Genomic DNA, 144,179 nt, shown 5'->3' with positions numbered 1-144,179 from the left:
TCTGAGCAGGATGATCCCTCAAACAAACAACAGCAGCTTAACACAATATTTCTTGCTCATGTAACAGTGCAGTGAGGGTAGGTGGTCGGCTCTGCTTTATGCAATGACTCTGGGACCTCACATCCTTCTGTCTAGTGACTCCACCATCTTTCCTTTGTTAGATCCTCTCCATCCGGACAGCTGATAAGTGATAAGAGAAAGAAAGGGACACCCAGTCGGACCATCTCAGCCTGGATGGTGACACTTATAACTTCTCATATTCCACTGGCAAGAACTAGTTTCGTGGTCCCACCCAGATGCAGGCTCTGCCACAGGCAGCAACAAGTAGGTTTCTATTTTCCCCAATTCTGTGACCTTTTTCATTCTCTTGTCACTACTTGAGTGGCTACTTCCCTAAAAACAAGTAGAAAAATTATTAATGAAAAACCTTACACGTCGCTTTAAGATGTAGCCTGATGTGATGGAAATACACTAATGTTTGACGTAGGTATCATTGACATCTCAATAACTTGTTCCCATTATCTGTGAGAAAATGCGTAATTTTGGCTGAGCAATTATAATGCGTCATTTAAACCTTCTCATTTACAACCTCCAGTCTTAGAAATCATATTTAAAGCAAAACTCTCAACATGTTATGCTATTCTTAGCTTAGATAGAAAACGATGCTGGTTATAATAGTGTAATAGTGCTGTTGCCATGGTTATCTACCTATTAATGATTAAACTTGCTTCCTTATGCTCATTAGAATGTACATTTTGAAAATAGAGAAGAAGTTTCAGTTTATTAGCAGATTGTAAGGGCCAAAGTTCTCAGACAAAAGTTTGGATATTAGAAACCAGTTTGGGCTCTGATGTTCAACAGATTCTTCTCTTGTGTCCACGGTATGGGTATTTTTTCCCTCATCAGCTACAGCAACCAGTCTTCAAAGGGATAAGCACTTTATGCATCATAGAGTCATTATAACTTCCTGGGAAGAGAGAAACTTGGTGAGAGATAGTATGAATTATGCAAAAATACAAATTTGCTTAAAAACAATAAAGCACCAGCAAATTAAATCTGTTTATTCATATCAATTATTTATCAGACTCATCCTCCAGAGTCTACATACATAACTATCACCATAAATTACCAAAGTGATCAAAATTTCAGAATCATGGGAAGATTAATAACTAATAGTTTTTTCATAGAAATGACTTCAAGATGTATAATGCAAGATATTTTGTTTATTGTATTTTTAAAAGCACTCCAACGTTTGTAGGTATTTCCAGCTTCCAACAAAGCAGATAATTTATCTCCTCACATTTATAATCCTTGCTACAGGTTTTTAGGAAAAACCTTTCCCAGTCTGTTAAAACTGGACAACTGAGTACAAAGTATCTACGTCTTCAGATCATTTTGTTCTGCATGAGAGGGAAAAAAAGGAATTATGTGGTAAAGTTTATCTTTCTGTACTTCTCTATTTGTTTATTCAACAGACATTTCCCTACTGCTTAATATGTGCTGAGCCCTGCCCTGATGCTAGGGATACGGAAATGAACAAAACAGACATAGTTCCTATCTCCATAGAGCTTTTAACAGCACAGGTAAGAACTGATGAAGGCCTAAACAAAGGCCTGTGAGGGAATCACTCTCTTCTGACAACAAGATGAATCCTTAGCCTGGCCTTCAAATTCTTCAGCCTATATTTTAAGCCTTTCTTGCAGGAATCTACCATGCTTCCCCGAAACTAGTTATCTGTATACATCATTAGGAATCGAATTCCTATGGCCAGGATCCTGTTTTCTATCTCCGATAAGCAAATTCTATCCAGACTTCAAGGCCTAACTCAAATCCCAGTTTCTCCATAAAGCCTTCCCTGACTAGATGTCTCTCTTGGTCCTCTGAACACCTATAGACATTTTTTTTTTATGTCAAAAATCATGTAAAAAACCTTATTGAGTTTCCATTATGAACCACGTATTTTACAAACTATAATTTATTGCATTTTGAATCAATCTTATAATGAAAATATCTCCATTTTTAGATGAGAAGACTTGAATTTCGGTGGAGATAAATAAGTTGCTCCAAGTTAGAGATATAATTCAACTCAGCACATTATGATTCAAAAATCTATGTTCTTTCAAACACATCGCATTGACCTAATAATAATTTTTTAAATTTCTTATCAGATTATAAATTATGTTAAGTCAGGAATCACCTTTACATGTGTATATTTCTCTTAATATCTAAAATTCATGCTTTACCCATAGTAGACTCCAATTAAAATTTTTTTTCATAACTGTGATAATAAAACAAGATAAAATATAATAAATATTTTCCTCCTCAGATGGTATATAAAGTAAGGATTAGAAGAGGTCAAGAAGAAGAAAATCACAGTGGGCTGGCATAGTGAGGGCAGGCAACTGAGAACTAAAGGTAAGTAGAATTTAAGTTGCTGATGCCCATAGATAAAGGCATTCCAAATATGGGAAAAGACAAGAGCAAAGGTGTTGAGATGATAATGTACAAGGTCCATCCATGGGACAGCAATTGGAAGAATCTGGCTACAATGGAGGTTGATATATTGGAAGATAGCCTAGAATGGTTAGTGGGTATGACAGACTAAATAATGCTCCCCCCCAAAGACATCCATGTCTAATCTCTGACACCTGTGAATGTTACCCTATATGGCAAAACGGACTTGGCAGAAGTGATTAAGTTAAGGATTTTGAGAGGAGGAGATTATCCTGGATTACCCAGGTGGGCACAATGTTATCACAAAGGTTCCTATAAGAGGATGTTAGGAGATCAGAGTGAATAGAAAGAGAAGTTATGATGGAAGCAAGAGGTTGGGATGATACAAGGAAGAAGCCATGAGCCAAGGAATGCAGGTAGCTTCTAGAAGCTGAGAAGACAAGGAAGCAGGTTCTCCCTTGAAGGAACAAAGCCCTGCCAACACCTCAGTTTTAGATTTCTGACCCCCAGAACTGTAAGAAATTAAATGTGTGTTGTCTTAAGCCACTCTGTTTGTGGTAATTTGTTACCTTAATAACAGAGTATCAGTGCATCGGGAAACTCGAGGGCCATCCTAAGTAATTAGGAATCTTTCCTGCATGCATTGAACTTTTCTAAGCTTGGAATGGAAATAAATTGAGACTTTGAAGATGAATCATGTTGTTACATTTATTCATAGCTTTCTGAACCATTGTGGTTGCAATGAGAAAGGAACTGTGGGGAAATGCTTGGAGACTGTCTCTGAGGAACTCAGAAAAAGGAAGGAAGATTCAAAGAAGATACCCAAGTTATGAATGTGAGAAGTGTAATTGGGAGAATAGAGAATTTAAGTGGAATAGGAAGAGCGAAGGTAAATGATGAGTTAGGTGTCGCACACGTTGAGTTTAGCATACTGAGGTCATATGCATTAGTCAGTGGAAAGTGCACTACTAGGGAGAGAAAGATGGCTTGGAAATACTGCCAACTAATTGTGAAAACCATGATAGGAATATAGTCCTTTTCTCATTACCCACAGATCCAAACACAGCACACTGCACCTAGTAGATGCTAAGGACACGGCTGTTAATGGAGATATCTGACCTTGCCAATGAAATATATTGCAGATACTTCTAATTTTAAAATAGCCTCATTGGGATAAGTATCTAGTTGTAAATATTTCTCTCTCTCTTAATTCATCTCCCCTCTTTCTCCTTCTAATTTTGCATCTGGGTTCCAGAAACCATGTATATCCACGTGGCTTCAATGGGGAGGATTGCCCAGTCCTTACACCATTCTCTGGATCTTGATATGTCTGCTGAACTGTGCCTTGACCCACCTGGTCCCTGGGTGTCCTGAACTGGTCTCTGCTGAATTGGGGCCATCACATGTAGCCATTTGAGCATCACTCTGGCACTGTTGCAGGTGCCATGGCCTCTAGCTGCAAGATGGTACAACCACCTCATTCCAATCAAAGGCCTCTTGTGTTCCTCCCAGCACTTCTATGTCCCTTGCCTCTTAGAGACCTTGGAATTCTCAGCTGCTTCTCTGCATCATTCTGATGTGTGCTAAATCCAGTGAAGTTGTTGCCAAGCCCAACTGCCTACGCCACCTGCCTTTGTCTTTGTTACTCAACCATTCCCACATTATGGTGGGCAAGGTAATGTTCAATATGGACTTCTCTGAGAGTCATGCAGGCACCCTCAGGCTATACCTTTGAAAGCCATGAATCCTCCAACTTTATCTGTGTATTTAAAAACAGCCCCTTAGCTTTTAAACCTATTGTCTCTCTATGGATCAGATTTGAAATTCAAAGCTGAGCAATGACTTCTTGATTGTAGACAGTATCTCTTCTTTCCTTCCTTAGAGCAGTAAGCCTTGGTCACATGACTTAGCCTTAATGAGACTGGATTGCAGAGAATGAAAAAGGGGAAATCCATTGGAAGCCATTTCAAAAGCACTATTTGCCTACAGGGGCAGAAGATAGAGTTGGAGTCAAGTGTGTGGATGAGGGTGGAAGGAGAGAGAAAAAGAAAGATGAAAGGGATGTGGACTGAGTTGGGGAGAACCTACAAAGCAGGACCAGGAGAGAAAGAGGAAATAGAGCAGAAAAAACAGTGTTCGAGACAGGAGGAGAACCAACCTCTCAGAGTCCCCGAGTCCAAGAGAAAAGAGAACATTTCCCAAGGAGGAGATGAGCCGTAAAGCAAAACATTAAAGAGGTCAAGGAGAATGGATATACAAATGGGGTCCCAGGGTCTGACAAGTGCAAAGTAACTGCTAACACTTGGCAGGTGTGGGTTAGAGGTAGGATTTGGATTAGGGTCCAGAGATCATCCAGATAAGGATGTCACAGTAGAATATTGCTTTCCTAGTCTCTTCCTGTGTGTGCTAAAAATCTGAACAATCTAGAATGGATCTTTTTAAAAATATATATCCAAAAAGACTGGATTTTAGTTTTTGTTATTATCCCTATGTAAATATTATTCATCGTTAATTTCATATTTATCCCTAAATAATCAAACTGGTGTATGGTCACCCTCCTAAAGTATACTCTTTTTTGTGTGTGTAAAAGTCATTCTCAGTCATTGTTTTCTAGCATGTTACATAATTCTCCATTTAAAACATAATTCTCCATTTAAAACATACCAAAGTTATTGGGATTTCACAAGATGGTCATCTTAGTCCCTGCTATAAAATTCCAAGACTAGAAGAATTTCTTATTATTCTCATGAGCATATTAAATAAGAGAAACAACCCTTTTGCTGTCTCAAGAATTGCCAAGATTTAAGTAAGGGACAGAGGTGAATTTGAGGCATCAAATGAAGGCCCATGCTATAAAAACATTGAATCAATCCCAAAAGGAACTAATGAGAAAGTAGATTGACTATCATGTGTATCTAAATCTCTTTTTTTAATATACATCTATTAAAATGGCTCAGACTAGAAAACTGCCTGAAAGGCAGAGTGATCAACCTGGCAAACACTTAACTAAAAAGACTTATGAGTTCTAAATGTAGTGTCTACAGGCAAATTACTGAGGCTTTCTGAACCCCCGTTTCTCAGTCTATAAAATACATGTGAATACCATAAAGATTTAGGATAATGATGGGTATAACATACACACTAGAGTAAGATACAGTGCATAAATCTTAAGTAGTAATATGCTGTTCTTTTATCATTGGTTTTGCAAAAATATAAAGCATGAAATATAGCTAAGTCACGGAATGGAGAATCAGCAAAAGATTTCTAAATTCCTTCGGAATAATTTTCTCTCAACACAATGTAATCATTTCAGCATGTCATTCCATTGACATAGGCTCTGAGTATCCAGAATATCAATGAAGTCCCTGTGTCAGATTGTATAAAAATGAAAATTGAAGCCATGTGATCCATTCGTTTCTCATTTATTTAATTTCTAAATAAAAGCCCGTCTTCCTGATCAACAGGATAGCTAGGCTGTCAACCTCACTTCTTTTACCAAAATTTAATAAAGCCCACGTGGGCCTTCACAGTAACAAACTAAAATTAGGTTTAGAATAGAAAGTGCAGTGGAGGGTGTAAAGAGCCCATCCGAAGCTTGACGCAGTCTTGAGAGACAGGCCAAAGCAGAGAGGAAAACCTTGTCACCAAATCAGGCAGACAAAAAATGTACATAAGATTTACAGCTGATATCATCTAATTCATTGCTTCAAAAGAATGACTAAAATTTATGAGGTTGAAAAAGACTGAAAAGGTAGAATAAAAAGCTTGGGTGACCACGGCAGCTGATGAGGGCGTGCAACGCTCTGAGTGGATGTCTTCTGCGCAAAGTGACGCACACATCCTGCAGAAGCACATTTAATGTGGAAATCAGCTTGTGAAGGCACAGAGTTTTGATCTTGCATTACCATTTCTAAAAAGAAAAGAAAATAAAAATTCATTTTTATGGACCTCTCATAGATTCTCTCTGAACTTCAGTAGATAAACATTAGTGGGTGATAATAAATAAAAGCAGTTTTCTTCTCATCGAGTGTCCAGAGGTCCTAGGAGGAGAAAACAGCAATGAATTTTGTTAGAAAAATGGCAGTCAGCTAACTTCTTCCTTCCCTGAAAAATAATTAATATGTGGGGAAAACACAATGAAGTACATATTAATAATGTAAAATCTAGGTTTTAAAAAGACTCCAACTTCCAACAGCAAGCAAATTATTAATGATTTTCTTCTACATTATCAGAGAAGAATCTGGGAAAGAATTCAGATGTATACTTACTATCCATCAAATAATATTCATGAGTCTATTTTGCATATCAATTAGACCTGTGACACATTTGACTGGAGGCAGCAATTTAATTAACATTTTTACAAGATTGTTTTCCCTTTCTTTTCTGCCTTGTCTTTGATTCAGAGTTATTCTCTCCCCAATAATAACATTCTATTCCCCCAAAGCCCTGCAAACCTCCAGATGGTTCTGGTGATGGTTCTATGTGGAGCTAAGTGTTTTTCCTTGGAATGAAGGGTGGTCCAACAGTTGGTTTTGTTTGTTATTTTGCTTGCTTGTTTGTTTGTTTTCATAACATGATAGAGTAATTCTTCATATTAAAGCCATCTGGATTTCCCCTTTCTTCTGAACTCTGCTTCTCTTTCCTACCATTCTTTCTTGTGTCTCTGTTTGTAAGGCTGAAGTATTATAAATACTGTTTATTTTAGGTCTGAGAACGGGCTATAAACTCCCAAGATACCTTCCAACAACAAGATCCTATGAAAATTTAAACTTTTCTCCCTAAACATAAAGTGCTACAAAGAGCTTTCAACGTTTTCTTGATATTTTTTCTGTGTTATAACATAAGAACTGTGGAAGCTTGTGTAGCCCAAGCCTGTAACTAACATTATACACCCAGAAGAAGAGCTGGATGGCAGCTTGGGCATCGTCCTGTCCTGGGTTCTCAACTCTGGCTGAATATCCCAACCACTGCAGTGAGCTTTAAAATACGGCTGACACAGTTCCATTCTGACTTCGTGTTTCCCAAAGCCCCTCACACCATTTTAATGTGCAACCAGCATCTTATCCATCACTCATCAGCAGCCACAGAAACTAAAACCCAGATAGGTTCAATCCCTAACCCACCTGCATAAAGTGAAAAGCAGCAAAGAAAGGGTTAGAGACCCACGTTTTTAGTGCAGGGTTCGTTCAGCTACAAGGACTATAGGATTGCAAAAGATTTCCTGAGGAACATCGTCTGTGGTCTGAATTTCTTTTGGTTTAGCCCAGGTCAGCACCAGCTATGTAATTTGCAGGGCCCAGTGCCAAATAAAAATGTGAGGGCCCCTTTTTCATAAATGACTAAGAATTTCAAAAAGTTGGCAGCAGAGAACTAAGTCAAGCCCAGAGCCTTTCTAAGTGCAAGGCCCAATTTTATTGCACAGGACACACATCCACGAAGCAGACCCTGGTCCAGGTTTTGAAGATATTCTGTGTTCAGTAATGTTACCGCCCAACGTGGGGCCTTCTGCTCGCCGCAAGACATGCCAATAGTCAAGAGGCAAGGTGGTAGGAGAAAAAGGACTTTTTATTACAGCTTGCTAGCAAGAGGGAAGATGGCCAACTCATGTCCAAAGGAACCATCTTAAGGGGGCACAAAATCTTACAGCAGTTATATAGGCCGGTGGGTTATAGGGTAGGGGATGAGGAATGTTGACCTTCTGGTGTTACAGACGGGAGGGCCACACCAGATCTTTCAGTTTTCACTGATGATGGCTATTAGCATAGATTCTCTGTTCAGGGGTCATCACATTCCTAAGGAACTCAAAAGAACAAAGTTATCATCTTACCGCAGCTGGGAGGTACGTGCACAGGCAAGGGTCGTAAAATCTACAGAGCAGTTAAATCTCCTGGAGGGTGCATACCCAGCTGGGTTAGTTTGTCAGAGGTCATTCAAAGATACCATAGGGTTTCTTTTCTACAATATGGCTTCCCTTATGTCAACCTTGTCTTGAGCCGGTATCAGTAACAATATGTTAGTAAAAAAAAAAAAGATTCCATAGTTATAAATTGGGAACCAGTGCCGAACAAGTCTTTGGTTTTGTTTTTGCTTGTGTTCTTATTTGTTTATTTAATTTTTTAAATGCAGGAGCTCTCAGGAGACTTAAATAAGCTAACATTCATTGTGACTACTTTAGCCTGCCTCTCCCTCTGTCAAAAGCAGTCTGTGGTCAGACGGAGAAAGTCAAATACTGTATGATCTCACTCATAAGTAGAAGATAAAAGCAACAACGACAACAAACAAACACATGGATACAAAGATTAGACTGGTGGTTACCAGAGGGGAAGAGGGAAGGGAGGAGAGCAAAAGAGGTGACAGGGCACATGTGTACGGTGATAGATGGTAATTAGTCTTCTGGTGGTGAACGTGATGTAGTCTACACAGAAATCGAAATACAATGATGTACACCTGAAATTTATATAATATTATAAACCAATGTTACCTCAATTAAAAAGAAAGAAAGCAGGGGCCTGCCTGGTGGCGCAAGTGGTTAAGTGTGCGCGCTCCCCTGCAGTGGCCCGGCATCGCCGGTTTGGATCCAGGGCGTGCACTGATGCACCGCCTGTCAAGCCATGCTGTGGCAGCGTCCCATATGAAGCGGAGGAAGATGGGCATGGATGTTAACCCAGGGCCAGTCTTCCTCAGCAAAAAAAGAGAAGGACTGGCAGATGTTAGCTCAGGGCCGATCTTCCTCACAAAAAAAAAAAAGAAAAAGAAAGAAAGCAGAGTCTGTGAGACAAGGGCTTTACTGGAACAGTAGAACAGGGAAGGAAGGAATCAATACAAGGGCGCGCTACTGGGCCAGCCACTGCAGTAGGAAACGGAGCTAGATCTCCCTGGAACCCTCTGAAGAGTCACAGAGCATGTGCCTCAGCATCGTAGACACCATGGGAGAGAAGGGAGAGGGGAGCTTTTATCCCCTGAGTCCTGTGGCTGGTTGGCCCAGTATGGCCCCATGGGGGTTAACGCCCCAGCCCTTCCAGATTGCATGTGAGAGTGTCAGGGAAGAGAGTCATGCTCCCTCAGAGTGATGCCTGGGTGAAGCAGCAAGGCCTAGAGGGGCAAAGAGGCCCTGAGATAGTGACCCTCCAAGCTGGGGCTCAGCCAGCAACACCCCCAAAGTGATTTTAGCTAAAACTTTTTACTTCCCAGAATACCTATTAACAGCTTTCTGGATACATGTGCTATCCATGGAGCACAGTTGGGAACAAAGTAGAGGATCTATTATTAGAGTTAGATATTCCTCTTCAAAGACATTACACAGTGGGAAAGCCAGGCTGGGGATGGGAAAAACCAAAGGAAAGATTAGGACATAGAGACTGAGAGCCTGCATCCAGCTGAAGGGCAGTAATTGTCTTGAATGTTCTCCCACAGGTATAAGCCCGAGGATTCGGCCCCACTGACTCTGCTCTGTGCCAGCTCTCCTGAGAGTCTTTAATGTACATCCAGAGAGTTTTAAAAGAGCTAACATTTTTATGCCATATAAGGCCGACATTTTCATGCCATATAAGGCCGACATTTTCAAATGAATGCTAGATGAAAGAAAATAGCACTTTCTGCCTGCAAACTGGTAATAGGAAAAAGTTTTAAGTGAACTTGGCTACAGCTGAAAATTACACAGAAAGAAACCATTTCCTTGTTTATGACAACTCTGAACATATGCACTCTTGGTCACTGAGACTGCTGGCAGTAATTTGCACAGACATATTGTAAATAAGTGTCTTCTTACTATATTTGTTCAGCTGTGACAGCAGAATTCATAGAGCAATCTTAGCATTGAGAGGAAAAACTCGCTAAATAGGTTGGGTGTAGGTGTTCCCATAGACACAATACAATTAACATGGAAAACCGCAAAACAAAAATCTTTACATAATTAAGTTATAATTTCTGTTTTCACTTAGGAATGCTATGTGTTAATTTTCCATCAATAGCTTGCTCTTAAAAAAAATTCCTTTCCCACATCTCTACATCACCTCTCCCATTTTCTCAGTCAGGCAGTATTTATTTAGTGTTGGTGATGGCCAGAGCCCTGAACCTGACTGTGTGTGTCAGCAAGATGTTTATATATTTAGAAAAGCACAAAGAACTCTGTCTCTCAGGGAGGCTATAATTGAACTATCAAAAGACAAAATTTCCTGTATTGTAGAACATTTTTCATAGGTTTTCAAAAACCAGATTTATCTTAAGAGCAATTCAAATCCTTAGAAAGAATGTTTTTATCATAATCTTCAAAATGTAATTATCTTACTCTAAAATGTTTATTTGCCATTGGAAAACATGACTTTAAATATTTAGTTTTCCATCTGTTTTAAAATACGACCACCCACAAAGGCTGCGTGTTGCCAGTTTTCCCTACATTCCTTGTTATTGCCACACTTTGTTTCTGCTTATAAATCTGGGAACTTCACACAAAAACAGCTCAATAGTATGGGCCTATAAGGCAAGATAACTTTAAAACCAGTGTAAAAGTATAGGAAAAAAATTGCACAAGATATTCTTTTTCCACTGCTGCATTATATTTAAATTTACTTTTAGATACAGAATTTCAGTAAAATCACCTTATATCAATAGGAGTATTGTTTCCAGACCTCATATGAGCAGAAGTTTCTCTTAATATAAATGCCAAAGGTCACCAAAAAAACCCTTAAATTTACATACCTGGAATTTGTGTCCTTTATACCTCATTTTATTTCAGAATTTCATATTTCCGCTTTGCTACATGCCTACTTGTCATTCAATAAGATAAAACAAATATGCTAGAATTGTCTCTCTGATTCTGGATTACTCTTAACCTAGCAAATCATAGTTTCTACACCTCAGTTAGCCAATCTGTAAAATTAGGATATTGTACCCAATAACTACTTCTCCTTAAATGTTATAATTCAATGTTGTTAGTAGTTTTAATGTAGGCCTTCTTGTGGGAGAGATTGCCTAAAAATCTTCCCATACATTCCAGGTTAGGACAGTAGGTTGAACATTTACATCTTATTTCACTCCTTTCCCAAACTCCATTAAAACTACAATGACTGAATGTTTAAAGAAAAAGAAGCTGAAGATATGAGACAGAATGAAGACTACCAGTACAAGCAGATTAAATAACTTTGAACCCACTGAATGTTGACTGCAGAGCCCACCTTTCCTCTGATCTCATTCAGCTCCCAAAGACTCTAGCAGCCTGGCACTGTCCAGGCAGAGAACCTGACTTTTCCCCAAGGAAATACCTAGGAAGGTTTCCTAGGAAATGACTCACTCAGGGTTAAATTTGAGATTCAAATATGAAAACTCCAGCTATGCATTTAGGACCACTAATCACCTTTTTATTCCCTCACTTTAAATCATGAGTAGGCAATCAAGGATTATTAAACATCTAAGCAAAATCTCTAACACGGATGGAAAGATTAAAACAAACAACTGACAAAAATAACTAGGAGGAAACACAACCATCATTGATATTCTCAGAGAGAGAAGAGAAGATGCTGCATTCGTGAAACAAGAACAGGAGGACATTTAAAAAGAAAAGAAAAAAAAAAGACCTTCAAATTTAAAAATATTCTGGCAGAAATTTTTTTTAAAAACCACTATTGAAAAATTAGAAGATAATTTGAGTAAGTATCTCAGGGAATAGAGCAAAAAAGACAAAAGAATGAAAAATAAGAAAGAAAAAGATAAGAAAATTGAAGCACCAGTCTTTCCGTGAAGAAAGAACAAGAGAAAATGGAAAGCAGGATATAATTTAATTTCTCATAATTAAGGAATATAACTTACCACATTGGAAGGACCTACGACAGTGTGGAAATAGAGCCACACTAAGGAATATCAATGTAAAATTTCAGAATTCTGAATGAAGACAAAGAGAAGATTCCATAAGCCTCCAGGAAAGCAAGAGGGGAGAAAAGGATCACACACAAAAGATGAGGAATCAAATGGCTGTGAAGTTCTCAGCAGCAACACCAGTAGCAACAGATCAACACCTTCAAATTCTCAAAGGCAAAATTTCCAACCTAGAATGTTTTACCAAACCAAGCTGTCGATCAAGTATGAGGGTAGAATCAAAACATTTTCAGTATACACTTGGTATCAAAATATCTGTCTTCCGTGACCTGTTCTTACGAAGTCCCTTAAGGATGTACCTTACCATGATGAGAAAGAAAAGCCTAGAGAGAAGATGTGGGATGCAGGAAACAGGAGCTATAATACAGAAGAGTGAAGGGAATCAGGAGGAGGATGTCAAGGAAGACCCTAGGATTTCAGCTGTGACTAGTCACCACAGTGTAACTCAAGAGGCAAACAAGAGCTGAAATCACCAAGACCCCCACTGCTACATCTTCTTAATCGGAGACAGAATTTACAGATGAGCCTGACCCAGAGTTTTGTCCAGACTTGGCAGGAGCAGGTGCTGATGAAGTTCTTCCACCCCCTCCACTCTCCACCATCCCCTGCTGCAGGGATTAGCTAAGGCATTCATTTCCCCCAACAGAAGTGCTCTTCTTTGACCTCCTCCTGAGAGCTAGAGATAGGCCACAGTGGGTTTAGAAACATAAAGCACAGAGCAGCCCTCTCCTGTTGACCATATTCCTCCTGGACACTGAATGCCTGCCCGCCAGGTACATCGATTATGTGGGAGAATGTGGAAGCCATGCCAACAGGAATATTCTAGGGTACGTGATCCTTATAATTCACAATACAACTCAATAAATGGGAATTATTGGTTATATATCACTCTTCTGAGCTTGGCTACTACACAATCATCCCTGAAAAACTAACCTATTCTACAAATACTGACAAATCAGTTTTCTAATCCTTCAAGACTGAGGCCCACTTTCTGATTAGTTCACCAAAGAAATACTCATGAGAGAAGCCCCATAACAGCAGCCAGACCACCAGCTTTTCTTGATGTCTTCTGAGGGTCTCAAGTCTTTCATTTGAAACCTTGTCTAATACTTACTCCATTATTCTACTTTATCTCCACCGAAAACATCAAACCAGCCAAACAAAAACTCTCATTGAGATTAGGGAGAGGGAATGGTGTGGCTCTTATTGAGACTGTCATAAGAATCTCCTTGATTTATGTTAACAGTGAAAAGTGCATATTATGGCCACTAATAGATAAGAATAGTAAAATAAATCTCTGTGAGGACTTCTTAAGACCACCAGTGTCCCCCAAACACTGGGACTCAAAGTATTGTGAATTCTTCCTGCTCCTTACATCAGTTAACTTTCCTGGCAGAGAACCGTTCCTTTTAAGAGCTGAACTTGAATGAGAGATGAAGCAGAAATTGTGATGAAAGTTTTGTTTATGTTTGATTCATTTATTTCATTTTTTTGGTTTAACTTAGCGATGAGAAAAGGGGATCGACTCTCTGGGAGAAGGGTTATTTACATTCAAAAAACAAACATGGAGAGATGGGAGAAGGTGAATAAAGCTGGAACAAAGATGTTTTGGGAGAATGGGAAAATCAGCAGGTTCTAGAAACCAAGTTTATTGTGATAATGAAACTTGGGCCAAGAAGAAATGCTCATCCTCTCATTGACAGGTATAAGAGCAAAATTTTGCTGACCTGTCTGGATAAACGCTATTTCCAACAACAAATATTATTATTATTATTATTATTTTACTTAATCACATTCCTCCTTTTATACAGTTACAAAATATTTTACTCATTCTGCTTTATAGTCTGAGTCATTGATGGAACATTTTGCTTTTATTCAGAAGTGCAAGGGCTAGGTGTCTCTGATTTTAAATGATAGTTGTCAGCGTTAATCAGTGGATCATGATTTAAATAAGGCTAGAAGACATTTCAAATTTTCTTTGACTTATTTCTTCACTGTATAAGCAAAGTTATGTTCAGAAACAAAAGTGCTTGTAAAGAAGGAGGGTGACTGAGGCTAAGTAGCTTTCTAAGAACCTGTGTTCTTGGTTGCTTGGTTGCGTTTCATGCTGTCCGTTACAATTGTGCGTGATATCAGCAGGCCACGAAATGAGCTCCTCAGGTGGATTCTGTGACTAAAGTGATAAAGAGCCGTTCCGGTAACACTTTTCTGCAGATAATTACAACATTCCCCTTGTATAACAGAATATGTTCCAATGCTATGTTGATTCATGTTAGAAAGCCCTGATGGAGTTCTATCTTTTGTTCCAATATTAATGAAAGCAATGGAGCAGGGCTGTAAAATAGATTTGCAAAACTATTATCTGCAACAATCAGAATTAGTTTGAAATGACAGAGACTCTATTATTCAAGGCCCCCAGTGGAGGGAGGAAGATATAAATCACAAATACATTCCCCTTTTAACCCTCATCTATCAGGCCAGTCTTTATTTTTATTTTTGCCTTCTATTCCTCCCCACCCCCTCCCCACTTGCCTAAAAAGTGCAGTGATGCTTTCTCTGAGTAAGAAATATGGATGAAATATTCAGAGATAATTGGAATTCTATTGGTCATCACCTTATTACATTTTGGGCTTTATAACAGGAATGCAGTTCATTTTAAGATCAGACTCTAACATTTTTTTAGTGGTTACTTGCTGTTCCAGTGACTATTATTCACATGGAAGCTTAGAGTGTTTGGTCACAATAATAATAAAGGTGTGTCGACAAATAATGCATAACCAATCTATAAATCAAAATTTGTGGTGAGTTTATTATGAGCCAAGTCTGAGGACTATAGCCTGGGGGGTTTCCTTCCCCAAGGAAGGAAGCTCTCTGAAGAAGTGGGGTGTACAGAGCGGTTACATACCATCTTGGAACAAAAAGCATACATCACATATGACAGGAGTATCTCTTTTACTACTGCATGAGATGCTTAGCTAGCACAACAGGTCAGTGGTCATGAGGCGAGCACAGCAATCAATAATTAATCCTTAGTTTCCAGGAAGAGATGCTTACACTTACAGAAATGCTGACATGGGGGGAAACTACATCCCTATCTTTAAGGGCATCTATCTGGTCTTTGGGACATTGTAAATGTTTAAAGCTTATATACAATGTGTGCTCAGCAGGCCACGTCAGGCCATTCTGGGAAAACAAGATCAGACTGAATTAGTTTTAAACCAAATGGCTTCCTCATATACTCCAATACATCCTATTGCTTTTATCATTTATCAGGTGTCTTAGAGCCCACTTATTTAAAATGTCCTAGTTCACACAAGTCCTTAAATGAGAAGAGTCAGTTAGGGCTACACGGCAGGAAGATGTTATAACCTTTAAGTCATTGAAAAGAGAGAGTCCAGTAACTGAAACAATAACCTTTTCTATCAATATCATTCAAAGCCAAACATGTATAGGAACTCGAATAACACATAACAGGAAAAAAGGTACCAGTCTCTAGCATGTCTCATTCTTTCCCCTGAATGAATAAGACATAGTATCTTCTTGTTGATCTCTGAAAGCTACCGAGGCCATGTTAAAACCACTGACTCTCAAACGAGAAAAGGAAAAAGTTGATAGTGGTTCTCTCTCTCTCTATATATATATAGATCAAGCTCTAATTTATCCAGGTATTCCTTCTCTTTCCTTTGACATTTTCCCAGGTTTCAGCAGCAGCTTTTCGATTTCTTAGAGGGGTTGGGAAAAGCAAAGTAGACATATGAACTACGCTTAGTCAAAGTTGGTTTTCTAAAAACAAATGGAAGAGCTTCTAGAGAATAGTTGCTGCTTCTTCTGACCACTGCAGCTTTCCAGGGAAGATTATTCATTAGACATCAATGTTAACCTAGCATCATCATCACACAACTCCTCCCTCCTCCTGCCACAACTCAGGTTCTCAATAATACATCTTCTGTTGGAGGAGGGGAGTTAAATGATGTAATTAATTATGTGAATTAACTCCTATTGTATTTTTTGTGTGTGTGTGAGGAAGGTCAGCCCTGAGTTAACATCCATGCCAATCCTCCTTTTTTTGCTAAGGAAGACCGGCCCTGAGCTAACATCTATTGCCAATCATCCTCCTTTTTTTCCCTTTTTCTCCCCAAAGCCCCAGTAGATAGTTGTGTCATAGTTGCACATCCTTCTAGTTGCTGTATGTGGGACGCCACCTCAGGGTGGCCTGACTAGTGGTGCGTAGGTGTGCGCCCGGGATCCAAACCCGGGCTGCCAGTAGCAGAGTGTGCGCACTTAACCCCTAAGCCATGGGGCCGGCCCTCACTCCTATTGTATTTTTAATGATCACTTACTTATAAAATAATATTTGGATTACATTTCCAAAGAAATCACTATGCTGGGGTACTATAAATCTTCACTGGATGTAAACAAGCCAAGATCCATTTCTTACCCTGCAACTGATATAATTTCTAAGCAGTAAAGAGCCATTTAAATTCCCATTATTCTCACTGTCCTACTTCTCAAAATTCCATTTCAAGTCACTCATCTACGACATCTTTGGAGTAAATAAAACCACTGATTAACAATAAAAAGATGGCATCAATAATATAAAATAAGAATTTTCTATATACCATCTGGTCTTGAGTTGATTGTTAGCAGTGGCCTAATTACTTTACAGGATAAGACAAACAGTTTCTTAGAAAGCAGGTGACCCAGATGTCTAAAAAGTGTAGAATTACCAATGAGGATGTTTAGAAAGTAGAATATAGTTGGCGATTACAAAAATAAAAAACAAAATATTGACTCAGGGTCCACCACATGTGGTAACTAGGCTATATTTGAGAGTGTTGGGGAAATATAATTAAAAACCAAATCTTCTCCCAACACAGAAATCCTCTCCACACTTCATCCAGAAAAGAAACAAATTTCTCAGACGTTTATGACAGGACATAGTTTTGCAACTTGGAGCAAGGTGCCCACTGAAGTTGGGCTCCTACCCTCCCACAGAAACTGGGAAGGAGCTATCTCCCTTGATGTTTACATTTCAAAGAGATGGCTCCGACAGCCTTGAGAAAGACATTCCTGGATCATAAAGCTGACAAAAAGACCTATCTAGTCTTCAAAAGGATATATATACATTTCAAGGAGAAGAAAAAGTACTTTAAATTACAATTTTCTAAAGTAAATGCTTTAAGAAAAAGTAGGAGGGAGAAGTTTCTTCCCTTATTTTCAATAGAATTAAGCTGCTTTTGTTTTGGCTGAGGAAGATTAGCCCTGAGCTAACATCTGTGCCAGTCTTCCTCTATATTGCATGTGGGTCGCCATCACAGCATGGCTGACAAATGTTGTAGGTCCATGCCTGCGAACTCACATGAGCTCGGGCCGCTGAAGTGGAGCACACCAAACTTAACCATTACACCACAGGGCCGGCCCATAAGGTTCTTATTTTTAATTTTTGTTTGTCCTTAAAAGAGTAATTCTCAACACAAATTTGAATTTCTTCCAGTATCTTCTTATTGTCATACAGATCTGAATTTTGTTCTCAAAATCACGTCTTTGTCACTCCCCATTTAAGCCTTTGCAAAGGTCATTTGCTTTGGGGCTTTTATGCTATATGGCAAAACTCAGCAGTTGGCAGTTGCCAATAGGAAGGAGGATAATATTCATTTACTCTGAGACTGGGCAAAGGATCCGTTGCTGGAGTATCTCACATGTAGTTGGAACCAGAGTCCGTAGAGTGTTCCAAGCATTGGGAAAATAAAATTAAAAACAAAATTTCTTCCCAGCCCAGAAAACCTCTCCACAAAGATAGAAGAGAAAGATAATAATTTTATTATTGAAAAGCTTTAACCTGGATGCAATGCTCTTCACAGGCAATTCATGAAAGAGATTGCAAAAACAGAAACGAATCTTACTCTTTCATAAGCTAAGTGAATACAACCCATGACATTCATGCTTTTAAGATAAAATTGCTAATTTTCTCTTATCGTTATAAGTGGAGGTAGGGTTTGCAAATTGGAGTCCGGTGACAACTGAAGTTAGGCTCATAATCTCCCAGGAAATGTGTCTTCCTTGATGATTACATTTCAGAGAGATGGCATTCAGGTCCTTGTGTTACTGGAGCCCTGGGTTCTTGTCATCCCGCAGGATGGAAACCAAGAGAGACAACAAACAAGAGTGAGATGATAGAAAATTTATTAGCTTGTGCACAAGGGAGTCAATCACGAAAAGGGAAGAAGGGAGAGAGAGAAGCGAGTGGCTCCCCCAAAAGCCATACTGCGGGATTTTTATCAGGCTGGGGCAGGGGAGATGTCTTCTGTCATGGCATGTAGAGGTGGGGTTGTGCTTGTGCCTGTGCTGTTGTATAGCATGCTACTCCATGCGACGCATGTGTCATTAGCATGCTGGCTCTCCACCCCCAGGTGTGATTTTTACTATGGTAATGGGGCTAGGGTCACCTTCAGTCAACTCCTGTGTGCTGGGGTACATGCATAAGCCCAGGAAAGTCCCGAGGCTGTGGAATGTGGATCTTGGTGGTCTCTATCTGATTCTCCTAGCTTGCCAATTGGTTAGGGGCCTTATCCTGTTAGGCCAGGGGACTTGCGGACAACTCTATCTAATTAGGCTGGTTCCTGTCTCACTTGAGGGAACATTCTTAAATTGTGAGACTGGGAAGAGGCTTATTTAGCATTTTACCTTTCACAAGAAGGTGAAGGAACTCGGGGGAAGGGGCTGCATAGTACATCTTGGGAGGCTGGATGTGAGACTTTGCTAAGAACCCAGAGCCCAAGCTTGGCAAAGAAGCAGTGGACTCCCATGCCTTGGAAGGATTTTGTGAGCTTGGAAAATGTGCATATCAATGGTGACTAACGAAGACTGGAGACCATTGTGGTCTCTCCTAAATATTTTCTATAATTTAAGATTCTTACTATCATTGCATGACCTTAGATAAAAGGAAGAAAATTTTCATTCGTGACGTAGATTGAATTTCTTGTCAGCCAGTGTAGGAGAGGAAGAAATATTTCTCTACCCTCTAAGTTCTTCTGGCTTGTCTAAGAATTAAATTGACATGAGACAGAATAACAAAAGAAAATCAAAAAAAGTTTAATAACATGTATACATGAGAGGAACCCAGGAAAACTGAGTAACTCACCAAAACGGCTGAAGCCACCACCATCAATACCATCTTCAGCTAAAGACAAAGAAGGCTGTTGGGAGTAGAGGTTTGGGACTTCAAAAGGGAGAAAGGGAATTCACATGGAAATGGAAAAGTAAATGTTTGGTAAACAGATGTTTGCAACACCTTGCAAAGACAATGGGACATGGGAAGGACTTTGATCAAATGGATCTTGCTAGGTTCCTCCCTCCCTACCTACCTACTACCACACCTAGTTTATTATACTATAGTTATCTATGGTATTAGCTCTTTCCTGAAACAGGTCTTCTATCTTAAATTCTTTTCAGTAGTTAGGGGGAAGGTCAAAGTTTCTTCTTGGGTCTTTTGTTCTTAAAAGTAATCAAGCCAAAGAGACACATTTTGGGTTGGCAAATTCTGATCCCCTACACCAGAAATGGAAGAAAGTAACTGAAAGCAGAGTTATTCTTATTTCTAAAAATAGTGAAATGTGACATTCTTACACTAATTGTGGTAGTATTCAGACTTGCCACATTTACTTACTGTCTATTAGATACCAGTCACTGTTCCACGTAAACAAGACCACGAAGATCCCTATCATCATGGAAATTATCATGTACTAGGAAAATCACACAAGCAGATGATTATAATCAAGAAGGATAAGTTATGAAATGAGAAGTGTAGATGGTGTGGATGTTGCCTGAGATCCACATCTGGGTCTCAGGAAGGTTTCCAGACGTAAAGAAGTCCAAAATGAGACTCAAAAGAGGAGTAGGAATTATCACTTGTAAGTACAATATCCTAAAGGAACAATATAATAATGGATTTAAAATGGTGACCTCCAAATAAAAAAATCTTAACTCTCCAAAAATATTTTTACTAAAGTAAGGAAGTGTGGGCTAGATCTTAGAAAGATTTCCACCAAAATAGTTAAGCTTCAAAGAGGAAACTTTCATTATCTGGAAAATGCTTTTATTCATATCTCATTTCCTTAACAATGTCAGACAAATAAAGTCTTCCTTTATTTGTTTTCTGAACTTCAGTTTTTACTACTAAGCCTTCAGAAAAAGTTGAAGGAATTACTTAGCATAAAGAGAAGACTCAAGTTACTGATTATGATTTTTCCATATTCTTTCATCCTTTACCCAATCAACTTTTATTGTTTATTGATAATACATGGGTCCTCTGTACGGTGCTAAGGATAACAAGATAAAAAATGGCCAGTCCTTCCCTTCAAGGAGCTCACAAGCTTACTCTAATTGGGTAACAGATATAGAAAGAAATTATGTTACCTGCAACGATCAATGCTTCCCAAAGTCACACTCTCATGCAATTATACAAAGGCTCTAACATCTTTCCATCAGCAGCAGATTGGGAACACAGGCTTTAACAATTGGCTACATCCTCTTGAAACTGTTGCCTGCTCAGCACACTCATTATCTATAACTGCTGTACCTTTACCGATGGGTCCATTACTACCATTTCTGATCAACCCATTTAAAGGTAGATTGCAACATATTCTTACGTCATATCTTCTGCCGTCCATCTCACCCAAAGAAAAAAGGAATGACCTAATGACCATCTAAAAAAAAAAAAATCCAAGTTTCTGGGTACATTTTTCTACTGAGAAATCTTTTTCTACATCAAGGCAATATTTTACTTCTGTTTTTAATTTAAAGATGAGAGGAAATATGAATAGATCACTGCATTTTGATATCATACAAACTTCTTTAGTAGCTATTTTTGTAATAGCTCAGCCTGGGGAAATAAATGGCTTATTTCAGCACTTCATTAAATAAATAAATATTTTCAGCAGAAGAAATTCAATGGAAGGAGAATACTTTATTTTTTCACTTAGAAGAATGGTACATTCAACTTAAATGTACTTAATTCATTGACTGGAAGTTAGGTAAAGTAAGTATTCTTAGATTCCAGACCACTGTAAATATATGGTAAGCGGCAGATAATGGTAAATAAGAGGTTCTTTAGTTGAGATTTTTAAAGTTAAATATTAGTATGTACTGACACTATATATCACATGGAAATTAATCCCTAAATTGGAAATTTAGCTAATCATTTTAATTGTGTAATTGCCTAGTCTAAATGGGCTGCTTGCTGTAAACTGTGTTGTCAGTAACTGTGCAATTAGATCTGTGTTGAGGAACAAAATAATCCACCAACACCATGTTATTCACCAATAGAACTATTAAGCAATGAAATTAAAAGAACTATAACTTCCCGCAAACATGCTAAAATAACAGTTCATAGACTGTAATTGTTCTCCAAAATCTCTAGGCTGGCTGGCTATTCAGATTATCTCATTCAAAACAAAAATAGCTTTATCCCTTTTCAGGTTATAAAGTAATAAATGTTCAATTTTAAAAATTTCCATGCAATACAGAAATCTATTTCTAAAGAATAAAAATAAATTAAGCCTTAATGTCTCCACCTAGAAATAACCACTAATATTTTCCTTTTTACTATCTATACTTTTTACTATCTATACAGTTTTATTTGTAAAAATTGAATCATTTTTAAACAATCTTGTTTCATTTACTTATTATACTATTTAAATACTTTGGACTCCATACAAACATTCTATCTTCTTTAATGTATATATTTTTTCAATATATGTATTTTCCTTATTTATTTAACCCATCCATTTCTAAAGAACATTGAGTTTCCACATTTATTTTTTGCTATTGTAAGAAACACCTTAATAAACTTTTATGCACTTTATCTACACTTAATATACTTTTATGCACTTTATTTACTTCATAAATTTCTACATTGGAATTTCTGGGTCAAAGGAGATTTTAAAGGCTTTTGTTAAATATTTTCAGAATTTTCTGGGCCAGCCTGGTGGCGCAAGTGGTTAAGTGCGCGCGCGCCGCTGCAGCAGCCCAGGGTTCGCCGGTTCAGATCCCCGCACGCACCAACACACCGCTTGTCAGGCCATGCTGTGGTGGCGTCCCATATAAAGTGGAGGAAGATGGGCACAGATGTTAGCCCAGGGCCAGTCTTCCTTAGCAAAAAAAAGAGGAGGATTGGCAGATGTTAGGGCTGATCTTCCTCACACACACACACAAAAATAAAAGTAACTGCAAAATTTTAAAAAAACGAATTTTCTCCAAAGGTTTGTATTGATTTATCATCTCATTAATAGTGTATGAAATGGCCTATTCCCTGACACTCTCACCAATACTGGTTCTATCAATATTTTTAATTTTTGCCACACTGGTTTAGTTTTTAAAAGTTTAGGGAAGAATTGCAAAGAGGAAACTTTTGGGGATAATGGCTATGTTCATTTTTCTTGATTGTAATGCTGTTTTACAGGTATATGCATATGTCAAAACTCATCAGTTACATACTTCAAAGATGTGCAGTTCATTGCATGTCATTTATACCCAAATAAGGCTGAAAAAGAAAAGAATCCAAAATAAAGATAGGTAAAAAATCTGCTTGGTTTTATATTTCTTTGATTATTAGACAAGTTAATGTATTTTAATTGCTTATTGGCCATTAGGTATTTATGTTTTTTATTATTGATTTGTGAGTTCTCTTTATATATTAATAATAATAACTCTTTGTAAATATCTTTTCCAAGTTTGCCTGTTTTTATTCTGCTACATTTGGTCACCAGAGGTTTCGAATATTTAAGTAGCTTAATGTACCAGTCTTTTTCTCGATTGTCAGGGCTGGGTCCTATAGCAATGTTTCCGAAGCCATAACTGTCCCAATATTTAATGTCAAGTCTGTTTTGAAGGAGGTCTACCCACTGTCCCCTGCCTGCCTAAGAAGCTCAAGTGAGACCAAGGAGGGTTTCAGAGGACATGGAAGCCACTCAACCTTCTTTCAACCTTTCTTTTTCTAGACAGCAAAAGCTCTTATGGCTCCCACAAAGAGTCACAGCACATATATTATGTTGAATCATAAAATTAAAGTTGTTTGACCATTTTGATCTACAAAAATGGCAATTTTATGTGATTCAATTTAACAGGCAGACTCAGGTACATATCAGAGATTTGGGAGTCTGGATCACTCAGTAACATCAACCTGCAAAAAGAGTGGGATTTCTTGGAGGCAAAGTCCCGTGAGGAGAGAGTAAGGTTCTTGCATTGAGAGAAGACTCTGATTTGTATATGTAAATGTCATCTGATATTGGCAGGGATAGACATTTCAAAAACACCTGCAGGCCTGGTGGCCATGCCATTCAGTTCTAGGGCTAGGGCAAGCCTAACTCAGCCCACGCAGAGCTTTAGTGGGCAGGCTTTTAGATTACTTACTGATGACCCAGCATTGGCTTCCCCATTATCCTGTTTCTCAGCTATACTCCAGAGAAAAGGGATGGCAAGAAGTGCTATTGGTGCTGCCATCAATGTAAGGAAGCTTCTCCAAGACCAAAGTAATTCAAAATAGGAGGAAAGGCCAGGTTTGGGGGAGACATGGCTCAGAGCAGAGGGCATATTGGTCTTGAATGGGCCACTAAGGGTACCAGCTCAGGTGACAGCATCAACTATGAGCTCTAGTTTAAAAATATGTTCAGAAATAGAAATTGAACACATACATGGAAACAAGAGAAACAAGAGGCAAAGCTGTTCAGGAAAGCAAGGGTTACAGACCTAAAGAACTCCACAGCAGGAAGTGGAGACCGCACAGAATGATGAGAGTGCTGGGTTCCTATTGGGCTTGAAGAAACACCACAAAGAGCTGTGGGGAAGGTAAAGCCATGAACTCTGATGGCAGAGAGGTGCCTGCTCTTTGGAAAGAGTAGAAGCTGTATTCCTGCATAGGTGGCACTCCATTTAGCACTGATTGTAGAATGCAGAGATCAAAGGCAGGTTCTGAAGGAAATGTAATAGGCTTTGAACACTCAGAAATAATATTGTTGAGAAGAAGAGAGACTGAAATTTTCTAAATTTTGATAAAAGATAGGAGTATTCTCAATGATATTCTCCAAAAAATAAAGCAGTTTACATGGGTGATTTTTTCCAGATGAAATGAGAAAGTATCACAATCAACCTCCACAAAAGTGATTTCCATCAGCTGACTTTGAAATTCACAAGAGATAAATTTTAGATAATTGGGATGGATTTGGGGGCAACCTAGGAAAGCTGAACCTAAAGACCCTTTCTCTCTCTTCTATTTTTTTCTGGCAAGATCTTCTGGCCCCCACCCCCCTGCAAATTGAATCTCTGCTACATTACTTTTTTCTCCATTTTTAATCAAAAACGTGTTTACCTGCCATTATCTCATACATATCACATAGCTAATGCGATCATGCCAATCCGCCATCTTCAGGTCAAGGCAAAAAACAGTGATGCTTTTGACTGGACATTGTCCCTTCAAAATATGAAGTGTGACTATAGAGCTTTGTGACTAGTCAAGGAACATTAGGCAGCCTAAGATTGGAAACCCTGCTTCTGAGGGATGTATCCTTCAAATTAAATCTAATACTGATCCTTCTCTACCTTTAGAAACATTTATTTCTAGAATTCACTGAAATTACCATGTATGAAGTCCCTTCAAAGAAACACTGTAGCACTACATAAAACCTCCCAGAGAAATAAAACTAAAATTAACAAAACAAAACAAATGCACACACTCATTTTCTTACACCTTAAGAACACAGGAGCATCTGATGTTCATGTTGCCCTTTTTTCAGCCATCCCTTTCTCTGCAGGCCTCTCTTCCAGCTAAACACCTATTCTGTCCCAGATACTGCACTTTAAATTTAAAGTGCCCAGACAGGGTGAGGACATTGAGATTCAGAAAATTAAAATATTTTGCCATAGCTAATAAGTAGTCTGTCTGAATGCAAATTCCATATCTTGAGAGTCATTTATTAATTTAACAACATTTAATTTAACAATTAATAGCCGTCATTTCCTAATTTGCTATGTTATGAGCATAACAAAACAAATTTCCTGCCCACATAGACACTATATTCTGGTGGGATTCTATCTTAACTACGACACTGTATTGTATCCTAACCAAACATTCCTATCCCTACCACTTGGCAATAGCTGCTGATCAGCATCTTCATAGGAGGCACCAAGAAGTGATGGTTTAGCAGCATGACCATTGGATCTTGATGGACCAATTTAGGTTTTGTTTTGATTCTGGATATTACTCATGTTTGTGATTATCTTACCTTAGTTGGGATCAAAGGGTAAAACTGATATCATCCCGAGTAATAAGGATTTTCCTTCACAGAAGATTATTATTTTTTCTTCCCTTTGAAAAATAGAAATCCAGGCTATACTAATATTCAGGGCACAGAATACATTTGGCTCAAAAAGCAGCACGAATCAGAGATTATTTTTAAACTATTCAAAATGGGCTGGCAAAGAAATGTTTTGGGTTTTACTATTGGTAAACTTATCTCTAAGTTAGATTGACATAGTGGAGCCAAAAATCCTTGAACCTTCATTCCTCCAACTGGATGTGGAGGAAGAAATAAATCAATAAAGAGTAATCACTCACTCCTCACATTTTGTCATATAAATGTTCATGCGGACAGTTGCTCAGTGAAGGACTCTGCAAGAAGGCAGAACTTTGAAACTCAATTTACAACTGCCCCAGGAGTAAACTAAGTAACTGAAAATGGGAGTCCAAGAAAGCAAGTGGTGTTCTGCAAGGGCCATCAGTGCCCTGCACACCTCCAGCACTGTCCATCCAGGGAAAGAAGGTCCAAAGCAGAGGCCCCAGCATAAGGAGCTGGCAGGCGGGGTCTTTTTTTTCCTGTTCATGGATATGGTGCTCAAAGAGCATAATTTGTTGAAACATATACTTGGATAAGTAGAATAGGCCATCTATAAATTAAACTAGTCCAGAAGCCATTCTGCAATGTCTCACAAATGTGAATACCCCTCCCATTTAACTCACGAGTGTCTTGTAAAAATTTAATGAAATAATTTAGTTCGAAATGTCTAACACAAAATATGTTGCATAATATAAATTTTCATTAAATTTTTTAAGGAAATGTCAGTTGCAGGTATTTAATCTATTAAATGGAAATGCGTGAGCATAACATAGAATGGCACAGGTATGATTTCTAGGTCAACATAATGTATACAATGCTTGACCATCACTTGAATGCCACCAGTCAAAGGGATAAAAGGGGAAAAAGCAATACAAAGATCCCTAATCCACACTCTGGATATCCAACCTCTCAATTATAAAGATTAGCTAATCTTAGAAAAAACAAGATGATTGAGTGAGAGGAACTGCCTTCTAAACAGGTAAAAAATATCATCTCTTGATTAAGTAACCACAACCTCAGTTCCCATATATTAATATTAACCACCACAATTCTTTAACTCTGGTTCAACTATTTCTCAAAAAATAAATACATGAACAAAAACAAAATTACAGTGATTACTACATTCATAATACAATCACAGTAGTAATTATGCTCAATTTATTTGGGAATATGGAAAGCAATTTTGAAAGGAAATGTTTTTCAACATCTCAAATTCACTTCTGAAAATGAATCAAATGTTTTAGAAGACATTTAATTGAGCAAGAGGGATCAAAAGAGCTCCAATACAATAGTGTTCTCAACAACTATTTTTAACCACCCAAGGATGCATTCCTTATTGCTTCATTTAATCCTATCCATGATCTAAATAGCTACTTCCACTCTTCATCTGGTTTATTGCCACCTCAATAAGACACATTCCTCGCATTTTTACTTCACATTTTTTTAATTTAACCAAGGAAGTTACCTGTCCATGATTTAACTATCATAAAATCTGGTCTATTTGAGGGCATTTTGGGAAAGAGAGTTCAGTAAAAACAAAAACACCCCAATTTACAATTACCAGTCAATGAGCTAACCTTAAAATAGTTTTTAGATGAAGTTTAAAAATGAATAAAGCAGGGGCTGGCCCCATGGCCTAGTGGTTAAGTCCTGTGCCCTCTGCTTCAGCGGCCTGTGCTCACGGGTTTGGATCCCAGGTGGGGACCCATACCACTCATCAGCCGTGCTATGGCAGCGACCCACATACAAAATAGAGGAAGATTGGCACAGAGGTTAGCTCAGGGAGAATCCTCGTCAAGCACAAAAAAGAGGAAGATTGGCAACAGATGTTAGCTCAGGGCAAATCTTCCTCAGCCAAAAAATATATATATATGATAAAGCAGTATACTGTGTTTAAATAAGTTATGAGGCCACAATTCTTCTCATGAGTCCTAAAAATCCCTCTTTTCGTGTTTAACACATTGTATACTTAAGCAGCTGCTGTATAATTGTAAAGGAACATACACACTTAGTCAATTCCCAGGTTTCTTAAGAAAGCTTATTCACATAGAACATCAACCTCCATTGTAAATCAAGGACTGCTACAGACAGTCATTCAATAAGTTCAATGTTAATAGATTATAAAAATTGCATTGCTCTATTATAAACATCTTATGTACAATGACTTTTACTTGGAAGCTTTAAATATACGGAATTTAAAAAGATCCAAGGTCATAACCATTCACTCTATTCAAATGGCTTCTGGGAAATTTTCAACCCACAGACCCTTCTGAGAAGAGTTTAAGTAAATTAAGGATTTCACACAGTCAGTAGTTTTGGGGGTTGTGACGTTTTCAGCTCCAGTCAAATCCCTAGCTTAGTCATTTCCAAAAATAACCTTGATTACCCAAGCTTTCCAAAACTCTGTCCTAAAAAACCTGGATTTGAGGTATAATCACACAGAGAAGCTGGAGAAAATGTCCCTTTGAAGCATTTTATAAAGAAAAGTTTTAGACTTCAAGAGAGCAGATAGAACAATGCTAGCCATCTACATTTTTTAATTTCATCAAATTCCAGACTTCATGCCACGTGATGAATTTCCTAGGATTTTTTCTCTCTCATCACTTTTCTATGTTCATGCAATAGGAAAACCACGAGACCTCAATCACTCTTCAATTAGGACTCACAGATCATACCGATCTAAATCTCATTAACTTGTACCAGGAGTTCCCAAAATACAATTTCAGTTTACTGGGGAAGATTAAAAGGCACATTTGGCATTTGTACTGCAATGAGAAGTCAGCGGTCGGTGAAAGGCTGTCAGTCCCATCAGAGTTTTATTCTTTATTTTGTAAGCTTATGTGCTAATTTCAAAAGGCTTACAAAGTGAGTTTCCTAGACAAGAAAATAGAGAACTAGTCAATTCCTAGAAATATCCCACTGGAAAAGCATACAAGTCCCTGCTTCCGCCAGATCCCATACCTTAACTAACCCACAAATATGTATCTCACCAATTACAGAGATGCTTCACTTTAGAGAATAAAAGTAGAACATTTTAAAAGATATAGCTGAAAAAGACCCAAACTCTAAGTGTTCTCCTTGTCTTCTTTCTCTCTCACAAACCCCACATCCAATCTAATCCCACAAACAAATCCTGTCAGCTCTTTACATTCAAAAATTTTCCAGGAGGTTCATGGAGGCTGGGCCCTGTGCACAAATCCTGAAATAAGCCAAGAATCTCAAGGCCATCATCACCACCCTGTAATGTGGGGCTCTCAGCATGCCACATTCCTCTTTGGCCAAACCCACCTCCCATCTAAATTTCCCTGCAAATTTCTTCCCAGGATGTTACAATATTTGGCAGTGATAGATTCTCAGTGGTTGAGAGCAAACACCATGTCTATTAGGTAAGCAACAAATAGCTGTGTTTTGTTGGCAGCAACACTGTCCCTCCTTCTGGACCCAGCACCAGGCCCCCCTGAACTTCAATAAACAGACCTCGGAGAGTGCAAAGGAAGATGGCAAGGAAACCCTGGGGCTGCTGGAGGTTCACATGAGGACCAGGACATTCCTGGTGTGTGAAAGTGACTCACTAGCTATCATCACCATTGGCTGCATCTCATTGTGCTTCAACAAGTAGTTCCCAGAGCCTGCTTTCCACCTGGCCTTCCTAATACCAACCACTGGTTCCTTACTTGCATCCACCAACCCTAATTCCAGACTGTCTTGAGAAAGCTGTAACTCTCTCATATTAGATTTTGGATTAGATGGCCTAATTGATGCTAAAAAGTTTTCAGAGAGCTAGCCTAAGAAGGAGACTCCATGGAAAGAGAAAGGTCATCAGATGGAAAAGCAGAAGGCTCAAGCTAAGGAGAAAGAAGAGACGAAGGTGGCTTCATCAGACATTGGTCTTGAGGAGAAGTCTCATAAATGTGGGAGTTGCTGCTGAGCCCAAGGCTAAGGACACCTTTGTTCGCATGCCCAAGAGTACCTTTGTGTTGGATGAGTTTAAGTGCAAACTGTCCAGTGAGGACATTTTCTCTGTAGTGCTACGTATTTCTGACAGCATATTAGTCAGATGACTAGTCATTGTGGTGTGCTGAATATAGCATACCCAGCAATCACCCAGACCTTCATGAGTTGCAACCTAATCACTGGGATGCTGGACAGCGGCTGAACAAACAGGAAGAGGCTCTTGCTAGTGTCTTCTTTGGAATCAACTTTACTTTTGGACTCTGAGTCAGAAGCTTGCCTTTCCTCTGAGTTCAGATTGGCAGGTGGATTGTGAGTAATTGATATGGTGGAAACTGGATCCTGTAAATTAAGAGACCTCATCACTGATTTAAAAGAGCCTTCTAGAAGGTGGGCAAAGCCTTTACTCAGGTCAGGATCCTAGAGTTCTTGGTCATTAAATGAAACCAAACATTGAAAATTTTCAGAATTTGACCAATCCTCACCATTGACATGGCGACCATCCATCTTTTCTACTTCCACAAATATAGTATCTTCCTAACTAATCTTCCTACTTCCACATTTATCCACTGTATTGTACTTCACAGGGAAGCCAAGGTGATTCTTTAAAAATATAAAACAGATCATGTTATTCTACTGCTGAAAACACTCCACAGTCATTCCATCACACCCAGATAAAATCCAACTTTTGAAAATAACCAAACTTTTTATTTAAGCAAAACTCTGACAGAGTGGGTGTGGCCCTCCATACTCTTCACCGTCCCTCAGGTGATAAATCTTTCACCTTCTTATAAAATACAAAATAAAACAAAACAAACAACCCTGCTCATGTGAGGGCCATTTCCTCTCCTCACTTCTTCTCTGTTGCTGGCCCCTACAGACCCCTCATTACTCCCCTTCATATGGCAAAGACTTTGGCATTTGGCTCATAGTCTTCCTCTCCACCCCAGGGCTTAACGTCACCCTGAGGGACTTCAGTGCTCATTTTAAACCCTGGTCTCTGGGATTTCAGCCCAGTTATCTTCTAGGAACTTTCTAACTCTCTAATTCCACTACGTCCAAAATCAATTATTCAAATATCCCACAAACTTCTCTCCTTCCAGCTGGCTGGCTGAAGTATTCCTACTTCAACTCCACTGAGATCTCTATTTCATTAACCAATCTTCTTGCTTCCAATCTATTTTTTCTTTACTTTCTTCCTCACTCGTCTTTGATTCCATGCTCCATAATTTCAATTAAAGTCTTAAAATACCCAAATTTTCTTATCCTCTTGTACTTTGATTGCTGCAGTCAGGAAAAATCTCAAACCTAATTGACTGTAATTATTATACTCTTTACATTGGCTGAAGAAAATCATAGAATAAGGTAGAATGATTTCACTTTAAACTCATGTTCACCAACCCAAACAGGCTCCCCACACTACCGGGCATTCCAATTATGATGCACTATGCAACTCATTCTCTCCTTCTCCACAGTGGCTTCCATTTTACTCTATTCTCCTTGCAACTCTAATGCCCTCCTTCCCACCTCAATATCAGCAGATGACTCCTACTTATTGAGAAAACTAAAGAACATTCTCATTAAAGGTGAAAATGTAAATGGTAATGGAATGTTAAAAATGTAAAGTTCCCAATTTAAAAAACAGAAATCAAATGTATTAATCACAAACCAGTAGAGAGAAAATAAATATCTAGGTACCCAGTTCAATCTGATAGAAGGGAAAAAATGCAAAGAAAATGCACAGTAAATAGAAAGCACTATTTATTATGGCATAAATAAACAAAGTGGCATAAATATATCAGTAACTTTATAAATAAAAATGGAATAAAATTCCATTTAAATGGCAGATCCTTCAGATTGGATTTTAAAAATTTAAAATCTGGCTATGTGCAGTTTATAAGAGATATACCTGAACAATAATGATACAGAAAGGTTGAAAGAAATGTGCTGAAAAACATATACCAGGCAAATAATAATCAAAAAAGGTGGTAGATTTATTTCAAGATCTTTCGAAATGACTTTAAAACAAAAATCATCATTAGGAATAAAGAGTCTGTACATAATAAAAGAACAATTCACCAGGATGACACATCTGTTCTGAACTTGTAAAACCTAACATATTTCAATGATAAAAGGTAAAAATGGACAGAACTACAAGGATATATTTGAAAATCTGCAATTATAGTAGGGAAATTTTAATACATCTGTTAATAATAGACAGTTATATAGCATTCAATAGTATCAATATCTCAGACACTATTCTAAGCTCTGTAAATGTTATATTAATTCATTCGCTCCAATTCAGCGTCTTTACTTAGATGTCTAATAGAGTCTCAATCTTAACACACTCAAAATCAAACTCCTAATTTTAACCCACAATTTGCATCACTCGCAGTCTTCCCCATCTTAGTAAATTGATGCTCCATTGTTCCAGTCTCCTGGCCAAAAACCTTGGAGTGATTCTTATTCCTCACTTTCTCTCATACTCCATATCCAATAGATCAGGATGTCCTGTTGAGTCTATCTTCAAAGTATATCTAACCACCTCTCATTTCCTCTTCTACTACCCTCTAGTCCAAGCCACTACCATCTTCTACCTATATTTCTTCAGTAGCCTTGTAACTAATCTCCCTGATTCCACACGTTCGCCCATACAATTCTGTTCTCAACATAGCAGTCAGGGCGATTCTTTAAAAATGTGTGTCAGATCATATCATCCCTCTGCTCAAAAGCCTATGACTTCTCATTTTACTTAGAGTGAATGTCAAACCTGCTTACAATGGTTTACAAGGCTCTGCAGATGTGGCCCCTGTTACCTCCCAGGTCACTCATCCTACCATGCTCTTCCTTGTTCACATTTCTCCACAAAACTGTTAAATCCCACATCATGCCAAGCATACTTTGGTCCTTGAGCTTTTGCACTTTCCTCTGCCTGGAACACTCTTGCCCCAGCTATCGGCATGGTGAGTTTCCTCACTTCTTCAGGTCTCTATTCAGATGCTATCAACTTGATGAGGCTTAGCCTGACCTCCCTATTTAAAATAGGAACCTACCTCCCACCTCAGTTCAGCCCTCCCTTCCTCTGCTCTATTGTTTGCATGGCACTATCTTCTAAGACACTAGATAATTTACTTATTGTATTTATTTTCTGTCTCTCCCTCAAGAGAATATAAGTTGTAGAGGGGGAGAGATTTTTGTATATTTTATTCACTTGCATATTATGTATGCCAAGAACATAATTGGCACATAATGGGCAGTCAATAAATATTTGTTGAAAGAAAAAATGGATGAGTGCTCAAAAAATCAACAGAGGTAGATGACATTGTTTATCATCCCAATATACAGATGAGGAAACTGAGACAGAAATAGGTTAAGTAATTTGCCCAAGTTCTCAAAGTTAGAGAATGACAGAATAGGGATTTGCTTCTGTTTTCCCCACATGTTTTTTAAACTTCTATGCTATACTGACACTCAATTATTGCTTCTCAGCAATTGAGAAATCAAGCCACAATAACAAAAACAATAAAACATGAGTGAGTCAGGAATATTTGAATCACAAAGTAAAAAAAATTGACAGAGAATGCATTTATTTTTCAAGAATATTCAACATATTTACAAAAATAATCATGTTAAACAGCAAAAAATAGTATAACATCAAAGATCCAACATAATACAGACATTATTTTACTTCAAATGAAATAAAACTAGAAATCAATAAATTAAAGATAAACTTTTAAAAGATAAAATACACATGGAACCTAAAATCCCTACTTCTAAATAATTAATGGGCTAAAAATCATAATAAAAATTTGGATCAGGATGAAACATAAAAGGTACTAGACAGATAAATTTCTGAGTAGCTACATTTGCTTCCTTTAATGCCTTATGTTTAAAGGTATGTTAGAAAACAAGAAAGACTGCAGGTATGTGAGTTAACAATTGGTTCTCAAGAAGCTAGAAACAGAATTTACAACAAACGCACATGCACAAAATGTATAAAACAGGAAATAAAGATTAGAGCAGAAAGTAATGAAGAAAAAACAAAGAAAAGTTGATGTGAGTCACAAAAGCTAGAGCTAATTCTTTGAAAAGATTATAAAATAGACAAGTCACTGGTAAGACTGATCTAGAAAATGAAAGGGATGGTAAAAATAAACAGTATCAGGAATAAAGCATGAGGCATAATAACAGATAGGATAGAGATTTTTTAACATAAAAATACAATGTCAATAAATTTTAAAACTTGGGCAGAACTGATAAAATGTATAGGAAAATATGAATTACCAAAACTAACACAAGAGGAAATATAGAACTTGAATAGATTTGTAACTATAAAAAAAATTGAGGGTAGTGACTTAAAATCTACAAAATCAAAGGGAAAAAAACTTGCTGTGACTAGAAAACCTTTCATATATATTTCTCAAAACTATCAACAATCATATTATCTCTAATACCAACAGTTTCAAATAACAGAAAGTGAGGAAAATTTCCCTAACTCATTTTATGAAGTTGGTATGATCCTGATGACAAAACTGGGCAAGAATAGCACAAAAAAGGAAAACTGGAGGGCAATCTCACTTATGAACAAAAATATAAACTTTCTAAATAAAATACTAGCAAACCAAATCAAGGATTATGTGTATACAATATATGAATAATCTAAGCAGGGATTTTCCAGAAGTCATAGAGGTTTACCTTCAGAAGATGGATTGGGAGAGAATTCTGAGAAGACGGTGAAGTAAGAAGCACCAAGAACCTGTTTCCCTGCCTAGACAACAAGGCAGAATCTTTCTGATGCAACTATTTTGGAACTCTGTAGTCCATTGAAGTCTGGCAACTTCCAGAGGAAGGCTTTGATGGTAAATTGCAGTTAATTTCGGTCAATTTCAGCTCTTAGTACAGTAGCAGCCAGGGATCTCCCACCCCTCAGCCACATGGCAGGCAGCTGTGTACAACTTCGTGGAGCAACTTGCAGCAGCTTATGGAAACTGGGGTGGGCAAAAAGGATGCTGCCCTCCAACTATTGAAAATCTTTGCTCTGACTGCTGATTGCTGCTTCTGATCACAGAGCTACAGACAGAGAAGTAGGCAGCCATTGTTGTTGCAAAACTTCCCTCCCATTGTTGCAAGCCTCTCTTCCTCTAGCTGAAGTGACTTCCAAGAGATTTAAAGGGCCTATGCCCTTTCCCCTCCCTTAATTTTTCTCTTTTTCCGCTTTCGAGAGCCAGACATTAAAGATTAGGACATCCAAAAACAATTGCATATATGAGGAAAATTAGAAAGTGACAATGCATGTCCAGAGAAAGGCTGAGAAAAGACCTGAGAAGACCTTAGGTTTATACCTCAGGCTGATCCTCAGCAATCAAAAAGACAAAAATAATAAACAAAAAATAACAAAAAACACAAAATGCTGGGAAAGGGGGAGAATCTGATTTCCATAGTTATCATGTTATTATATTCAAATGTCCGGTTTTCAACCAAAAATCACAGGGCATAGGAAAGTATGTCTCATTCAAAGGAAAAAGAGAAACAGAAACTGTCCCTGAAAAAAATCTGACAGCAGATCTACTAGAAAAAGTGTTACCAAACCAAGTGGGCTCACCTCCCGGTGAGTTAAATAAGACTCTACACCAGTGGAAGTTGTCTGACAAAGTAAAGTGTATTTGCAGCAAATAGGAGGCCATGAGGAATCATTTCCAGAGTCATGGTGTCTCCAAACAAAGGGAAGCAGGAGCTTTTCTCTCAGTTGGGGAATGAATATTCAAAAGGGAGAGGTGGGTATTCGCTTGCATAGGCTCAGTTGGAGAATATGCTTCCACATAATGAGGCCTAAGCTCCTCCTGGAGAAATATTTGCATTAAAATTAAGGCAAAGGTCATGGGCATAGCTCTTGTGGTGAGGCTTGGTCAGTTTCAGGATGGTTGGTGGTTACATCACCTTAACATACAAAAGGAAAAGAAAGAATTTGGAAAAACAGTTAATTGCTTCCAAACTCACATTTGAGTTTCTTGAGGCACCTAGTCAGTGACAAAAGACTTTATTATTTTTTTTTTATTATTTTATTTATTTATTTATTTTCCCCCCCAAAGCCCCAGTAGATAGTTGTATGTCATAGCCGCACATCCTTCTAGTTGCTGTATGTGGGACGCAGCCTCAGCGTGGCCGGAGAAGCGGTGTGTCGGTGCGCGCCCGGGATCCAAACCCGGGCCGCCAGTAGCAGAGCACGCATACTTAACCGCTAAGCCATGGGGCCGGCCCGACAAAAGACTTTAAAACAATGGTCTTAAAGATGCTCATAGAACTAAAGAAAATGTGGAGAAAGTTAAGAAAACAATGTATGAATGCATCAGAAATATCAATAAAGAGAGAGAAATCCTAAACACAAACCAAAAGGAAACTCTGGAGCTGAAAAGTATAAAAATTGAAATGAAAAATTCACTAGAGGGATTCAAAGGCAGATTTGAGCAGGCAGAAGAAAGAATCTGTGAACTTGAAGATAGGATATGAAAATTATTGAGTCTGAGGAACAGAAAAAAAAGATTTATAAAAAAGTGAACAGAGCCTGTGGGACACCATCAAGCAGACCAACAGATACATTGTGGAAGTTCTAGACGGGGAAGAGACAGAGAAAGGAGCAGAGAGAATATCTGAAGAAATAATGACTGAAAACTTCCCAAATTTGATAAAAGACATGAATATAAACATCCAAGAAGCTTAACGAACTCCAAGTAAGAGGCACTCAAAAAGATCCACACTGAGACATACTATAATGAAATTTTCCAAAGACAAAGAATCTTGAAAGAAGCAAGAAAGATGGGACTCTTCACATAAAAGCGATCTGCAATATAATTATCAGCAGATTTCTCATCAGAAACTTTGGAGGCTAAAAGGCAGTGGATTGATACATTCAAAATGCTAAAAAAAAAAATGTCAACCAAGAATCCTGTTATCTGGCAAAACTGTACTTCAAAAGTGAGGGAGAAACAAAAGTTGAGAGAGTTCATTACTACTAGATCTTCCCTGGAAAAAATGCACAAAGGAGGAGTGACGTCAGCATCATGGCGGAGTGAGCTTTCCCGTGAATTCTTCCCCCACAAGATACAACAAAAGTAACAGCCACAGACCAACAACGGAATCCCAGACAGTGAAAAGCTAGAGCGGAGGGATCCACACTGCCGCACATCTGAGAGCGGAACGTGCTGGGCCCCCGGAGGAAGTGGGGAGAGGTAAGGAGAACTCTGCTCCCTCCCCATCAGATCAGCGATCCGGTCCGCGCGGCTCCCAGAGAGGGGGGAGGGGCGGCCCTCGGCGGGAAACTGTAGCTCTTCGGGCTCTCTCAGCCAGTGGGAAACTCCCGCACAGAGGGCTCAGAGGAGCCACAGGGCTACCATCAACATCTGAGCAACCCAGAGAGCGGATAAAGAGGGGCAAACGAGAAGCCTCCCACGTCAGGGACCCAGAGGGCAAAAGAGAGAGCTCCCCCCTCCCCCCAACCCGGAGTCTGCAGCTCGACCAGAACTAGCGGTCCGAGGCAGACCTGAATAAACTGGACTGGACCCGTGGATCGCAGTGGGGAAAAAAAACAAAACAAAACAAAACAAAACTGCAGATCGCAGCAGAAAAACTGGGGCAGAGCGCAGGGGGCTTAGACTACACAGCCCTTTACCACCAGACAGTGGCGGCAGGTGGAAATTGCAACCAGAGACTTCCAGGATGAGGAAAATCAAAACCAACACAGGAACCACAATGCAAAAATATATGAAATCACCAGACCAGAAACAAAATGACAAGCACCCAGAAATCAACCCCGAAGACACAGAAATCCATAAACTAAAAGACAGAGATTTCAAAATAGCTATCATAAAAACACTCAACGAAATACGAGACAACACAGACAAACAATTAAATGAGATTAGGAGTTTCTTCACAAAAGAGATTGAAATCATAAAGAAAAACCTATCAGTGCTGATGGAGATGAAGAACACAATGGAGGAGATAAAGGAGAATCTGGAATCTTTAAAGAACAGAGCTGACAATATGGAGGAAAGAATTAGTACTTTAGAGGATAGGAGTACAGATATACTCCAGATGGAAGAAGAGAGAGAACTAAGACTAAAAAGAAATGAAGAAAGACTCCGAGAACTATCGGACTCTATTAGAAAATGTAACATAAGAATTATAGGTATTCCTGAGGGAGAGGAGAGGGAAAGAGGAACAGAGAGCCTATTCAAGGAAATAATAGCTGAAAATTTCCCAAATCTGGGGAAGGAGCAGGAAATACCAGTAAGCGAAGCCAACAGGACACCTATATATATTAACAGACAAAGGCCTTCACCACGACACCTAGTGGTAAGGCTAGCCAGGGTCAACGACAAAGAAACAATATTAAGGGCAGCTAGACAAAAACAAAAAATAACGTACAAAGGAACTCCCATCAGGCTCTCAGCGGATTTCTCAACAGAAACTTTTCAGGCTAGAAGAGACTGGAATGATATATTCAAAATACTAAAAGACAAAAACTTTCAGCCAAGAATACTCTATCCAGCAAAAATATCCTTCAAATATGATGGAGAAATAGTAACTCTCCCAGATAAACAAAAGCTAAGGGAGTTCATGGCCACGAGACCGCCACTACAAGAAATACTCAAGAAGGCCCTCAGGCCTGAAAACAAGAAGAGAAAGGGAACACAAAGCTTGGAGTAAGGAGAAAAGTAGGTAGACAAAATCAGAGAAATAGTAGATCTTTACCGGAATAGGTTAGCAACCACTTAAATACTAAACTCAAAGATCAAAGGAAGAAATTCACCAAAAATAAATTTAACCTCATCACTGTAAACACACAGCCACAACACAAGATAGAATAAGGTATAACAAGAGCAACTTAGAAGGGGAAGAGGAAAGTGACTGAATTGACTTAGTATAAGGAAATAGGAGGCTATCAGATAATGGACTATCTCATACAGAAGATTTTTCGCCCAAACCTCAAGGTAACCACTAAACAAATAATCAAATTAAAACCACATATGATAAACAAAGAGAAAACTAGAAGAATCATAAGACAGAACAACCAAACTGAATTGGCAGTCCAAAACAAATGGGACAAGAAACAAAGGAAATGCAAAAGAACCAGAAAATAAGTGACAAAACAGCAACATTCAACCCTCATATTTCAATAATTACCCTAAATGTAAATGGATTGAACTCTCCAATCAAAAGATACAGAGTGGCAGGATGGATTAAAAAGCAAGACCCAACAATATGCTGCCTTCAGGAAACACATCTTAGCACTAAAGACAAGCACAGGCTCAGAGTGAAAGGATGGAAGACAATACTCCAAGCTAATGGCAAACAAAAGAAAGCAGGTGTTGCCATACTCATATCAGACAAAGTAGACTTCAAGATAAAACAGGTTAAGAAAGACAAAGAAGGGAAATATATAATGATAAAAGGGACACTCCATCAAGAAGACATATCACTTATAAATATATATGCACCCAACATAGGAGCACCAATGTACATAAAACAACTATTAACAAACCTAAAAGGAGAAATCAACAACAACACAATAATAGTAGGGGATCTTAACACCCCACTTACAGCAATGGATAGATCATCCAGACAAAAAGTTAATAAAGAAATAGTAGACTTAAATGAAAAACTGGACGAGATGGACCTAGTAGACATATACAGAGCACTCCACCCAAAAACAGCTGACTACACATTCTTCTCAAGCACGCATGGAACATTCTCTAGGATAGACCATATGTTGGGAAACAAAGCAAGCCTCAATAAATTTAAGAAGATTGAAATCATAACAAGCATCTTTTCAGACCATAAGGCTATGAAACTGGAAATGAACCAGGAAAAAAAAACTGGGAAAGTGACAAAAATGTGGAGATTAAACAACATGCTACTGAACAACCAATGGATCATTGATGAAATTAAAGGAGAAATCAAAAACTATCTGGAAACAAACGAAAATGATAACATGCCATATCAAACCATATGGGACGCAGCAAAAGCGGTCCTGAGAGGGAAACTCATAGCGATACAAGCCCACCTTAACAAACAAGAAAAAGCCCTAATAGGCAGCCTTAAATTACACCTAACAGAACTAGAAAAAGAAGAACAAACAAAGCCCAAAGCCAGCAGAAGGAGAGAAATAATAAAAATCAGAGCAGAAATAAATGATATTGAGACCAAAAAAACAGTAGAAAGGATTAATGAAACAAAGAGTTGGTTCTTCGAGAAGATAAACAAAATAGACAAACCCTTAGCCAGGCTAACTAAGAAAAAAAGAGAAAAGGCTCAAGTAAATAAAATTAGAAATGAAAGAGGAGAAATTACAACGGATACCATGGAAATACAGAGGATTATAAGAGAATACTATGAGAAATTATATGCCAACAAATTGGACAATCTAGAAGAAATGGATAAATTCTTAGACTTATACAACCTCCCAAAATTGAACCAAGAAGAAATGGAGAAGCTGAATAGACCAATCACAAGTAAAGAGATTGAAATAGTAATCAAAAACCTCCCAAAAAATAAAAGTCCAGGACCAGATGGCTTCTCCAGTGAATTTTACCAAACATTCAAAGAAGATTTAATACCCATCCTCCTCAAACTATTCCAAAAAATAGAGGAAGATGGAACACTTCCTGAATCATTCTATGAGGCCAACATCACCCTGATACCAAAACCAGACAAAGACAATACAAAGAAAGAAAATTACAGGCCAATATCGCTGATGAACATTGATGCAAAAATCCTCAACAAAATATTGGCAAACCGAATACAACAATATATTAAAAAGATCATACACCATGATCAAGTGGGATTTATACCAGAGACGCAGGGATGGTTCAACATCCGCAAATCAATCAACGTGATACATCACATCAACAAAACAAAGAATAAAAACCACATGATCGTCTCAATAGACGCAGAGAAGGCATTTGACAAGATACAACATCCATTTATGATAAAAACTCTCAATAAAATGGGAATAGAAGGAAAGTACCTCAACATAATAAAGGCCATATATGACAAACCCACAGCTAACATCATACTCAACGGGGAAAGACTGAAAGCCATTCCTCTGAGAACAGGAACGAGGCAGGGCTGCCCACTCTCACCACTCCTGTTCAACATAGTACTGGAGGTTTTGGCCAGAGCAATTAGGCAAGAAAAAGGAATAAAAGGAATCCAAATAGGTAACGAAGAAGTGAAACTCTCACTATTTGCAGATGACATGATTGTATATATAGAAAACCCTAAAGAATCTGTTGGAAAACTGTTAGAAACAATCAACAACTACAGCAAAGTTGCAGGGTACAAAATCAATCTACAAAAATCAGTTGCATTTCTATATGCTAATAATGAACTAACAGAAAGAGAGCTCAAAAAGATAATACCATTTACAATTGCATCAAAAAGAATAAAATACCTAGGAATAAATCTTACCAAGGAGGTGAAGGACCTATACAATGAGAACTACAAGACATTATTGAGGGAAATCTACGATGACATAAAGAAATGGAAAGATATCCCATGCACGTGGATTGGAAGAATAAACATAGTTAAAATGTCTATATTACCTAAAGCAATCTACAGATTCAATGCAATCCCAATCAGAATCCCAATGACATTCTTCACAGAAATAGAAAAAAGAATACTAAAATTTATATGGGGCAACAAAAGACCCCGAATAGCTAAAGAAATCCTAAAGAAAAAGAACAAAGCAGGAGGCATCACAATTCCTGACTTCAAAACATACTACAAAGCAATAGTAATCAAAACAGCATGGTACTGGTACAAAAACAGACACACAGATCAATGGAACAGAATTGAAAGCCCAGAAATAAAACCACACATATACAGACAGCTATTTTTCGACAAAGGTGCTAAGGACATGCAATGGAGAAAGGAAAGTCTCTTCAATAAATGGTGTTGGGAAAACTGGACAGCCACATGCAAAAGAATGAAAGTGGACCATGTGCTATCGCCATTCACAAAAATTAACTCAAAATGGATCAAAGACCTGAAGGTGAGACCTGAAACTATAAAACTCATAGAAGAAAATATAGGCAACACACTATTTGACATTGGGTTTAAAGGAATCTTTTCGGATGACATGCCTACCCAGACTAGGGAAACTAAAGAAAAAATAAACAAGTGGGACTTTATCAGACTAAAGAGCTTTTATAAGACAAATGAAACCAGAATCAAGAGGAACAAACAACCAACCAGCTGGGAGAGAATATTTGCAAAACATACATCTGACAAGGGGTTGATCTCCATAATATATAAAGAACTCACACAATTGAACAACAAAAAAACAAACAACCCGATCAAAAAATGGGCAGAGGAAATGAACAGACACTTCTCCAAGGAAGATATACAGATGGCCAATAGGCACATGAAAAGATGCTCAACATCACTAATCATCAGGGAAATGCAAATCAAAACAACACTAAGATACCACCTCACGCCCGTTAGAATGGCTATAATCACCAAGACAAAAAACAACAAATGTTGGAGAGGATGTGGAGAAACAGGAACCCTCATACACAGCTGGTGGGAATGCAAATTGGTGCAGCCTCTATGGAAAACGGTATGGAGATTCCTCAAAGAATTAAAAACAGAGATGCCCTATGATCCAGCCATCTCACTACTGGGAATCTATCCAACGCACCTGAAATCAACAATCCAAAGAGGCTTATGCACCCCTATGTTCATTGCAGCATTATTCACCATAGCCAAGAAGTGGAAGCAACCTAAGTGTCCCTCGACTGACGATTGGATTAAGAAAATGTGGTATATATATACAATGGAATACTACTCAGCCATAAAAAAAGACAAAATCGTCCCATTTGCAACAACATGGATGGGCCTGGAGCGTATTATGTTAAGTGAAATAAGCCAGAAAGAGAAAGACAAACACTGTATGATCTCACTCATATGTGGAATATAAACCAACACATGGACAGAGAAAACTGGACTGTGGTTACCCGGGAAGTGGGGGTGGGGGGTGGGCACAAGGGGTGAAGGGAGTCATATATGGGGTGATGGACAAACAAAAATGTACAACCCAAAATTTCACAATGTTAGAAACCATTAAAATATCAATAAAAAAAAAATGCACAAAGGAGTCCTGGAGAGTGAAATGCAAGGACACTAGACAGTAATTTGAAGCCATATGGAGAAATAAAGATCTCAACAAAAAGGAAATACCTGGGCTATTAAAATGCTAGTATTATTGTAAGTATGATTTGTAACTCAAGTTTTTGTTTTCTACATTATTTAAGAAACAAATGCATTTAAAATATTTATTAGGGGCTGGCCCGCTGGCTTGGCAGTTAAGTGCATGTGCTCCGCTACTGGCGGCCCGGGTTTAGATCCCAGGGGCACACCCACGCACAGCTTGTGTCTAGTCATGCTGAGGCGGTGTCCCACATACAGCAACTAGAAGGATGTGCAACTATAACATACAACTATCTAATGGGGCTTTGGGAAGAAAAAGGAGGAGGATTGGCAATAGATGTTAGCTCAAGGTCGGTCTTCCTCAGCAAAAAGAGGAGGATTGGCATGGATGTTAGCTCAGGGCTGATCTTCCTCACAAAAAAAAAAAAAAAAGATTTATTAGTCTATGTTTTTGGGCATACAACATATAAAAGGGGAATTTTGTGACATCAACAACTGAAAGGGGTAGAGACAGAATTGTAAAGGAGAAGCTTTTGCATGTTACTGAAGCTAAGCTGTTATAAAATCAAATTTGAGCGTTATAACTTTAGGATGTTAAATCTAATCCCCAAGGTAACCACCAAGAAAATAGATATAGAATGTACATGAAAGGAAATGGAAAAGTAATTTAAACATTTCACTATAAAAAAATCAACTAAACACAAAAGAAAAGAGTAATACAGGAAATGAGGGACAAAAAAGTTACAAAGCATACAGAAAACAGCAAAATGACAGAAATAAGTCCCTCATTATCTGTAATGACTTTAAATTATTTTCTCCAATCAAATTTGAATTAAACTCTCCAAACAAAAGATAGAGATAGGCAAAATGGATAAAAACACATGATCCAGCTATACACTGTCTTCAAGAGATTACTTTATAGCCAAAGACACAAACACATTGAAAGTGAAAGGATGGAAAAAGGCATTCCATGCAAATATTAATGAAAACAGAGCAGGGCTGGCTATACTAACACCAGATGATATAGACTTTAAATCAAAAAAGGTTACAAGATTCAAAGAAGGACATTATATATTAATAAGAGATTCAATACAGCAAAGAGATATAACAAACATTTACACATCTAATGACACACCATCAAACTATATGAAGCAAAAACTTCCAGAACTGAAGGGAGAAATAGACTTAGAGACTTCAATACCTCACTCTCAATGATGGATAGAAAAACCAGGCAGAAGATAAGTAAGTAAATAGAGGACTTAATACAACAAACCAACCATATCTAACAGACATATAAAGAATACTCTATCCAACAACAGCCAACACATTCTTCTCAAGTGCACATGGAATGTTTCCTAGGATAGACCATGTGTTAGGCTATAAATTAAGTCTCAATGGAGTTTAAAAGATAGATGTAATACAAAGTATATTCTCTGACTACAATAGGATAAAATTAGAAATCAATAACAGAAGTAAAACTAGAAAATTCACAAATTTAATTAGAAATTAAACAACACCTACTTAAACAACCAATGGATCAAAGAAGAAATCACAAGAGAAATTAGAAAATACTTAGAAATTAATGAAAACAAAAACAAAACATACTAAAACTTATAAGATGCAGCAAACCAATGCTAAAGGGAAAATTTATAGCTATAACTATGTATATTTTATAGCCATGGTAGTACTAAGGGGGAAATTCATAGCTTACATTAAAAAACAGGAATGATCTCAAATTGACAACCTAACTTTACAATGTAAGGAACTCAAAAAGAAGAACAAACTAAATCCAAAGCTAGAAGAAGAAAGGAAATAATAAATATTAGAGCAGAGATCAGTGAAATAGAGAATAGAAAAACAATAGAGAAAATCAATGAAACAAAAAGCTGGTTCTTTGAAAAGATCAACAAAATTGACAAACCCTCAGTGAAATGGGCTAAGAAAAAAAGAGAGAAGACTCAGATTACTAAAATCAGAAATGAAAATGGGGACAGTAATACCAATTCTACAGAAATAAAAAGGATTGTAAGAGAATACTATGAACAACTGTATGCCAACAAATTGGATAACCTAGGTGAAGTGGACAAATTCCTAGAAACAGAAAAACCTACCAAGACTAAATCATGAAGAAAGAAAATCTAAGTAGACCTATAACTAGTAAGGAGATTTAATCAGTAATCAAAAACCTGATGCTTCACTGGTGAGTTCTAGCAAATATATAATACTTCTCAAATTTTTCCAAAAATTGGAGAGAAGGAAACACTTCCTAACTCATTGTGTGAAGTCAGCATTACCCTGATACTAAAGCCCCAAAGCACTACAAGAAAAGGACAGACCAATATCCCTTGTGAACATTGATAGAAAAACCCTCAACAAAATATTAGAAAACTGAATTCAGCAGCATACTAAAAGGATTATACACCATGATCAAGTGGGATTTATTTCTGGAATGCAACGATGGTTTAACATATAAAAATCAATCAATGTAATACACCACATGAAAAGAATGAAAAAAAAACACATTATCATCTCAATTGATGCAGAAAAAACATTTGACAAAATTCAACACCGTTTCATGATAAAAATACTGGACAAACTAGGAACAGAAGTATTCCTAGTTCTATTGCTCTTAGCTCAAGAACAAACATGATCATTTGCTCTACCACGACCCCTCTTCTCACAAGCCATGGGCACTTCTAGTGCCGAGTGAATGTGCCTGCACGTGAAATTCTGCGAAGCCTGCAGAATGCAGGGTGGGCAGCACATTTCCTCTGGCAACTTCCTGTCCAGCTTGCTCGACTCATATTTTGGCCTATTTCCAATCTACCCCAGACCCAAAGGCTTACAGATTCCCTCACCCACACACCATTACACAATTTCATGTGAGGTATAAAGCCCACATGGTAAAAGGGCGAGTTTCCTTTAACTTCCTCATGAAGAACACCAGACCTGCAGAATATATATACACATAGTACATTTCTTTAAACATGCATTTTCATTGAATTTTTTTTATTTTTGTGGCCGAGTTTCTACCTCTAGGTAAATCAATAACCAAATCATCCACATAAATGTTAACACCCTCTTTTTGGCCTCCTCAAGAATATGGCTAGCTTTTTTCCTCCCAAACAAATAAATCCTTCAATAAAAATGCAGTATACTTTTGGGGCCGGCCCGGTGGCGCAAGCGGTTAAGTGCGCGCGCTCCGCTGCGGCGGCCCGGGGTTCGCTGGTTCAGATCCCGGGCGCGCACAGACGCACTGCTTGGTAGGCCATGCTGTGGCGGCGTCCCATATAAAGTGGAGGAAGATAGGCACAGATGTTAGCCCAGGGCCGTCTTCCTCAGCAAAAAAAAGAGGAGGATTGGCGGATGTTAGCTCAGGGCTGATCTCCTCACAAAAAAAAAAAAAAAAAAAAAAATGCAGTATACTTTCTATTTCTGAGGTGAGATAGCACCAAAGGTAGTGCTTTGCTCCACCTGCACTGACTTTGAAAAGCTGCCAGTGAAGTTGGCCAAGGCCACAGCTGTTGTTTAAAAGCCATTGGGAATACATAAATGTACATTTTTATAATTGTGGTTTTTTAAAACACACAAAAGCACAACAATGTTTAGTTCACTTATTTTTTCATTTTTAAACTTCAGACTGAAAATTAAATTATGCTTACTGGAAAAAACTTATTCTACATATACAATAAGATGTTCATCTCCATTATGAGATATTTTAAGTAAATCAGCAGGTTTCACTTAAAAACAAAAATCATCATGGCATTTCTTCTTTCAAAAATACTTTCTATTAGAAAACCTAATCAGTTCTCTTACGCTTCAGTAATTAGGAAAAGCACTCTGGATGGGCACTATTTTGACAGCAACCCAATGCCATTTAGCTACAATAGAGCACAAATGTGTAAACCAAGGTACTGATCTTCTGTGATAAACAAATAATACTAAACAAATTTGTGAACAAGTGTTCTGGATAATTAGTATTGATTTCTACTTATTCAGGGGTCTTTGAAGTGGTGATAGCCACATTATTCCTAGATTATAAAATCCCCTTTAAAGACTGATAGCTTTAAAATGCTTATTGTCAGGGGATGTTGCGTTGCATTTTCAGAGTGCTTCAAGAACAGTGAATGTCACTTCCACCCTAATTACAAAACAGCACCTTTCAGAAGCCATAGCCTCTCTTAAAAGAAAAAGAGTTTTCATGGGTAGGTTTTAAAGGCTTAAAAAATTAATTTCCTTCAGTACGTCTCTGTTGCTAATTGAAGCTAACCTTCTCCCTGTCCTCTCCCATTATTGCCACTAATCTTTATCGAGTGCTACTATTCCTGAAAAAGATATTCCAAGAATATGCTAAACCTGTAACTACAAAGAAAACTCCCTAGGTACAGTTCAGAAACGTCACACTTATCCCAACCCTTTACAGAAAATCACCAATTCTCAGTATCAAATTGCTTGTTTGTTATTGTTTACGGTCAGTTTGACTTTTATCCTGTTTGTTTTGATGGAAAATGCTAAAAATTCTCCTGTAGAATTTAGGGAGTTGGGAAAGTAAGTGCTAAACTTTTGTGTGTGTGTGTGAGGAAGATTAGCCTTGAGCTAACATCTGTTGTTAATCATCCTCTTTTTTTCTGAGGAAGACTGGCCCTGGGCTAACAACTGTACCCATCTTCCTCTACTTTATATGTGGGATATCGGCCACAGCATGGCTTGATAAGTGGTGCATAGGTCCACCCCCGGGATCTGAACCTGTAAACCCCGGGCCGTCAAAGTGGAGCACTCAAACTTAACCATTACACCACCTGGATGGCCCCAGTAAGTGCTAAACTTAATTTCCAACCTAACTTTCCAGCTTTGATATTGTGGCTAACCAAAACTGAGCCTTCCCATCCCCATACACTCACCCCCACCCTAGTATCCCTCAACTCTCTACTCTCTACCTAGGAAAAAACTTAGGAATTAGTAAAAGAGCTAGAAAGGATATCCTTTAAGTCAATTAACATCAATTATAGTGTTACCCAAGGTAAAAAAAAAGTCCAAGTATAAGAATACCGAAGTTTATTCCTTTTTAAGAAATAATGTCAAATTTCTGTTAATCATAGGAGCCATATGAGTCTCTCAAGCAACCCAATGGCTCTCATAAGAAAGACATCAAACTTGAGATGTTAGAAATAATGTTTGATTCCAAATATTTTAGGAGGATCCCAGCCACCCCTGAGAAGATGACTCCAACTCCACCCCACACACAAACACACTCCGTTTCCACTCTCCCCTCCACTAGATTTTAACTTGATCCTCCTTTCTGCAAAGCCCCAGGACCCGAATAGAGGAAAATTCATTGATATTCAGAATACATTTGGATTTGTACAATATTAGAAAGGCCTGGGGTTTTATCATATCTGTAGAGAAACATAAATCCTGGGGAAATGGAGAACTGAGAACAGAGGAAATGAGAGAATAAGGAATAAGAGAGAGAAGATGATGAATTAAGGAGGCGGGAGCAGTTCTGTGGCCCCTCTGGGGAGGCCAAGGTAGTGAGACTTATCCTTGTAAAGGACCAAGGAGCAAATTGGCTACCCTGGGAGCACAATGCCCCATCTTCCCCTATAGACTCACCCTCTCATCTACTTGAAACAGCTTGGGCACACTGACTTATGCTTTGCAGTAAGAAACTATTTACCCTTTCACTTATGTCATATGTGTACTGAGTTCCATGGTCATTCACATGAGGCTTCAACATCATGGTCTCCTTCATTATGGACCATCAGGCAGCAAGGAGTATTTCCCAGTAAGAAATTAAGAGTAAAGGTTTTTGTCAGTTTTGTTCTTGCTATATAACAGGGCCTGGAATATACAGGCACTCAATAAACATTTGTTGGTGAAGGTTGAATTACTTCACCCACAGACAACCCAGTAAGAGAATAAAAGCTCCTCAGTGGAAGATCCCAGATTAGAAACTCAGTCTCTTAATGTCCAGGTTTACTATGCTTATTGATATTGTGCAATATCAAGTAGTCTCCTGGTTTGAATAAAAAATTGAACTAATAAGGAGTTAGATGCTTTAGTTTGTAATTGAGTAAATATTTAGTCCCTTAAAACTTCAACTGCTGGGGAACAAGCAAGCAACCTGGAAACACATACAAGGAGAGGGATAAAAACATTATTTTTTAAAATAAGCATTTAATTTTATTTTAAGTTTAGTTTATATAAATCCTAATTTAATTGCTCCAAACCCAGGCTGATTATAAATAAAGTAAAATCTAGGGACAGGAAGATCTGTGGCACCTTGCTTTTACAGAATATTTATTTTGAGCCAAATTTTCTTGGACCCTGGGGAAGGAGAAATGAAAATATATGATAGAGGGTTTACTACCTTACAGGTAATAGTCATACATAATATTTTATGAATAGATAATATTTTTACAAGGTTCAAAAATCAAAACAACATTTTTAAAAAGTAACAAAATCCAACACCTATTCATGATAAAAACTCTCAGTAAACTGGAAATAGAAGAGAACTTCCTCAACTTGATGAAGAATATCTACAAAAAACTTAGAGCTAACATTACACTTAATGGTGAGAAACTAGAAACTTTCCCACTAAGATCGGAAACAAGACTAGGATGTCCCCTCTGACCACTGCTTTTCAACAAAACACTGGAAGTCCTAGATAATGCAATCAGACAAGAAAAAGAAATTAAAGATACACAGGTTGGGAAGAAAGACATAAAACTGTCTTTATTCACAGATGACATGATCGTCTGCATAGAAATCCAAAAGAATTGACAAAAAAACTCCTGGAACTAATAACCAAGCACAGCCAGGTTGCAGGATACAACCTTGCAGGTTAATATACAAAAGTCAATCACTTTCCTAGATACCAGCATGAACAAGTGGAATTTGAAATTAAAAACACAATACCATGTATATTAGCCCCTCCAAACATGAAATACTTAGGTATAAATCTAATAAAATATGTGCAATATTTACATGAGGAAAACTATAAAACTCTGATGAAAAGAAATCAAAGAAGAACTAAATATCTAGAGAGATATTCCATGTTCATGGATAAGAAGGCCGAATATTGCAAGATGTCAGTTCTTCCCAAGCTGGTCTATAGATTCAATGTAATCCCAATCAAAATCTCAGCAAGGTATTTTGTGGATATCAACAAACTGATTCTAAAGTTTATATAGAGAGACAAAAGACCCAGAATAGCTAACACAATATTGAAGAAGAACAAAATTCTTCTTCACTGACACTCCTTGACTTCAACACTTACTGTAAAGCTACAGTAATCAAGACAGTGTGGTATTAATGAAAGAATAGACAAATACATCAATGGAACAGAATAAAAATCCCATAAATAGACCCACATAAATGTAGTCAATTGATCTTTGACAAAGGAGCAAAGGCAATACAATAAAGAAAAGAGAGATTTTTCAACAAATGATGCTGAAACAACTGAACATCCACATGCAAAAAAATGAATCTAGACATAGACCTTACACCTTCAACAAATATTAACTCAAAATGGATCACAGACCTAAATGTAAAACACAGAACTATAAAACTTCTAGAAGATAACATAGGAGAAAATTTAGATGACCTTGCATCTGGTAATGACTTTTTAGATACAACACTAAAGGCGCAATCCATGAAAGAAAGAATTGATACATCGGATTTCATTAAAATTAAAAATTTCTGCTCTGTGAAAGACATATCAAGAGAATGAAAAGATAAGCCATATATTGGAAGGAAATATTTGCATAAGACATATCTGATAAAGAACTACTATCCAAGATATGCAAAGAACTCTTAAAACTCAACAATAAGAAAATGATCCAATTAAAAAAAATGGGGCAAAGACCTTGACACTTCACCAAAAATATGCAGACAGTAAATAAGCATAAGAAAAGATGCTCCACATCATATATCATCAGGGAAATGCAAATTAAAATAACAATGAGATACCATTACATGCCCATTAGAATGGCCAAAATCCATAACATTAACAACATCAAATACTGTCAAGGATATGAAGCAACAGGAACTCTCATTCATTTGCTGCTGGGAATGCAAAATGATACACCTACTTTGGAAAATAGTTCAGCAATTTCTTATAAAACTAAACATACTCTTACCACATGATTCAGTAATCTTATTCCTTGATACTTACCCAAAGGATCTAAAAACTTATGTCCACACAAAAACCTGCACATGGATGTTTACAGCAGCTTTATTCATAATTACCAAAACTTGGAAGCAAACAAAATGTCCTTCAGTAAGTGAATGGTTAAATAAACTGTGGTACATCCAGACAATAGAAAAAGAAACAAGCAATGAAGCCATGAAAAGACATGGAGGAAACTATTACTAAGTGAAAGATGTCAATTTGAAAAGGCTACTAACTGTATAATTCCATCTGTATGACATTCTGGAAAACATGAAATTATGGAGACAGTAAAAAGATTAGTGGTTGCCAGGGGTTAGTAGGGAGGAAGGAATGAATAGGCAGAGTGCTGAGGATTTTTAAGGCTGTGAAAGTACTTTGCCCTCAAATGGTGGATGCATATCTTTATAGATTTGTCCAAACCCAACATGAGGTGTGAACCATAATATAAACTACGGACTTTGGGTGATAATGATGTTGTCAATGTAGATTCATCAGTTGTAACAAATGTACCACTCTGGTGGGGGATGTTGATAATGGGGGAGCCTGTGCATGTGTGGGGATGGGGGATATATGGGAAATTTCTGTACCCTCTGCTCCATTTTACTGTGAATCTGAAACTGCTCTAAAAAATAAAGCCTATGAAAATTTAAAAAAAAATTTTTAAGTATACATTGAGAAATTTTGATTCCATCCCCACCTTGTCCCCTCACCCATTAAGAGTAGCCATTTTTATTAGTTTCTTGATTATCATTCCAAAATGTCGTCATTTAAATATTAAAAAATACAGATATATACTCATCTTTTTTCATCTTTCTTAAATAAAAGATAGCTTAGTATATGCAGAATGCTGCTCCTTGCATTTTCAGTTAACAGTAGTATATCCTGGAGATCTTCTCAAGCCAGCATATTACGGATGTCCTCATTCTTTTCATGAATGCATAGTACTCCACTGAGCGGTAAACCAGGTCCCCAGTGGTGGGCATTTGTGATGTTTCCAATCTTTTGCTCTTGGAGACCATGCCATAATGAGTAACTTTATACATATGCCATTTTGTAATTGTGCACATATAACTGTAGAATAGAGTCCCAGAAGTATGAGATTTCTGGGGCAAAGAGTAAAACGCATCTATAATTTTGGTAATTACTGCTAAATAATCTTTCACAGGTGTTGTAGCATTTTGCTACATTTGTCACCAGCAGTAGTGTATGACTTACTGATAGAGTATGTTGTCAAACTTTTAGATTTCTGCCAATCTGATAGGTGAAAAATGTATCTCATGTATTTCATTTTTACTTCTCATACTCTGAGTGGGGTTGAGCCTCTTTTCATGTGCTTATGGGCATTTCTATTCTTTTTCTGTAAGCTATCTGCTCCTGCCTTTTAAGCATTTTTCTACGGGGTTGCTCGTCTTCACAATTTTAGGAGCTCTTTATATATTATGAAAGTTACACCTACGTCTGTGACATGAGTGGCAAATATTTTTTCCTAGTCTGCCCACTGTCTTTGGCTTTGCTTATGGAGTTTTTTTTCCATTCAGAAATTATGATCATATTGTCCTTTTCAAAATTCATGCTACCCTAGATGGTAGCACAATTACCTCCATTTTGGAGAAGAGGACATTGAGTTATAGGAATATTAAGTAAATTGTCCAAGAACACACAAACTCGACCACAGATCTATCTGACTTTGAAGATGGTGTAATATCCACTATACCACACTGTTCTCTTGCCACAAAGATAAAAAATAAGAAAAGCAATAATATCTAACACTTTACATTAACTATGTTTTTATCTTAACAATTCTTTGAAGTTGATATTATTATCATCCTCATTTATGGATGAGAATTTGAGACTTTGGAAGGGTAAATAAATTTCCCCAGGAAACATTAAGTGTTTCGTCAAGGATCAAGTCCCCACAGTGCGAGTCCAGAGCTGGAGGGCTTCATCTCCAAGCTCTACAAGCCTTGTCCTCAAGGATCTTACAGAGCCCGGTAGTAGAGACAGAAAAGCAACCAGCTTCAATAACAGAGTTAAGTTAAAAAATAAAATAGAGCTGCATACAGGTACAGTTGCTATCACTCCATTTATTTGGAATCTTAAGCTGTGTCTTTTGTTTCAGAGAGAATGATAAACTCTCAGGCCAGTGTGCAAGTAGCTGGGTGGTTTCACCAGATGCTGTCATTACACCCAGCAACAGCGACAGTCACAGCTCCTAGCCATGCACTTAATGAAACACAAATTGCCACAGTCCAGCTTCTTGTCAAAGAACATTACCTCAAATTCACAATGTTCAGAAGCTCTGTGGAGAGGAGCACTCTTAATAGAGGAGCTCCTGAGGGGTCAGCTCTCTGTCAATTCCCCTAATTCACTCAGGAGGATCTAGCTCCAGAATAAGCCAGACTGACAGAGAGGCAAGTATCTGTCCTGCTTTATAGTTCTCCAGGAGAACTGTTCTTACTGAAATTTGATCTTAAATGATGCTCTTGACCTATAGTGAGAGGGCTTTAGAAATTCTAAAAACCTGTGTTTTCTGTTAAGGTGGATGTTAAGAATGGCATTCAACATGATCCCCAGAGTCTTCTCTGAAAAAAAACTGAAAGCGATTTCTGGTCTTAGTGCCAGGAATAGTTTTATTCCTACTGAGACTGAATTTTGCTTACCTTGTGGACCCTGTGACGCTTATAAATGATCACATTTCCCTCTTTGAATGGGCTGTAAGGAAGCTCAGATTAGAATCTGTGGCACACACACGCAATTTGTGTGCTCATTTTACTCCCAACTCTATCTTACTACCTTACCCTTCTTTTCCTTGTACTTCCTTAAATTAATGTATTTTATTAAATTGTGTGTATCATATTATCACCTAAATTAATTTTAAATGAGACAAAGTGTAAATACATATTCAAACTAAGTATTTTATCCTCATTTTTTATTCTTTTAAACATTGTAAAAAACATCATGATTGGAATTCTACTGAATCTAAATTATGACCCAAATTAAATGAGTAAGTAAAGAAAGATTTCTCCAACTGTACCAGAATTTCAGTAAATTCTTCTCACTTTGTGCTGATCTATAAAACTTCACTAGAAACTTATAATAATTTGTATCTCTGGTAAGGGAAGTGTCAAGGCACATCAGAATTCTTCTCAAACTATGGCAATTGTCTGGCATGCTAATTGCTACCTGGTAAAATCAAGCTTAACTTATTAAAGATGAGTTTTTTGCTGATAACTGCTTTGAAGCTAACAGCCACGGAGCCTTTAAATTAAAGTAGAAATGGATGTTCAAAATGTAATCTTCCTAGAAATATATAGGCCTCTATATGCTACAATAAAATCACCCACACAGCAAACTAAAATTATCTGGAATATCATTTTTAAATATTACTTAAGAGCAAAAAACAATATGATTATATCAAAAAGAATCTAAATGTTACTCAAGAGCACATGCTTTGTATCTTGCATACACTTTCAGTAAATTACAAATACAGGACTATTGGTACAATTGAGAGAATTTCCCTTTGTTCTCAAGCTTCTCTCTATAGCACTCCAGCGCAGAAGGCTACCAGCATGCTCCACCCTGGGAAAAGTGTATTTTACAAAATAAAACCGTAGCTCATTGTGATAAAAAATCAAAACTAAGAAAACCCAAATATGTTTATATCTATCCTTAGAAGTAAAAGGTTCTCTTTGTCTTGCTTCGTTGCTCTATTTGTTCATTTGTTTTTGTTTTCAATTACTTCATGAACAACTCAGCGTTTACTCTCCCTAAGCCTTGCATCATTTTATATTTAGACAAGCTGAGTCTGGTTATCTCAGGAAAAATCATGCTTTAGAGTCTAACCTCAGAAAATTACCAGTGTTCCTGGAGTCTGAAATGACTATACCCAGAGGAGCTAATTTTCATCTGTGCTTTGAACTTATACAGAAACCACAGCTGCCTTTATCTATCTGGCTCATATGTTAATTTACCACAGGGTGCTATGTTTGGTTGTCTTTGGTGTCATTTAGCTGATAAAAACTGCTTGCAAATATTGTGACCACCTGTGTCTTGCCCTTTCTATATTGTCCGATTTAGTTCATATCATCCAACCTTTCTCTTTCTGAAATTAGATTTCGCTGTTGCCAAGAATGAATTGTTCCTTAGGGAAACCAGTAAAAATCCTGATTGTGTGTCACCTTGAGCCTAAGTGTGCCAGATAATTTTAGTTTTCCCTCAGTTAAAAAATCACCATTTTCTCTTCTTCCATGTCTTTGAAGGGAGGTGGGGAGAATTGATCATTATAAAGTCATTTACTACTCAAACTTTCAACTATAGCATATCTACTAACAAGAAATTAAACTATCCCCAATCAGCAAGAATTAACATTTGATAGAACTATTAAAAATAAAATGCATATTGTCCACTAATGATAGATAAATTAATATACCTAAGAGTAAAATTTTCAATTCAGAAGAAGAACACAGTCCTTATTCGCTGAGTGAGAGTTAAAATCTTAAATCTTTCTGGTTTTCACCTCATTTTTGGATCCCTCCTGAAACCATTTACTTTATTACTAGCAGCTGAAAAGTCTCCCTAGGGCTGTTCCCCAGGTGTGGTTTCTTGCAAAGGGCACAGAGAAAAAATTACAGTTATTATGATAAACAGAAGAAAAGACAACCTGCTTTTTTTAAAAAAATAAAAATAAAACAAATTTCAAGATGGTAAAATTAATATTTGTGAAGTTTACATATCCTTCACATTACCTAAGCCACTCCATCAACCACTGTTTTCTTCTAATGCTCCAAATTTGGAGACACAATTAAAGTGGAACAGTCAAAGAGGAAACAGTTAAAGGCTCAGACTCATAGTTAAAGAAAAGAATTTGAATAAAACTCTATGGGAAACATTTAAATAGAGCAAAGATACAAAGAGATACAGCCATGGTGTGCAGTTTTAAGAAGAACGAGTTATATCTATGTAGACTGACTTCTAAAAACAGCTATGATTTATTAATTAAAAAAACAAAGATACTACATGATAATGTATACAGTATATATACAGTATGATCCCATTTTTGTAAAATGAATAAACAAGCAAACAAAACTAAACATGATAGAAGGTTATAAGTTTCTATAAGCATAGAGGAAAATCTGTAAGTACACATAGCCAATAGTTAACATTGTTTACCTCAGGAAGGTGTAATTAGAAAAAATGAAGTAGAGATTAAAGTCTTCTTTCATATTTCTATATTGCTTTGACTATTGAAAATGAATGTTTATCACCTTATAATTAAACAAAACAAAATGTTAAGGGAAAAAAAGATAAGTTATATATCAAGGAAGACACGTACCATGTATGGGAGAGAATTTTTAATTCAATTCAGTAAGTATTTGTTGAGTGCTAGGAAATGGGCATATAGCTTAGCTATGGTGCATTTGGCTGCAAGTAATAGAAAATCCAACTCAAACTGGCTTAATTAAAGTCATTTATTGGTACACATAACTGGAAGTCCAGAAGTGATGTGGGTTTCAAGAGCAACATAATCCATAGACTCCAGCTCCATTTCACTGAGATTCTCTTGCTTTCTCCTCCTCTGAGCATTGACTTCATCCTCAATCTGATAGGAAGAATCAGACTTATTTCCAAGTATCAGATGTCCAGAAGAAGAGAGAAGCTTCCAAAAAGAAAGCTTCCCCAGGAGATGAAGTAAATGCCCCCATCAAATCTCTCCTTGTGCCTCATTGGCCCAAATTGTATCACATCCCCAATCTTGAAATATTCGTTGCTGAAGAAGATGGTATTGGATCAATCAGGGCTACTTTTAGAGTGGGGTGTGAGGATGGTCTCCTGAGAAACATAGGCTGAGTTGGGGAGCGGACAGGGGTGGATATCTGAACAGGGTTCCATTAGCAAAGAGAACAGGGAAGTGATGACTACGGTCAAACAACAATGAACAATGGTGACCCGGTCCTTACACTAATGAGTTTACACTGGTGCAGAAGGCAAGCAATAAACAAGCAATTATGACTGTGAAGAGTGTTATGAAAAAGGAAGTACATAGTTCTATGCTTTGAGAAAAGATAGCAAAGCATTTATCGTTGACAAGTGGGGTTAGAAAGGTTTACAAAAGACCACCCTGAGGAACGCTCATGACCTGAAGAAAAGAGAAAGAAAACAGACTATGTGAAGATAGGAAGGTCAGCAGGTGTGATAGGTTTAAATAACTGAAAGCAGTGCAGATGGCCAGAGCCTAGAGAAACTGATGCATAGGTTATGTCTTCTGTATTTGAGAAAAACACTTACAAGACAAAAATAAATGCCCAGAGAAAAAAACGGGCAAAGTAGTTCACACATAAAGAAATAGAAAAGGCAAATGAGGATATGAAATATTGTTTGGTCCACTAACAATATTTAGTGCATTTTGAAATAATATATCTTCCATTTTTCATTTACCAAAGTAAAAATTAAAATTAATTCTACAGTCAAATTTTAGGTTAGGACATAGTTACTCACTAGAGTGAATAGAAATTCATACAACTTTTCTAGAAAGCAATTTGACAATAAACTTCCCCAAAATTTAAAATATGATTGCCTTCTGAACTTTGCAATTTCATTCCTTAGAATTTATCTAAAACAAACAAACAAAAAACACAAAAGTGGGTAAATATGTTCGGAGATATTCATCACAACATTATACGTAATAGCAAAAAAATTAAAAACAAATTAAGTGTCCAACAAACAACACAGGTTAAATAAAGGATGCCATATTGGATTGATAGACTATTACAGTCATTTTTATAAAGTATATTATAAGTAACAGTGAATGACATTGTCGTTAAATGAAAAACAAATTACAACATTACAGTCTGATATTTGTTTCATTTAGCAATAAAATACATGCAAAAAAAAGACTGAAGAGATATATATGTGTGTCATCAGTGGGCATTTCCTTTTTTATTGAAGTCATATTGACTTACAATATTGTGTAGATTTCAGGTGTACATCACTATATTTCAGTTTCTGTATAGACTGCATCATGTTCACCACCAACAGTCCAGTTTTTATCTGTCACCATATGTATGTGCCCCTTCACCCTTTCACCTTACCCCTACCCCATCCTCCTCTGCTAACCACTAATCGGTTCTTCTTATCTATGTGTTTGTTTGTTTATCTTCCACGTATGAGTGAAATCATGGTATTTGTCTTTCTCTGTCTGACTTACTTTGCTTAGCATAATACCCTCAAGGTTCATCCATGTTGTCGCAAATGGCACAATATTGTCTTTCTTATGGCTGAGTAGTATTCCATTGTACTTTTTTATCCATTCATCCATTGATGGGCACTTGGGTTGCTTCCACATCTTGGCTATTGCGAATAATGTTGTGATGAACATCGGGGTGCATATATCTTTTTGAATTATTGATTTCACATTCTTTGGATAAATACCCAGTCATGGCATAGCTGAATCATATGGTATTTCTATTTTTAATTTTTTGAGAAATTTCCATACTGTTTTCCATAGTGGCTGCACCAGTTTGCATTCACACCAGCAGAGTATGAGGGTTCCCTTTTCTCCACATCCTCCCCAACACTTATTTCTTGTCTTGTTAATTATAGCCATTCTGATGGGTGTGAGGTGATATCTCATTGTAGTTTTGATTTGCATTTCATCAGTGGGCATTTCTTAACTGTTTGTGTTTTGTAGCATCCTTAAGATTTTCTATAATAAACATGTTTTCATTTTATACTCAAAAGGGAGACATTTTTTAAAAGAAAATCCTAGTAAACCTTTCTGTGGAGGCACTTATCACAGTAATCAAGGCAAAACTATTTTCCATATAACTATATCAATTCACAGCTTCTTGTTAATAGAGGGCTCAGAGATTGTGAATTCAAATCATCACAATGAAGGCAGTAGATAATATCTGTCATATAATAAAGGAGTAAGATATCTGTGTCCTGTAATTTCTCCTTTAAAGCAAATATTTACTTTATAATTAAATTGGTGGGAAGTGAGACAGAATTGGGGAAAACAATCCTTGGTCCTACTGCAGCACGTGTTGAAAGGATGGGAAAATGAGTTCTCATGCAGGATACAAGTTCATCCCCATTATTGTGAATTCTCATTACCATTAATGGAATGAGCTCTGTATGCCAGGTGCTTTACAAACATTATTTTATTTCTAAATCTCTCAAGAATAATGAAGAATAGGTTTTCTTTTCCCTCTTTCTCAGATGAGACAACAAAGCCTCAAAAGTCAAACAAATGGTCAAGTCGTGAACCCAGATCTCCTGCAGTTCTAAACTCGTGTTCCTTCCTCTACACTAATCTGCCTCCCCACAGGACAATTATTTACATCAACAACCCACATTATTAACATTTCCAATAGCTGTATTTCTATATCCAGTAATTGATCAACATTTATGGAGGGACAACACATCCCAGTGACTATATAAGGGGCTGACTAGTGAAAAAATGTTGCTTGCCTACACAGCACACCCAGTCCATAGTGAGGACTATGGGAAAGAGTAAATGAGGGATTACAACAACAAAAAAAAGGAGTATGATGAGAGAGATGAACAGAGTGCTATGGGAACCCTGATGAGGGGCATCTAACTCAGAATGGCATTGAAAGGTAAGAGAAATTTTCTGGGCAGCATTGGTATCTCATTTTCATTTCAATGGATGAATCAGAAATCACTGCGTGAATATATGTGGCAAACACATAAACCACAGAAGAAAGAGCTTGAGAAAAACATGTGTTCATGCAACAGCATGGTTGTATGGAGTATGAAACACAAGTTAAGTGGGAAAAGGACATGGGTCCAGAGAGGTAGATAGGAGCCAGATCATATGCTGTGCTCAGGAGCTTGAACTTCTTCCTAAAGGGAAACGGGATCCAAATAGTTTAGATCACATACTTCTCTAAGTCAAAAAACAGGTTTTTTTTCATATCTTGTCAATAATGTATATTGATTATTTACATTTATATACATGGACTACTGTTGTAAAATATTTGTCAGATTAGATTTCCATTTAAGGTTGATCACTTAGGCTACAGTGTGGAGGGTGGATTTACAGAAGGCAAGACCTAAGTCTATTACAGAAATAAAAGTGAGAAGGGAAGACTGAGGGACTGCTCTACTGCAAATGGGAATGGAAAGGAAGGGATGAGCTTAAGAAATTTTAAAGAAATAGAATCGACAGAACTTGGGGACCAATTAAATGGTAGAGAGATGACAAAGTGTCAAGGATGAAACACAAGTTTCTGGCCTGTTAAACTGGTTGAATGATTATGTCATAAAAAAGAATGGGATATAAAGGAAAAAGGTAGGTGTGTGTTGGGGTGGGAGTTGAGCATATGAGGTAATATCCACTGTAATATCTCTTCTTTCATTTGTGATTTTATTTATTTGAGCTTTCTCTCTTTTTTTCCAAGTGAGTTGAGCTAAGGTTTTGTCAATTTTGTTCATCTTTTCAAAGAACCAGCTGTTAGTTTCATTGATCTTTTCTATTGTCTTTTCAGTCTCTATTTTATTTGTTTCTTCTCTGCTTTTTATTTCCTTCCTTCTAATGACTTTGGGCTTTGTTTGTTCTTCTTTTTCTATTTCTTTTAGGTAAAGTATTAGATTGTTTATTTGAGGTTTCTCTTGTTTCTTGAGGTAGGCCCATATTGCTATAAACCTCTCTCTTAGTACTGCTTTTGCTGCATTCCATAGATCTTGGTATGTTGTGTTTTCATTTTCATTTGTCTCCAGGTATTTTTTTTATTTCTCCTTTGATTTCTTCATTGATCCAATAGTTGTTCAGTCGCATGTTGTTTAGTGCTACTTTTCCAACTTTCTTCTTGTAGTTGATTTCTAGTTTTATACCATTGTGGTCAGAAAAGGTGCTTGATATGATTTCAATCTTCTTAAATTTATTGAGACTTGTTCTATTCCCCAGCATATGGTCTATCTTTGAGAATGTTCCATATGCACTTGAGAAGAATGTGTACTTTGCTGTTTTTGGATGGAAGGGTCTATATATATCTATTAAGTCCATCTTGTATAGTGTTTCATTTAAGGCCACTGTTTCCTTGTTGACTTTCTGTCTGGATGATCTATCCACTGATGTTAGTGGGGTATTAAAGTCCTCTACTATTATTGTGTCATTGTCAATTTCTCCCTTTAGGTCTGTTAATAGTTGCTTTATATACTTTGGTGTTCCTATGTTAGGTGCACATATATTAATATATATTATGTCTTCTTGGTGGATTGTCCCCTTTATCATTATATAATGTTTATCTTTTTCTCTTATTGTCTTTTTTGGCTTGAAGTCTACTTTGTCTGATACAAGTATGGATACATCCACTTTCTTTTGGTTGCCATTTGCTTGAAATATCATCTTCTATCCCTTCACTCTGAGCCTATGTGTGTCTTTAGAGCTCAGATGGATCTCCTGGAGGCAGTGTACTGTTGGGTCTTGTTTTTTAATCCATCCAGCCACACTATGTCTTTTTTTTTTTTAATGTTTTATTTTTATTTTTCCCCCCAAAGCCCCAGTAGATAGCTGTATGTCATAGATGCAAATCCTTCTAGTTGCTGTATGTGGGACGCGGCCTCAGCATGGCCTGAGAAGCAGTGCGTCGGTGCGCGCCCGGGATCCGAACCCAGGCCGCCAGCAGCGGAGCACGCACACTTAACCGCTAAACCACGGGGCCGGCCCCAACACACTATGTCTTTTGATTGGTGAATTCAATACATTTACATTTAGGGTGATCATTGACATATGAGGGCTTAATACTGCCAGTTTATCTTTTGTTTTCTAGTTGTTCTATATTTCCATTGTTTCTTTTTCTTGGTGTTTCTATCTGCCGTTTCAGTTTGGTACTTTTCTGTGATGTGTTTCTCAGTTTCCTCTTTTTTTTTGTTTTGTGACTCTGCTCTGAACTTTTGTTTTGTGGTTACCATGAGGTTTGTATAAAAGATCTCATAGATGAGATAGTCCTTTTTCTGCTGATAGCATCTTATTTCCATTTGCCTATGCAGCTTCTGTCCTTTTCCTCTTTCCCTTCTGTTTTTGTTGTCACAAATTATTGTATGGTGAATTTGTTACCAAATTAAAGTGGTTATAGTTATTTTTAGTGCTTTCTCTCTTTAGCCTTTATGTTATAATTAAGTATTTACTAACCTATTCTGGTATAGAGTTGCCAATTTCTGATTCTATCTGTGTATTTATCACCTTGCTGAAAGCTTTGTACGTCTTTGCCTTTTTGTTTCAGGTAGGAGAGCTCTTTTCAAGATTTCTTGTAAGGCAGGTCTAGTGGCGATGAACTCCCTCAGTTTTTGTTTGTTTGAGAAAGCTGTTATTTTTCTGTCATATCTGAAGGATAACTTTGCTGGATAGAGTATTCTTGGCTGACAGTTTTTATCTTTCAATATTTTGAATATATCATTTCACTCCCTCCTGGCCTGTAGAGTTTCTGCTGAGAAATCCACTGATAGCCTAATGGGGGTTCCTTTGTAGGTTACTATTTTCTTCTCTCTGGCTGCCCTTAATATTCTTTCTTTGTCATTAACTTTTGACAGTTTTAACATAATGTGTCTTGGAGAAGGTCTTTTTGCATTGAGATAGTCAGGTGTTCTATTAGCTTCATGTACTTGTATGTCTAGTTTCTTCCCCAGGTTTGGGAAGTTTTCAGCTATTAGTTCTTTAAATAAGCTCTCTGCTCCCTCTCTTATCCTTCTGGGATATTCATTATTCTTATTTTGCTTTGCCTAATTGCGTCAATATTTCTCATATAATCTTGCCATCTTTCAAAAATCTTAGTTTTCCCTCATCTTTTACCTGAATCTTTTCTATATTTCTATCTTTGAGTTCTACCTCCAAGAGAATTAATCTCTTCCATATAGTCTGCCCTATTTCCAATGCTTTCTACTTTATTCTTCATCTCATTTATTGTGTTCTTCTGCTCTAGAATTTCTGTTTGGTTCTTTTTTAGAGTTTCAATCTCTTTGGTGAAGTACTCCTGCTCATTAATTTTATTCCTAAGCTCATTGAACATTCCTCTTGAGTTCTCTTGTAACTTGCTGAGTTTCTACATGATACCTATTTTAAATTCTCTGTCAGTTAGATTGCAATCTTCTGTGACTTCAAGTTTGGTTTCTGGAGAATTGTCATTTTCTTTTTGTGATACTATTTTACTGTAGTTTTTCATGATGCTTGATGAGTTGTTCCTCTGCTGGTGCATTTGTGGTAGCAAACACCTTTCTTATTTGGGTAAGGCCTTGATTCTGAGCTGCTTCTGGTTGTATTTGAGATCCTGCACTTTCCACCCTCCACTGCCTCTGGCAGAGGTGTCATCATTGTCCTTGTTGTGCTGCTTGTGCCTCTGAGGTTGCTGGTGCCTTGCTGCTTATGGTGTTGCTGCAGTCTTGGGTGTCATCATCAGGGTTAAGAGGCTGGCGAGCACTTCTGCCACTTCAGAAGTCACCTGGATCATGCGTTCCCCCACTGCAGCAGGAGGAGGGGGAGAACAGGGCAGGAGCCAGGGTCATAGGCACCTGTGCCATGGCCAGTTTTGTTGGGTCTGCAGGCACTGCTGCCACATGTAAGAGAGCCAAAGTTGCAGGGGGACTTTTTTATTGTGAGTTTGTTACCAAATTGAAGTGGTTATAGTTATTTTTAATATAACTATATTAAAAATATAGGGGGAACCAGGGTCATGGGCTCCACTGTTACCTGGCTCTCTGTGGGCTTTCTACAGGCTTGGGAGCTGTTGCTGCATGTTCCACCTGTGCTGCTGCTCCCAGGTTTTGTGGGAGTGCTGGCACCACCACCTCTGGGGGCACTAGTTTCACTGGTGTTACCACTGCTGCCAGGGGGCCCGGCATGGGTGACACTGCTACTGCCAACTGCCACAGAGGGAGAGGTACCTGGGTCACAAGCACCGCTAGGGTTCCTGAAGCCTCTGGTCTGAGGCACCAGCATGGTTCCTGGAACCTCAGGTCACGGGCACCGCCACAGCTGCTGGGGGCCCAGGGTCTTGTATGCAGCCTCCACTGCTGGAAGGGTCAGTGTTGGAGGTTCCTCTGCCAGGGGAGAAGGTGGGGGCTGGGTCAGGGGCACTGCTGTAGTTCCTAAAGTCTCAGATTGTGGGCACCATCCACCACTGCCAGGGGAAGAGGAAAAGCTAAATCATGAGTGCTACTGCAGTTCCTGCAGTCTCTGGTCTTAGGTGCTTGCCTGATTCTTGGAACCTCAGGTCAGAGGCACCACTGCCACTGCTGGGGGTATCAGGGTCTTGAATGCAGCCTCCACTGCTGGGAAGGCCAGGATTGAAGGCACCACCACCAGAGGAAGGAGAGGGGGCTGGGTCACAGTTATCATTGTAGTTCCCAGAGCCTCTGGTCATGAGCCCAGCAGCGGTTCCAGGAGCATGCGCTGCCTGGGTTCCCGGGGCCCCCATTTGTGGGTGTCACCAGCATTCCTGGGGCCTCTGGTCACAGGCATGACCGCAGTTCCTGGAGTCTCCAGTCTCAGGAGCTGCCGCCGCTGCTCCCCTGGTTCCACCACCTCCAGGAGGTCCAGTCCAGCCACCTTGAGATGTATAGATGTACAGATCTCTCAGGCGTACTGGTGTGCTATGCAGAAAAACCCTTTGTTGGTCTATGGATGTCTTTGTGATTGTAACTTAGAGGGGAGAGACCAAGGGAACAACTCACTCCACCATGATGCTGACATCACACCCTAGTTGAGCATGTGAGGTAGGAATGAGGTTTTTTTCTTATTTTTTGTTTTAGGTAGTTTGAGGATATCCAAATTAAGGCACAGTGAAGCGAGTCATATTGTTCCAGTGCTCAGGACTGAGATTCAGGCTAGAAATATATATGTATTTGGGCATTATTAGCGTATTGGTGAGAGTTAAAACTAAGGGTGTAGATGAGATTACAAAATAAGAATGCATAAGGAGATGTCTTAGTCCATTCAGGCTACAATAACAAAATAACACAGACTGGGTAGCTTATAAACAATAGAAATTTATTTCTCACATTTCTAGAGGCTGGAAGTCCAAGACTGGAGTGCCAACATGGTTTCATGACTGCCCTCTTCCAGGCTGTAGACCTCTCATTGTATCCTCACCTGGAGAAAGGGGCTCAGGAGTTCTATGGGGTTTCTCTCTTTTATGAGAGCACTAATCCCGTTCATGAAGGCGGCACCCTCATGATCTAATCATTTCCCAAAGTCCCCACCTACTAAAATCATCACCTTTGGGGGACGGCATTTCAACATATGAATTTGGGAGTGGGGAGACACAAACATTCAGACCACAGCAGAAGAGAACCAAGGAAGTAACATTGGGTATGGTAGGCAGAATGGCCCCCTTAACATATCCGTGGCCTAATTCCCAGAACCTGTGAATAGGCTACCTTACATGGCCAAAGGGACTTTGTAAATGTGATTAAGTTAAGAATCTTGAGTTGGGGAGATTATCCTGGATTATTCAGGTAGGCCCAATGTAATCACGAGGATCTCTATAAGTGAAAGAGGGAGGCAGAAGGGTCAGAGTCAGAGAAAGATTTGAAGAGGCTACACTGCTGGCTTTGAAAATGGGGGAAGGAGCCACAAGCCCAGGTGGCCTCTAGAAACTGGAAAAGGCAAGGAAATAGATTCTAGAGCCTCCAGAAGGAATGTAGCCCCGCTGATACCTTTATTTTAGCTCAGTGAGATCCATTTAAGACCTCTGACCTCCAGAATTGTAAGACATAAATTTGTGTTGTTTAAAGCCACTAAGTTAGTAGTAATTTGTTACACTAAATGGTGATTTGCTGCAGCAGTAATAGAAAACTAATATGCTGGGGTAATCAAGACAAGATCTAGACCAAAGATGGGACATCCAGAAGCAAGATGAGAAGTAGCCAGAGAGGCTGACAGAAATTGAAGAGAAAGTGGTGTCCTAGAAGGAAAGGAAAGAGCAAAACTTCAAGAAGGGAGAGTGATGAACAATCAAATGCTAAAGATAGGTCAAGCTAAAAAATGACTGAAAAGTGTCCCTTTTATTTACTAACAAAAGAAATAATTGATAATTCTAGTTTTGGAAGTTCCAGTGGGGTGACTGCAGTGGACACCACATATAGGCAAGTTAAGAAATTTTTGGAAAGTGAGAAAATATATACAGAAAGCTTAAACTAATCTTTCCAGAAACTTGGCTGTGACTGGAAGGAGAAAGAATCACTAGAGAGCAAGCAAACACACACACACACACATATATGTACACAGCGAAGGAAGTCAAGAATCCGGGTTTTATGGGGATCTGAAGCCTGTATTATTGGGAGGGAGAAGGGTCTTTAATAAAAAGAATATAAGTTTAAGAACTCAAAATAAGACACAAAATGAATATTTATCATGAGAAAAGAAATCACAACAAATTACCCATTTTCAAATCTGGCAAATACCAACACAAAGTCCAGAAAAATATGTTTATTAACTTATACCTGATACACTTCCATAATACTTTTTTTCTACATCTTTTGGATATATACTTTTTGATTATCTCTTTGGATGACAAAAATTATCTAATAGAATTTTCTATAGAGATAACAAAAAGATAATTAAGTTATTATTCTAATATAGATTGTTCAAAATTTATTTGTTAATATTAATGGTCAGAATGTATAAAACATGAAACTTCAACATAGACACTTGTCATTTGTAATACCGCTAAAGTTTTCTGCCTTGCAAACACAGGAATTCTGGTAAATTCTACTTCACATTATTCCCATCCCAAAAGAAACATATACGTAAGCTGAACTTTTCATTGCAGTACTCGATATGTTCCTGACAGGAAGAGAACTGATTTTACTAGGCTTCAGTGAGAATTGAATTCTCCACTTATACTTTTACATATGTGAAGATTGGAAGAATTTTCCACAGATTAGTTTCAGGCTCCAAACATTTCAAACATTGTTTCTCCTCCACTATCCTCATACTTCTGGTGCCAGGCACCAAAAGATGCATTGGTACTGCACCTTCATGTCACAATGCAGTGTGAGTCAGCACAGTGGAGAGTAGGAGTATTCCGGAAGCCATTCCTACACGCGGCATTGGTACTGCACCTTCATGTCACAATGCAGTGTGAGTCAGCACAGTGGAGAGTAGGAGTATTCCGGAAGCCATTCCTACACGCGGCTTGCTAGCAATAAATTAACTGTATATGCCTCCCACTAAACCTAAATTAAAATGTGTCCCCAATTCAATTTGGATCCCAAAATGCCTACAAACTCCCAAAATACGACGGAAATATGACAGAAGGTAAGTCCAAGTGGAAAGAGAAAATGGTCCTAGAGTGAGTGAGAAAGTATATACAAAAATATTATCATAATATACCTTACTTTTGCACATTGTACAAATACATATGACCATGTGAACAGATTGCTAAGTTCCCACCAAGAGCCTCGAAAAGGGCTCAGGCAAGTGAGAAGCTCTGAAGCTTACTTAAGCTTCTTTGGCTTTATGGTAAATCCGGCTCTGGCTATGAAAGAAATGCAGGTAGAGAGGAAGACTTCACAAATATAGAAGAGAGAAGGCACAATGATAACAGAGGGCTTCCCATGAAGGAGAGAAGGCTGGAGTGCAGGACACAGGAGCAGGAAAGGAGGTAAAAGTGGTTTCATTATAGGCAAATTTGTATACGTAGGAACATGAAGTTGAGGAGATCTTATTTTTTTTCCACAATTTTCTGTAGGAAGTAAAAGGCAAGGTTGTCTGCTGAAGATGAATGGGGAGTTGAGCAAAAGGAAGAACAGTGAAGTTAAGGAATAAGCATTTTTGGAACCTATAAAAGAGATGACCACAGCAATGTGAAGTTTGCTGAGTAGTGCTGAAGTCAAAACAAAGTAGGAGTACACGCACTTAAAATGTCACCACTTTTAGGGTTTTGTGATAGACTCCAGCAGCATTCAGCAGCTCAGCTGAAAAACCAAATGTCATGGAAATCTGTTGATTTTTGACCATCCAATATTCATAGACCATCATGTTAGTCATTGTACCCCAACTTCTCTCTAGAGAACCACCGACTCCTTCCCTCACTTTTAGCCCATACTACGCTTCTGGGCTCCAGGGTGAAGCATGTTCCCTGTACTCAAACCAGATTGGTTGGTTTTCTGTCATCACTTACAATGGAAAGAATCCTCACTGAATAAAAATAAAAGGAACTGCAAGTGGGATTGTGTAAGTAATGGATAAAAAAGATAGAATAGGCAAAGATAGGGTAGAAAGTAACAAGGACTTTCCATCTTGGGCAGGGAAGTTGGTAATCCTCGATAAAGAGCAGTGAAATATTTAATATTGTATCTTGGGATTGAGACCATGTGACTCTTGGGACTTTCCAGTAAAAGATTTGATAGGAAAAGAGTTAGGAGTTCAGACAGTCTTATTTATTGTGGGCTTCTGTAAGGTTTTACAAAGAAAAGATTCACTTAGGCTGAAATTGGCCCATCTGAAAGCAGAAAGGAATTAAAATTATGAATATGGTAATGAAAACCATTTCTGCCTGTGGTCTGCAATCTGAGATAGCTAAAAGTCCAATGAAATGAAATCAGGGGTTGGAAAAAAGCGGAATGTTCTGCTATCAGTTAAAGGTCATGCCAGGAAAGGCAGGGAGGAGTCGCTCCAGGAGACAAAATTGAGATATGTTCCCACTCAACTATCTGCTGTTAGGCACTCTAGGAGTGACTGACAAAGGGAACGACTAACCTAACTGCAAAGAAGAAACTGGGATGGAGCCTAGGAGCAAGAGGTAAATTACTGGTGACTCTACCACAGCTACTGTTTGATTTTATCCCTAGGCAGAGACCAATACGGAAGCCATTCAGTTGAGAGTCAAGAACATGAGCCGATGTCTGAGCCTAAGGCAAGGCCAGATGCTAAGAGACTGAAATTTCCATGGCTAGTTTCACAATTCAAAACTATGCCTTGATACAATGTCTGACTTTGGGTTGCTAGCCCATGGAACTCAGGGAATGAAAAGGGGGCTGGTGGGTGGAAAGCCTCACAAGCTGTTAAGGAAGTTGCTTTGTTTGAGTTCTAAATCAACTCCCAGCACCCTGAAACTTTACTAATTCCAAGTAGACCGTTCTGAGATAGTACTATTGATAGCTCATTCTCCCCAGTACCCATCTGAGATGTAGCCATGGAAAGCAATGGACAAGAGAGAACCTCCTAGAAAGCAGAATATGGAGCAAACTGTTTATTAAATATTCTGATTCAGTAAGTTTTGGTTGGAATTGTGTACTGTTAATAAACTAAATGGGCTTATTTCACATACACACACAAATATTTGGAATATGGTACTTTAGGGGTAAAAGAATCTGAGATGTTAGGCAACTTAGGGCACTTACCTTGATTGAGAGTTTGTCCTTTCTGTTCAAATAGTCCCTTCTGACCAATTCCAGTTCCTAAGGCCCAGGAAGCCCCAGCAGGAGAGTGGCAGATTAAGTCCTAGGTGATCTACAGGAATCTGGTAGAAATCTTGGGCCAGGTAAAATATTTTCCCAAGGAAGCTTGCAGCTACAATTCCAGGGGCATAATCTGAATCATAATCAAGGAGATCCAAGAGGAATTTATGGCCAAGAATCAGGTCTTGGGAGTAAAATGAACTCATAAATGGAAGAATTAAGAAATGAGGTCAGAAGGTTGGAGAATCTCATTCACAAGTCATCACATGGGACACATGAGGATGTTTAAGATCTACATTTATACAGAAAGCCTGTATGTCTCATAGTTGATGTCCAGCACCAGTCATTCCACGTGATCTTCCATCTGGACATTCATGGGTCATGAGCCCTCCCCCAGCGCCCATCCATCAGTGGTAATCAATGGGATTTACTCACACTTGAACAGTCAGGGCAGCTCAGTAGCTGGGCCTATGCACCAGGATCCAAGGATAGGATTTTCTACAACTACCATCCTATGGATCTCTGCCCAGCCCATCTCAGTCCCATGAGCACCCAGAGTTCACTGGCTTATTTAAATAAATAGAACGAGGAGAAAGACAGAAGAGAAAAACCAGCAGTTGCACTCACAAGAGCAGGCTGCACATCTCTCATCATCAGGTAAAGAGCACCTTGAATAGTCGGAGGGGAATATTTAAAGTAGTAACTGGTTTCTCCGGCATACAATTGTAAACATACTCACTGATTGCACTTTCATACGGCAGAAGCAAGCTTCCTCCACACACATAGCTTATCTCCAGTCCTCAGCCAATGAGATGATGCGGTTGGCTTGCCAGCTAACCTTCTATGCACAGACAACTGACTTTGTGGCCTTTACTAATGAATAATGTAAATGTCCAGAAAGCCTTCCTGGTGTCAGACACTCAGGTTCTCATTGTTTCTGGATAAAAGTTGTGCTGGCAAACAGAACTCCAGACACAGCAACACATTGACGCATGCCCTACCAGTAGAGGTGGCAGATGGTGGTGGAGGCACTTGCTGCCAGGCCAGAACAACCTGACATGGCCTGAAATACTTCCAGAAAGCCTGCATGGTGCTCCAGGAGCAGTCTGGTTGGTCAAAGTGTGGGATTGTTCATTTATTTGTCTCCTTCTCAGTCAGGATATCAAGATTGTTACTCATTCTGTCTTACCCATAAATTCCACAGCCTGGGGTACAGAGTTCATCAATAGCATAAGGACGTGGAGGTGCTAGACTGTGTCAGGGGAAATCTTTATCCTCAGAGTATCAAAGGGAAGCCGGGCTTGCACATGGGGTAACTCTCCTGGGCCACCATTAAACAGTGAGGGAAGCCTACAGGCTCAAGTGGTTGCTTCTTTTTGGGACACTCTGACCAGAAACAAAGGGGTCACTGCTGGCTCTAGGGTGGCAGAAAACACTATGTTTTCACCAAAATTCATTTCTTCTTCATCTGGGGCCCACAACTAGACCATATTTATCAGTCTCCATTGCAGGAAGGTGTATCCATGTGGCTGAATTCTATCCAATGGAATATGGAGGAGAAGTGATGAATGCCACTTCCGGACTTGGCCTATAAAAATCTCCCAGGTGTCCACTCTTTTATCCAGTCTACTGGCTGAATACTGGCACATTGGATCCCACATGCTGAAGATAGTACAGCTTCCATCATCCCGGATTCCAAAATGATTACCTGGAGCCAACCAGGAACATTTATCTGAATTGGGTTGTTGTACAAAAAAGAAATGAATTATTCTTGTGTTAAGCCACTGATTTGAGGGGTTTGTTTTCACAAGCTAGCACTACTTTAATGAATATACAGATTGATGTTCATGTCACATTTGTGGGGTCAGGGTAATACCACCCAGATTTATGGTTGGGCCAGACGAGGTGATTACCCAGGGTTGCCTGAGGTAGCATGGCTAGAGAATTTTCACTGTAGTGTAAGCTGCTAGAAGAGCATCTCCAAAAGTCAGGGTGAAGGGAGGAAGCCATTTCGAGAGAGTAAGTAATGGGGATCAAGCCAGGAGGCCCATGAATGAGTTGGCTAGCAGAGCATGAAGACAATCAGTGCACATGGTGTAGGATGAGGGAATGTGAGGGAAGCAAAGGTCTATTTTCCTCAGGTGCCAATAGAGGGAGGCTTAAAGATGTAAAGGAACTATGCAAATCCAGACAACTTCAGGCCCCATCTCTGACAGTCAGCTCTGCACTCCATTAGCTTGCTGAAGCCTTTACCCACTGGCCTCATTCCTGCAAACCCAATTTCTCAAGGTTCAGTAATTTCTCAACTTCTTTGATTTAACCTTGGTCTGTACCTGCCACACCCTGACAGTGTTTTCATGGTCTACTTACAAATCTTCACCATATCCACGCCTAGATTTGAACTTTTCTCTTAAGCTGGTGATTGCTGAGTATGTAATTGTGGGTAACTGGCCCCTTTCTAGAAGAGGAAGGAACTGTTGTTTTCATTATGGTGTTATTCTTAACCTTCTAACTCCATAACACCACTGTTTGTCAGCCCCTTCTGGGATTAAGTTGAAAGCACCCACATGAGCACCCAGGGTGCAGAAGGGGGCAAATTCCTGTGAGGTGCTGCTTCTGAGACATCAGGACTTCATGACAAGAACCACAAGCCTCTAGGCATTCCATGATCTCTTGGCCAAACTAACATTCCTGAGGAAGGAAGTATCCCGCTTTTCATTAAAGGCCTGAGTACGGCACTTCGCCAGCCTGAGTCCCTCCCCACTACCAAAATCTTGTCTGGCTTTTTAGTGGTCACCACGTCTGTACCTCTTCCCAGGAAGAACCCGAACACAAAGAAACTACCATCGCTTGGATTATTTAGATCTCAAAAGTCTCCTGTTGGCTCTGGCCTCCAGGAGCTGTGTGCCTGCCTGGCCTGCCTGGATTTCTGCCCTGGATTTGGAAGTTCTCTGAGGATATGAGGACCAACAATGCTAAATAAGGATCATTGGTTTATTTCCTGTGCTTCTTGCTTGCATATGAGAAACACATGACTTCAGGCCATAATGAGGATATTCGTGTTTTATCTTGTGGGTGGCATCTATGCAAATTATCAGCACTGAGGAGTGCTTAGCAATGCTGAACCTAGTATATACCAATATGAAACGTGATGAATAATGGAGACAGATCTCCAAAGCCTAGAGCCAGGAGACCATTGAAGAGTTGAGGACGAGCTGAGGGCAAGACCAGAGGCAACAGGATGAATCATGAAGTCCAAGGTTGAGTGGGGCAATCAGATTCTAAAGGAAAATCCTTCATGAATGAAGGAAAAGTAAGGTGAAAGAAACAAGAAAACAGGTAAGAGGTTGGATAGATAGTACTACAACATGAAAAAAGCCTGAGTGTCAGTATCCACACAGATGTGGGTTTGAATTCTTGTATCTCCACTTTATGAGTCTTGTGGCCTTGATGAGTTTTTAAAATAGAATGATATTATCTACCTCCTAGAGTTATTATAAGAATTAGAGATTAGGGGTGCCAGCTCTGTAGCCTAGTGGTTAAGTTTCAGTGACCCGGGTTCAGTTCCTAGGTGCAGATCTACACCACACGTCAGCAGCCATGCTATGGTGGCAACCCACATACAAAATAGAGGGATATTGGCACAGATGTTAGCTCAGGATGAATCTTCCTCAGAAAAAAATTTAAAAATCAGGGATTATACATTTATATAGATATAGTACTTCCATCATCTAGCAGGCATCAGATGAATGACACCTGTCATTAATATAATTATTTGGTTTTGGACTTTCTATAGCTTTTAATAGCAATAACAGTCTCAGCCAGGAGCTGACTGAAATCATTATTTATAACACTTACCTTGCTTCAGCCAACAATGAATCTTTATTATTTAAATCTTTTAGTATTTATTCATTAAACAGAGTAAGTAAACTCCTTTTATATGCAAAAGTCTGAGCTAGCTGCCAAAAACACAGTACTATCTCATACGTATACCATAACGTGTATCGTTTTTATGTGACTATCCATCCTTGTGTTATTAAACTGCCAGTATTTTAAAGATTTGTTACTAAATATAAGTTTTATTCACTTCTATACAATAATACACTGACTTGGCTGCCTTTTTTGTTCCCTTAAATTTTCTTTTTTTATTGACCTAACCCTTTGTTCTGGCACCATGTTAATATACCTTTTGGTCTATTTAAACATGTCACATCTTAGATTGACTTTTTATTCCAAGTTTCCTCCTGGCAAAGACAATGAGCACAGTGAGCATATTTAATAAATATTACATAATAATAACTATTAAATGTTCCTTTAAAATCTCATGTAGCTTTTTATCTTGAGCTTCTACTTTGAGATAATTGCATACTTCCCAAAAGCTATTTATAGCCCCCATCAGGAAGAACAGCTGAAAAAAAAAATTTGTTCCTAGTCCTGCCAAAACTACAGTGAAAGTGATTTAAACTCTGAATTTCTCTTGCAAGTGTTCAAATGGCATTCACCATATGGATATCTAATTCCAACAATAGAAAATTTTTCCCATCCAAAATCTCCCTAATGGAGGTGCTTACTGAATACATTGTGTCCATATCACCATCATCATTCATTTACCAACAAACTGAGATTACACAAAACAGTCACAGAAACACCACATTTTCCCTGCTGTTATCAGTCCATCTGTATCTGTGCTCCTCAGCTGCACCATGAGTCATGTCCTCCCCTTACCGTTCGAAACCTGAACCCCAGCATATATAGCCAAGACCACAAGAGGTAGTCACAGATCAGCCTTACAAACAAGAGGAATAGAGGACCTCCTCCGTGACGTGATTTGCACATCATAGGGTCAAAAAATTATACACATATGTGCACCACAGTTAAGGTTGCCAGGTTTAGTAAATAAAAATTTAGCAGCCCTATCCACTCTACACACTCATCCCTCAAACTAGCCTAGATGCAGTGTCAGATAACCTCTAGATTACTTTCTCCCCTAAGTCAAGGCAGCAGGTTTGTATAATGAGCAGGTCACTGGGCTTGGAGACTAAAGATCTGGGTGCCGGTCTCATGTCTTGCCACTTAGAACCTACTTGATTTGGATAAGCTCATTATGATTTTTACCCACCAAGATTCTATCATCAAAAGGTCCATTTCCAGACTTTTTGGAACCACTACTCTCTGCGAGCCACCATGCTGGGTGCTGGGGAAACAAACAAGCACAGTGCCCTGCTCCCCTCAGGGAGCTTGGGAGAGAAATGTGTAAACTCAAGGGGGAAAAGTAAGGCTAGAACTCAAGACCTAGCAGACGTCTTCTTTTTTTGTTTGGCTGTCATCACCTCTCCGTCAGGTTACACTGCTCTATTTCCCTTCAGCGTGCATCTTGTTTGACTGTATATTTGTTTTCATGAAAAGCCTTTTGCCCTAGAGAGAAATCAAATAGAACCCGTTGCTTGGCAATAGTAACTTTCACACAGATGAACATAGGATAGCGTGATGCCTTGCAATCTAAGTTAATCATAGCTTTTGAGACTAAAAATACCTTTGAGGAAGTAGTACAAGAAAACTCCATCTTCCTTCCAGTCAGAGAGGAATGTCATCTGTGCCATTTGCAGTTACCTTGCTCATTAGACGAGTCCTGGAAGAGGAGGTGAGAGCAGAAAGAAATGCCCTGGCTAATGACAGCTTTCCCAAAAAGTCTTAGCATCCATGAAGGAAAAGTTCTTCCAGCATTAAGTCCACAAGGGCAAAAGAGATATCAATACTCACCAGGACAAGTGGGGTGTATAGACCCCACTGAGGTCCCCTCAGAGGTTTAAGTCCAGACTGAGAACAAACTGCTGGCCCACACACTGGGAAGCAGCAGTTCCTGGCTGTGTCACATTGACCTGCCCGTATTCCTTTGTCCCCGAGCTCACCTGTTTTTCAGTGGTTGAGCTTGGGTGGTAAACTAAAAAAAAAAAAGAAATTATTATCTTAAAAGTGTAAACATTCTATTATTCTTCTTTCTACTCATAAAAATGCACCTATAAGATTAAGATACTTTCCAGGATCATTTATCTGGTCTCTTTTACTTGATTACTGGTTTTTCCAAAACTTGCCATCTCACTATCCAGCCCTTCTCTCTCTGACAATAAAATCTCACTGACTCAAAGTGAAATGGAAAGAGCTCTAAGTTGGGAGCAATCCAGCTGTGTGTGAATCCTAGCTCTACCTCCTAAATGCTACAAGTCATTTAATTGCTCTAAAACTGTTTCTTCACCTGCTTATTAGGGTATAATGTATTGGAAAACCTCTAACAGTAGTACTGTCACGGAATAGATGGTCAATACATTACACAGTTAAAAATATTTTTTATCATTTTCAAGAATATATAACAGACTACAGTAACAGTGTTTTTTGGTACAGTTTTTTTTTGGGAGGTACAAAAGATTCAATTGATTAAGCAATTCTAATTACTAAACCAATCATGAGTTCATGGATATCTTAAAACACTGTCATTTTACATCAGGCTGAAAGAGTTCTGGTGACACAGCAGGAGAGTCAAAGCTGGCATGAGGACCCCCCGGCTCCTGACTTCATCACCTCCAACTCTTCCCTGCCAGTCTTGGCTACTACAGCTAAACCCCAGTACTTCAGACCAACCAGTACATAACTGAACCCCAATTGTGCACCAGGGTGCAGGCCTTTCCAAAAGGGGTCCTGGGATCTATGAAATTTAAGGGAAGTGTCTGGGTGTCTAAGTGTTCCCATTATTCTGCCACAGTCAGCAAGTTCTTTAAAGGTTCTATGATATTAGAGATGGTGTGCCCAAGGCTCTCAGGGGCCCCGTCAGCTTGAAAGTCTCTTTTCTGACTTAGCCAAATAGAGTTCATGACTTAAAACCAAGAACAAACCAACCTAGGTTTTGTGTTAATATCCACAACTTTGTGTATAGGTTTTGCTGCTATGATTATTTATTATCTAATGCATGGAGGGTAATAATCATCCAGTATGAGGCTTAGTAAGCTCTTCTCACTAGGGGCTCAGTTCTGTTACCAGAGAATAATAGGCGCAAGGTGGCCTAAAAAAAATATGAACTTTGGCGTTAGGCCTAGATTTGAATCCAAGCTATGCCTGAAAATGTTAATCTCTTGGGATCATATTTTCCTCATTTGGAAAAGGGAAGCAATATTGTGAATTAAAATAGATAAAGTGTATCTTGACTACAATAAGTGGCCAAAAACATGGCACCTATTATTATTATTATTACTATTAGCAGATATTTATGCTGAGAGTTAAAGTCATAACTATAAATGCTTTCAAATTCCTCAGAAGAAAGGCTTCATCCTTGGCAAGTATTACAAATAATGAAAGCTTACATAGAAAGGAAGCTGGTTTACATAATCATCTGGTCAATTGATTATTAGTCCCTTTTGAGAAGTTTAAAAACAGATACAGTGAAAAACAGAGATAAATATTGTGCCCTGTGATTATGCAAATTTGAATATAACGCAATTAGAATGTGTATCCCAACCTTTGTAACAAGCTTATTCTTGGTTATTTTACTAACCTTAACACTGAGATTTACGTGATTGAATTTTTTGGACCAGAACTACAGCATCATAGAAGGATTTTGTTATATTTTAAATTTGGATATTGCCATTCTAATGGTCTTTTGATGTGTCAGTTTGGCTAGGGGACAGCCCCCAGTTATTCCATTAAATACCAATCTAGGTGTTGCTGTGAAGGTATTTTGTAGATGTGATAAAAGTTCATAATCAGTCCATATTAACTAAGAGATTATCCTACATAATCTGAGTGGGCCTGATTCAATCAATTGAAAGGCCTTAAAAGCAGAACTGAAGCTTCCCTGAGGAAGAAGAAATTCCATCTGTGGACAGCAGCTTCAGGCTGTGCCTGCAATTTCCAGCCTGCCTTGCCTGATGACATGCCCTTTGTATGTCATATCTACCTAGCCAGGCCCACAATCATGTAAGCCAATTCTTGCAATAAATCTCTTGATAATTATCTTCCACTAGTTCTGTTTCTCTGTAAACACTGATACAGCCATGAAGTGGTTATTTTTTCTTTTTGCATTATATCTAATTGACTGCACCTTGATTTAAGGTACAAATTGCTCCTAAAGGTTCTCTTTATTATGAGTTGAGTGGGAAAATGTTTCTAATTCAACATGTTCCTCTCTTTGGCTATATCTCTCTTACTTTTTTGTTTCAGGAGGAACTATCAAATGTAGATTCAATGACAACCTTCTTTTGTAAATCAACCTTCTTTTATAACAAAAAGAAGAAATATATTTAGCTATTGCATATGAGTGAAAAAGAAGAGAAAATAAAACCCCATATCTAATTGGCAAAAAATTGAAACTCTTATATACAAATAAATGATATTTCCTATGGATTTAAAAGTGGATTTTAGAAAGGCCTTAGATTTTAGAAATGGAAGTTCAGTATGAAATCATTTCATCAAAATAGGAGCAGACACTGTCATTGCTTTGCCAAGTGACAATCTAATTTTAAATGACTCATAAGTAAAATTTTCATAACTCTTCTAGACAGAATTTCTTAAAACTGTTTCTTAACACTAATGGTCTTTCGCCAAGTTTCATTTCATCCGTAACTACTCTGAGAACTTCTAAAACTAGAATATAGTTACATACACTCAGACTTTGAGAGCTAATTTAAAAATAAGAACCCAAAGGAAGCAGGATTTGAAACTAAACTCAGATTTTAATTTGACAAAAGTATTATTCATGACAATTTTTCTAAGATAAGATGAAGTAGTCCTTTAAAAAAAACTCCACTTTCAGAAATGTTAAATGTTTATTCACTTTCTCATTGGGAGCATTTTTCCCGTTTGGAATAAGACTATGCACAAGTAACCATACGTTCTGATTTTTGAATATTAACAACCCAAAATTAAAAGCGTTTCTTTTTTCATACAGGTCAGGTTCTATCATAAAATAAATTAATTTTAATTACAAAGGACTAGAACCAATATATATCTAAAATGTATTACGATTTACTTGTAATAACAAACATGTGCTTTGATATTTTTATTATTATAAAAACTGAGTTTTCAATGAAGGCAGTTTAACAGGACTATGGTTGTGAAAATAAATTTGAATTAAGCACTCCTTTAAACTTAAACTAAAAATCCTGGTAGAATAAAATGTCAAGCAAGTGAAAATTTTTCTGTGATATATACATAAATATTTTCATGTAAACAAAAGCAAAGATCCAGAAAAAATTAAATTAAACATCTTTGTCAGCAACCGAAATACACAGATTAAAAAGATTATTTTCTTCATGCTTCCATTGAACATGACTGGCATAAGCAGAGCAATAGAAAGTAGATGAATCTTTACATTGCCCTCGTACTCTTCAAAAGGTTACACACAATAAAGACATCTCTTTAGGAGAAGACAGTAGAGGAATTAGACTCCTGAAAGTCATGACTTTCAAATATTTTTGCTCTTTTGGCTCTACTGTGAAACCATATGGTTTATTAGAATTTTGCCAGTTGAAAGAAGTTGTAAAGCTGACACTGGTGAGACGCAGCACTAACACACGTGGCAGAAAATTAGGCACAATGATACGTAGATTTTCCTCTCGATGCAGATTATCCATGCACTAGGAGATAATGGCTTCCAACACAAAACCAACATTTTCGGATAAAATAGACAGTATTTAAATGGGTATATTTTCAACAGGAGTGCTTCCTGAAGTGTGTGCCCCAGGGATCATTTCCATCAGAATCAGGCAGAGTGCTCAACAAAATAAAAGGGTGCACTGCTGGGCCCTCTGCAGACCCTCTGGGGACCCTGGGCAGCCATATTGTTAACAAACTCCCCTGGCAATACTTAGACACATACTCACATTAAAGTTTGAATATCACTATTCCAGACTATTGGGGATTTCTTTTGACCACAAATATTTCACTATCTCTTTCATGCTTCTTACTTGTTAGCCAGAAGAAAAATAAAAACAAAAACATTTCTGATTATGTCAGTCAGCAGTGATAATTAGTAGCGGTATTTTTTTTTCCCCTCAAGAAAATATAGGGAAATAGGAAACATATGATTCTGCACCTAAGTGTTTCAAAGGTACACCATGGTACTTTTTTTTTTTAAAGCTTTCAAAATGTATACATAATAAAAATGTTCAAAATGATTTGTAAACTGTCATCTGATCAAGATTATCCAGTGTAAAGAGAACTGCTGTTCAGTGTTGCTGCTGAATTCTCACAAAGGCCCCTCGTCGTCATCTTTCACAAACACCGAGCATCTCAGCAGGCACCCCAGAGCTCTCACCAAATGATGCACTGCTACCAGGCAGCACACAAGTACCTAAGGACGGCTCAGAAACAAGGACAAAGAAAGCAAATCTCAGTTTCAACTCCAACCACAAAAGGAGTCTCAAGACCTACTGCCAGTATGTCAGATGAATACAGATCGTCCTGACTTTCCTTAAAGTCTAATTTCAAATATACCTATGAATATCTGCTTGAAATCCAGTTTATATTGAAAATGGAAAGCATGATACACTTCAATGTGCTACTAGTATCTACTACAGTGTTTATGTTCTATAAGGTCCCTATGGACAAAAGCAATTTTACCTGTGAATAATATAAATTAGAAACCAAAGAGGTAGGTAACTATCATCCGAAGATGACCCCAAAACAACATGTTGAATAATATGCTTGAGTCCCCCAAAGGAGTTCTTTCACTAGAAAATGAGTTCCAATACATTACAATTGCCTTAATAGCTGGGTTTCCCACGTCTTTCGGGATGTCACCAACCTTCCAAAGTCCCAACTCCTGATACCGTGCCACGTGCCCTTCAGATGTTCAATTTCAAGAAATAGCTAACGAAGTAAAATGTAAAGAAGTAATACTAAAGACCAAAGAGTGATGCTGACATCAGCTGAGCTCTTCAAAGATCTCCACTCTCACATGGAGAAAAGCACACTAAAACTGGGTAAGACCTTAAAGATTCATCTAATCAAATTCTGGTTGTACAACTGAAGAAACAGAGGCTCATTTTCCCCCCTGGCTCATTAAGCACTAAAATTCTGATAGGATGCTATAAATCCAAAAAGTGTTCATGGTTAACTTACCTATTGATAAAGCCCATGATGTAGGCAACAGGCTACACTTTCAGCCCTTATGGCCTTAGTCTGCAGCCCCATCCCTGCTGACTGTTTTATAAAGTGTTATCAGTGTTTACAGAGAGAAAGGGACCAAAGGCTCTGGATGCACCTATAGGAGCAGATCATCTGCAAGAGAAAAATAATTTGAAACCCCAGACATGTCCTACTAAAACTTGCTCTCCACTCAGACCAGGGCTTATCTCTGCTTCTTTGTAGGAGACACACTTCTGAGCACATTCATCGACTCCAGCTCTGCTATTCGCAAGCAATGGGGCAACAGTGCTGTTCTGCCCAGAACGTTTAGAAACAACTGGACAACTGGAAACCTCTGAACCCGCAAGGCCAAGACTTACATACAGCTGTCCATAACTTCTCAATAAGTGTCAGTCACTTGTTTTGCAAACCAAAAAATCACCTCATTTCCTTATAGCCTTATTTATCTAAGATTTTAAAGTTCCACTGTAAAAGAGTGGTTGTGAATGATTCTTTTTTTTTCTATTTTCCAGACTTTCTGTAATGGTTGCAGGTTTCTTTTGGCAATTAAAAAAAAAAAAAAAAATGAAGCTATTTTGAAAAAGAAGGTTTTAGCCTACAAAATTAAAAGGATACGCAGAGGTTCCTCCTGACTATGAATTAGGTGTCTATGTGGCACAGTAGAACAGCACAGTCTCAGGACTCTGACAGGTTTTGTTGGATTCCAGCTCTACCACTAACCTTGAGCAGGATTTTAGTCTCTCTGAGACTTGCTTTCTTCATCTGTAAAAAGGAAAAAATAATACCTACCTCACAGGATGCTGTGAGGATAAAACGATGCGCCGTGCCTGGCACATGGTAGGTGTCCAGTCCCCACTGGACTCAGTGAGAAATCCTTGAGTCAAAGGAATCACTGCAGCCCACACAGCCACCCCCTCACTACAACCCATTTAAATCTGCAAGCGTAACCTGTCTCCTCGACTTTGCCCTATTGCTCTAAAGAATCACTATTGTGCTTAGAAAAATTTCTACATTTTTATGTTCTCTCCTTTAAAACTGTATATGCAGATAGAACACTTCTTAAAAACTGTCTTCCTAGAAATGATAATGTAATGTTTCCAAAAGCACAACATGTCGTGTATAAAAACAATTCTGAAAAATATGACAAATCCGTTTGTACATTGTTTCTTAAAGTGCACCAAAGTAAATATTAATGACCTTTAAAATGTCACTAACCTCCTTAGGTTATTTTTTTAAATAAAAGTAAATATTTATCAACTGATACGTAGGTGGTTTTTGGCTCCAATGTGATGGAAAAAAGCAGCAGTGTCATCCAGAAAAAAAGAATTGACAAACTTAACTAAGCACACCTTAGCAGCATACAAAACACCTACAATTCAATGTAACTGCAGGCTCAATAAAGCACAATCCTGATTCCTACCTCAAAAACAAAATCAGTCAAAGAAACAAAAAACCATCTCCCCATCCTAAATCAAGGATTTCTCTTGAACCCTGGAGGTAATATTTGTGATCACTTCCCTATTGTGTATCCTTGGTAACAGAACTATAACTAATCACCACTCTTTCTTTACACTGCACATACACACCTACACACAAACCCTATAAAAAACAGTGAAGTGTAAGTGGAGAAGCCACGTGAAAGAAAATTCACAGTCAGATAAAGAACAACCATCACCCAAAATGTCAGGCAGTTCCATAGTCACACCACCGTCCGATGTTCCCCACACACGTAGACAGCACTGGGGCGGATCCGGCGCCTTGTGTGACCAGGGAGCCGTGGCAAAAACTTGAAGGACTTAGGCATCATGTCCAGGCAGGCGTCATGGAATTTCTTAATCCTCCAGTAGTAAATCAGTGGGTTCAAGGCAGACTTGAGGTAGCAGAGCCAGAGCAGCCAGGTGCTAATCTCAAAAAAGTTGTGCTTATAGTAAAAGTGCTCACTGAATGTTGCCACAAGGCTGTAAGTGGTGAAGGGGGCCCAGCAGACGATGAAGACGGCAAAGAGAATCAAAATGGTGGTGAAGGCACGTGTTTTAAAGCCCATGTCAACGCTCATCTGGAAGGGTCTCTGTAGACTCATGAGACCCAGTTTGCTGGCCTGGCTGAGGCATATACCCTCAGGGTAGCTATGGATCCTCAAGGCATTGTGCCGAAGCGTGTTGAGTATGCCCATAAATGAATACAGTATCACCAGGAAGGGTATGAAGAAAGAAATGAGAGAAATCAAAATCACGTAAGCCTGGTAACCTGGATTGGTTGTGTACCCAAACACGCACTGAGGGGCTCGGGAAGGTATCTGCAGGTCAGGGTTTCCCACAGCCAAAGGAAAAGCAATACAAAAGGAAGTCGCCCAAGAAACTGCAATTAGAACCTTAGCCCTATATGGATTTAGCTTATCCTGCCTCTGGACTATAATAAGGAACCTATCAATGCTAATGATGAGCAGGATGGCTACTCCCTCTATCACGAACAACCAGAAAAACATAGCAGATACCCTACAGAAGAATTTCCCAAAAATCCATCTGGTAGTAAGAATGGTTACCAAGGCAAAGGGCATGTTGAGCACTGTAAGCAACATGTCTGCAAACGCCAGGCTGGCCAGGAGGATGTTAATTGCAGATCGCATGGCAGCTTTTTGGTAAACCATGAGGCAAACAACCAAGTTCCCAAGAAAAGACACAAACAAAATAAATATCATTATAGCAGAAAGGATGATCTGGAGAGGCAAGTTTAGGCTCTTAAAAACTGCTGGTGTTAGGGGCACAGCTGTGCTATTCACTGTCAAGGAACTCATTCCAGTGGGAGCCATGGTTTCAAAACTGGATCTAAGCAGTGGACCAACGCCAGGATGCTGGAATGGTGGAGGGGCCGTAATATTCATGTACGTGTTTTCATAGACTACGAACGTCGAGTTGGTTGCCCCAGTATGGGATGCAGTCAGCACTGCGGAGAAGACCATGGTTTCAGTAGGATGGAAGGCTGCAGCAGACATGTGGGGGTTCTTCAGGCATTTCAACACAGAGCAGTAGCATCATGTTTCACTGATGGGCTTCAAAACACATTCTGGAAAACGGACAAAGAGTTCCATCTTCCACAGGAGTCCTGTTGCCTGAAAACAAGCCTGAAACAGCAAAAAGTAATTGAGAAATGGGCTTTGTAAATATCATTTGACTTCTTACCTTTCATCATGAAGGATCAGTTTTGCTCTATTTAACCCTTTAAAAAATACTCAAGTCTCTAACCTGGTCAGCACTAAAATATTGTTGTTCTGTTGTTTTATTTTTAGTCAAACATGATGGAAATTTCACGACATTAATATATAAAGTGAAAGTGAGAAGCATCAAAATGTATTACTGCCCCAAAGGCAAAAGTTATAATCTTATTGTTAATTTTTCTTTTAAATTTCCAGTAGTGGCATGACCTTTCCACAGTCACTATTAAAACAGATTTTATTATCTGGTTGTCCTGAGAGTACTAATATTTTTGTTAACAGTTTTTGGTACAGGTTCCTACTCCATTTTTACATGAGCACAAAACTAGCTGCAAAGAACCCTGAACTCAGTTTCCTATTTAACACATGATAATGACACACTTTTGTTCTAACACCCTTATAAGTAGGTACTAGGTTATTGTCTCTGAAGGTCTGAAACAGTTTCCTGGCTTTCTATTTTTTTTGTACTTCTTCCCAGAAATCCCACCACCAACCATACTAGAGAAGTTATTCAACTGGAGAAGAAAAATTATGCTAAAAAGTCTTGGTCGTATTTTCAAGACTTCTTTGTTATTCCTAAAGCTCTCTTTGCTTCTCTTATTCTCTCTTCTTTCCCAGGCCCAGCCATTTCCATCCTTTATTTTCTGGTATATATACTTCTATCTTCTCAATTTCTTCTTCCTAAAACCAACCTTATCATGTGTTAGCAACTTGATAGAAGATGTCAACCAAATAATAAAGATGGAAATTCTAAAGGAGATGATCAGAAAAACATTCAGGTGTGAAGAATTTATTCCAGAAAACTTACAAAGATATCTGCTCCAAAAAATTTTCTTACCACCTATCTCTTTTCCTTACCCCTAACTTCTTACCAATTTTTGCAATCCTAGAGTTTTCTGTAACGGACTTTCTTAATCTACTATATTACTAACCCACTTTGTGGTGTGGGTTCTTTCTTCTTTACTGGAGAGGTAACCTCTTTAATTAGAACGAATTCTCTTTGGATTTCTAGGTAGATTCCTTTAATAAGTCCCAAATACTTGGGAAAAATAAATGCACAGAAGTTTAAAACAACTCTGTCACTTGCTCACTATTTGGACTTAGAATTAATCATTGATTTTAGGGGTAAATGTCAAATGTTCATTTATTCATTTCTTGGGGTACGGAGGGTAGAGGCATCCCATTTGCGAGACCCAAGATCCAGCACTGTAGCCAAATCATGGGCTCTCTACCATATCTGTATCTCTCTACAATCCCCTCTTTGTTATCCAGGGCTGCCTTTATGAATACGGAGAATACTGATCTATTTGTTCAAAATATTAATTTTACTATTTACTCTCACTTTTACAGCTGAATTTCTTTGTCCCTGCTCGATTTTATTCATTTTCACATATTCACTTTGAAATGCAAAACATACCTGGATAAGAGGCCACACTAAGCCCATGACTCTCAAACTTTATTAACCACAAGAGGCCAGTGAGGAGCAGGCAGTGGCAGCTGGAAAGCTTTATGCACAATCACCAAAGGTCTCTTTAGAACTACCAAAATATACATCCATAAGAATAAAGACTGTGCTTGCTATGTAAATCAGCCTCAATACAAGTCTATCTCTAGAGAAAAATAATAAACAGGCAAATGTATATCTTAAGCCTAATGTAACAGCCATAATCGTGCTTGACCAAGTAAACAAACATATATCCATCCTGAAGTGTAAACACTTGATTTTTTTTATTGAAGTATAATTGACATATAACATTAATTTCGTTTCAGGTGCGCAACATAATGATTTGATATTTGTATACATTGTAAAGTGATCACCACGATAAGTCTAGTTAACATCTATCACCATACATAGCTACAAAAAATTTTTTCTTGTGATGAGGACTTTTATGATCTACACTGTTATCAACTTCAAAATATGCAATATAGTATTATTAACTATAGTCACAATGCTGCACATTACATCCCCATGACTTATTTATTTTATAACTGGAAGTTTGTGCCATTTGACCTCCTTTCACCCACCCCCACCCCCTGCCTCTGGAAACCACCAATCTGTTCTCTGTATCTATGAGCTTGGGGTTTTTTTTGGTGGTGTTGCTGTTTTCTAGATTACATATATAAGTGAGATCATATGGTATTTGTCTTTCTCTGTCTGACTTATTTCACTTAAAATAATGCCCTCAAGGTCCATCCATGTTGTCACAAATGGCAAGACTTCGTTTTTTTATGGCTGAATAATATTCCATTGTATATACATATACACACACAATTTCTTTATCCATTCGTCCATCAATGGACACCTAGCTTGCCTATTGTAAATAATGCTGCAATGAACATGGAGGTGAATATACCTTTTTGAGTTAGTGTTTTCATTTTCTTTGGATAAACACCCAGAAGTGCAATTGCTGGATCATATGGTAGTTCTAGTTTTAATTTTTTGTGGAACCTCCATACTGTTTTCCATAGCGGCTGCACCGATTCACTTTCCCACCAACAGTACACAAGGGTTCCCTTTTCTCCACATCCTCATCAATACTTGTTATTTCTTGTCTTTTTGATAGTGGCCACTCTAACAGGTATGAGGTGATATCTCAATGTGGTTTTGATTTGCATTTCCCTGACGATCAGTGATGTTGAGCATCTTTTCATGGACCTGTTGGCCGTCTGTATGTCTTCTTCAGATCTTCTGCTCATCTTTTAATTGGATTGTTTGGTTTTTAGCAATTGAATTGTATGAGTTATTTATAAATTTTGGATAGTAACCCCTTATTAGATATGTGATTTGCAGATATTTTCTCCCATTCAGTAGGCTGCCTTTTCATTTTTTTGAGGGAAAACAGTTTCCGTGATCATGTTGAGGGAAAAAAATGGAATGGCGTCAAATCAAAACCACAATTTAAAAGACGCTTTTTAGGTTGTTATATATACATATAGTCATAATATTTTTCTGCCATCAAAGCCTCCCATTACCATAAAACTTCTAACTCAATTCATTCAGTTATTCATTCATCAAATATTCATGTAAGAACCTAGTACGTGCCGGACACTAGAGACACAGCAATGAACAAATGCTTCCCAGATTTCTGGTTAAACAGGGTAGACCGACCGTAGACTCTGCTTCTCAAAATCACACTGAAATGACAGCAAAGGGATTTTTAAAACAAAATGTGCAACCACAAAAGACAGGAGGTATGAATGAAAGGTCCATCAATAGATAAGGAATTTTTTTTTTAATGTTTTAAGGCAAAAAGCAGATGGTGGTGTGGTAACTGACTTAACAGAACAGAACAGAGAACTCTTTATCCTCAATACTTCCAGGGAAATATGCTGAGAAGAAGCTGACACACTCTGTAGGATCCTCAGAGAAGCTCTGAATTGGAAGGTAGCAGTTACCACAGAGAGTGTGGGTGGAGCTAAAAACTGGAAAATTAACTGAAAATCTACATACAGAGCTCTGGAACCCCACTCCATGCCTGGGTCTCCTCTCCTCTGAGCAACCACATGAAAGCACACACCCCCATTCCAATAGCCCAGGACTGTGGGACAAGTGAACCTGATAATTACCAAACTTGAGAATATTAGTGCCGAGCCAAGAACAGGGAGACTGAGTGAACGTCTGCACACTCAAGATGAGAACCTAGCCCCTTCTCCACCCTGTTCCCAGAGTGCCAGCAGCCAGGCATATGCTACCCATGCAGGACTGAACAGCTTGTCTTTCAACTAAAAGACGAAACTAAAAAGCCCTAGAGGAAAAAATTCTAGACACTAACATTTGGTGGTACCCAGCCACCCTGTACGCTGAGACCCACCATCAAGCCCAACTCGTACACACAGCTTCTAATCAGCTTTCCAGTGCCTATTAAATACAAATGGTCAATTTCCATAATATATAAAGTCCACAAAGGGATTGAACAAAAGCAATGTTGTAGTTAAACATTAAGAAAAAAAACTGAAATTTATAATATTGGGGAACATAGCATGCATGGACTTAATACTGCCTTTGCCCTGATATCTGTACAGTGCTCTTCATTCATTATACTCCTGGCTCACCAGAATGTAAATATTCTCTGGGCTTCTTCCTTTTCTTACTGAGAAGCATAATAATCAAAGCAGTGCTTTTGAATGCACATAGTAACTATGTTAAAAGATTCTTCCCTCTCAGGACTTCTGATCAAATACCACTGTGATATGGTTTCTTCTAAATTTTACATAAAACTAAATAAAAGTTTTATATTTAAAATTTGTATTGCCAATGAAAATGGGACAGTAGCAACAGGAAAACTAGAAAATTAGCTTAGGTTGGCAACATTTGCATAACGGTCCTAATGTTAAATCTAATCTAGACTAGTCTTTATTTGCCACTTGGTAGAAACATTTACTACATTTCCAAGCAAGAAAAACTTAAAATTATGTGTGAATGCATGCATCTACGTATATACACACCCCACACACGTATGCACAATGTAAAACTCACATATTGCAGAAGCAACTGGATTTATGATTCTTTTGTTCTCTCATCTTATAGCATCTACAGAAACAACATTGGGGTAATTAGGCTAATGATGTAAGTAAAGTGTTTCATGTTTAGAGCATGCCAGAATGTCACAGTTACTGGGGCTTCAGTGGCTGGAATGGGCAGTGGAGGCTGCAGTATTCTCTTGGTCTGCATCCCTTGGTCTTATCTACTGCAATGCTTTAGATACTTGTTTTATTCTCTGAAAAGATTCTATTCTTCAAGAAAGCAGAGATTGATGTTAGTAATCTCATTGCCCTCTATGACTACTATGCTTTGCATATTAGTAAATACTAGTAAATAAATACTTGGTAAATTAAATTCATTTGCACTGTTTTGTGAGATCAGAGAACTTCTTCTTCACTCATTTTAATATTTATTTATATGACATACTTTTAAAATACTTTTAAGTGCACATACTTTTAAAAATAATCAAACGAGTTTTAAAATGACAGTCAAACCCTGTACCACCTTCACCATTACATTCCTGTTTCCTGAGGCAGCCATTTTTAATTATTTGAAAGGTTTTTTCCAAGTACTTATTCTTTACATATCTAAATAATATGAAGAAATTGCTACTTTTTGATTTATCAATATTATATATTAACTCCTGATTTCCTGTTAGAATAGATGAAGGTTTAGTTGTCACAGCATTTCCAAATTATTTCTCCTCCTTTCATACCACCAAACTCTTTACTTGAAAATTTTGAATTACAGTAGAATTTAATTAAAGTAATTTAAATACTTTAGTTATATATTTATTTTATATATATTTATACAGAAAATAATTATATATATTTAATTATATATTTATTTAAATTACTTTAATTATATAATTAAAGAATATAATTCAAGTATTTACATAAATAGTATATTTACTGATAAGCCAGTAGAATATTGTCCTTTCTGTTATAAATTTTGGATTTCCTAGAATAACAATTTTTTATTTTCAATTTTTAAAAATAACTATCAATGATTTTTTTCACCTACTCCACAGATAGATTTTATACCTAGAAGTATTATATTTTGAAAGGTCAGATTTTTCAACTACATTTATATTCCCAAACTTGAGCCAGTATACAGACCTAGAGTCACTTGAGTAAAATGAAGGCAGGTCCCCTTGAGGAAGGACCTTGCTACACAGCCAAAAATTTACACTGTAAATCTCCCTCCCAATCTTCCCCCAAAAACCTGCAGCCAATTACCAGGGTGACTACACATTGGGGAAGGGGAGATAATCAGAATTTTGTGGGATTGTTGAACATGGCTCTGAAATGACACTCATTCCTAGAGACCCAAAATGGTACTATGTTCCACCTCTCAGAGTAGAGGCTCACGGAGATTATGTGATTAACGGAGTTTGGGCTCAGCTCCAAATCCCACTCACACCATCATTATTTTCCCAGTTCTGAAATGCAGAGTTGGAACAGACATACTCAGCAGCCGACAGATTCCCCGCTGGTTCCCTGACATGTGGCGTAAGGGCTATAATGGTAAGAAAGGTCAAGTGTAAACTCCTAGAACTACCTCTACCTATAAAAATAGTCAACCAAAAGCAACATTTCATTTCTGTAGAGACTGTAAAACTTAGGGTCACCATCAAGGACTGAAGGATGAAAGTGATCATTCCTATCACATCCACATTCAACTAGCCTGTTTGGCCTTACAGAAAACAGATGGATTCTGTAGAGTACAGCTGCTGTACCAGATGTGATTTCATTGCTGGAGTAAATCAACACATTCCTGGCATCTGGCACACAGCTACTGATTCGCAGATTATTATTTTTTTCTTTATATGTATTAGCAAAGAACGCCTGAGCAGTCTACCTCCAGCTGGCACCCTCCTATCCTACCTCAGGGCCCCATCAGCCCTCCAGCACACTGTCATAATCTAGTCCACAGGGGCCTTGACTGCCTCTCTATTCCATAGAATGCCATGCTTTCCATTACATGCTGACTGAACAGTAAGTAGTAACCACTCCATATACCTTGGTAAGACACATATGTGCTAGAGGGTGGGGAAAGATTCTTACAAAAATTCAAAGGCCTGCTATCTTTGTAAATTTTCTAGGGGTCTTGTAGTATGTCAAGATATCTATTCCAAGGTGATAGCTGGCTCCTCCTACCACTAAAAAATAGGCACAGCACTTAGTAGGCTTTTTTGGATTTTGAAGGCATCATATACCTTATTTGGGTATGTTCTTCTGACCCATTTATCAAGTAGCTTGAAAAGCTGCCAGGTTTGAGTGGGACATTTAATAAAAGAAGACTCAGCAACAGGTCTAGATGGCCATGGCAGCTGCTCTGTCACTTGGGTTATATGACCCAACAGATTCACTGGTGTTTTAAGTCTCCGTGGCAGGTAGGAATTTGACAGGACTGCTATAGGTGAATCACAACACAGACCTTTAGGATTTGGGAACAAAGCTATGCAACATGAGCACTCCACATAAAGTTGGTACTGTCTGACCTTCAGAAGCCATAAAGTTGGATGTGTAACCTGAAGTGGTATATATGAAATCATGCCTGGCAGGTCCTAAGGGCACAGTCAGGTAACAAGAGCAAGTGGCTCAGATTCTTATAGCTCCTATTCTTTCTACATTGATCCTCTCTTCAAACTTCCATCTGTGGTCTCACCGAGAGGAATTGACCAGTTAACCAAAGAAGAAAAATTCAGGCCTGATTTAGAGATGGTTCTATATAATATGTTGGTGCCACCCAAGAGTGAAGAGTTGTAGTACCATGGCCCCACTCAGAAGCCCTGAAGGACACGGCAAAAGGAAAAATGCCCCAACGGGGGAAGCTTTGAACAGTATACCTCGTTGTTCATTTTGAAGGAGACATGCCAGAGCTACAGATTTATACTCATTCGTGAACAGTAGTTAATGGTTTGGCTGGCTGGTCATGTAAATGCTCATCAAAAAGCAACCTGAAAGAGGAGCTAAATAACCAGGTAGACTAGATGACCCATTCTACAGAGGTCAATGAACCTGTTTCTCCACTCTTCTTTTTCCCCAAAGGGCTCATGAACAAAGTGGCCACAGTGGCAGTGATAGATGTTGTACATGGGTTCAGCAATATAAATTTCCACTCACCGAAACCAATCTGGCTACAGCCGCTGAATACTCAATCTGACAACATAGAGACCAAAACTCAACTTATTAAATATGTCATCATCCCCTGGAAGCACCAGCCAGCCATCCGGTGGCATGTTGATTATCTGGACTACTTACATCATAGAAGACTTTGTTGTTACTGGAATACACCCATATCCTGAATAATTTTATCAAATTAAACTGTCAATCATAGTATCAGTATGTTTAGTATCCATGCCCCTTTCTTTCACACAATATCCTACACAACAGAGAAAAATAATCAGAAAGCTAAAAATCAGTACCACTGAAGTTACACTTCTGGAATAAAAACAATGGGAATTCAAAAATAAAACATTTAGAATTTTTTTTAAGTACTCAGAAGCATAAAGGAATAGACATATCAAGATATTCAGTCAGTACTCAAAGAGGGAATTCGTATTCTTAAAGAGAATAAATTCTTTTCTCCTGAGTTTTGTTAGGAAGTACAACATCAAAGAATGTCTTCAGCTTTTTGAATATAAATTAGCTTTTTAAAATTTCACAGAAACTCTATGGGATTATTACTATTATAATCCCCATTTTAAAGATGAGGAAAGTGAACAATTATATGCCAACAAATTAGATAACTTAGAAGAAATGGATCAATCCCTAGAAACATACAACCTACCAAGACTGAATCATGAAGTAACCAAAAATCTGAACAGATCAATAATAAGCAAGGAAATTGAAACAGTAATTAAAAATCTCCCAACAAATAAAAGCACAGGACCAGATGGTTTCACTGGTGAACTCTACCAAACATTTAAAGAATTAATACCAATTCTTCTCAAACTCTTCCAAAAAATTGAAGAGGAAGGAACACTTCCAAACTCATTTTACAAGGCCAGTATTACTCTGATATCAAAGCCAGACAAGGACACTACAAGGAAAAAAAATTATAGGCCAACATCCCTGCTGGACGTAGATGCAAAAATCCTCAAAAAAATACTAGTAAATGGAATTAAAGAGTACATTAAAAGGATCATACACCATGATCAAGTGGGATTTATCCCTGGGATGCAAGGAGGGTTCAACATACATAAATCAATCAGCATGATACACCACATTAACAGAATGAAGGATAAAAATCATATGACTATTGCAATAGATGTAAAAAAACATTTGAAAAAATTCAACATCTTTCATGTAAAAACTCTCAACAAATTTGGTAAAAAAGGAATGTACCTCATCATAATAAAAGCCATGTATAACAAGCCCACAGCTAACGTCATACTCTCAAAAGTTAAAAGTCTTTCCTCTAAGATCAGAAACAAGACAAAGATACTTACTCTCACTACTTCTATTCAACACAGTACTGGAAGTCCTAGCCACAGCAATTAGGCAAGAAAAAGAAATAAAATGCATCCAAATCAGAACAGAAGAAGTAAAACTGTCTCTATTTGTAGATGACGTGATCTTATATATTGAAAATCGTAAAGACTCCACCAAAAAAACTTGTAGAACTAATAAATAAATTCAGTAAAGCTGCAGGATACAGAATCAACATATAAAAATCAGTTGTGGTTTTGCACGTGGATTGGAAGAATAAACATAGTTAAAATGTCTATATTACCCAAAGCAATCTACAGATTCAATGCAATCCCAATCAGAATCCCAGTGACATTCTTCATGGAAATAGAAAAAAGAATACTAAAATTTATATGGGGCAACAAAAGACCCTGAATAGCTAAAGCAATCCTAAGAAAAAAGAACAAAGCAGGAGGCATCACAATCCCCGACTTCAAAACATACTACAAAGCAATAGTAATCAAAACAGCATGGTACTGGTACAAAAACAGACACACAGATCAATGGAACAGAATTGAAAGCCCAGAAATAAAACCACACATGTACGGACAGCTAATTTTTGACAAAGGAGCTAAGAACATACAATGGAGAAAGGAAAGTCTCTTCAATAAATGGTGTTGGGAAAACTGGACAGCCACATGAAAAAGAATGAAAGTGGACCATCTGTTATCGCCATTCACAAAAATTAACTCAAAATGGATCAAAGACCTGAAGGTGAGACCTGAAACTATAAAACTCATAGAAGAAAATATAGGCAACACACTATTTGACATTGGTCATAAAGGAATCTTTTCGGATGACATGCCTACCCAGACTAGGGAAACTAAAGAAAAAATAAAGAAGTGGGACTTTATCAGATTAAAGAGCTTCTACAAGATAAACGAAACCAGAAACAAGATGAACAGACAACCCACCAGCTGGGAGAGAATATGTGCAAAACATACATCTGACAAGGGGTTGATCTCCATAATATATAAAGAACTCACACAACTGAACAACAAAAAAACAAACAACCTGATCAAAAAATGGGCAGAGGAAATGAACAGACACTTCTCCAAAGAAGATATACAGATGGCCAATAGGCACATGAAAAGATGTTCAACATCACTAATCATCAGGGAAATTCAAATCAAAACAACACTAAGATATCACCTCATGCCCGTTAGAATGGCTATAATCACCAAGACAAAAAACAATAAATGTTGGAGAGGATGTGGAGAAACAGGAACCCCCCTCATATACAGCTGGTGGGAATGCAAACTGGTGCAGTCTCTATGGAAAATGGTATGGAGATTCCTCAAAGAATTAAAAATAGAGATACTCTATGATCCAGCCATCCCACTACTGGGAATCTATCCAACGAACCTGAAATCAATAATCCAAAGAGGCTTATGCACCCCTATGTTCACTGCCGCATTATTCACCATAGCCAAGAAGTGGAAGCAACCTAAGTGTCCCTCGACTGATGATTGGATCAAGAAAATGTGTATATATATACAATGGAATACTACTCAGCCATAAAAAAAAGACAAAATCGTCCCATTTGCAACAACATGGATGGGCCTGGAGGGTATTATGTTAAGTGAAGTAAGCCAGAAAGAGAAAGACAAACACTGTATGATCTCACTCGTATGTGGAATATAAACCAACACATGGACAGAGAAAACTGTATTGTGGTTACCAGGGGCAATGGGGGTGGGGGGTGGGCACAAGAGGTGAAAGGAGTCATATATATGGTGATGGACAAACTAAAATATACAACCCAAAATTTCACAATGTTAAAAACTATTAAAACATCAATAAAAAAAAAATCAGTTGTGGTTCTATACACTAACAACAAACTATCTGAAAGAGAAATTAAGAAAGCAATCCCATTTACAAAAGCATCCAATTTAACCAAGGAGGTGAAAGATCTACACTGAAAACTATAAGACTTTGATGAAGGAAATTGAAGAAGACACAAATAAATGGAAAGGCATCCCATGCTCATGGATTGGGAGAATTAATATTGTTAAAATAACCATACTACCCAAAGCGATCTATAGATTCAGTGCAATCTCTATAGAAATGCAGATATAAAACCACACCACTGGGTGGTTGTGAGACTTAAATAAGATAGGTAGAAGTGGATTATAAAATACAAAGTGCCATCAAAATACAACATATTATCAATGCCCAGGGAGTGACATCAGCATCATGGCGGAGTGAGCTTTCCCGTGAATTCTTCCCCCACAAAATACAACAAAAGTAACAGCCACAGACCAACAACGGAATCCCAGACAGTGAAAAGCTGGAGCGGAGGGATCTACACTGCCGCACATCTGAGAGCGGAACGTGCTGGGCCCCCGGAGGAAGTGGGGAGAGGTAAGGAGAACTCCGCTCCCTCCCCATCAGATCAGCGATCCGGTCCGCGCGGCTCCCAGAGAGGGGGGAGGGGCGGCCCTCGGCGGGAAACTGTAGCTCTTCGGGCTCTCTCAGCCAGTGGGAAACTCCCGCACAGAGGGTTCAGAGGAGCCACAGGGCTACCATCAACATCTGAGCAACCCAGAGAGCGGATAAAGAGGGACAAACGAGAAGCCTCCCACGTCAGGGACCCAGAGGGCAAAAGAGAGAGCTCCCCCCTCCCCGCAACCCAGAGTCTGCAGCTCGACCAGATCTAGCGGTCCGAGGCAGACCTGAATAAACTGGACTGGACCCGTGGATCGCAGTGGGGAAAAGAAACAAAACAAAACAAAACAAAACTGCGGATCGCAGCAGAAAAACTGGGGCAGAGCGCAGGGGGCTTAGACTACACAGCCCTTTACCACCAGACAGTGGCGGCAGGTGGAAATTGCAACCAGAGACTTCCAGGATGAGGAAAATCAAAACCAACACAGGAACCACAATGCAAAAATATATGAAATCACCAGACCAGAAACAAAATGACAAGCACCCAGAAATCAACCCCGAAGACACAGAAATCCATAAACTAAATGACAGAGATTTCAAAATAGCTATCATAAAAACACTCAACGAAATACGAGACAACACAGACAAACAATTAAATGAGATTAGGAGTTTCTTCACAAAAGAGATTGAAATCATAAAGAAAAACCTATCAGGGCTGATGGAGATGAAGAATACAATGGAGGAGATAAAGGAGAATCTGGAATCTTTAAAGAACAGAGCTGACAATATGGAGGAAAGAATTAGTACTTTAGAGGATAGGAATACAGATATACTCCAGATGGAAGAAGAGAGAGAACTAAGACTAAAAAGAAATGAAGAAAGACTCCGAGAAATATCGGACTCTATTAGAAAATGTAACATAAGAATTATAGGTATTCCTGAGGGAGAGGAGAGGGAAAGAGGAACAGAGAGCCTATTCAAGGAAATAATAGCTGAAAATTTCCCAAATCTGGGGAAGGAGCAGGAAATACCAGTAAGCGAAGCCAACAGGACTCCTATATATATTAACAGACAAAGGCCTTCACCACGACACCTAGTGGTAAGGCTAGCCAGGGTCAACGACAAAGAAACAATATTAAGGGCAGCTAGACAAAAACAAAAAATAACGTACAAAGGAACTCCCATCAGGCTCTCAGCGGATTTCTCAACAGAAACTTTTCAGGCTAGAAGAGACTGGAATGATATATTCAAAATACTAAAAGACAAAAACTTTCAGCCAAGAATACTCTATCCAGCAAAAATATCCTTCAAATATGATGGAGAAATAGTAACTCTCCCAGATAAACAAAAGCTAAGGGAGTTCATGGCCACGAGACCGCCACTACAAGAAATACTCAAGAAGGCCCTCAGGCCTGAAAACAAGAAGAGAAAGGGAACACAAAGCTTGGAGTAAGGAGAAAAGTAGGTAGACAAAATCAGAGAAATAGTAGATCTTTACCGGAATAGGTTAGCAACCACTTAAATACTAAACTCAAAGATCAAAGGAAGAAATTCACCAAAAATAAATTTAACCTCATCACTGTAAACACACAGCCACAACACAAGATAGAATAAGGTATAACAAGAACAACTTAGAAGGGGAAGAGGAAAGTGACTGAATTGACTTAGTATAAGGAAATAGGAGGCTATCAGATAATGGACTATCTCATACAGAAGATTTTTCACCCAAACCTCAAGGTAACCACTAAACAAATAATCAAATTAAAACCACATATGATAAACAAAGAGAAAACTAGAAGAATCATAAGACAGAACAACCAAACTGAATTGGCAGTCCAAAACAAATGGGACAAGAAACAAAGGAAATGCAAAAGAACCAGAAAATAAGTGACAAAACAGCAACATTCAACCCTCATATTTCAATAATTACCCTAAATGTAAATGGATTGAACTCTCCAATCAAAAGATACAGAGTGGCAGGATGGATTAAAAAGCAAGACCCAACAATATGCTGCCTTCAGGAAACACATCTTAGCACTAAATACAAGCACAGGCTCAGAGTGAAAGGATGGAAGACAATACTCCAAGCTAATGGCAAACAAAAGAAAGCAGGTGTTGCCATACTCATATCAGACAAAGTAGACTTCAAGATAAAACAGGTTAAGAAAGACAAAGAAGGGAAATATATAATGATAAAAGGGACACTCCATCAAGAAGACATATCACTTATAAATATATATGCACCCAACATAGGAGCACCAATGTACATAAAACAACTATTAACAAACCTAAAAGGAGAAATCAACAACAACACAATAATAGTAGGGGATCTTAACACCCCACTTACAGCAATGGATAGATCATCCAGACAAAAAGTTAATAAAGAAATATTAGACTTAAATGAAAAACTGGACGAGATGGACCTAGTAGACATATACAGAGCACTCCACCCAAAAACAGCTGACTACACATTCTTCTCAAGCGCGCATGGAACATTCTCTAGGATAGACCATATGTTGGGAAACAAAGCAAGCCTCAATAAATTTAAGAAGATTGAAATCATAACAAGCATCTTTTCAGACCATAAGGCTATGAAACTGGAAATGAACCAGGAAAAAAAAACTGGGAAAGTGACAAAAATGTGGAGATTAAACAACATGCTACTGAACAACCAATGGATCATTGATGAAATTAAAGGAGAAATCAAAAACTATCTGGAAACAAACGAAAATGATAACATGCCATATCAAACCATATGGGACGCAGCAAAAGTGGTCCTGAGAGGGAAACTCATAGCGATACAAGCCCACCTTAACAAACAAGAAAAAGCCCTAATAGGCAGCCTTAAATTACACCTAACAGAACTAGAAAAAGAAGAACAAACAAAGCCCAAAGCCAGCAGAAGGAGAGAAATATAAAAATCAGAGCAGAAATAAATGATATTGAGACCAAAAAAACAGTAGAAAGGATTAATGAAACAAAGAGTTGGTTCTTCGAGAAGATAAACAAAATAGACAAACCCTTAGCCAGGCTAACTAAGAAAAAAAGAGAAAAGGCTCAAGTAAATAAAATTAGAAATGAAAGAGGAGAAATTACAACGGATACCATGGAAATACAGAGGATTATAAGAGAATACTATGAGAAATTATATGCCAACAAATTGGACAATCTAGAAGAAATGGATAAATTCTTAGACTTATACAACCTCCCAAAATTGAACCAAGAAGAAATGGAGAAGCTGAATAGACCAATCACAAGTAAAGAGATTGAAATAGTAATCAAAAACCTCCCAAAAAATAAAAGTCCAGGACCAGATGGCTTCTCCAGTGAATTTTACCAAACATTCAAAGAAGATTTAATACCCATCCTCCTCAAACTATTCCAAAAAATAGAGGAAGATGGAACACTTCCTGAATCATTCTATGAGGCCAACATCACCCTGATACCAAAACCAGACAAAGACAATACAAAGAAAGAAAATTACAGGCCAATATCGCTGATGAACATTGATGCAAAAATCCTCAACAAAATATTGGCAAACCGAATACAACAATATATTAAAAAGATCATACACCATGATCAAGTGGGATTTATACCAGAGACGCAGGGATGGTTCAACATCCGCAAATCAATCAACGTGATACATCACATCAACAAAACAAAGAATAAAAACCACATGATCGTCTCAATAGACGCAGAGAAGGCATTTGACAAGATACAACATCCATTTATGATAAAAACTCTCAATAAAATGGGAATAGAAGGAAAGTACCTCAACATAATAAAGGCCATATATGACAAACCCACAGCTAACATCATACTCAACGGGGAAAGACTGAAAGCCATTCCTCTGAGAACAGGAACGAGGCAGGGCTGCCCACTCTCACCACTCCTGTTCAACATAGTACTGGAGGTTTTGGCCAGAGCAATTAGGCAAGAAAAAGGAATAAAAGGAATCCAAATAGGTAACGAAGAAGTGAAACTCTCACTATTTGCAGATGACATGATTGTATATATAGAAAACCCTAAAGAATCTGTTGGAAAACTGTTAGAAACAATCAACAACTACAGCAAAGTTGCAGGGTACAAAATCAATCTACAAAAATCAGTTGCATTTCTATATGCTAATAATGAACTAACAGAAAGAGAGCTCAAAAAGATAATACCATTTACAATTGCATAAAAAGAATAAAATACCTAGGAATAAATCTTACCAAGGAGGTGAAGGACCTATACAATGAGAACTACAAGACATTATTGAGGGAAATCTACGATGACACAAAGAAATGGAAAGATATCCCATGCACGTGGATTGGAAGAATAAACATAGTTAAAATGTCTATATTACCTAAAGCAATCTACAGATTCAATGCAATCCCAATCAGAATCCCAATGACATTCTTCACAGAAATAGAAAAAAGAATACTAAAATTTATATGGGGCAACAAAAGACCCCGAATAGCTAAAGAAATCCTAAAGAAAAAGAACAAAGCAGGAGGCATCACAATTCCTGACTTCAAAACATACTACAAAGCAATAGTAATCAAAACAGCATGGTACTGGTACAAAAACAGACACACAGATCAATGGAACAGAATTGAAAGCCCAGAAATAAAACCACACATATACGGACAGCTAATTTTCGACAAAGGTGCTAAGGACATGCAATGGAGAAAGGAAAGTCTCTTCAATAAATGGTGTTGGGAAAACTGGACAGCCACATGCAAAAGAATGAAAGTGGACCATGTGCTATCGCCATTCACAAAAATTAACTCAAAATGGATCAAAGACCTGAAGGTGAGACCTGAAACTATAAAACTCATAGAAGAAAATATAGGCAACACACTATTTGACATTGGGTTTAAAGGAATCTTTTCGGATGACATGCCTACCCAGACTAGGGAAACTAAAGAAAAAATAAACAAGTGGGACTTTATCAGACTAAAGAGCTTTTATAAGACAAATGAAACCAGAATCAAGATGAACAAACAACCAACCAGCTGGGAGAGAATATTTGCAAAACATACATCTGACAAGGGGTTGATCTCCATAATATATAAAGAACTCACACAATTGAACAACAAAAAAACAAACAACCCGATCAAAAAATGGGCAGAGGAAATGAACAGACACTTCTCCAAGGAAGATATACAGATGGCCAATAGGCACATGAAAAGATGCTCAACATCACTAATCATCAGGGAAATGCAAATCAAAACAACACTAAGATACCACCTCACGCCCGTTAGAATGGCTATAATCACCAAGACAAAAAACAACAAATGTTGGAGAGGATGTGGAGAAACAGGAACCCTCATACACAGCTGGTGGGAATGCAAATTGGCGCAGTCTCTATGGAAAAACGGTATGGAGATTCCTCAAAGAATTAAAAATAGAGATGCCCTATGATCCAGCCATCCCACTACTGGGAATCTATCCAACGCACCTGAAATCAACAATCCAAAGAGGCTTATGCACCCCTATGTTCATTGCAGCATTATTCACCATAGCCAAGAAGTGGAAGCAACCTAAGTGTCCCTCGACTGACGATTGGATTAAGAAAATGTGGTATATATATATACAATGGAATACTACTCAGCCATAAAAAAAGACAAAATCGTCCCATTTGCAACAACATGGATGGGCCTGGAGCGTATTATGTTAAGTGAAATAAGCCAGAAAGAGAAAGACAAACACTGTATGATCTCACTCATATGTGGAATATAAACCAACACATGGACAGAGAAAACTGGACTGTGGTTACCCGGGAAGTGGGGGTGGGGGGTGGGCACAAGGGGTGAAGGGAGTCATATATGGGGTGATGGACAAACAAAAATGTACAACCCAAAATTTCACAATGTTAGAAACCATTAAAATATCAATAAAAATCAAAAAAAAAAAATACAACATATTATAACCATGATCTTTCTACAGCACTTCAACTATTTTATGCAATCAGTATCTTTATTGTATATCTTTGGTTGGAGTAGAAAGTAGTTCAACTTTTTGAAGGGTAACAAGGAAGTATTTTTCAATAAAAATAAAGAATTTTTTTTACTTTAAAAGTACTTTACTTAATAAAAACAAAGAATTTAAATATTTCCTAGAATTCTATATTATAGAAATAATAGCAGCAACATGCAGATAAGGATAATTACTGCAGAATTAAGAGTAAAAAATTAGACCCTTTCTAAATGCTCATCAATAAGATAATAGTTAAATGAAGTATAGTACACACATACTGGAGAATACCATGCAGCTATCACTAACAGTAAATTAATCTATAATAGTGACACCAAAGACTATTCATCATATACTGAGTGAAAAAAATCAATTTGCAGACTGACATAAAACATAGTCCCATTGTTGTGTATGTATTTAGATGTGGGTCTGTGTGTGTGTATGTGTGTGTATATGTATATGTATAGTCATGCACTGCATAACAACATTTTGGTCAATAACAGACCGCATATGCAACGATAATATTAGTACCATGTAGCCTAGGTGTGTAGTAAGCTATACCATCTAGGTTTGTGTAAGTACTGTAGAAGAGAAAGAAATTTCCCTCTACCCTTCTAGGCTCTTCTGGCTGTTCTGAGAATTAAATTGGCATAAGACAGATTAATAGGAGAAAAATAAACAAAAGTTTAATAACATGTATACATGGGAGAAACCCAAGAAAACCAAGTAACTTGCTAAAATGGCTGAAGCCCTCAACTTAAATACCATCCTCAGCTACAGACAAAGGAAGATGTTGGGGGTGGGGAGAGTCAGGGACCTCAAAGGGAAGGAAGGCAATTCACAAATAGGTAAAAAGGAGCAAACATTTGGAAAACAGTGTTTGGCCACACAGAAACAGAAGGGAGCCCAACAAACAGGCTTTTCTAAGTTCCTCCCTGTCTACCTCCCAGTTTATGTTATGCCAAGGTGATAGCTTGCTTCTTGAGACAGGTTTTTTGATCTGGATTCTTTTAGGCAGTTAAGGGGAAGGTAACAAGAAAAGCTTTCTGAGTCTTTTGTTTCTTAAAAATAATCAGCCTAGGACCAGCCTGGTGGTGTAGCAGTTAAATTCACGCGCTCCACTTCGGCGGCCCGGTGTTCACAGGTTCAGATCCTGGGTGCGGACCTACACACCACTCATCAAGCCATGCTGTGGAAGAGTCTCATATACAAAGTAGAGGAAGATGAGCACAGATGGTAGCTCAGGGCCAATCTCCCTCACCAAAAAAAATATATATAATAATAATAATCAGCCTAAAACAATCCTCATGTTAAAGAGACATTTTGAGGTGGCAAATTTCGTTCCCCTTCAGTACACTTTATGATGTTCACACAACAACAAAATCACCTAACAATGCATTTCTCAAAACATATCCCTGTTGTTAAGTGAGGCATGACTGTATACGTGTATATAGATAGATAGATAAACAGAAAATCGGACAGATAAAAGAACATACACCAATCTGATAAAAAGGATTTCTTCTCTGGTGTGAAAAGAAGAGTGCAAAATATATTTTCCATATTCACTTCTGGTTTTGTAGAATTTTTTTTCACACCAAACCAATACTGATCTTTATTATTCTGTCACACTTTTCTTCACCTGTTTCCTATATAAATGTTCTTGAGGATGAAGGCCACAGCCTATTTTCTTTGTCATCTATCAGGCCTAACATAAAGCTATGCACTCTAGTGATGCTTAAAATACAATAATCATTTACAGCACCCTTTAACCACAGAGAACAGGGTGAGAAGCAAACCATCCAGTTTGCGGATCCTCTCAACAACTGGGCCCAGTGAAGGACCTGGGTTCAAACTTCTCAGGGCTCCTGGCAGAGATCTCCCACCACCCCAGCCCCAGCTCACTGTACATGCTCTAAAGGTTGGCCTTGAGTCCTCTGAGCCCAGGCCCCTGGGGAGGGTCAAGCAGCACCACTTTGAAACAACTGCTGCTCTAGAACTCTTCTGTCCCTTAAGGAGTGAAGTAAACACATAATTGGCTGCTGGTAAAGACCAGGGGAGGACTGATGGAATAATCCAAGTGTTCTAGCAAATTCACAACTGACGGAGTAGAATAAAAACAGGTGAGAATTTGAAATACTGGCCTTACTCAGACTGTCTGCTTTTGTCTTGAACGAAGCAAAAGTCTAAAAGAAAGGAAAATGCCTAAGAGAAAGGAGAGCTCTTGTCTTGGGTTCCTGAGCATCTCTCTCCCATTCTGGGCCAGAGGCTCTGCTAGAGGAGAAAAAGTGTCACACCACTGTTATTCTCTGATACTTGCCACACTCTTAGACAAGAAGAATTTCACTTAGTCCCAAAGCCTTCTTCCCTCTACACCTATCTTTCTTGTGATTCAGGAAAGAAATAAAATTGAAAACTAAGAGGAAAGAGATGATGTATCACACATAAATCCATATTCTTTGCCTATACTAGGCCCTTACTACATGTCTAGAGATTCTAACTAGAAAAGAGAAATGGTAGACAAAAAACACACTACAATGGAAGCAAATATACTCTGAGTACACTCTTGAGTTCTGTTATCAGGTAGATGGAACCAGAAATAAAGAACCAGGCATTTCACCTCAGAAGTAGCCCAAATTTCAACTCTATTTCATTAAAAACAAAAAAGAGCAATCACTTTCACTGGACAACCTGCTTTACAACTAAAAAGCATAGTCCACAAATAAATTTATATCACTATAGCAATGTCTACATTTTTTTTGGCTGAATTTTGTTATTTTTTCATTTATCTGTAGGTAAAGTAGAAGGAAACTTTGAAAAACTAACCAAAAGAGAATATGCAACAATTAAGTAGAGTGGATGGGGGAGGGGAGGGCTTATTTAAAGTCATTTTTATAAATAGATAATCATCATTGAATCAAAATTTCACTTATTTTCATGGTATATCTAACTTAAAACCTATAATGCAATAAAGCTAAGAGAAAAAATGCTGTATGCACATTTTAAATATGAATCATAAGCAGTGTTCTATTTATAGCACTGTTCCATTCCCAATATATTTCTAATTCAAACCAGAATATTCACCACAAAAAGAAGAATTTTTCTAACAAATGTGCAAAGGAACATTTAGTTCTTCCATGGACATTTTTTAAATCAGATTATTAAGCATGAGAGTTTATTTGCATTCAGGTTACTTTTCCCCACAAAAACTGAGAAATTAAACTAAATGTCAGCAAGGGTTCTGTGTCAGAGGAGAATATTCTAAGTGACTTCTGACGACAATTATAATGGAAACTCAAGTACCAAGAAAGGTCAGCATTTAATAGAAGAGCAAATTAATTCTAATTAAAAACTAGGAAAATGTATTTTTTAATTGGCTAACAGAAGATTAACCTTCTGGAATCTTTTTAGAAATACAAAAAGCAAAAGAAGTGATGCGCCCCATGGGTGACAGGTTTTGTTCACATTCCTTTTGTTTCCTGTTTCTATTTCTTATTTTTTGGCTCACATTCATTACGTCATTGTTCTGCTGAGAATCTTTACCTGCCTTGAAACTATTATTGGGGAAAATGCAGTCCAATTTAATTTCATCAGCCTTTTTGAATAGTTCAGATATATTACTTACCTGCCATTGATGTTTCTCACAATGGTGTTTGACTACAAACTCAAAATTTGGAAGGAAATACCAAGTCTTATTAGATAATGAATCTGGAATCTTAAAACAAATAATAAGCCTGCCTCGGTCTATAACTGCTATGTTAAAACTAGAATATCTCCTTATCACCTATAAACCATTTGCATAAGGCAAAGTGAAAACAAGTTTTGTTTTGTTTTCTATACCTAAGGGAATACATAGGCATTCAGATTGAAATCCACACGCTAACTAAAAGCAATATAATTTAGTCTGATTTTGAGAAACACATAAAAAAGAAAAAAAAAGGTTTAAAAGCTTCATTCTTTTCCTCTCATGCCATAAGCCATCTCCTCCCTGCCCACTCCTTCAGTTACCGCCTGTGTGCAGATTTCTGACAGCTCTGTTTCCACATCCCAAATCTTACCTCTGAATTCCAGCATCATGTACCCAACTGCTCATTTAACATCGCCACTTGGATATCTCAAAGGTCCCTCAAACTCTGCGTGTCCTAATTAAACTTATAGGGATGGTTCCTTGCTTCTCTAAGCTACCCGACATCAGTGTTCCCATGCTCAGTGACTGGATCGCACCCATCTGGTTATACAAGCCAGAAACCTAAGAGTCACCTTGACATCTGCCTCTCTCAGCTATAATTCATTTGTCCCCCCAAGAACTGTCCATTTTAACTCCTAAATATTGTTCCTATCAGGCCACTTCCCTCCACCTCTCTGCCATCATGGTAGTTGGTAGTTGGTCCAAACTACCAACAACTCTCAGGAGCTAGGAATTTTTGCCTGGGTTATTCACAGCTGGATTCCCAATACCTATGACTGTGCCTGCCACATACTCAATGTTCAGTAAACACTTGCTAAATGAATAAACAGCCAACTATTCTCTCATCCCCATTCCCTGTTCACTTTGTGAATTCTTATTCTTCCATTACTATGAGAATCTTCCCTGGCCCCATGACTAAGTCAACCCCTACGTCCATTCTGTTGTCTCATTTCAACATGTACTTCTCTACGATAATATTCGCTCAGCAGTCATTTTACAGTTACCCAGGACATCCCTTGATTCATCTTGTGCCCATGCCCACCCCACCCTTGCCCCAATTGGACAGCAAACACCAGGAAGGCAGAGATGTGACCTTTTGTTTGCTCAGCGCTGTATCTTTAAACCCAGTTAAGAGCCTGGCACATAGTACACACTCAATAAAAAGCTACAGTGTCATTAACTTGAAAAACCCTATCATCACGTTCATAACCCAATGTCTCCTTCTTTTATTCCACTTATGAAACCCTTGAAGGAAGAGTTTATTCTACAGCATTGCCTTTAGAAATGCTAAATTTTGGTTAGCTATTGATTTTCAATAGTTTTTTATCGCAACATTCGATGTATCTCATCTATTTGGGTAGCAAGCTACAAGAGATTAGCATAGTAATACACAGGGAATAGATGAAATCAAGTACTTAGTGGGATCCAACACTCACAGCAGTTTTCTGTCCTCTAGGTAACGAGCTGGAGAGTTGCTCTAGTCTGAATGCTTGTGCTCCCCCAAGATTCATATGTTGAAAACCTAAAGGCCCAATGTGATAGTATTAGGAGGTGGGGCTTTTGGGAAATGATTAGGTCATGAGGGTCGAGCACTCACTAATGGGATTAGTGCCCTTATAAAAGAGGCCCGAGAAAGCACCCTTGCCCCTTCTGCCACGTGAGGATACAGCGAGAAGTTGGCAGTCTGCAACCTGTAAAAGAGCCCTCATCTGACCATGCTGGCATCCTGATCCCAGACTTCCAGTCTCCAAAACTGTGAGAAATAAATTTCTGTTGTTTATAAGCCACCCAGTCTGTGGTATTTTGTTACAGCAGCCCAAACAGACTAAGACAAAAATAAATAGAGGAACACACTTATATTAAACCCATAGTCTAGAAATTATGAATGGAGGCATCAGGTTCATAGAAACTAGAGGCATATGAATCTACAATTAAAACCTGAGTAGTAATGAAAATAAAACAGTATAATAAAAATCAGAGCATTATGAAACTCTTACAGTCTATAAATGGGAAACTAGGAAAAGAGAACAGGGTTGAGAGAGGTTGAGAAAGCACTTTGGACTCTGTTTACATGCCTCTCTATATTCACTCAGCTTCACCTGCCGCCTGGGCCTCCATAAATCCCCTGGGCCTCAGCTGCTTGCCTAAATCTGACACCACAGAACCCACAGAGGTTCCAGCTCTTCCAACCACTTCTCAACTCATATTACTCGCCACACTGTGGGGCATGGGATCTGCTTTCCACTGGCTGCTGAGAGTGGCTCCTTATCCCATCCAAACACCCCAAGGGGTGAATTTTGGCCTGAGAGACACAGAAGACAGAACGGGATGTCTCTCCCTTACGTCCCTGACTGACCACCAGCCCACAGAGAGTTCTTTAAAGCCTGTCTAGAAGACAACTCACCTGATGAGGTTGTGGCCAGGTCAGTAACACACCACCTCGCATTGGCTTTTCCATCCTCCCTGCCTCACTTCCCTTTCCCCCTCACTCTGCCTGCCCTGGGATTGCACTTCCCAATATAGCCTTCCACTATGTTAGCTTTCCCTCAGGCTATGTCTTCTAAGAAACCCCACCTAAGAAACACAAATACACTGAAAAAGAGACACTACTCTAAAATGATATTACTACTACTATTACTTTTCTTCTGTACTCTAATTGCAGTTAATAACCTCACCATCCACTTACTTCAACCCAAAACCTCGGAGTCAAGCACCATTTCTTCTCATCCCTCTACCACACCAGACCAGTCACTCTAGCCTGCCAACTTTACCTCCTAAGTAGTTTTTTTTTCCTGACTAGTGCCCCTTCTCCCATCATCGGGTAAAGAGAGGGTCTCTGGGCCTTGGAGGTAGTCATGTGACTGCCAAGCACTCTATTTCCATGCAGTGATCAGTGTGTGGATGGGCCCATGACACCTGCTGGTCCCTCCACTTAGAGGGCCTTCTACATTTCCACGTCAAGTCACTCTTACACACTCTTACACTTCCTTTAAGATATCATTCTCTGCAGGAACCCTTCTTAAGGCTGCAAGTTGGATTAAGCACCCTCTCTCTGTGCTCCAAGTGCATTCTATACACATCTCCAGATTAGCACTGTGTTACAGTGACATTATCTCCCCAGCAGCAAGACACCTGTTACTGAGGTCTCTAACTAAGGCCAGGTGGTGAGGGAAGACTGATTTTAAAAAGTAATCTGGGGGGCCGGCCCCATGGCCTAGTGGTTAAGTTTGGCGCACTCCGCTTCAGTGGCCCGGGTTCAGTTCCCAGGTGCAGACCTACACCACTCATCAGTGGCCATGCTGTGGTGGCGGCTCACATACAAAATAGATGAAGATTGGCAGGGATGTTAGCTCAGGGCGAATCTTCCTCAAGCAAAAAGAGGAAGATTGGCAACAGATGTTAGCTCAGGGTGAATCTTCCTCAGCGAAAAAAAAAAAAAAGGTAATCTGCGATTCCTTTGGATTCAACACATTCTGTTAAATATAACTACCCATCAAGTGAAATACCCATCTCTGTGAATCCCTTTAATAAAGAATCCCTTTAAATAAAGAACTATGTTACACTTTAAGATTTAGAGATAATTTTTAACTTAGAGGGAAAAACAGCTATCAAAAAGAAAGAACATTTCCTTTTCCTAATTATTTACTTCTACTTCCCATTTCCCCACATATATTCCAAATGCTGACAGCTCTTTAAGGATCTTTCAACCTAAATGACCAATATTTAGGGCCTACTTAACTCAGTAAGACACGATTCAGCCACTTAAAGTATTATTTATGAAGACTGTAAAAACATGGATAATTGCTTAAAATGTGAAGTCATAAAAAATGGGATGGAATATTGCATATATAGCGTAATTATAACTCTGTTTTACACACACACACACACACACACACACACACACACACACAGACAAGCTCAAGGGAAATAATTACCCAAATGCTGAAAGCAATATGTTAATGGTGGTAGGAATATGGGCTTTTTCTTTTCTTTCTACATTTTAATGTGTTTTTATTATTTTTATGAGAAAATAAAATTAACTTGAATCCCAAAGTATATTTTCATGTATTTGAGAAAAAAACAAAAAGCCATGCCTCACTGAAATTCTAATATAGTAAAACCTCAGTCCATGAGAATTATTCCTTACAGCTGAGTGACCCAGCTAACACCAAGGTGGGTGAATGAACTTCACCACCTTTTTGATGGACATATTTCGACAAGTACTATCCACTTTCCCAGCCTCTTTAGCTATGCTGCAATGTCATTAAAGATGCAGATCAGACGTGCAGGACACAGGGCTCAGCTTCATGGCTGGTCTGCTCTTGTGCATCGTGAGAGCTCCCAAATGATTGCAGAAAGACAGGCTCTGAATGCTTTGCTTTCCTTACTGGGACACACAGTCCTCCCCAGGGGTTACTGAATTGTATGTGAAGCCCACACTGGGGTGCACATCTCAGCGAGGTTCCCAATGCCTGTGCTTTCAGAGGCTGAAGCAGAGAAGAACTATGTTCTGCCCCACCCTCCACCACCCCAGCAGAGCTATTCCAACATCTGCTTTTGATTGCTCCTCTCGCTCTAAGTGTCTTCAGCCTCCACCCTCACCAGCGCTTCTACTACCTGCAGTGCCGGCTGCTGATGCTTTCAGAAGGACTTCTCCATGGGTACTGGCTATCTGCTCCCCTTGCCTCCTGCTTTTCCTGTGTCTTCTTCTATCTCCTATTATTTCACTCATACTCTTTGATTTGAATGAAAGGATAAGCCTTTAACATGACGCCAGTTGTTACCCTGTTCCTTGTCTTTGGAACGCCATATGAAAAATTGGCAAATCGCAATATCATCCAGGAATCTGTACTCAAAGGGCAGTCTGCGGACCAGCAGCATCTGCTCCACTGGGGGGCTTGTTAGAAATGCAGAATATCAGGCTCCAGACCTGCTAAATCAGAATCTGCATTTTAATAGGATCTTGAGATGGAAAAGGTAGAGATATTAGCAAGGTTTCTCTGAGTATATTTTTTTATATAGTTTTGACTTTTGAACCATTTAAATATTTTACATATTTGAAAATAACATTAAAGGGATAAAAACGTAAACCTTCAAAATTTAATACACACAAAAATAAATGAACATAAACCTATATATCAAATTGATAATGTTGGGGAAGAGGGAGAATCCCCCCTCCGCCCTTTCCCTTAAGGTTCTTATGGCTGGCCAAGTAATTAAAAAGGCAGGTTAGCAGGAGAAAATAATACCAAGTTTAATAACATGTATACACGGGAGAAACTCAGAACTGAGGAACTCATCATTCTGTCTAAGCTGCTTGCATTAAGTATTGTAGCTAAAGGCATGGAAGGTGTTGGGTGGGTAGTGGTTTCGGATTTCAGAGGGGAAGAAGACAATTCACATGGAGATGGAAATGCAAATGTTTTGTCCAACAACTCTTTTCAGTGCCACCTAGAGAATGTGGCCGGAGACAGAATTTTTGATAAAATGGGCTTGGTGCCTTTCCTATCTTTCCTATCACAGCATTTTATTTTACATTATACTACAGCCATCATATGGTAGTGGCTCCTTCCTGAAACAGATCTTCTATGTGAAATTCTTTAAATAGTTTGGGAGAGGAAACTCAAATGTTCTTCCTGAGTCTTCTGAGCCTTTATTGTCTTTAGCTCAAAATAATCCCCATACCAGAGTGGTGTATCTTGGGGTGGCCTGCCCTGAACACCATCAATAACCACACTGAAGAAAGAATTTACCTTCTGAAGATAGTACTCCATTGTATGCTCTTAGAACACTCTATATTCTATGGACAAAAAAGAAAAAATCCTGCCATAAACTCTGAACTTTACTTAGTATATTTGTTGTTAGTAGTGATATTGATACTTGGTAAAATGATTTTGCATGTATCATAGGATAAAGTGTGTATATATATATATATTTATAGCCCCACCATCCAGCTCTATCCACTGAAAAGATCTAGAAGCCACTACACTCCAGATACAATGAGCACCCAGGTCTTGGTTTCTAAACACCATTTACCATTGAAAGAAACCAAGTCTCCTTAGAAAGATGGCTGACTCCAGGTCTAGGATAGAAAAGTATGAGATGAGGCTGAAGTACCTCAAAGAAATGCTCAAGACTAGTGGGGACTTGACAACCTCACTTTTCTCTTTCTAGAAGCTCTTAGGATCTTTTCTTTACACTTTGTGTTTTTAAATTTCACAAGAATTAGTCTGAATTTAAAGTTGTCTTCATCCATTTTGCTGCGCCCTCAGAATGCATCAATCTGAAGATGTAGATTATTTCCCAGAGCACAAGAGGAGTTTCTATTATTTATTTGATATTTTCACCTCTTCATTTACTCTGCTGTATCTTCTGGAATTCCAACTATTTAGATTCTAGACCAACTTGACTGAGCCTGTCTCTTTGCCCCTCTTTCAAGTTTTCTGCCTTTTTGCACTATATTCTAGGAGATTTCCTTATAGTCATCTTTCAGATTTTCCAATGAATTATTTTAATTTCAGCAAGCAAATGTCTAATTTTCAAATGTTCTTCCTTATTCTTTGATTATTCCTATTTTACTGCATCTTGTTATTTTCCAGATGTCATCTTCTTGAAACTCTCCTAAAGTTTTCTTTTATATTCTCTTCAATTCCTTAATTAATCTCTGTTTCTTACAGGGACATCTGCTCTGTTTATTTTATCACTCTTTCATGATACTGTTTGTTTCTTGTCATATATCTGGTGCATATTTCTGAATAAAGGACAGGGTGGCTTCTTCCTCTATGGCTGAAGTGGGTTTCCTCTGCCACTTGACACATGGCTCTGCTTTTCTGCTAGTCTCTCTTATCATAAGGCAGCTGGGCAGGGAGTTCTGTGTGTGGAGATGTTGGACTTGTCAAAAGACAGGCTTCATTTAGGGTGAGTAGGGGGTGAGCTTTCAAATACCAAGAAGACAAGGGCTTTGTTTGGGGCATATGTACTCCCCTTGTCAGCTCCAATTCTCCTCAGGCACTTCCTTTGATTTCTTGAGAAAAGTCCCTACTTTTTAACCCTGGGGTTAAACGCCAGGCTGCTCTATTCTACAGGCGAGGGTTGCAGATTGAGAAAAACAGAGCAAGTACGGGGCACAGTTGAGCTGTTCATTCCACCTCCTCCATTCACTGCACCTAGACAGAACTGTGAATCTTGCTCTTACCTTAAACACCTATCATGGCCAATGGAAGTCTGCAGAAAAGAAGGTGTGGTGAACTTTCCAAAAACCCTCAGTCGTAAAAAGTATTCGCAGTGTTCATGCTAAGAAATGACTGAACCCAACTGTTTTTATTTTTCCTCTTTTAAAAAAATCTCTGTAGTATTTGAGATGGAGAGAAAATCACTCTGCCATAAAAAGCATTTCATTTCTCATTTCATAGATGTGTACACATTCTTGAGTCTCCCTTACAAGTCTGTTTCACCTTTAAGATGTCTTCTATTCTTTGACTTAGCTCTGAGCAGTAGCTGTGGTTTTTTTAACATAAGAGTGAGCCATTAAGGATGGCAACATGAACCTCTGCATGAGTCTACCGGATCTTCAATTTGCATTAAAACAAAGCCTCATGGGAAGACTGGCACTACCTGAAATGTAGGATGTAAAAGAAATCATAAAAATTCCACTAAAAAGAAGACAACTGTGGTATTACTTATGCTAATTCAAAGCAAATGAAAAAAAATTTTACACACAATGACGTTCAGTGGTACTCAGAAAATAATCCATAGACTTGTTTAACCTCCAACTTTATATCTGAAACATAATATATATTAAATATGTGTAATATATATACCATTTATATATAAAGATATATACATATATACCAACCAAAGGAGAAAATATATGGTACTTTTCAGTGCTGCATGGAAGTATTTTCCACTCAAATCGTATTCCTTTTCCTTTTGGTCTCTTCCCTGACAGTGGAGCACACAGCAGAAACCATTCTTGTCAGAACATTTCTCTGCAGGTTCTCATAAGTGTGAGCTAAAAGCAAATATCTCCACCACTCCGATATTCCTACAGATCAACAGCAGCCACCTGAATTTGTGCCAGCTTCAGAGTTGCCAATTTTTACCTCACTAAACTTCTGTGTGCCTATTTCTCTTCCCTGCAGGCCATCATTTATCACATAGCAATGCTGCCTCCAGTCCCATCTCTATCCTATTACCTTTATTAATAACAATAACCAATTAATGTTGGTTTTGAGTGTTACTTTTATATATCAAATAGTGCTTACATATTAGCCAGATATTATTCTGGTACTCTACAAATATTAATATTTGTAACAACTTTAGAAGGTTGGCATCATAACTATGCTCATTTACAGATGAGGAAGCTGAGCTACAAAGAAACTAGGTAACTTGCCCAAGGTCACACAGCTAATAAATAGCAGAGCTGGAATTAGCACCTAGGTAACCTGGCTCTAGTCTGTGAATCATCCTCACACTGAGGAAAACAAATGTCTTATTCCAGGATGAGAGAAAAAATTTAAGATGTGCAATTATAACTACTACCATTTCTTAAACACCCACCATGTGCCAGACCCTCACATATATTGTTGCTAAGCCTGGCAAACCACCCCAAAGACAGAAGTTATTTTCCCCATTTCAAAGACAAGTAAACTGAGGCTCAGAGCGTGACAGGCCTCCAATCACACAGCGGGGGGGAGAACTGGAATTGGAACCCAGGGCAGCCTGGTTCCAGAGCCTCTGCTCTTTCCAAAATGCTTTGCCGCCTCCCTCATCACCCAAGGAAAGAGAAAGGCACTTTTGTGTGTGTTTGTGTGAGGAAGATCGGCCCTGGGCTAACATCCATGCCCATCTTCCTCCACTTTATATGGGAGGCCACCACAGCATGGCTTGACAAGTGGTGCATCAGTGCACGCCCGGGATGCGAACCGGCAAACCCACAGCTACCGCAGCGGAGTGCGCACACTTAACCACTTGCGCCACTGGGCCGGCCCTGAAAAAGGCACTTTTATTCCACTTAATACAGCAATCTGCAATGTTAAAAATGCTGTCCCTAGATCTGGCCCACACTCCCGTTCTAACACCTTGAAGATTTTATTTTTAGACCAGCCTTCCCCAAAGGCTTCAATTTTTCTTCAGAACACCATTCCCTGAGGGCCAGAGGCAGCAAGAGAACAGACATTATGTTTTATGCAGAGTTGATGAAATGAGCAAAAAAAAAAGGTGGGGCAGTGACTAAAACAAGGACATTTCTGGGAGTAAAATTATATTTCCACAATTAAAAAAACCAACGTATGCCTAACACGATAAGGAAAATTTCACTATCCCTCCTCCTCAGACACTATTTTCATAATGTTGACTACAAATTAAACTGTCTGGATGATTTCTTGAAATCCAAACACTTGGTTAGAGTTGGATAAACTATGTGAATGGAGAATGCTTTAGATTTTTATAATTTTATGTGCATGCTTTAGAACTCTGAAGTCAATCTAAAACTGTCTTACCCTTAAACTCCTTCAAAATGCAACCAGTAAGGTTGCCATTCAGCGTTTATATGATGCTTCTGGGAATGACATGAATTTAACTCCATGTGAGGAAAGTAAGATATATAATTCCCCTTTTACAATTGCGGAGATTTATGTGCAGATACATACTTATCCCCAATAAATGTGGTATATCACAAGGGAGAATTTGATCCTACATTAGTGATTTGGATGAATGTGAGAAAGAAGATAATGAGTCAATAATGACATGCTTCAGGACCTTAGACTTGAGTCCATGCTCCTAAATAAAATAATATAAATCAGTAACTAAAAACTTTTTCACAGTAATTAATCAATGAACACAGCATGACATAGGAAACAATCTTCAACAGCTTCCTGCTCCTAGCTCTGCATTATTTTCTTATGTAATCTGCTTCATGTTAACACGGACTATACCATGCACCAGATAGCAAGAAAGAATACAAAAGAAAAGGAGATACAACCCTTGCCTTCAAAAGTCTTGAAACATTATAAAGATCAATGGAAAAGCCAATTATTTTTAAGTTCATTAAGGTAATAATCCTTTATCTTCAAATGCATGAGTTCTTATTTATTAATACAGGTAATGTTACACAGTTCTTAAAATATCAATGAAAAAGAACAGAGATTAATAGAAGATGCAAAAGACCAACCAACGTTTGAAACAGTGTTCAGTCCCACTAGAAAATAAAAGTTAAGAAAAATACAATATTATTTTTGGCCTAGCAAATTCTCAAAGGTTTAAAAAGATGAAAATAATTCTGGCAAACTAATTAATACCCCGCCAACGGAAATGCAACCTTACAGTAATTCAACAAGCTTTATCAACAGCCTTAAAAAACATTCCTAAGGGACTTCCTTTCCTAGCAAAGAAAGACAAATCTATGGCAGACCAAGGCTCCCACCAAAAACAACCAAAAAAGCTGGATAATTTTTTTTAAAACCTCTTTGAAGGCACCTAAGAGCTACCAAAGCAGGGAGAACTTGAGAGGCCAAGATCTCAGAGAGAAGGAAGCAAGGAAAGGTGAGGCAGCTCTGCATTCGATAATACTTTTCCCCTGGAGGCATAAGCCAATTCTAAAATGCCAGCTCAGAGGTTTTCTCAAGGCAGCTGAGAAGCTGAGAGCCTCAAAAGTGGCAGCTGAAAAGCTTAAAAGCAGCTAAGAAGCTTAAAGTTGAGTAAGAGAGGCAGCTGGGAGGCTGAGAAGCTGAGCAGAGCAGAGTCCATATCAGTCTCAAGGGGCTGAAAGCTGGTGTTCAGGGCTCACGGTCGGGGGTGGGGGTGGGGGGTGGAGGACAGGACACATCTTCTGAGGGGCTTCAATCTTGAAATAGGCATGGACAGGAAACTGAAGAGCCCTCATAACAACCAAACCCCACCCTCTAACTAGCTCAAGTTTAAGTTTCTGAATCTTCATTAAGTTTCCAAATCAAGTTTATTTTTAAGACATCAAAAGCACTAGCTATAAAGAAAAGACTGATAAAAGCAAGCCAAACCATAGAAGAAGACACTTGCAATTGTATAACTGACAAAGGACTCAGACCCTGAATGGATATATGTACTTTTTAATGCCAATAAATTTATAAGAAACACACAAACAAACCCAGCTGAAAGATGAGCAAAGGAATTGAACACAAATTTCACAAAAGAAGATATCCAAATAGCCACACACACACCAGAAAAATGTGAAGTTGCTCTCCCTCATTACTCGTGAGGGAAATGCAAATGAAAACCACAATAAAACACAAATCCAACAGAATGGCTAAAACTAAAAGGACAGAAAACACCAAGTGTTGGTCAGGATGTGGTGCAAATGGAACTTTCATACATGGCTATTGGGAGTGAAGATTGGTAACTGTCTGCGGAAAACAGTTTGCCGTCTACGGTAAACGTGTAGTTACGCTCATTCTATAACCCAGCAATCCCACTCCTGAGTATACACTCAACCGAAATGCTCACATTTGTGCACCAAAAGTCAAGCACAAATATATTCCCAGCAGCACTACTAAGTTCTAGCAAAATACTAGAACAGCAAAAATGTCCATCAATAGAACTGATAAATAAATGTGATATATTCGTATAATGGAATACTATACAGCCATGAAAATGAACAAACTACTGCAACATACCACATGGATGAATCTCACAAATATAATATTGAGCGAAAGACACAACCACAGAAAAGTACATACAATATTATTCCATTTATATAAAATTCAAAAACAGGCAAAATTAATCTATGGTGTTAGTAATTATTGGTTACCTTTGGAGAAGAGTAGGAGTAATGACCAGGAAGGGGCTTCTGGGAGGTTCTGGGGGTTCCTGAGATACATTCTCTCTTGGTAACATTCTCTCTTGATTTGTGTGGTAGTTATACATATATTCATTTTTTCAATTTCACTGATCCCTGCCCTTATGATTTGTACATCTTCCTGCTTGTAAGTAATACTTCAGAAAACATAATTAAAAATAAATATATTACAATTTCTAAAACTTTTACTTCTCAGGACCCATACTTAAGAAATATTTTAAAATATCCTTTAAAAGTTCAAGTAATTAAAATATATACAAAATCTTCCAAACCTTGGGTTAGGCAAAGAATTCATAAATATGACACCAAAAGAACAGTCCATAAAAAAAAAACCTGACAAATTGGACCTCATCCAAATTCAAAATTTTTGCACTTCAGATGACATAATTAAGAAAATGAAAAGCCAAGCAAAAGACTGAAAGTATTTGTAAAACACACATCAAATAAAAGACCTGTACCCAGAATTTACAAGGAACACTTATATAACTTAATAATATTCAACCCCAATTGAAAAATTGACAAAAGATATGAACAGATATTTCAACAAAGAAGATATGTAAATGCCTAATAAGCACATGAAAAGATGTTCAACATCACTGTCATTAGAAAAATGCATATTAAAACCACAGGAGATATTTCACACTAGAATGTCTATCATAAATAAGACAGACAATAACACATGTTGGTGAGGATACGGAGAAATAGGAACCTTCGTATATTGCTGGTGGGAATGTAAAATGGCAGAACTACTTGGAAAACAATTTTGCAGTTTCTCAAATAGTTAAACATAAAATTCTGATACAACTCAGCAATTCTACTCCTAGGTATGGACCCAAGAGAAATGAAAATGTATGCCCACACAAAGATTTGCTCATGAATGTTCATAGCAGCATTATTCTTAATAGCACAAAGCTAGAAACAACCTAAATATCCATCAACTGGTGAATGGATAAACAAAATGTATGATATCCCTACATAGGAATACTGTTCAGCAATAAAAAGGAATAAAGTACTGATACCTGCTATGTCATGGATAAACCTCAAAAATATTATGGTACGCAAAAGAAATCAGTCACAAGAAACCACATATTACATAATTCCACTTATATGAAATGTTTAGAAAAGGTAACTGTATAGAGACAAAAGTAAATTAGTGGTTGCCTGGAACTAGGGATGGGAGGGGGATTAACTATAAATCAGCATGAGAGATTTTATTGGGGGGAAGAAAATGTTCTAAAACTGATTATGGTGATGGTTGAACCACTTGGTAAAATTACTCAACACCATTGAACTGTACACTTGAAATGGCTGAATTCTGTGATATGTTAAATATATCTCAATAAAGTTATTAAAAAATTTCATACACATGATAGCAAGAAAATGGAACCAACCTAAAGATTCACATTAAGGAAACAGATTGAGTCAATTGTGTGATTTACATGATAGAATGCTGTACGGTCACTAAAACTGTTTTTGAAGAGTATTTAATAATGCCAGAAAATATTACGTGGGCATGTTAAGTGAAGAAAACAGACTAAAAGCTACATATACAGTATGCTCCTGCTATGTTTTTAAAAATTTTTTAAAGGGATTGGAAAGAAACACATCAAAATATTAACAGATGTTTCTGACCAGTAGGATTATCGGTGATACACTTTTTCTTACTTTCCTGTATTTTCCAAATCTTGCAAAAATTAGTAGTTTTCTTATATTCAAGAAAAAATTCTTCTTGAAGAACATTTTCATATATTATAAACACATATTAATATTTCTTTTCAATGATCATAAGATATATTCCTTTAAAAAAAACCTCTACTCCTTAAGAAAGCCATTAAGGAAGCAAAATGAGCATTCTGCTGCCTATCTCATCATGACTGCTGTCCGCGGGCAGAACATAACACAATATTTAAAAATCTGGAAACTGGTGACAGGAGGAATTACTCACATATGCCTTATCCTTTAGGCAAGTGTTACTGTTATTATGCAAGAAAGGTTCTGTCACCAATAAAGGGCATAACAGACTTATCAGCAGAATAGAATTTTGTCATCCCCAAAAGCACAAAATTTAAATATGGTAATTTATCTAGTCAATACTTTTAAAAGTACCCCATATTTCCTCCAATCATTCCGCTACTAATCTAAAAAGACAGTGCCTGCCTTTTCATACCAATCTCTGGATCACCTTTCTGCTTCCCACAAACACTCCCTGGGAATCAATGCAATTTTAAAGAAAAGCCAAAAAAAAAAAAAAAAAAACCTGCTTATTTCTGTTTACTTTCATGCTATTCCACAAGAGTTTTCCTTTTTAATGCAGCTTTAGAGTCAGCTGGATTTCCGGGTGCGGCTCAGTTTGCCACTCCACTTTTTAAACTTGTTCCCTTCAGTAACTCGGTAACACATCTGATCCCATAGACCTATCCACATGAGGATTAAACATTTAATTTTCCTTTAATAGTCACAAAGTCAGCATAGTGAAAGTTTCCAAGGCCTTAACACAGGTTTATCTAATCAAGGCTAAATGTATCCCCCATCATACTGGCATTTCTTCTAAAAATGCTGGTACTCTTTTCTCCATTGCCTCTCACGCCAAATGACTTTGGCACGTCCTCTAGAGGGAATGAAAAGTCAGTCAGGGCCACAATAAGCGTTCTATTGAGCACTTCCATGCTCTTCCTCCAGACACCCAGTGTGTCTCCCTTAGCAGTGGCCAGAGTACCTCATTGCCATTTACGAACTGTGTGTCACTGGGCAGGTTACTTAATCTCCCGGTTCCTCAGGTTCCTCGTCAGAAGAATGGAGATGATCATAGCGCGCCTCAGTTCATGAAGCTGTTGTAAGGATTAAGTGAGACAGCAAATATAAAGTATTAACACAGTCAGTGCTCAGCAAATATGAGCTAGCAGTTCCACTTAGGCCAGAAAAGAGAACCATGTCCTCCACAACACCAGCACTTCAGTGACATTTAGGATTCTTCTCCTTCACCCTTGCAAATGACTATTTTCCATATTTCCCCCCAAACTGAAGTTAAATCTGTTTCTCACTTCAAGATTCTGCACTATGATTTTGACAAGATAACTTTGTTTCTCTTCCTCTGACCTTCTCTACTCCAGTTTCTGACCCCTTTATTTCAGAAAAGTGACTTGCAATAATCTCTTTTTAGAACAAAAGAGATGCAGCTTTTCTTTTCTTTCATTGCTTCAAATATAGTGGAAGTCTACACATTTCTTCCTAGACCTTCTAGAAGCAATCTACAACTGTGCTCAGTTTATTTCTGTATCTCCACATGCAACTGTAGTATAGCTTACTTGTTTTTCATAACAACACTTTTTGTTGCTGACTGTGATTATCCCTGAGATCTCCAGACAAGTCAATTCATCAAAAATGTCTAGGGCACCAACCATGTGCCAGGTACTCTGCTAGTTGCTGGAGATTCACAAATGCTATCTGTCTTCTAAAACCAAGTGGAGACAAATATGCTTACACCATGATCTCCTCTTTCTTCCTACACATCCGGACAGTGCCACTGCCTAAGACGGTTCAAGCATCATCTCTTGACAAAAGACAGACACGTCTGTAAGACCCCTTACCCCACCACCTTACTACACCTCCTTACACTTCACTGGCATCAACCAGACACATCTTCTCCTACGGTATAACAGAAATTTCACAGAATGTGGAATCAGAAGACCTTTACGATATCACAAGAGACTTCAAATTATCTCATGACTACATATACAATACTCAACCATATATATATACATATATATATATATTCTAAAAAAAAAAAAAAGATGCTAAAATCCTAAGTTTCTTGGTCCTGTAGTATGTAAATGCAATTCATTACCATAGCAAATTCCAATAATGAACATAAGGGAAAATATGGAATTACTAAATTTTTTTCATGAGTGGGAAGCTAGAAAATAACGCAAGAGAAAGCACAGAATTAAAGATCATTCTGCTCTTAGTATGTCATTTCAAAATAGGATTGCTGAAGAGCAGCATTGACTCATCTTCAGAAATAATGACAAATGTTTGACCTTGATTCACTGCCATGATCAAAATAATTCTGGTTAACTTAGGAATATTCTGAACAATCTAAAGGTCATACTTAAAATACTTAGAGTTCCAAAAATCTATGAAGACTTTAGTTTTAGTATTCAAAGTAGCCACCAGATAAAGACAAAGGACATGTCAGGAGTCATCATGTGCCAACTGAAATTACCTTGACTTGCATATCTTGCCCTGATACCCAGTCTTCCACAATGCTATCCATGTATATTATACAAATCTTTGACATATACTTTTCAACTTGACTTATACACTTCTTTAAATTCATTTCCTTCCTTCCTTTAACAAATAGTTATTAAGCATCTGCTCGAAGCCAGCTTCTGACTAAGCATGGCACACAAGGAAGAACAAAACAGACATATCTCCTGAGCTTATGTAACTGACAAGTCTAGTGGGGAAACTCATTGTGATGGTTAATTTTACATGTCAACTTGATTGAGACACAGGGTACCTGGATTAAACAATATTTCTGGATGTGTCTGTGATGATGTTTCTGGATGAGATTAGCAATTGAATTGGTAGACTCAGTAAAGCAGACTGCCCTCCCCAATGTGAGTGGGCATCACCCAATCCCTTAAGAGAACAAAAAGGCAGAGAAAGGGGTAATTCACATTCTGCCTGGCTGAGCTGGACATCAATCTTCTACCCTCAACTGGTACTTACACCATTGGCCCTCCAGTTCTCAGAACTATACCACCAGCTTTCCTGGATCTCCAGCTTGCAGATAGCAGATCATGGGACTTCTCAGCCTCCATAATCACAGGAGCCAATTCCTTATAATAAATCATATATATTTCCTATTGGTTCTGTTTCTCTAGAGTGCACTGACTTATACAAAAACATACACACAAACACAAAATAACCATTGGATTACGCCATGTTGTGAGTGCTGTGAAGAAAACCTCAGGATGCTCCAAGAGGAGAAAACATGATTCCGCATTTATGTGTGTCCATATTTTCTTGAAACATTCTCTAAATCTCATGCTCTGCTGCAGTATGACATCATCCACTAAGATGAATCCAAAAGTACTAGGCATAAGATTAGTGTATTTTGGTTTTGAAGTTATAGTTTATTTTGTTCCTGTTTTATTTTTTGGTGAGGAAGGAATGCGAGAAAGCAGATCATAGGGAGCAAGAGGTAAAATAAGATAAATAAATAAAGACTAAAAGCAGGACTCTTTCATGGCAAAAATAAATAAAATTTTATAAAATGCAAGTGGTCCTGAAAAACAGTCTTCTAAAACCAAACTATTGACAAATAATTTTAAATTCAAGAAAATGTTTCTTGAAACCTCACTGCTGAAGGGCTCTCCACTAAATCTTGCCATAAAGCAGAGATCATGCATAAAAATGATTATCTCCTCTACCCCAACCTTATTTCCATTTCTATTATTTCTAAATTTTAATTTTCAATCAAGTTTGCTGCACATCCAACAACGGGGAAGGATCACTCTAAGTAAAAAGGGTTACATAACTGTCATTCTAAATTCAAACTATTGCATATCACCTCCCAACACCCACCCTGCTCACCCCCAGCAAAAAAAATCATGACCTAGCAAAGGAATTTTTTAAAGAAAATCTGTAATATTCATTTTGAACCCTAACAAATAAAAAGAAAAAATCAAGATGATAAAATGGCTGTATTCTAAACACCAAAGAACAATTTCTCAACATGCATCACAAAATCACAAGGGAGAAAGGATTCAGGGTGAGGTTGTGGTGTTTGTTCGTTACCGGGCTCTCCACTGATAGTGTCCCAATGATGCTGCCATTCGGTCAGCCGCCTGCTGCTAGTCCTCTGGTCCTCTGCTCAAAGACCAAAGCATCAGGAAAAGCTTTACAAGTTCAGAAAGTGCTGATGCAATTGACATACAGCTGGTAAGACCAAGGACCCATAGGGAATTCACTGGCCCAGTGTCAACTGCACACACAATAGAAATGCAATTCCTGGATTTTCTCTTACACAAAAAAAGGGGATAGAAGAGCACTAAATACTGCTGTATAAACATCACTGTTTATGCTTATGTGGAGTTTTTTCAGTTTTATTATACTTCATTCACGCCCACTTCTCATTTGATTTCTCCTAGCAGATACAGCCTATAAGAGAGTGATACCAGAAAGTGGTATGTGCATGTGTGGGTGTGTTCCATATACTGAATAATGGCAAGAACCATTTCACTAGAATGGCCCCCAATGTAGACTTGGCCTAATGACTGATGAAATAAATGTGAAAATTCTTCTCATACACAGAATATTTATTATGCTGTAATTGAGTAGAATAAGCAGAATTTAACAGATTCTGGCAGGGACAGTATTCAGCAAAATGATCACGTCAAGTCTCAAACTTATATTAGATAAATAGAAAATGCCCTTTCTATAAGGGCCACCCACTAAATGGATGCTTTATGTAATATGGCTTTTGATATAAGTGTTTGCTGTCTATCCACCAAAAAAATAATTACTAGAAGGATCTTTTCCTGGAACTTTATTCCAACCTAGAATCTAAATATGAGCAAAGACCTTACCAGAGTGAAATTCTAGTATGTGAACTTCAGAGATCATTTCTATTCTGGTTCCTCTTTATGCAAGATGAGGAAAATTAATAGGACAAAAAGACTGTCTTTAAACTCAGAATGAAAAAAGAAAAATTATTTCATAAAAAGAGCACAGAAAATAGTAAAAGCTTAATTTTATGACATGGATAATTATCACTTGATGAATGGAATAATTATCCAAAGGTAATCAAGTTAATTACACTAGTCTTTTTTGTTTTTTGTATTTGGCTTCATTTTACCACATATCTATGTTTTTATAGCTAATCCACAGTAACTGAGTACGGAGAGATGTAAATGTGAGTTTCTTAAACATTTTATTTTAACTGCTCATCACAACCAAGGCTGCACCCACGTATCTATATCACTGAGGGTTAAAGGAAAAAATTTGAGTATGTTATAATAACAAAAGAGAAAAACTAAATGTTTCTTAAAATGTTTACCAAGATGTAACCATTTGAAATAAGCATAGAGTAATTACTCCTTTTCAAAAGTGAACTACTCAGAAGCACCCTGCAGTTTGCCATCTTTACCTTGCTTTTGAGAGTATAAATAAGGGCAACGCAGACCATAGGTGGCTTTTCAACTTGCCCTACTTCCATTTTAAAGGCAAAGCCCAGAAATCTGAAGCAACCGAAAATTGAATGTGACTGGCAGTATCTTTCAAACTTGAAGATATAACCAAATAGCTTAAAAATTAAAATAAGAAGCCTGCACTAACTTCCAAACTAACAAAGTAAAAAAGTAAATACTCAAGCACCATAAATAAGACGAAGTTTAGGGCTTAGAAAGAGAAACTGCTGATACCAATAACCTAACAGAAACTTCAAATTTATCAGCAGAGAAAAATGATAAATTACAAAATTAGAGTTAAAAGGAAAAAAGAAAAGTAATCATTTTGCCATCATATCTTGACACATTAGTGTCTGTTTTGTCTTTTCAAAAGGCAACACCCTACAGTGGTTAGTTAAGGTTTGCATATTAACCTGAATAACAAAGATCTCCTATTTGGTACATGACTATAACCTCAGCAACAAAATAGTTTCTTTAGTATAGTCAAATTTAAATCATTTGAGTTGGGATTATAGAATTATAATATTTATCAGAAGATCCCAACAGCAACCAGGACTTCAAAGGGCTACATTTGCTATGTTAAAGAGGAACAAGAAATAAACTCCTTCATGCTGAAAGGTCTTGATCCTGGTGCTAGATGGATGGGGGAAAATAACGTCCTCCATAGGATCTGTAACCACAAGCTAGTCCTGAGGTTAAAAAAAAAAGAACCTCAAGCAGAAATCTGATTTAAAATGTGCCCGGGTCAACAGAGCATCCAAGCTAGTAGCAGAAGCAAAATATATTTCCCCTCTGGAAGAACTCACCTTCAACACAGGCATGAAAGAATTACTACAGATAAAATCCCAAAGAAAACAGGCAGCACATAGTCAAAAATCACAAAACCTCAAAATGATCAAAGCAACATGAGTGATTAAGAGCAGGGGAAAAAACACAAAAACCAATCCACCAAAAGACTTCAATTATAGAAGTTATTTGACAAAGAGTACAAAATAAAAGAATAAATAGTTGAAATTATTAGCAGGAGACAAGCAGATATGAAAAAGAATCAAATAAAGTTCTAGAAATGAAAAATACAATAACTAATATTAAAAACAAAATCAAAAAAGTGAAATACTAGAGATAATTGAAGTGAGTTAGTAAACTGCAAGTTGGAACATAAGAAATTTTTCCCAAATGCAACCAAGAGAAAATAATGAAAGATAAGAGATTAAAGAGCTAAAAGACAAGGAAGATAACATAGAAGGTCTAACAAACATGCAACTGGAGTTCCAGAAGGCGATCATAAAATTAATAGAGAAAATATTCAAAAAGATACTAAATAGAAGTTTTCAGAATTCCTGAAAAATGCTAGTCTCAAATGTAGCCTTTCTAACACTAAGCAGGATTTTTTTAAAAATTCATACCCAGAAACATAAGACTGCAAATTCAGAACCAAGAGAGAGAGGTCAAGAGAATATTTTAAGAAGGAGATTACCTGAATATCCTCAAAAGATTTTAGAAGGAACCAGAGGGAAAAGATAGATTCCCTTACAAAGGAAAAGATATTAGCTTGACTGCTTAATTCTCAATGGCAACAATAAAATTCAGAAGACAATGGAATGATATTTTTTGAGGTACTGAAAGAAAATAACTGTCAAAATAGAATTCAATACCCAGGGAATGTCTCTTTCAAGAAAGAAGGTGAAATAAAAGGATTGTCACACACAAACAAAAATCTATCGCTCTTGCGCTCTTTCTCTATCTCTTATCCAAGAAGAATAATGAGATACAAAAGACACTGTATACAACAATAAAAGAAATGTCTAACTTATGAGAGAAAAAACAGGGTACAACTAAAATACTCAATACTCAATAGCAATAACACATAAATTGGAAAAGGGTACCATAAGAGTCAAAAAATTCTTAGGAATTTGCATTTTTTTAAAAGGAGAGTGTATGAGTCTGCTAGGGCTACCATAAGAAAATGCCACAACAGAAATTTATTTTCTAACAGTTCTAGAGGCTATAAGTCTGCGATCAAGGTGCTGGCAGGGTTGGTTTCTGGTGAGACCTCTCTTCTGGGCTTATAGACAGCTGCCTTCTCACTGTGTCCTCACATGGCCCTTCCTCTGTGCGTGTGCAGAAGGGAAAGAGAGACCTCTGGTGTCTCTGGACATCAGTCTTATTGGATTTGGGCCTCACTCTTTTGACCTCATTTACCCTTAATTACCTCCTTATAGACCCTATCTCCAAATACAATTCACACTGGGGTTAGGACTTCAACGTGAATTTTGAGGGGACACAACTCAGTCTACAACAGAAGGCAAAGAAACTGATTATAACTTTAGACTAGATTAAGATGACCGTGCAGAGTAAAACTGTCTAGGTATCCACTAAGAGAATAAACATCAAGCTTATAGCCAGTCCCTTAACCCTCAAAATAAAAAGAACAGTGAAAAAGGGAGAAAATCAATCTATCAAAAAGAAGGCAACAAAAGAGAGTAGAAAAACAAAGAAAAAGTAGAATAGAAAATACATCATAATATGATAATAAAGAAATCCGAATGTGTCTTCATTCTAAATATAAAAAGACTAATATCTCCAGTTAAAAGCAAAGATCAGCTATATGCTATTCACAAGAGACACATCTAAAAACATAAGAACATAAATCTAACTTCAAAGTCAAAGAGTAGAGAAAGATATATCAAGCCAATCATAATCTGTGGGGAACCCTATACAGTTTTATTAATATCAAAGAAAAAACATTAAATCAAACAGCACTATTAGAGATTTAGAAGGTGATTACACATGATAAAAGGTTTAATTTACCATAAGGATATTTAAAAATCTAATCTTAAAGGCACCTAATAACAAACCTCAAATATGTAAAGCAAAAGGTGAATTACAGAGATGAAATTGACAAATCTATTATTATAATTTCTCAGTAACTGAATGATCAAGCAGACAAAACCATAAATAAGGATAAAGAAGATTTAAACGGCACAATTAAAATTTTCATCTTATGGATACACATGGAACACTGCACCCAGAAACTGGAGAATACACATTATTTTCAAGCTACACATGGAACATTTATTAAAAAGAAAACACTAGCTCATGTCCATGAAGCTAACCTCAAAAAGCATCAAAGAACTGGTATGATAGAGACCACATGCTCTGATCATATCACAAGTAGGTTAGAAATCAACAACAAAATATGTTTAGAAATTAGAAAATACCATTCTCAAGAACTCATGAATCAAAGAAATCATAGCAAGTATTTAGAATTGCATGATAACAAAAACTACATAAAAAAATCTGATAAGCAGCTAAAGTGGTGATTCAAGAGAAATTTACTGTCCTCTAATGATGCAAGATTCACCATTAACGAGCTAAGCACCAACCTAAGAAATTAGAATAATGGCAGAATAAACCTAAAAACATGGAAGAAAGAAAATAAAAGAGCAAAAATGAAAGAGTTAGAAAACAAGCAAATAACAGAGATGGTCAGCAAAGCCAAAAGTTGGTTCTTTGCAAAGATTAAGAGAAATGATATACCTCAAGACTGAAAGACAGCGAAAGAGAAAAATTAGCAGCTTCAGGAGTAAAAAAAAAAATGGGACATACTACAGATGCAGCAATGAGTAAACAGATAAAACATATCATGGAAAACTTTATGCTTATACTTTATGCTTTTGAACACCCAGTTACAATAACAAATGACCCCTAACAGTAGAATGGATAAATTGTAGAATTCATACAATAAAACACTAAAGAAAAATTAAAACAAATTATAGCTATGAACATTGATGAATCTCAAAATCATAACAGTGAATAAATGAAGCAAGCTTAAAAATATATATCTATTATATGTAATATATAATAGATATATATAATTCCCTTTATGTGAAGCCCAAAATAATCAAAATTTAAAAATATGCTGCTTTAGGGATAAGGCAAGTGTTGCTTTTAGGTGGGGAATGAGTAAACAGAGGGATTCTACGTATATTATACTTTTTAGCCTTGGTAGTAGGTCCATGGGTATTCAATTTTTTTTAACTTACAAATACGTTTTATGTACTTTTTTATGTACACTGTACTTCACAATGAATATCCTTTTAAGAAATTATGTAGTAAAATCAGTTTCAAAAGCATATTCTGAACTTTCCCACGTAAACAGTGAATGTCTACAGGATCTCATGAAAACATCTCATGTTTGATCTTTACGTGCCTGTTACATTCCATGCCAAAATACCAAGATACGGTACTTGTTCTTTAAAATATTAAACAGGAAAATGATACTCTTCTAACCAAAAATTCATTCTGAAGTGCTAAAACAGAGGTAAGTGCAGGTCCTAAGGGAACAGAGAACCTCAGTCTGACTTAGAGAAAGGAGGAAAGGAGATTGTTTCACAGAAGAGAAGACCATGTCTGACAAAGAATAACTGGCCCAGAAAATATCCTTGGGTGTATGTGTTTACTTTCTCTTTCCTTTTACTGCCAGCACCAAATTCTAAAAATGAAAAATGTATATGAAAACACAAATGGGACTCCACATCCATTAAGGTCGTTTGATGGCTAAAGATAACTGTACTTATAAAAATGAAGGGGAGAATTTCTCTCTACATGTAACCATCAATCCTTAAGTTTTCACACATGTCCTTTTCCCGGTTTTTGCCCATTTTACATCCCTAGTTTTGTTTCTGTAAGTGACCATGTTTTTGTGATAGCCAGAGTGACACTTTCTGGTTTCTAAAGGTAATTTCTGGCTAAGATGAAGTTTTGTACTATTGACAGAAAGGGAGATATAGATAAAATATAGATATATATAGGGATACATACACAGGACATTAAAATTCCAAGAGTTGACAGCAAAGGGCAAAAAACAGAATATTTTTAAATCTTATAAATGACTACACAGGAAACACTATCTCTTCATTCTACCATACAGCAATTATGTATGCATCAGTACACGTGGGCAGGAGGTCAGGTGGTAATACAATATGGGGACTGAAGGTGAAACAGAGAGAACATTCTCAGGGCACACTATCAACTGCTGTACCTGTTTAGGCGGAAACAGCACTTACAGCCATGACTGAGCACTAATGGACGGTTCGGTGTTGAGGCTGGACCTTACAGCCAAGTCTTTGTAAATATCTAGGGTTAATTCATTGGGATGAAGCTCTAGTCAGTCAGGTCTAGGTTCAAATCCTATCTGACTTGAGTCTTTCAGATTACACTGACCAAAAAACACAGCAGAAGGTAATCAACGAAAACTACGATTAAGCCTACAGATTTTATATTGGGAATAATAAAGTGTCTTGAGGTCAAAGAAAAACATCAATGTCCCTTATCACTACCCAAAAATTCTACGTCTAGGACTTTACTCAAAGGGCATAACCGCAGATGTGCACAAAAACTGAACTTTAAGATATTTACTGCTGTGTAGTAGCAAAAAAGGAAAACCCGTCTGATATTATGGTATATCCCCAATAAATTATGATACATCCACAGAATGAAATACTATTCAGTATTCAAAATATGTTACAGAAGATCATTCCATGTATGAAATGTGGTTCATCTTTGTATGAAAATTAAAAATAAATATATATAGTAAAGTATAATTTTTAAAATTGAAATATTATAGCATTTTCCTATATATATATAAAAATATACCCCAAAATGTTAACAACCATTATCTCTGGGTGTAATTTTCCTTTTCTTTTCCTTTATTTTTTTGTCTTGCTGGTTTCGGCTTTGGTTTTTTTGGTTTTTTGGCTTGTCTGGATTTTCTAACTTTTCTACAATGTGTCACTTCCAAAATAAGAAAAAATATCTATTATAGCATACAAATAAAGAAGATTTGAAACCTTACAATAGAAACTATACATGAAATATAGACAAAAAAATGAGAAGTTCCCAATATCATTGCAGCTTTAAGTAGGAGCAAATTTACCCAAGCCTATTGTGGAAAATGGGGGAACCCTGAATTCAAAACTCATAATATATCATTAAAGAACTCAGTACAGACAGTCTCCAACTTACAATGGTTCAGCTTAGGACTTTTTGACCTTACAATGGCGCAAAAACTATACGAATTCAGTAGAAACCATACTTCGAATTTTAAATTTTGATCTTTTCCCAGGCTAGTGATATGCGGTAGGATACTCTTGTGATGCTGGGCTAAAGTTCCCAGTCATCCACGTGATCACAAGGGTAAACAACCGATACTCTTACAGTCATTCTGTTTTTCACGTTAGTACAGTATTCAATGAATTACATGGGATATTACAGCCATTGTTTTTCACTTTTAGTACAGTATTCAATGAATTACATGGGATATTCAACACTTTATTATAAAATAGGCTTTGTGTTAGATGATTTTGAGCAACTGCAGGTTAATGTAAACGTTCTGAGCACATTTAAGGTAGGCTAGGCTAAGCTATGATGTATGGTAGGTTACGTGTATTAAATGCATTTTTGAATTAATGATATTTTCAACTTACACTGGGTTTATCAGTATGTAACCCCATCATAAGTCAAGAAAGATCTGCAATTCAAAAGAAGGAAAAATTTCTGAATTAGTACTGAGTGAGAATGAGCTGAAAGACTTAAAAAACAGATTTTCTGTTAGTGCTGGACAGTGTGAAGCTTTAGAAAGCATCACAGTTTATGCAAAGTTAAACAAAGTGGAGCAGGAAGATGGCTTAATTCATAAACAGTCTGGAGGAAATGGAAAAAATAAGCTAACATGATGAAAAGAATGGATTTTATTAGAAGTACACACTTAGCCAAACATTTTTCCCCCTGGAAGGCAATGGATGCTTTTCCTGGAATAGCCCCTTTCCACTCCAACTCCCTTTGAGGTCCAACTGAGGTGAAAAAACCTGCAGCAGACACCCTCAGCCAGATACTGTACCAACACCTGGTACAGATGTTAACTGATTCTTAGATAACTTTCAGTTGAAAGCCTTATTCTTATCCAAACTTCAAGCATCTTCAAATGCCTGCAGATGTTCTTCCTCTAAAATTACCTATGCATTTATTTTTGTTTAAAAAAAATAGGAAGAGGTGAGGTCACCTCCCTTTGGAAGGTAACAGCTAGAGTAAAGAATCATGTCCCTTCTGCACCACTTCCCCAAGGTAGATGCTTAGCATTTCCACATAAAAAAATTTGCCTAACTGCCTCCAAGTTGAGGAGGAGAGAGAACTAAGATTTTCAAAAAATGAAGAAATTCTTTGAGAAATATTCAACTCAATTAGGAAAAGTAACATAAGGATTACAGATATCTCAAAAGGAGAAGAGGGGGAGAAAGGAGCAGAGAGCTTATTCAAAGAAATAATAGCTGCGAACTTCCCAAACCTGGGGAAGGAACTGGATTTGCAAGGACATGAAGCTAACAGAACTCCTAAAACATCAATGCAAAAAGAACTCCCCAAAGGCATATAATGTTAAAACTATCAAAAGTCAAAGACAAAGAAAAAATATTAAGGGCAGCAAGAGAGAAGAAAATAACCTACAAAGGAACGGGCGTGAGACTTTCAGCAGATTTCTCAGTAGAAACCTTACAGGCTAGAAGAGAGTGGAATGATATATTCAAAATACTGAAAGACAAAAACTATCAGCCAAGAATACTCTATCCAGTGAAACTATGCTTCAAATATGATGGAGAAATACAAGCTTTCCCAGACAAACAAAAGCTGAGGGATGAGGGAGTTCATTGCCGCTAGACCTGCCTTACAAGAAATGATGAAGGGAGCCCTTCTACCTGAAAAAAAAGACAAAAGTTTACAAAGTTTTGAGCAAGGAGATAAATGGACAGACAAAATCAGAAAATTACAACTCCATATCAGAATAGATTAGCAAACACTTAATTATATAAAGGAAAAAGGGAAAGAAAGCATCAAAAATAACTATAAATACTTCAATTTGGTCACAAACTCACAACATAAAATAATTTGCAATAACAAAAACATAGAAGGGGAAGAGGAAAGGGATGGAACCTGCACAAGTTAATGGAGATAAGAGGTTACCACAAAATGTACTATCTCATCTATGAGCTTTTTATACAAACCTCATGGTAATCACAAAATAAAAATCAGAGCAGAGTCACAAATCAATAAAGAAAAAACAGAAAACCACCAAACTGAAATGGCAGACAGAAATACAAGAGAAAAGAAATAATGGAAATATAGAACAACTGGACAACAAAAGATAAAATGGCAGTATTAAGCCTTCATATATCAATAATCACTCTAAATGTAAATGGACTGAATTCACCAACCAAAAGACACAGAGTGGCTGGCTGAATTAAAAAACAAGACCCAACAATATGCTGCCTACAGGAAACACATCTCAGCTCTAAAGATAAATATAGTCAGAGGCAAGGGATGGAAAATGATACTCCAGGCAAATGGCAAGCAAAAGAAAGCAGGTGTAACCATACTTATATCAGACAACGCAGACTTCAAGATAAAAAAGATAATGAGATAAAGATGGCCATTATATAATGATAAAAGGGACATTCTACCAAGAAGACATAACACTTACTAATATATATGCACCTTATACAGGAGCACCCAAAGTATATAAAGCAACTATTAACAGACCTAAAGGAAGAAATTGACAGCAACACAATAATAGCAGAGGACCTTAACACCCCACTTATGTCACTGGATAGATCATCCAGACAGAAAGTCAACAAGGAAACAGTGGCCTTAAATGAAACACTAAACCAGACGGACTTAATAGATATATATAGAACATTCCATCCAAAAACAGCAGAATACACATTCTTCTCAAGTGCACATGGAACAGTCTCAAAGATAAACCATATGTTGGGAAGCAATGCAAGAAATCAACTACAAGAAAAACACTGAGAAAGTCACAAACATGTGGACACTAAGCAACATGCTACTGAACAACTATTGGATCAATGAAGAAATCAAAAAACACCTAAAGACAAATGAAAATGAAAACACAACATACCAAAACTTATGGGATGCAGCAAAAGCAATACTAAGAAGTAAATTTATAGCAATACAGGCCTACCTCAACAAACAAGAAAAATCTCAAATAAAAAATGCTTACTCTATACCTAAAAGAACTAGAAAAAGAAGAACAAATAAAGTCCAAAGTCAATAGAAGGAGGGAAATAATAAAAATTAGAGCAGTGGGGCCAGCCTGGTGGCACAAGTGGTTAAGTGCGCACGCTCCACTGCGGCGGCCCGGGGTTCTCCGGTTCAGATCCCGGGCGTGCACCGACGCACCGCTTGTCAGGCCATGCTGTGGCGGCATCCCATATAAAGTGGAGGAAGATGGGCATGGATGTTAGCCCAGAGCCAGTCTTCCTCAGCAAAAAGAGGAGGATTGGCAGATGTTAGCTCAGGACCAATCTTCCTCACAAAAAAAAAAAAAAAGAGCAGAAATAAGTGAAATAGAGACCAAAAAAACAGTAGAAGGGATCAATGAAACTAAGAACTGGTTCTTTGAGAAGATAAACAAAACTGACAAACCCTTAGCCAGACTCACTAAGAAATAAGAGAGAAGACTCAAATAAAATCAGAAACGAAAGAGGAGAAATTACAATGGACACCACAGAAATACAGGGGATTATAAGAGAATACTGTGAAAAGCTATACGCCAACAAACTGGATGACCTAGAAGAAACGGGTAAATTCTTAGAATCATACAACACCCAAAACTGAATCAAGAAGAAATAGAGAATTTGAATAGACCAATCACAAGCAAAGAGATTGAAACAGTAATCAAAAATCTCCCAAAAAACAAAACTCCAGAACCAGACAGCTTCTCTGGTGAATTCTACCAAACATTCAAAGAAGATTTAATACCTATCCTTCTCAAACTATTCCAAAAAAAAAGAAGAGGACAGGATGCTTGCTAACTCATTTTATGAGGCCAACATTACCCTGATACTAAAACCAGACAAGGACAACACAAAAAAGGAAAACTACGAGCCAATATCACTGATGAATGTAGATGCAAAAATCCCCAACAAAACATTAGCAAAAAGAATACAACAATATATTAAAAGGGTCATACACCATGATCAAGTGGGATTTATTCCAGGGATGCAGGGATGGTTTTGTATCCACAAATCAATCAATGTGAGACACCACATTAACAAAATTAAGAATAAAAATCACATGATCATCTCAATAAACGCAGAGAAAGCATTTGACAAGATCCAACATCCATTTATGATAAAAACTCTCAATAAAATGGGTACAGAAGGAAAATATCTCAACATAATAAAGGTCATAGATGACAAACCCACAGCTAATATCATACTCAATAGAGAAAAACTGAAAGCCATTCCCCTGAGAATAGGAAAAAGACAAGGAGGCCCACTCTTGTGACTCTTATTCAACATAGTACTAGAAGATTCAGCCAGAGCAATTAGGCAAGAAAAAGGTATCCAAATTGGAAAGGAAGAAGTGAAACTCTCACTATTTGCAGATGACATGGTTCTATAACATAGAACACCCTAGAGAATCCACCAAAAACTATTAGAAATAATCAAGAAATACAGTAAAGTTGCAGAGTAAAAAACAAACATACAAAAATCAGTTGCATTTCTATACACTAATAATGAACTAGCAGAAAGAGAAGTCAATAATACAATCCCATTTACAATCACAACAAAAAGAATAAAATATCTAGGAATAAATTTAACCAAGGAGGTGAATCACCTATACACTGAAAACTATAAGGTATTATTGAAAGAAATTAAAGAAGACATAAAGAAATGGAAAGATATTCCAAGCTCAAGGATTGGAAGATTATACACAGTTAAAATGATCATATTTCCTAAAGCAATCTACAGATTCAATGCAATTCCAAGCAGAATTCCAACGACACTCTTCACGGAAAGTGAACAAAGAATCCTAAAATTTGTATGGAACAACAAAAGACCCCGAATAGCCAAAACAATCCTGAGAAAAAAGAACAAAGTTGGAGGTATCACACTTTCAGAATTCAAATGATACTACAAAGCTATAGGAATCAAAACAGCATGGTACTGGTGAAAAACAGACACACAGATCAAGGAAATAGAATTGAGAGCCCAGAAATAAAGCCACACATCTATGGACAGCTAATCTTTTACAAAGGAGCCAAGAACATACAATGGAGAAAGGAAAGTCTCTTCAATAAACGGTGTTGGGAAAACTGGACAACATGTGCAAAAGAATGAAAGTAGACCATTATCTTACACCATACACAAAAGTTAACTCGAAATGGGTTAAAGACTTGAATGTAAGACCTGAAACCATAAAACTCTTAGTAGAAAATACAGGCAGTATACTCTTTGACATCGGTCTTAGTAGTACCTTTTCAAATACCATGTCTACTCAGGCAAGGGAAACAAAATAAAAATAAACAAATGGAACTATGTCAGATTAAAAAGCTTCTGCAAAGCAAAGGAAACTATCAACAAAATGAAAAGACAACCCACCAGCTGGGAGAAAATATTTGCAAATCATACATCCAACAAGGGGTTAATTTCCAAAATATATAAAGAACTCAAACAATTCAACAACAAAAAACAAACAACCCAATCAAAAAATGGGCAGAGGATATGAACAGACATTTTTCCAAAGAAGATATACAGATGGCCAATAGGCATTTGAAAAGATGTTCATCACTAATTATTAGGGAAATGCAAATCAAAAGTACAATGAGATATCACTTCACGCCCATCAGACTGGCTATAATTAACAAGACCAAAAATAGCAAGTGTTGGAGAAGATGTGGAGAAAAGGGAACCCTCATACAGTGCTTGTGAGAACACAAACTGGTGCAGCCACTATGGAAAACAGGATGGAGATTTCTCAAAAAACAAAATAGAAATATGAAAATATAGAAATACCATAGGATCCAGCTATTCCACTACTGGGTATTTAACCAAAGAATATGAAATCAACAATTCAAAAAGATTTATGCATCCCTATGTTCATCGTAGTATTATTCACAATAGCCAAGACATGGAAGCAACCCAAATGCCCATCAATGGATGAATGGATAAAGAAGATGTGGTGTGTATATATACAATGGAATACTACTCAGTCATAACAAAAGACAGAATCTGCCATTTGCGACAACATGGATAGACCTTGAGTGTGTTACACTAAGCAAAATAAGTCAGACAGAGAAAGACAGATACTGTATGATTTCACTCATATGTGGAAGATAAACACACACACGCATAGATAAGGAGAACAGATTAGTGGTTACCAGAGGAAAAGTGGGTGGAGGGAGGGCAAAAAGGGTAAAGGAGTACTTGTGTATGGTGACAGATAAAAACTAGACTATTGGTGGTAAACACCATGCAATCTATACAGAAACTGAAATATGATGCACACCTGAAATTTACACAACATTAAAAGCCAATATGACCTCAATAAAATAAAAAAATTTTAAAAAGAATAAAAAAATAAAATAAAATAAATTTGCATAAAGTATTTTCAAATGCTTTAATGATATAGATTGGGTTAAGTTAATTGAGAGGGAAAAAGTTAACTAAGAAGCTTTGGACAAAAACCTTAAAAGGTATATAAAGCTTATGACTATAACGACACATAATGGTTTCAACTAAAAATTACCTAACAATCAATTAACATGTATGCCAGGTGATTGGTACAGTATCTGGCTGGAGACGTTTTTTAATCTAAATTGGGCCTGGGAGGATATAATTTCTTTAGCATTATCACCCAAAGGAAATACCGATAATAATCAGTGTTATTATTAATTTCAGTAAGTGACCACTAGGTTACCCTCCTAATTCTAAGTGTACACTCTTTTGCCCAAGATCTGAAAGCTATGTTAAAATTCAACCTTCCCAACTCTTCATTACGTTTTTAATGAATATGAATGAGCTTTCCAGAATATTAAACTAGAGTTTCATGCTTGAGTTTTCTGAATCTTCCGTCATACAGACACAAAGGGGAACAAATTACTTTTACCAATCCTGTCCTATTTACTGGCATAGAGTCTAAAAGGCACTTTATCCTATGTGTCAAACTCAAAGACTGAAACAGCTTGCTGTCAGCTTCAGAAACCATTTTTTACAAGAATGGCACAGTGCCTCAAGCCAACTAAACACTAAAGCATGTTGGGCTGCCCACACTGCAAATTATTTGGAATGTTCTCCATGTTTTGTGGTTGCAAAAGTACCTACTTTGTGGATCATCCAGTTGAAATTAGGGCCACATCTGACATTAAACAGAAAATTCCCAGGAAACTGAAACTATAATTGACCAAGATCCCATCAGTTCTGAAAGTCTGTGATCTCAGGTTCAGAGTCAAACATTTCAAATGTTATTTTTTTTGAAAGCCAAAGAGACACAGCATAAACTCTGTGAAACACATTACTGTCTATTTCAAATACACACTATGAACTCATCCTAAATACACACATCATATTTGCCAAAAAAAAGGAAAAAATTGTTACACGCAATAAAGTAAAAGGCATTTGTAGCAAATATAAACACATTTCTGGTAAATGCCTAGCAAACTAAAGCAAAAATCAGTCTAAAAAATTATTTCATTTCATTTCTAATTTTCATACATATACTAAAATCCAGCAGCTTCAGCTGTGGAAATATTCCACCGCTTTGCTTATAGTGACTGAAGCACCATATTACAGGTATTATTTTCCCAAGCATTAACGGGTACCTCTCTCACATCAAACACTTAGGCCATTATTTCACACGCTAGATATCAAAACTTCCCCAAGGTTTGCCTCCCATGCCTTTGAAGTCTATTCTCTTAAGTCCCAGACCTAAGGGGAAGGCCCTGAAGGTCATTTTTGAAGTGTTAAAAGAAGAAAACACTACATTGACAAGCTAAATGTTATCCAAGGGTTCCTCTACTGAAAATAAATTACTGAAGCTTAAGAAATGCCTGACTCAACCACCCATTGGTGGGATAATTCAGTCCATTTTAATAAATATTTGGTTAGGATCGTTGGCATATGGCTCCCTGCTGCAAGCCTTGTGTGAGAACAAGAACATCTTGGAAAACACAGCATTTTTTAACTCAATTGATATTGACAAAAATGCTGAAGAAATGATAAGCCCTAACAGGCTGTTTTTAGCTTGTGATCTTTTAGACCTGTTGTTCATAATTTAAGTGTATTATCAAGTCCCTGAATAGTTTTCCACATTATAGATATATAAATATATATCTCCATAGCTATATATATATATGTACACACACACACACACCTAGATATAGATATAGATATAGATATAGATATAGATATAGATATAGATAGATATATAGGGACCAAGGGCGGGCATGTGAAACCACCACGCAGAGTAGGCCTTCCCAGGTATGCTGAGGACCCAGGGCACCCCACCCACCCCTGGCCCTTCTACCTGAGTCTGAATGTGATGGAGGTGTTGGGGGGGGTAACACAACAGCCCCTTACCCCAACTCTCCAGCAGCACCTGGAGGCAAGAGCCCCAACTTCAGGGCCACAATAAAGTTTGCTCTGCTAGGAAAAAAAATAAATATATATTTATATATATATACACATACATACATATATATCCATAGCTATCTATAGATAGATATGGATTTTGTGATATATTTGTTATATATTTCGTGATATATATATATTGTTTCAAAAAGAATCATTCACAAAACAATCATCTCAAATCAAACAAACCATACACAAAATCTCAAGGTACTCATATTAATCAATATAATTCTAGGAACTAAGTCACGTCTGCCTTAGAACCCCAAATTTTTATTGAATGCAGTACTTTCTTGCCTGGAGTCCACTAAACTTAAGGTAAAACGGTAAGTGCAGTTAGGGCTTTAAGTATGTGACTTTTTCTAAGCAAACTTTAAGTTTCAGTTCTGGTATATTTGGCAGCAGAGTGACAAAATTGTGCTCAGGGATGAAAATCTATATCCCAAACAAAATGTTATATTAATGGTTACTCTGGAATGATCTTCTTTCAAAACTTTCTCACTGCAAATAAGACATTGCCTATAATATTATCTATTTTGGTAGTATATTTTTCACACACAAAATTATATGTAAAGCATATATCTGAGAATTTAAATACTTCATGATACTCTTTTCTTTAAACAAGCTCCCACATTCTATTTTTATTTTTCAAAGTAATCTGGATGATATAATCAATTATGTCACTAAAATTATGGCCACGCAACACTTCACAAAATATAAGGACTTTTCATCAACACCTTTATTTGTAGCTGAAATAAAATGTACTGTACCCAATGTGAGTGGAGAAGACAGAAACAGAAATAGACAGGCGTGGTAGAAACCTGGGAGCGTGAGAAAATGGGCTTCCTTCCCCCACAGAACATATGAAAAAAGAAAACTTACCCATTTGGGTAATAAACGTACTTATACATTAGGTTTCGTCAAATAATTACACCTATTACATACCTCATCCAAGGGTAAAATCGCCTGAAGCAACGTCAGATTATGCAAGAAACATCAGGTTTTATTTATGATTCTTAGCAATCCTACTCCTAAAATTAGTTGGAGCCTTCAGAAATCTAAGATATGATGAAAACCAAATTCACTAATAAACAAACAAAAAATCCTATTTTTTAAAAATATGGTTAAAACCTCATTGTACCTCACTGAAAAAAACTGCATCCTACTATGGGGATACCTGTATTTCCTAAGTGTCCAGACCAAGTCTAAATATTTCATCAGGGACTAAATGATCACTTTCAAAATTTGGGTCAGCCCCGGGAGGTCAATTTCATAAAGCTATATTGTTGGGAGGTTTTTTTTTAAGCACCCTGAGCCTCTAGGAAATTTTTTTCTTTAAAAAAAAAAAAAAATGAATGTTTCCCAAAATGGGCGGGGGAGGGAGGACTGAAATCAGGGCGACGCTGAAAACCGACCCAGGCTGACAGACAAACAGCGCCGAAAGCTTACCCACATGGGGGAGGCCACCTCTTGGAGCTGTTGGAACCCGCAAGGAGCCTTCCCACCTGGGCAAACGAGGTGAATTTCACCCCTAAAGAGTGACGAGACCACAGTGCAAAAGTTCAAGAGGATTCCATCCCCTTCCTCTCACTCCCAGCACTTAGCTTCCCGAGGAGAGAGCCCGGCAGTGAGAAACCCGGCACCGGGTGCCAACCTGCAGCCGGCCGGTTTCCTAGAAGGCCTAAGGGCTCCAGCGGGCAGGGATGGGGGCAGGCGGCGGGCGGCGCGGCGAGGCGGCCCCCGGGGAAACCGAGTCCCGGCCGGCCCCACTGTGTGGCGCTGGCTGCTGAAATCACTCCAGTCCGGCTGCAAAAATCCTCCCGAAAACCCCAGCTCCTCCGGCACAACTTCGGTCTCACCAGCCTCCTGCTCGCCACACACACCCCCAGTCGCACACCCTTCCCAACGCAGCGGATCAAAGCGCTCCCTGCGGGTCGCTACCTGTCCCGGGGGCCCAGGACCCGGTCTCACCTCATACAAAGGGCCGCGCGCGGGCGCCGGCACAAGAGCCCAGGGAGCATGGCCCCATCCAGTCCCTCCCGGAACTTTCCTGACATAGCACTTCTCTCCTCCGCCGCAGAACACAACGCTACGAGGCAGAGGAGGAGGAGGAAGAGGGGGAGGAGGCGGCGGCGGCGGCGGCGGCGGCGGGAGCTGGAGCAGAAAGTGAGGAGCATCGCGGACGAGCGCCGCCGCCTCCCAATCTGCCGAGGGCTTCCCGCCCCCAAGGTAACCAAAGCTCCCTCTTAAAGGCGCCCGCGCGCTTTAGGACCTGGGGGGAGGTGGAGGGGGAGAGGGGCAGGAGGCAGGTAAAGAGGGAGGGGGCAAGCAGAGACGGAGAGACTCCGGAGGCCACCGTCCGGGGTGCCCCGGGCTGCTGCGCTTCCCTTTTCCGGCAGCTCCCCGCCAGGTCTAGTCGCCCCTCCAACAGGGCAAATGTGGGGCAAGTGCTGGGACCTGGCACGGGGGGCCGCCCTCGCCAGTGGCTTGAGCCTCTGCGGCAGTCTTGGCGACTCCGCTCGGTCTCCTAACCGCCCCCATTCCTTTTAGGGTCTCGTCTTCCCGCCCCAACCGCGGCGCCGCCCTCGCCGGCGCCCCCAGAGCCGGTGCCCGCTGCTGGCGACTGCCCAGTGGAGTCGCGTTTCCTTGCGTGTTTCCTCCTCATTCTTCCTTTATCTCCAACACAGTGATGAGACTCTTCCCCCAGGAGCGCCGGAGACTGAAATAACTAAAGGCCAGCTAGGGCCCCTAGACTGACCCCTGAAGGTGTCACTGCTGTGACTTGCCACTTGTCACTTGCTGACTTGCCAAAAGCCCTGCTTTACCCTGTGCTCTGTTCTCTTTCAGAGGCTGATTGCCAGGTGGCATCCAACTGGATTTCTTGAACCATTGACTTTCATGAACGAAGACTAGCCGTAAAGATCGCTAAACTGAAGTAAGGGAGGCCCTCCAGGAAAGATACCGCCTTAAGATCTAAATGATGCTGGGAAATGCTGCTTCCAAGTAACAAGTGATTGTTTTTCCACCCATCATCAACATCTGTGATCACTGCTGAGACCACAGCGGGGTATGCCCAGTGTGGGGATGCCCCGGAGACACACAGCATCAGCAGCTGTCAACACTCTAGAAAGAGACCAGAGTTAGTGTGTGTGGGCAGCAGAGAACTTGTTTTTCTAACTCTTGGCTCCCCCTCTTGCTTCTTAGTACTACGGGGCCTCAGCATAGTGTTGTGTCATTTGTACCCTGCCCAGTATCCTCTGGCTGAGATGGAGGTGGGCAGGCAATTCAGGGTTAAGATTCAGCCTGGGTTCAAAGATACCCCAGCGGGGCTTAGAGGGAATGGTATTATTTCCTAATTCACACAAAGGCTCTTGCATCAGTAGCCTGAGACTGGACCTGAGTTCTTCCTTTCTTGCCATCTTCAGGTGTGGAACAAGCACACGTGAAGGAAGAGGGCAAGGAGACAATATGTAAAAGGTTGGAGCAATTTCTGTTACCAGATGGAGAGGAAATAAGCCTTGGGCTCTGTGAGACACATGGTCCTGCCTGGACCAAATGGTAAGATGAAAGAGGAGGTTAGCGGTGAGCAGAGTGAGGATATCCTGGTTTTATGACAAACTCCTGTATAGTCAGGATAGTTGGATGTAATAGGTACCCAACTCAAACTCACTTAAGAAAACTGACAGTGGAGGAGGTTAGAATGTGTTGGCTCACCTGCTTATAAATCCCGAGAGCAGAGCTGGCAAAAAAAATAAGATTTTTAAATCCTTTTTTTCTTCACATGCTCATAGAGTGTTAGGACTCAGTTTCTCTCCATATGGTGGCTGTGTTTTCATTGCACTGGTTTTATTTTCTCTAATCAGGGCCTAGACCTACAACCTTACCTCCTCCTCCAGCCTCCTTAGCGTCAATCCCATTAGCAAGACAGCAGGCCAAGGAATGAGTCTCATCAAACTCACTGGGATCCTGTGCCCAACTCTGAACTAACCCTTATAACCATGGGTTGGACTATGCACTGCCAAGTTGGGGTCATTTGCCTATGTCTGAAAAAGGTCAAAGGAGATAGGTTTAGTGCCTGTCCCCCCACCCCCAGTACACACCCAAACCACAGGGACTGAGTGGGAGAGAGGAGGTTGCCCAAAGGAAAATTAGTGTTGTTAACCAAGAGGAAATGAATGTTGAGTAGGTAAAGACCATAGATGACCCATTCCTCACAGCCCCCCATTTCCCTACACACACACACACACACACACACACACACACATTCACACACACACATACACATATAGACACCACCAAAGGGACTTACTTCTTTCTGTTCCTCTGCCAGTAGCCTCAGGATCAGAAGAATGCTGATGGTCATGGGGTTGCAAGTAATCGAACCAGCCAGCCACATCCTTTGGCCTCAGAAGCCACTGGGAAGGTCCTCAGTGATGTTTAAAAAACCGCTTGCAGACAAATATCTAAAACGTAATTATATTCAATAATGTTTTTCCTAAATCATGATACCTCTGCCTCCACGTGCCAGCCATCCTACATTCATTGTTAAGCCTTGTGTTATCACCTAATCAATTCAACTTGGTAAGAGTCCATGGAAATTTCTTGTTACATATATATTCATTCAACTTGAAAAAGAAATACGGCCTATGAATAATTACATTTCAGTATCCAAGTGACACAGGGCCCAACTTCATTTTCAAACTCCAGTAAGTTCCTCTTTATCTTTTCAGAGATAGCATGAAGGAGTTTATATTTTGTCTACCAAAAATGCCAGTTTTAGCCTTTTTTCTTCCCACACAAGAACTTTTCTTGTAGTTGCTCATAAAAACATTTCATATTTTCTTCCTTCATTTCTGTGTTTTATAGAAGTAGTATGTAGATATGATTTAAAAAATAGACTTAAAAACCTGGAAGAGACTTTAGAATTAACCTAAAACAGCTCCCTTCATTTCAGGGATGAAGAAATGAAAGCTCAGAGATTGACTTGTCTAGGGTCACACAGCTGTTTTTAGCATATGTGCCCAGCTCTGTGCTAGACATTTCAAAAAGCAGGGAAGCAAAAGAATACAACATGGTCACTATCCTCAGAGAGGGTAAGTTTAGTCAAGGAAACATAACCATCTAAGATATAAGACAATTACAGAGCATCACAATATATCATATAGTTTAGTGTGAAAAAAAAATGTCTGGTGAGCTCTGTGTGTTAACTATAGGCATTGAAATAAGAGACACTACACACTGGAGTAGTGTGGGAATGCTTTTCAGCCAGGAACCAACTGGATGTCCTTTAAAAAATTCAGAGAAAAAAAGAATGGGCTTTCCAGGTGAGCAAACAAACAAAATGAGAAGACATTGATGGGGAAAAGATCTTGCCGTGTGTTTGGAACAGAAAGGAAATCTGTACTGTCATGTTTCAGAAAAGTGTTTCAAACTGCAAGTTGTAAAATCATCGTAGTGGGTTTTGACCAGTGTTTTTATTTTTTTGTGAGGAAGACTAGCCCTGAGCTAACATCTGCCAATCCTCCTCTTTTTTGCTGAGGAAGACTGGCCCTGGGCTAACATCCGTGCCCATCTTCCTCTACTTTACATGGGACGCCGCCACAGCATGGCCTAACAAGCGTGCGTCGGTGCGCACCCGGGATCCGAACCGGGGAACCCCGGGCCGCCGCAGCGGAGCGCGCGCACTTAACCACTTGCGCCACCAGGCTGGCCCTGACCAGTGTTTTTTTTAATTAAATAAAACAAATATCAGAGTGCACATACTTAATAAGATTAATTATGATTTGTTAAACTTGTGTTTCATTATCTTGTGTGTTCTAAGTTATGATGTAAAGTTCATGTCTTAGTTTGGGTCATGTTCAAAAAAAGTTCA

At 38.1% G+C, this 144,179-nt stretch overlaps 1 protein-coding gene across 2 annotated transcripts; it reads right to left on the bottom strand.

Annotated features, from left to right (window-relative positions):
• Window positions 1–78,256: 78,256 nt before the first annotated feature.
• On the bottom strand, window positions 78,257–140,501 carry GPR63 (G protein-coupled receptor 63). 2 transcript variants are annotated; one of them, XM_058566603.1, is made up of 2 exons: window positions 140,279–140,501; window positions 78,257–83,719 (listed from the first exon to the last, which is right to left on the bottom strand). In XM_058566603.1, the coding sequence occupies exon 2, from the start codon at window positions 83,588–83,590 to the stop codon at window positions 82,298–82,300; it is 1,293 nt and encodes a 430-aa protein (XP_058422586.1). In that variant the 5' UTR covers window positions 83,591–83,719; window positions 140,279–140,501; the 3' UTR covers window positions 78,257–82,297. The 2 variants fall into 2 exon arrangements, with proteins under 2 accessions (XP_058422586.1, XP_058422587.1); XM_058566604.1 differs by lacking the exon at window positions 140,279–140,501 and adding an exon at window positions 138,207–138,321.
• Between the last annotated feature and the right edge of the window lie 3,678 nt (window positions 140,502–144,179).

The sequence above is a fragment of the Diceros bicornis genome, chromosome 23, assembly GCF_020826845.1.
Source record: "Diceros bicornis minor isolate mBicDic1 chromosome 23, mDicBic1.mat.cur, whole genome shotgun sequence".
NCBI classification, from domain to species: Eukaryota; Metazoa; Chordata; class Mammalia; order Perissodactyla; family Rhinocerotidae; genus Diceros; species Diceros bicornis.
This window is presented reverse-complemented; position numbering and strand designations above follow the sequence as displayed.

Bases quoted from the DNA above. Each gene is read 5' to 3' on its own strand.
- GPR63 (XM_058566603.1), bottom strand. From the start codon at position 83,590: ATGTCTGCTGCAGCCTTCCATCCTACTGAAACCATGGTCTTCTCCGCA.